Here is a 144,179-nt window from a genome sequence, read left to right as displayed (position 1 = left end):
TCAGTCACAGAGAGGCAGAGGAGGAGTAGGAAGGACGTAATGGGCACTGAGGTTCTGGGCCGGTTCCCCTCTCTACCTCGGGAGAGACCCCTCATGTGATCCTGCTGTCACTCACCGTTCCGCCTCCATCCTCCATCCTCCCACAGGGATCAGGAGGACGCCCACTGCACAGAGCTGTGATGATCATGAACAGAAGATTGCAAGAGCTCACGCCAAGGTGCTGAGCACGGGGCCTACGGAGTGCTTCTTTCTGCTGTGGCTGACATCTACAAACAAGAGGCTGACACGGCTTCCGCAGAGAATGTCACTCGCTGAGAAACTGAAACGTGTGACCTAGGAGCCTGTGAAGGTCTAAGAACAAACCAACAAACCAAACGGTTTTGTTTGTTTTTCGGACACCATAGCCTGTTTTTTCTTTTTTCTCATGCTGTACCTTGGGTATCATTTAGTTTAATTTCAAAGTAAGTCCAATAAATACACAAAATCACAGGACTGAGCATGGAGCATTGTTTCACTTCATGTCCTCCAGCCTTTAGGACACATTAAGGAAAGACATGATTCCAGGACTCCCATTAGAAAGGCTGCCCTGAGGCACCTGCTGGGGCAGCCAAATTGCAGCTGTTGATGCTGCCCCCAAGCTGCTTGGATGAAGCACAAGATTCCGGAGGTCTCTTCTCTCCTGCCCTTCACCCCAGGAGAGAAGGTGGGGAGAGAAAGGTGAGAGAAAACAGGAAGAAGGAGGGGGGAAGGAGGGAGAGAGGAGGGGGGAGAGAGGGAGAGAGGAGGGCGAGGGAGGGAGAGAGGAGGCAGGAGGGAGGGAGAGGAGAGGAGAGAGGAAGAGGAGAGGGAGGAGGGAGGGAGAGGAGAGGGAGGAGGGAGGGAGAGAGGGAAGAAGCGAGGAGGGGGGAGGAAGGGAGAGAGGATGAGGGAGGGAAGGAGAGAGGAGGGTGGAGGGAGGGAGAAGGGGCATGTTCCATCCACCAAGGCAGCTGCACTGCAGAGAGAATGGAGGGTGTGTTGCCTCTCAGGACAGCAAGTTCACGCTGTTTATAATTGTTAGCATAAACAATGACCCGCTGAGGACAGGGCTGCAATTGGAGTTGACAACGTTTTATTTCCATAGTTGATATTGGGGACCTGGACCTAAAGCACCGTGCCTTGCCCTTTCGCCAGATGGGCCAATGCCTCTCCATACTTGCCTCTATTTTAACTAAATACCCGATATTGACTAGGAATTATGACGTGTAGGATACCCCTTACCACAGTAACGTCAAACTCACGTTCTAAATGCAATTTGCTCAGGGACTGGCTTCTAAGTCTGGGTAGGAATGTTAAGCTCAGGCCAGTTCAATTCAATGAGCATTTATCAAGAAACTCCTAGACCAAGAGCTGTGTTAGACACTGGGTATGGGGTGATGGGGATACGAAGATGTGGAAATAGAACTCGAGAAGCTCAAAAGCTCTCATTTCATTCCCTAATGCAATTACCTAGCTTCAACCTGAAGGCTGTAATGTCTAAATTCACTTTTTCCTTATTCCAGTTCTACATAACAAAGCATAAATAATCACAGAGGAATGATTCTGTGTTGGACTATTCAGTGGACAGAGAAGAGCATTCTGACTGGCGTGAGACACTGTCTCCGTCACCAGGGAGCCCGTGAGGTGGCTGCACGGAGCACACGCGTGAAGATTCAGGAGCACGAGTGTCAGGTGATGGGAGGGGCATGGAGGCAGCACCAGACAGATGCCTGCCGAGGGGCCACTGCAGCCGGGCTGGCCGGGAAGGTCATGGGAGTGGGCGCAGGCATCTACCTCCAGCCGCACTTCGTTTTCATGAGGACACGTGCAGGGAAGGGGATGACACCGAAATGCTGTGGCGCTGAGGGGAGGAGGGGAGGGACGCAGGGCTGAGGGCTGGCCACCACCCCTTGCGTCCCTGCCCCTATGAACGCTGCCAACATCAGCCCCAACGGGGAGAAGTGAGGGGGGTGAAAGAGGTGGACAGACTTGGCTTCCATGGAATTCACAGATTCCAGTCATTAAAAATCCCTTCTGAGTTTTCATCTGGAAAACTTTGCAAATGTATTTAGGGACAAGAGGCAGAAGATGAAGCCAACACAGTTGGGCTCAAACCGCCGCCCTTCTCCTTCTCTCTGCATCCAGGACGCTCCCTGAGCCCCTGAGTGCGAGGACCCCGAGCTGCCCAGCCCAAGGGCACGGCCCCTGACCAGAGAAGGGAGCCGCACAGCGGGGCCCCCAGCACATGGATGGCAGAATCTGTGCTATCTCAGTCCCAGGACCCCAAGCAGAGAAGGCCTGGGACTCCCAGCTGAAGCTTTACTGTCTCCTCTGTCACCAAAGTCGAGAAGGACTGAGTGGGACCAAGGCCGGACCTGCCGGCTCCTCAGTGGCTGCCGATGTGTCCCTCAGGCTGCAGGTGAGACCGTCTTGTGATTCTCCAGACAGTGGCGAAAATCACAGCCAGGAGTGCTCCACTTGCCCCAAAACTCAAGCATAGACTGAGGAAGGCCCCGCCCGTTCAGATCCCCGTCCAGCCTTGTGTGCCACACTCGAGAGGCACACGGCACCAGAACATGGCACTTTAAGTGGCTTTGTGGGGTGTAGAAACACAAAGTGTGGTCTCGAGTGGCTCAGAAGTCACTCCCACCAGCCTGCGGGACCCGGATGGCCCCTTTGGACGTGGCTGGAGTCTCTCCAGGGCGGGCTCCAAACTCCCAAGGATGAGGTGAGCGTCGGTCTTGCTCTGACCTGAGGAAGGCCCCTGACAAGTATCCTGAACATGCAGGCACACTGCTGGCTGACTCATGAAGGGACCTGCTGAGCCACGAGCCAGGACTCGACTGACACACGAACCCTGCCCAGGCGCCCACCTGGGGCGCCCACGAGAAAACTACGGAAGCTGTGAAGATGGAGGTGTGCACGGGTCTGGGAGAATCCTGGGAGAAGCCGCACTGGGGACCGGGAGGGACGGAAGGCTGGGCCCCACAAGCAAACGGCGGAGGCACTCGGTGCCCTGTAGACCCCTCTGCACCCACAACTGCAGGCCTGGCTGGCAGCACGACCTTGTCTGCAGGGGCCCAGGAGCATGTGTGTTTGGCAGGCGCTGCCCTCCTGGAGCCACACTACAGGTACCGTCATTTTAGAGGCAGGTACCTGATATCAACGATGACAATCAACCATGCCACCCTGAATTACAGCCGTGTCCTCAGCGGGTCACTATTTACGCTGACAATTACAAAGAGTTTGAACTCGCTGTCCCAAGAGGCAACAAACCCTTCATTATCAGGGCCGCAAGCCTCTGTGCAGCCCTCCTCCCCCGCCGCTTCCCGTCGGGGCAACGTGAAGTCCCATGACGGTGACTCAGAGCCAGACCAGTAGCTTCAGTGCAGGAAAAATCACAAAAACTCAAACACATCCATCCTAAACATGGGCAGTTGGTAGGAGCCGATTCCTCAATTCAACCTGTTCAGAGGCTTTCTGGGCTAGCACAGCTCTGATCACAGGCTTTTGCTTTCTGCTCCCCATGAAGGGCGGCGAGGAGGCCGGGATCTGCCATTCTGCAGGCTCCGCTACGTGGAACCTGCCCTGTGGCCTCGGTGGCCTGTGCCAGACAGCGTGACCGTCGCCCGCAGTGAACACTCCGCACAGCGGAGCAGGCTTGGGGAAGAACAAAAACTTACCTGTAAGCCTAGAGAAGACACTAAGCCACGCACGGCCTCACGCGCACTGCATGTCAATCGCCGCCGAAGCAGGAACGAGCTCTTAATAGTTCCAGTAAATGCAAAGGCCGCCCTGGAAAACTGCGTGAACCTTTCTGACCACTCACAGGTGGGGAGCCACTGCCTGAGACACAAAGGTGAAGAATTAACCTGAAACTGCATATTATAAAACATATTTTTAAATGATGGCGCTTAATTTAAAAGACTCCCAAAGAGTACTGCATTAGAAAGTGACAGAGTGAAACCGTGAGGCTGACCACAGGAGTCCCTGGAAATGTCACCAAATGTTGTGTCAAAAGTGGGAACCAGAAGAACTGCACCTGATGAAACATTCGATTAATCACTCGAGTCCTCCCCACATACGAAGCTATGTAAAAAGTGTTCCCAGAAGGTAAAGTGAGCAGGAGGGCTGTGAACACACAAAGAGAGAGCCACTTCATCCACGGACCACAACAAAAGAAACGCTAACAAGTGCCGACGACACGCTGGAGTCCAGGGCTCTGGGCGCAGCTGTGACAGGGACACTCAGGGTCCCACTGTCCAGATGGGAAACCAGGGTGGAAACACCAGGGAGCCTGTCTCAGGGGGCAGAGCCGGTGAACGGTGGTTCATACTGGGCCAATCCCAGCTGCCAGGCTCTGGGGCTTCTGGGCACAGAATCCTGTTGACTTCACTCTGGGGTGCGAGAGGCGGCAGCATCCCGCAAAGGCACCTGGAGAAGTGGTGTTACCCTACATCCCCTGTCCCCGGCGTTACCCTCCATGCCCCTGTCCCCGGCGTTACCGTCCATGCCCCTGTCCCCAGTGTTGCTCACCATCCTCATCACCTCCAGGCCCCTCTCCCTGTCCTCCCTCATTTTCCTGTTCAGCCAGAACACATCACATGTCTCTTCCCTTTTCAAGAGGCTCAGCTGCACCCGGAGGCATTCCAGCCTATTCGGGATGGGGCACACACCCTGGGGAATTGCCAGCACAGGGCCGGAAGGGCCTGAGACCCTCTCACTGTTACCCAGGAAGGATGGAACAGCCCACGGTCACGCTGATTGTCAGGCAGGGTGAAAACTTCTGTGTTTGAAATGTTCTTTTCACTGGAACTGCTCGGACCATTCGTGAACGAATCAGTTAAATACCAGCAAGGGCCATTCCCACTTATTCTCTGGCTACAGTTTTCCACCCAGCAGCAACCACACTCCTAGGAATTATCCCTAACCCAGAATCAGCGCCTTGTGCCTTTAGGAAAACCTCTTTCCCTCCAGCTTTGTCCTCCTTCCACAAAAGGTGCCTCTGACTGCCTCACTCGACGTACCAGGATTTCACTCGGCTACGGAGGAAAATCTGCGTGGGGCTCAGAGGTGGGTGGTCCCCGCGTGGGCAGCAGCTCTGTGACATCCTCCGAGGAGCCTGGCCCAGGCCTGCCTCACATGCCAGGACTCTGCCTTCGGGCCCTCGGGCCCCCGAAGCTGCTTTCCCTCCAGGCGTCCTGCTTCAGGCAAGAAGGCTGGACAAGGGCTCAGGGCTGCTGAGGGTCGGGAAAGCCTCCTGACACCTCCCTCTCCAGGACCCCCCATCGGCATCCCAGCATCTGGACCTGTGTCACCAGCCGCTCCGCCGTGCAAGAGAATTGGATTTTCAACTGGGTGTGCTGCTTCCCTAAACAAAGTAGGGTGTTGTTACTGAGGAAAAAGGAAAAAAATGGCATCTTCTTGGCAACTCCGCGACATCCAGCCACCGGTTCTCATCACCCCAGAGATGTCCACCCAGGGCAGATAGTGTCTTCAACCAAGCGCCACTGACCCAGAAGTGCAGTAATTAGTACACTATCACCAGAGTCACCCACTCCTTCACCTTTACACCCAAGAAAAACATGTTTGCCAGGCAAACTAGATGTCCAGGAGGTGTAAGGAAATCCCAAGCCTGCTTTAAGCCTCAGACTTTTGAGACCGTTGAGGGCCATGCACACAAGAGCAAGGCTGCACCCGAAAGCTCTGCTCCTGCTGGACGTCATGAACAGACCACACGGCTTAGCCACATGGACCCTTCCAGGACGTCACGAGAGGGACCTCCGTGGTACACGCAATGACGTGCACTTCGTTGAGCCTCGAACAGACCACGCCCTGGTTACAGGGTCGGTGATCCACCTCCTGCCGTCAGTCACCCACCTCGCCGAGGGTCTGCGTCTGCATCTGTAATAACTTTGCTGTTTTACCTGGGTACCAAAATGCAGCATCGTCATGTTTAAAGGTCTTTAAATATCAACACTCCGGGTGCAGTCCTTGTCACTTTAATGCAGTCACTCGATGCAGGCCTCACTCACGACTCTGAGGTAACTCATACCTTCCCTACCTAACCAAGGAAGAAACGAAGGCATGGAAGGTGCAGCTCCTAAGGAGCAGATTAGGATTCAAACCAATGATCTTCGTCACATGCTGACCTACCTCTCAGGCTGAGATAACGTTGAAAATTAGCCAGGTAGAACAGTGTTCCATAAATCAGCTGGAAATGGTCCTCGTGGATGGGCCTGTGGTTACTCCCTGAAGAACAAGACCATTAGCCCAAAAATCCACCTGTGTCACACTCAAATATTTACATATCCAATTATTTTTAAAATAACCTAATCAAGCATGTTCACAGCCATTTAGAGCCATATAGATTGTCTGCTTCGCTGACAATCAACCCAAGACCTCTGTCGGCAAAGGGCACGGTGCCAGGTCCAGAGAAGGTGGGACAGAGACACAAACAGGAACCTCTCCTTCCCTGGGAGCCTCGCTCTGATGGGCCCGCGAGGACATGGTACAGACCGTGGGGTGCAGGCAGACGGCAGGCCAGGAGAAGGGGCTGCGTTGCCGGGAGGCAGTGCTTTGAGCTCTAATGGATGGAACACAGCTAACCAGTGAAGGTGGAGAGAGGGCACCCATCTGAGAGGATGCAGAGGCAGCAAAGCACAACCGGCCTCAGGGAACCAGAAGCCACAGGGACATCAGGTTGGGTGCTGCTGTCTGCTGGCCACCGGCTGGGGGACTGTACTGGGCCTGGAGGGACATCCCTGACACTCCCCACCAGATGCCAGGGGCACCCCCAGCCCCAGGTGAGAATCACGGATCCCATAGCGAATGAGGCCAGCCTGTGGGAAGTGGGGCTGGGACAGCTCTGCACAGCTTAATAGGAAGTTGGGTTCTATTTTGTGGGGTTTTGGTCACGCCAATGGCTAGTCAGGGCTGTCCGTCAGGAAGTGATTTGAGGACAGACTGGAGAAGGGGCTACCAAGGCCAGCGGGGCATTCGCTGCCTGGGTCCAAGGAAAAGGAAATAAAGGCTGGTGATGTGACAGTGGGGGGCAGCACAGAGGGAAGGAACTGGTGGAGACACAGGGCTGGCCCCGCACAGGGCTTTGAGCAGCTACCCGGGGGTCGTCCTATTAATTCTCCTCATGGCCCCAAGAGGCGGCTGTGAGGATCCGTCTCCTGAGGACAGAACTGCTCCAGAGCCACACAGCGAGGATCCACAGAACCAAGATCCGGGCCAGCTCCAAAGCGGGCGAACTTAAAACCTCACGCATGGTCCTGAGGCAGGGATCGGAGCCCCCTGGACACTCAGACACAGGAGCTGCAGGAAAGGGAAGCAGACACCCCGGACCAGTGGCAGGACCCAAGGTTTCTGCCCTCCAGGGCACACTGGGACCAGCCACTGCACAGGTGGACACACGGTGCTTTAACCTGTGCTGGGGGAAGGAGCCCTCACTCTCAGGGTGGAGACCGCAGCTCGATCGGGCCAGCCTCCCTGCTGGGCACAGCCTGAGCCACACAGGATGCCGAGGTGCCCCAACGTTGGGGTGCTCAGAGCCACTCAGCTGAGATCGTGGTGCTTTCTGTAACCACCCTCGTTTCTTTATGGTATAGATCTGGACTCCATCTTTTGCAATGTGTGGGGTTCTAGGAAGAGGCTGGCCAGCCGGGGAAGTATCCTGGGCTCTGTCCCAGTGATGACGAACTTGGCTCCTCACAGGGCGGCCTATTCACCACAGTGACCCCCGGGGACCACGCCTGCACCCACCTTGCTGAAGATAATTCACTTCTCATCCGTGAAAGAATAAAGCTGGACCAACTCAATTTCACACTCACTTCCAACTTTAACAACTTGTGTTAGGAAATCAAAGACAAGGACTCTGACCATGTCACAAACCCAGGAAGAAAAACCCGAGACTAACGGAACGATGCCACCTTCGCGGTTCCGAGCTTAACTAGTTGTTTTTCTTTTCTGGTCTGTTTTTCTCTTTTGGTTTAAATAATTAAAGATCCTCGTTGACAAGTAAAAAAAATTCTCTATGAAGCTAAAAAAAGGGGTTCTAAGTAAACATTTAAACATTCTTCCCTATACTTTTAAAAACAGTTGCAATTATAGCTCTACTTACTGTTAAGTACTTTAACTAAATGAAAGATTAATTATACAGACTGGTAATTATAAAAAATAAGGCTACATATTCAAGGCATCATGAATAATTAATAAGGACTCTTTGATTTCATTCAGACCAGGGATTCTGTGCTAATAGGCTCTCAGCTGTCTTGAAATAATGGTGAAATTTTAAAATTACTTTTGTACTTAAACGTGTCCCCAAAGTGAAGCACAGCGGCTAACATCCATCATGGTGCCCAGCAGTGCGACCCGCCACACTATGGCAGACACCCTGATTCACCAGGGCTGCATCCCGGAGCTGTGCTAGTGCAGAGAATGTTCAGGAAACAGACCAGGTGGCAGAAGGGGGTCTTGTCCTCAAGGAACCTCATGAGTCTTGCTAGGGGGACAAACAGCGAGAGAATGAAACCTGTAGCCATGGAATCTGGACAGCGATACCCAGGCCTCGCTACGAATACCCCCTAGCTAGCATATCCGTGAGACCCGTCTGGCACAGGCAGCAGCAGGGTCCGGCCCTTGGAGCACAGGGATGGCAAAGCAGGGCCATGAAAGCGGGTGGCATGCCGACAGCGGCTTCTCTGCAAGAGCTCCTGGCTCTCACGGAGCTGAGGGCTCCTCAATGGGAAATTCTGGCCGAGCTCCAGGGGAAAGCCGGTGGGAGACCCGTCTCCTCTGTCCCCATCTCCTCTGCCCCAACCCTGGAAGAGGGTCAGATATCAATGCTAACTCTTGTGCTGACTCAATTAATTCAAAAAATTCAGCAAACAAACTTGCTTTAAGTATTAATTTCCTAAAAAGAACTAACATGAGTTCAAATAATTCACATAATTAAAATGATTTTAATTGTTAATTTAATTAAAACATCTCCGTTTTCGCAGCGTCACGTACCTTGGTACTTTCTCCTTATTGCGTTTCCCATCTTCCAGGGCAGGTATCCTTCCACCCAGGGCAGCAGCGACTCTGGTGTCTCGGGTGTTCCCAGGCTTCCGTCAGCCCCTGGGGGGCTTACAGTTCTGCAGCGGTCCCCATCCTCATTAATCTGCATAAGAACATCCATCTGCAGAGATGCCCTGTGGCCCCGTGGCCACATCTGACGTGCAGCTAAACGCTGGGCGTGTCGCCTGGTGACAGCAGGTGACAAAACTGTGGGCAAGGTAGCACCTCTGGGCGCCGACACTCTTAATGAGTTTTTTACAAGACCATTCTTTAATGGGTGAACCCCGACAGGAAACACTAAAGATTGTTTTTAACTATTTTTTTATCAAGACATATCTTTATCTAACGTTCACTCAATGCTAAATGTCACTTCTCCAGCCTACCCATTTAAGAATACCTAAAAGTTAAGACTGGAATGACGCTTTCAAACACATACTCTACTCATGCATTCCCGGGAGCAGAGAGCAGCTTAATGTTTTCACGATATGCAGGCATGAAGTTTGGCGAAGGCATTTTAATATTTTTACCTGAATATTTTAATAAAATCAAAAGATCATTTTCACTCTAATACTCTACTTAGAATGTAATTTTCCATTAAATAAACAGTCAATGTTCAGTAACCCACATGCTGATAAACTTTTGAAAAGTTTAGAAAGTATTAAGTATAATCAAAGATTACTTTTAATTTTCGAGCTGGCAAGAGTCTGTGTCAGGGAACAGAGTTCAGATTGAAGATTATTTTCTTAAAGAAGATTATTTTCTTAAAGAAGATTATTAAAGAAGATTATTTTCTTAAAGAAAAGCGAAATTCATAAAAGAGACCAGGTGATTCTATAAGGCAACACAGAATCCGTTTTCAGAAAAGGCAAACGTGGACCACAGAACATCAGTGTTGCCCGTGATGAGAGAAACAGTTAAAAAGAAGAATTCACGGTGGCCCAGCATAGATCAGGTGTGGGAGGACAGAGAGGTGAAGAAATCATCCTCCTTCTAACTTCCCAGAAAGGCACAAATGGCCAGCACTGTAACTGAAGACCACGCAGGCACCAGTGTGAACTCAAACTCCATGGCCAGCACCGTAACTGGAGACCACATGGGCAATGCTGTGAACTCAGACCCCACAGCCCACACCATAACTGGAGACGACACGGGCACCAGTGTGAACTCAGACCCAACAGCACCTGCCTGGGCTGCTCCAGCCACTAGCAGAACCTGTTGTGCAGCTGAACTGGAAGCTGATTCTGGAAAGAACTGAGGAGCATGAGGACGAGATCCTTCTACCTCAACAGGGATCAATTTTTTAACGATTTCTTTCTGTCAGAAAACTGTTAATAAAATACTTTGTTCTAAAATGACCAGGATTTCAGCAGCCTCTACATTCCTTCATGTCAATCAAAGCTTAGGCACGTGGGTTACTTCACTGTTCATGACACCTTTTTCAAATAAACCCCGGGGCGGCCTGTGTACCCAAGAGCCTGGGCCCTGAGCATTCAGAGAAAACGTCCAGGGTGAGAGTGTTCACGTCCCAGCGGTGCAGTAGAGCGCATGGGGGGAGTTTAAGCCACAAGTGGCCACACCTCCCCTGCCTCTGGCCAGTGCCCACTGCTCACACACACACTCCTTCCTCAGCCCATCCTGAGCCACGGGGCCCTCGCGTAACCAAAGTCACTGCAGCACCTCCAGGAACAAACTGGTTACAGGTGGACTGCTCTCTACGCAAGGTACGCTAGATTAAGAAAACTGACTAAAAACAGTAGGAAGAAAAACTCACTCCGCCCATTGAGGCAAGAGAAATGCACACAGCCTCTGAAATCACTGCAGAGGAGTTTTCCTGGGTTAGGTACGCGGTGGGGTGACCCTACCCCATAGCGGGGCAATGGCACATGGTGGGAACCAAGGAACATCTCCGAATAAATGTAGGAAAATGCACTCAACTCCCAAACAGAGAGAGAAACTGCTTTTTTCCTTAAAAGCTTCTGTCTTTTATTCTCAGAAAGACTCTCTTTGGTGTCTTGACTGCTGACGGGACAAACCCATCTTCCCCAGAAAGCCGTCCTGGACAGTCTCCAGATCCTACAGCCCTCAGGTCCACCTTGCCTACTGATGATCCCACATTACAAAACCTAATCATCAGAAAAAGCTTCCCAGTCCGCAGCTCACAAGTGACATTTTATTCAGGGAAATGCTATTAAAAACCTGGGGCTCTGTGTAAACGCTGTCCCCTAGGTACTGAGGCTCCACACAGATGGCACACAGGGAGACAGGCCTCACCCCTTCCTGGTGCCCCATGTCTCTCTTGACATTTTATTAGCTGAGTTTTGTGGCGGTTTGTTACTTTTAACCTGCCTGTCCAAGGCAGCTGCACTAAACTACTTGTCCAGGGCAGATCCACTCATAATGACCATCAGCTCAGAGTTGGAAGTAACACTAGAGAATGAGGTGGTTTCAGGGCACTATGCTTCCCTGCCCTCTTTTCCAGGGGTGCCAAGTAAGTTTCTGCCGTGGCTGAGGATGTCAGCACTACACTAACATTAGTTCAATGGCAGGCCACCAATTAATACTTAAAGAACAATCTCCTTAAAAGCGAAACCCCATCTCTACCAAAAATACAAAAAATTAGCTGGGCATTAGCTGGTGGTGAGTGCCTATAATCTCAGCTACTGGGGGACTGAGGCAGGAGAACTGTTTGAACCCAGGAGGCAGAGATTGCAGTGAGCTGAGATTGCACCATTGCACTCCAGCCTGGGCAACAAGAGTGAGACTCCATCAAAAAAAAAAAGAAAAGAAAAGAAAAGAAAGAAAGGAAGGAAGGAAGGAAGGAAGGAAGGAAGGAAGGAAGGAAGGAAGGAAGGAAGGAAGAAAGGAAAGGAGAAGAGAAAAGAAAAGAAAAGAAAAAAAGAAAAGAAAGAAAGAAAGAGATTCTCACGACACTGTCAACATCTTCAGTTCTTCCCGAGCGTAGCATAAAATTATCACACACAACGTAAACTCAATCAGATCAACGTTCTTTCCTCACCGATCCATACCTAAATCCTTATTTCAAACTGGCCCCAATTTTTCAGAATTTAAGAAGACTGAGAGGAATAACCACGAACAAGCAAGGTTTACACAGACGTCAGTCTTCCCAACTCTCGCTCAGGAGCTCACCCCAAACTCCTCCTGTGGAATCAGCCTGGATAACAGTCCCTGGTGGCCTCACAAGAACAGACGCTCCCACGAACCCACGACAGACCCCACCATTCAGCCCCAGGCAGAGGAGGGAGGCAGACGGTCACGAAAGCCGGAAAAGCAGGGAACTGTGACTTGTCTGACTTAATGTAGGCGATTGGGCTAAAAAACAAGGCACGTCCACCAGTGAATGGGGTGAGCCCCCAGCTGTCTGCGCAGAGGCTGTAAATATGAAGGAACTCACTTCTCTGCACACTGAAGTCCATCAACGTCTCCACATCGACCGCACCTGGGCTCTGCTCACCCCTCACAGACTAGGATGAGAGTGGCCGCGTCTGGATAGAATGTCAAGGACGGATGGACAGACATCCTGGACAGACACTGTACAGAGACCAGGGGCTGGGCAGGGGGAAGCGGCACAGCCTTGGGGCCAGCAGGGGCGAGGCCGGGAAGCCTCGGTGAAGGCCTGCATCTCCTCATCCAAAAGAAGCAGGAGCGGCCACGCAGTGTGGGCTGCAGCTGTCGTGAAGTGGCCAGTGGGACATAGCAGGAGGTCGTGGCCAGCCTTACCCCCAGCCCAGGAGGAGGGGCCCAGCTGCGGGCACTGCCCCGGGAGCTGGCATCCTGAGCCCCCAGAGAAGGCGGGAAATTGCCCCTGGGCACTGGGTGCTCAGGCTGGAGGTGGTGAGACCTCGAGGCCCTGCAGTCGGGGAGGCGAGGGCAGAGGTGGCCAAACTGAAGCTCAGTGAAGGGCTTTGTCAGGAAAGGCCCCCAGAGGCTGCCTTACCAGCCCAGGGGAGGTTACTTCCGGCCCAGAGGCTCAACAGGGCCCTCGGTGGTGACGCTTAACCTTGTCCTCTGACAGAGGACCATCGAGACAGGGTCACTCAAACCTCTGCCAAGCTCTGCACCCAAATGAAGCTGTTACCACAGACACTGAGGCAGGCAGTGCTCATCTCAACTCTGTACAAGTGGTTTCTTTAGCCAGTTCTCCAAATTCTTAATGACAAACCACACTAAACGTGTGTTTTCAGTATCACCTATGTTCATAGCTATGTATAAAATAACGATCACCAGGAAAACTAGGTGGTGAACCCAGGAGGAGGAAATCCCCACGACGAGTCGAGAGAACACCAGCGGACCATTGGCTCTTCCCGGCTGAACCCAAGAGCGCTTGGCTGGGCTCACTTCCGTTCTAATTCCCAGATTTGTTTTTACTTCCCCACATTTTCATTATGAAAATGTTCTAACATATTTAAAAAGTGGAAGAACAGTACAACGAGTGGTCAAGTTTTCTCCACTTGGAGCTCCAACAACTGCTAACATTTCGTTAGATTTTCTTTCTCATTCTCTCTGTAGATCAGACACAGAGACAGATTTGTTTCTCCTCTGGAGCCACTTGAAGGTGAGAGGCTCCTGCTGCCTCACCGAGTCCTCAGGCACACATTCCCTAGGAATAAGGGCCCCTCTGCAGCCGCAGTGCCATCATCAGCAGACAAGAATGATTTCAGAGCATCGCTGTCCATGTTATGTTCAGGTAGCACAATCGTACCGAAAACATCTTTTCTATCCGGGCCACACACTGCACCGAGTGACTCTCCTTCCCCGTCTTCGTCAGGGACAGCCTCGAACCCCTTTTATCTGTGATCTTCACTTTTCGAGAGTCCGGGGCCATTGTCCTGCAGAATATCCCCTACCCCAGAGGCATCTGTTTCTAGGGCCATCATTAAATTCCCTACTATGCACCTCCATTTCCTGTAAACAGGAAGTTTCAGTCTTGAGGCGCGATCACCTTCTGTCAAACGCTTCTTCTCGGCAGCTTCCGGGTGAGGCTGCTGGTTCACGAGGGGCGGGAGCTCCTACTCCTGGTCACTGACGGCGCGGCCGCGACCAGCACCACACCCCGAATCAGAAACATCTGGAGGGGCCGTGGGCAGCCGAGACACCTGGAGGGGTGAACGGCACAGGCGTGGGGCAAGAACAAGGTCAAATCATAACGGAACGTCTGATTCCAGACAGTCCCACCTGGGTAAGATGGTGACATCTCCCTAGCAAGTATTTGAAGCCAGAAAGTACGACAGAAAACTCACGACCTGCCTTCGTTCACCCAGGCTGCTCTAACAACACACCACAGGGTGGGAGGGGGCTGGTGAACGACACAAGTTCATTTCTAACAGCTCTCAGTCTCAGTCTCAGGCTGGGAAGTCCATAGCCAAGGCCTGACAGGTTTGCCTGGTGAGGGCTTCCTGGTTCATAGACGGCGCCTTCTCACTGGGTCCGCACACCGTGGAAGGAGCGAGGGAGCTCTCTGTAGTCCCTTTTTGAGGGCACAAATCCCATTTATGAGACCCTCACGACCTCCTCACCGCCCAAAGCTCCCCCTCCTAGCACTATCTCCTCGCGGGTGAGGATTCCAACTTGTGAATCTTGGAGAGATACAAACATTACAAAAGCCCATCATTTAATTTTTTTAAAGGCATTTTTGCTTCTACAAAGTCTCAAGATAAAATCAAAAGAAAGAGGTCTCAGTCAATCCACACAGTTCTCCCAAAAAGGGAAGTGATCAATTGCCACCACTTTTTATCGGAGACCCGCTGGGTGCCCTGGTCTGCATGACTGATTCTAAATCGCCATCCTCTCCTCTGCCACTCAGAGGTCAGTGTCAGTCCAGAGCTTAACACCAAGGCAGAGCTGACTGAAAGACACCAGCTAATCCAGTAAGACAAGCCAAGACTCCTGCCCAAGGCCTAATCCTTTCCCCAGGGAAACATGGAAGGGCCAGACACCTGGCAGCCCTTCCTTCCTGCTCTAAAGCCCCAGAGACACAGCCCCGCCAGGTGTGTGCCTTGGGCAATGCACGGTAATGTCAGCTGGGCACCGAGTCTGAGAACATGTTCTCAAGTAAAAATGAAAACAAGACTGCTGAGAAAAGTTCATGCTTAATCACCTCTGGGCTAAATTCTAAATGCAATGTTATTTCAGAGCTAGGTGGAAGTAATTCCTTAAAAATATATATGAACAGTGACTAGCAACCAGGTTGATAAGTACTCAATATGTGTTTGATGAATAAATGAATTTTTAAAATTTATGAAAAGAACATGCTCTATTTAGGAGAATTCTATTTAATTGGACATCCTAACTATACAGTGGCTCCTTCGTGCTGACAGCAGAGTTTGCTTCAGTTAACTCCAAAAATTGTAAGTCACTCTAACAGGAAACCAAAAGGCTTTACAGAGAGTCAAATTATGGTGCCAATTCAACTGTGCATGGCAATTTCACCTTAATATTTAAATTCTCGAAGCACCATACTCAGAAAACAAGACATACCATATCTAAATGCATCGCCTGAAGCACCATCATCTAGAATTTGACAAAGTTTGACTGTGAGTTTCAAGAAAAGGGCTGACGAGGCCAAGAAGTTCCTTCCCCTCTCCCCTTACCTCCCATTTTGGTGACCAACTTCATGCAGAGAAATTCCTGTTTCAGGTTTGCAGACATTGGAACAATCCTGGTATCTATTCCCCCAAGACACCAACAGGCTGAAGTCTGCAGGGTGCACATATTGAAAATCACAGGAGCACTGGAGTGGCGGAAAGAGGTGCCCGTGAAGACGTCATCCTTTCCAAGACAGGCTCTGATTCCGCCTCCAGGCCCTTTTGCAAAAAGCCATTGCTACAAATTCACAGCCACCAGGAGGAAACACACAAAAGACCCCACTGCCCTTCTGGCTTCCCAGAAGGCCTCAGAAGGACGAGACACGGAGCCTGTGTGCAATCTTGGACCCTCCTCCCTGCATTCAGTTTGACGCGTGTCACTTGTTTGACTGACGGAGGTCCCACAATGGGCACAAGGAGACCCGTCAGGTCAAGAGGGTGCTGCCCGGCTCATGGTCCACACATGGGGATCTGTCAGGTCAGGATGCGCGGCTCATGGTCCACACATGGGGATGCGTCAGGTCGGGAGGGTGCTGCCCGGCTCACGGTCCACACACGGGCACCTGTCATGTCAGGAGGGTGCTGCGCAGCTCTCAGTATCAGCCGCATATGCACATTCTTCACTGAAGCCACTGCATGAAACCACTGCATGAAGCCACGCTGGAAGCACTTTCTGGCAGGTTTAGGAGGCTCATGTCCAAGGTCATTAAACACATGGCAAGCTCGCCTTGGAGGCATTTTACTTTGCTTATGACAATGAAGCATTCTCATTGCACTGAATAGAGCACGCTTTCTTGTTCAGTGCCTCTTTGAGATAGGCATTTTGTGCCTGTCTTACAGATTACATCAAGGCCCTAATACATTTAGACCCTTGTCTCAGGTACACACAAAGCAGCGGCCTCTCTAGAATGTGTTTTGGACCACGGGAGGAAACCAAATTGCAGCATTATCCATTGACGTTGCTTGAAGTGTATTTCCAAATGTATCTCCCGACCCTGGCCTGTGTTCACGGCTTCCGCTGACCACACGGCATCTGCTGGGCACTCTGTGCACTTTCTCCCACACTCGCCACGCCTGTGGTCCTGTGCCTGTCCTTCCACACATCCCCAGGAGGCTAAATCTCCCACACTCACCACGCCTGTGGGCCTGTGCCTGTCCCTCCAGGGGTCCGCACCTACCACGCGGCTAACGCACACCTCCCACTGGCGGCAAGTGCCTGAACATCCCCATGGCTGGAGGGGCTCCGGGTAGGTCCTACAGAACCCACAGACAGGCATGGCCACCCCGCCCACGGCCACCAGAGGCTTTGCTTTGTCTCTAGAGGTGCCTTCGATGAGGCGACATTGCAGATGACCCAGTGTTAGGTAATTAAGACTCAGGAAATCACGGCGGTCCTACCTTTAGAACTCACCTCTCTGCCCAGCACTACATCGCGAAGGGTGGGTCGCCAGAGCTGCGGAAGAGATGCCCAAGGCTCCCTCTTGCCCTGACAGGCTGGGACACTGCTCCCCTCTGTTGGTTTCTCACCGCACCTCAATAAACTGAGCTCACAGCAAGAGGCGGGCATGGGCTGAGTAGAAACACACAGCAGACCCCGGGTGGGCAGGACGGAAGACGAGGGTGCTCGCGGAGATGAGGGTGTGCCCTAGGAAGAAGGTGCACGCGGGGTAGAGGGTGCACAGGCTCTGAGAACCTGGTGGCAGCAAGGCCGGTCAAGGCTGAACTCCAACAGAGGCAGCAGCAACGGTGTTGGGAAGTCACAAAGAAAGCACCACCCAGAGGGGCTGCAAGAACCAGCAGCGACCCCAACCCAACGTGCTCATCGGACTGGGCACACACACACACTGTGGACACCTGTGAATATGTTCCAATTAATGTGATGTTACGTAATAATCAACAATGTTAATCCCACAACTTCATTACATGGCATCTGGCACATTGAGACTTTTTATTCTATCTCTCTTCCTATAGAAAGAAGTGAAAATAGGTCCAAGACCAATCACAACAAATTATTGCTAATTGCAAAAAAAGAAAAAAAAATTCTACCCTCACCTTGGAGGATCTCAAGGCAACACCTCGTTCTTTGAGGTCATGGTTTGGACGCTCTCCGGACCCCTAGGTGGATCTGAAACTGCAAGGAATCCCCAAATGGGCAGTTTTGGGGCCAGCCATACATCCAGGCAGGTCTTGGCAGGTTGCTCCCTGACCTCGGCTGGTTCACTAACCTTTTCTTGCACTCAGAACCCGCCAGGAACGAGGGCACCGGCCCGCACGTCTCTGCTCCCAAGGCTACATCCCCTATGTTCTGCTGCACTCTGGGTTCCATGCCTTAGATCCCAGGCACCTTAAAGTTGACGTTTCCCCACCAGCCCTCATGAAGATGATACTCAGATAACGTCCTTCCTCTCTCACCTGGTCAGTACCCAGGGAGAAAGGAACCCGGGTCTCAGTTTGATTTTCTGCCAGTCCATCGAAAAAACAGCTGGCCAGCAGCACTGGTGCACAGCACTGTCAGGTTACCCGTGAGGAAAACAAAACAAAACGAGATATACTCAAGTCAGCTGCGGCAAGTGCTTCCACATCCCTGCTCCAACAAGGAAAGACAGGAGGCCGGGAGTGTGGCTCACACCTCTTGTCCTTCCTTGTTGGGTCAGGGGTACAGAAGCATTTTGGGAGACTGAGGCAGGACAAATGCTTGAATTTGAGACCAGCCTGGGCAACATAGCAAGACCCCGTCTCTACAAAAAAAAAAAAAAAATTAGCCAGGTGTGGTATCGTGCCTGTAGTCCCAGATACTCAGGGGGCTGAGGTGAGAGGATCACCTGAGTCCAGGAGGCGGAGGTTGCAGGGAGCCAAGACTGCACCACTGCACACCAACCTGGGCATCAGGGTGAGACCCTGTATCAAAAAAAAAAAAAAAAAAAAAAAGATAAGAAATACAGGAGACCACTAATAATTCCAAATAGTGCCTGCTAATTTGAAATCTTTTCCAGATATGGTGAAGGAAATCATTTTTCTTCCTACACCCATTCTAAGGAAACGTTTCTATTTTTCTGCTATACAATTTGGTAACCTGCCATTTCAGATCCTGACCTCTTTAAGCAGGACTTCCTGGAGTGCCAGCAAAGCAGCGCTCTGAAACCTCAGCATCCTCAGGTCCACCTGGAGGGCAGGTGAAGGATTCTGGGCCTCCACCTCCAAAAGTCACACTGGGGTGGGGCAGATCTGGGGTGAGGCATGGTTTGTACCTCTAATGCATTCCAGTCTAGGGCCACACCACCCTAAACACGCCCATCTCATCTAATGCATACCAGAGGGAGAAGCCACGTGGGGCAGGTCACAGAGCAAGCGTCCAGGCACCAGGTCACCAGTTGTCTATTTAAATGCAAACCCGTCAAACAGCTTAAGTCAAACAGGTTCACCCTCCTAACACATTGGTCAACACAGCTAGTGATAAATATCACTGCTGTTAGACCTTCTGCTCATTGATGACCAGAGCAATGGCCTGAAGCATCAAAGCTGAAGGGTGTGTGCCACAGTCAGAGCTCTGCACACCCCCATCCCAGGCCATCTCACACGGGTGCCTTCACCGGCACCAGGGTCTCACAGACCAGCTCCACGCTCACACTTACTGGGACGCAACCACCCTTTCAGCCCTTCATGCGTCTGTACCCTATAGCAGTGTTCAATGGAGGCTAATTTAAGAAGGAAATGTAATACAGACATCTGTGAACTCTTCCTCCATATCCACTGAGTGGCCGTCCAGAAGCAAAAATATTAAAAAGAAAAAGAAGATTTAAGAGTCAAACACAGGGCCGGGTGCAGTGGCCCATGCCTGTAATCTCAGTACTTTGGGAGGCCAAGGCAGGCGGATCACATGGGGCCAACAGTTTAAGACCAGCCGACCAGCATGGCAAAATCCTGTCTCTACTAAAAATACAAAAATCAGCCAGGCATGGTGGCACATGCCTGTAATCCCAGCTACTAGGGGGGCTGAGGCAAGAGAATTGCTCGAACTGAAAGGCAGAGGTTGCAGTGAGTGGAGGTTGCAGTAAGCCAAGATCATGACACTGCACTTCAATCTGGACGACAGAGCAAGACTCCGTCTCAAAAAACAAAAACAGGCCAGGCACGGTGGCTCACGCCTGCAATCCCAGCACTTCAGGAGGCCAACGTGGGTAGATCACAGTGTCAGGAGATCGAGACCATCCTGGTTAATACTGTGAAACCCCGTCTCTACTAAAAATACAAAAAATTTAGCAGGGCGTGGTGCGGACACCTATAGTCCCAGCTACTCGGGAGGCTGAGGCAGGAGAATGGCGTGAACCCGGGAGGCGGAGCTTTCAGTGAGCCTGGATCGCACCACTGCACTCCAGCCTGTGTGACAGACAGAGACTCCATCTCAAAAAAAATAGCAACAACAACAACAACAAAAACACAGAAACTCGTGGAACAAGCGCTTGCCCCACTCCATGTCAGCTGTGCTGTGCCACCCAGGAGCATGCCAAGCTCAAAGAGTCATCCACCTGCCTTGCGTAAACGATGTCACTACTCGAATCACAGAGTCTGAGATTCCCTAGCCCTCGCCATGTGCATGTCACTCACAAGCAGGCATGAGGACCCCCGCAATTCACAGGGAATCCCTCTGGCCATCCGATGACCATCCATTCATCAATAAAAAGCATTAATTCCTGCTGGGTTGCAGAGGTGTACACATCAATACTTGTTACCGTTCACAAATGTTCCACTCGAGGATGGAGTGACGCTACGGAATTGGGAAGAACTTCACAGACATACGAGGGGTGCATTTAAGGAAAAAGTGTAAGGAAAAGGTGAGAAAATGGAATATGCTAAGCTCTGTCTTTTCATCACCCTCTAAATCTTATGATTCCAGTTCTGTTCATTCTGCAGTGAAAAATAACAAGTGATTCACATTCAGACACAAGGTGGCTTAGGAAACTGTGGCTGTTTTACAAAGATGAAACAATTTAGAAGATCAGGATTCCATGAACCTACTTACTTAAAGAGAGAAGAGACTGGGAGTTACACATCAGCTTACCAAGGCTGCCCCGAAGTCCAGGAGCCCCTTAGGAGAACAGAGAATGTGCAGCCTCCACAGACCAACGCAGGTGGCTGGGCCCAAGAGTGGGGACAGGGAGGCTGCAGGAGGCTTGCAGAGGGAGCTGTCCCGCCAGCCTCTCGCAGAAATTCCTAATTAAACCCTGACCGCAACTCTGTTTAGGGAATTGTCTCCTGGTCACTAAGAAGACTGAAGCTGTTGAAAGCCTACAGCCAACCCTGTGGAAAACAGTTGAGATGTATTTTAGAGAAGGAAATCATCCTGTCACAATCCCAGACCTGCCAACAGCTGCAAGCACGTCCTGGGAGTGCGGCTTCTTGCTCTGTCAGCACCAGAGCCCACCGTAGAGCCACACAGGATCTGCCTGATGTTCCCACTTCAGGGAGTCTGGGCAGGTGCAGCTGAAACACCCAGGGGGCAACCCCCACCCCCACTTCTCAAAAGTACATGCAGAGGCAGACAGAATGAAACACGGCCTCCAAACCTCAGACGTACGGTTCAGCAACACGGCCCACCATAGAGCCACATGGGCTCTGCCTGATGCCCCCAATCCACAGAGTCTGGGCAGGTCCAGCCGAAACAGCACCTGGGGGGCAACCTCCAACCCCACTTCTCAGAAGTACATGCAGAGGCAGACAGAATAAAACATGGCCCCCGAGCCTCAGACATAAAGTTTGGCACGGGCATCTGTGAAACAAGAAAAAAAGTCGCATGGGAAAGTGAGCACAAAAATGAAAAAAATAACGGAATTACAGTGAAGATGGATGAGATGGGGAGGATTGCGAGGAAGTTGAGAAAGGGACTGAGGACCTGAAGGGGCACATAAGGGCTGGGCATTCCCGACAAGGTAACAAAAACACCTCTGGATGAGGTGGGACATCATCTTCATTATGTAAATAAAGGGGAAAAGCCTGAAAACATCAGTTTCCTACCATGAAGCAAAAATCAAACTGGCTTCAGACTTCTCCTCTACAACACTGGGTTCCAAAAGAGGAGGATGTGGCATCCGTGGGGTCTTGAGGGAGAGCTGGCACAAACGTCCCAGAGCTGCCGTCTCCAGAAGCAGCTGAAACAGCCTCAGATCCAGCAAACTCTTATCTTGAAAAATCTATCAGAGTACACTCCCTTATCAAAGGGGCGCATGGCTGCAGGGCCTGTGGTGTAAGGCGATTTAGAAATCTTACTCTGTGCAGACCCTAAACTTGGGAGGCTGCTGGTCACACCCTGGGAGGACCTCAGCCAGCGGGAGGCCCTGTGCCTCCTCTCTGCTCCATCTCTAATGCCAAGAAACATTTTATGCATAAAATTACGTTATTTCCAATTTGTTAAATTGTATATATTAAGTCCATAAAGAGACCAAGAAAATGTATAAAAACATTGATGACTTCATGGTGGTATTATAATTAATTTTTAAACAAAACATGTTGTCTAAATTTTCCAGACTGAAAAAAATACTCTTTTTAGCAAGAAAGGTGCTTTTAAAGTCACCATAAACAATTACATATCCATCCTATGAACGTGATCTTAAAATCAAAAGTGAAGAGCAAAAACAGCAGAAGGAAGTGCATGAATATGTTGATAACGTTTATCTCTGAATGGGGGGGGGGCTGTTTTGCCTTCCATTTCCCTATGTTTCAAGTGTCACCTCTGTAATGTAATAATAGAGCAAACACAATAGTTGAGGAAACACTACTGCCCACTAGGACATAAACCAAGTCGCCTCCAAAATGCTGCGACCCCAACCTCTGATTTTATCTTTTAAATCAGTTAGGTTTTCTCCCCTAAAAAGAAGCATATTGTATCATTACTCTTTAAAGTTAGGTGACTTAACAGGCATACAGACTTAAACACTTTCTGGAAAGTCGATGTGTCAAGTTTAACTAAGATTTGTTTTGTTCTGAAAAGAGCAGGGGCACGTTCCCACGTGAGGGGACTCCAGGTAACACTGGCTGTGTCCGATGGGCCCTCACCTGGAGAAACAAGCGCTCGACGCCTCCACCCTCCACCTGGACTCAGCAGGAAAGGGGTGCAGAGCTGAAGACAAACTCGTCTATAAAAACCTCAAGGGTTGTTTCCAGGAGCTACTCACTGCCCGGTGCCGCCGCACCCTGCCCCCCTGTGCAGGTACCGGAGCTGCTGTCCAGCCTTCCCCAGGCTCTCCACTTCTCCTTCCACCCCACGCCAACCTGCACCACCCAACTCCCCACCGTCACTTACTGACCACCCGCCTCAACTCCCGCATAGCCTGGAAACTACAAAGCTGCCTGGCAGCAAGAGGGGACAGGCAGCGACCACACCAGCCAGGTGGCACCTGCTCCCACCAGACTACAGGGTCACAGCGCCTGCCTCATGGAGCCGTTGTTATGCACAAGTACAGTGGGAAATCAATGCAGCTTTAGCTTTACTTTGGTACTAAATTAACTTTATAACACTTGGTTATAACATACATTAATTTTTACAGCAATTACTAAAATAAAAACTCATAATGCATTCATTTACCATATTCAGAAAAGCAACTGAAAAACCAAACACACAGCAGAATTTTATAGGACTGTACTAGTTTTTGTTAGGCTGTCAAATAATTTTAAGCTCAAAATTAAAGTAATTAAATCTGTGACTCTCAACTGGGGGAGGTGGGCACACACAGAGAGGGGAAGGTAAAATCCTTTTTTTCTTCCAAACCTCACACAGACCCACTCAGCTGGTCATTTCCATTGCTGGAATTATGTCCTGCTTCTTAGGTTAAAAATAACTGCCTTCATGCCTATTAAAAATAATGTTTCTTCCTTTCCTGAGTGATTATGAAATGAGCCATGGTGGCAAGGTAGGCACGAACAGAGGGAAACTGAGTCCATGTCCACATTTGATGGTGTGCGAAAACAGAAGGAAATTGGGTCCACATCCACATTTGATGGTGGGTGAGAACAGAAGGTAACTAGGTCCACATCTATATTTGATGGTGGACAAGAACAGAGGGAAACTGAATCCGTGTCCACATTTGATGGTGGGCAAGAACAGAGGGAAAGTGTGTCCAAGTCCACATTTGATGGTTAGCCAGAACAAGGGGAAGCTGGGTCCACATCCACATTTGATGGTGGGTGAGAACAGAAGGTAACTAGGTCCACATCTATATTTGATGGTGGACAAGAACAGAGGGAAACTGAATCCGTGTCCACATTTGATGGTGGGCAAGAACAGAGGGAAAGTGTGTCCAAGTCCACATTTGATGGTTAGCCAGAACAAGGGGAAGCTGGGTCCACATCCACATTTGATGGTGGGAGAGAACGGGCGAAGCTGGGTCCAGGTCCACATTTGATGATGGGCGAGAACACGGGGAAACTGGGTCAACGTCCACATTTGATGATGGGCGAGACCGGGGGAAACTGAGTCCACATCCACATTTGATGGTGGGAGAGAACAGGGGAAAACTCGGTCCACGTCCACATTTGATGGTGGCTTTTAATGCACTGCAGCCTGTGTCCCCTTGACCTTCACGAATTGTCAGGTAGTAAGAAAGCAATTTTTCGTATTGGAAAGGAGAAAACTAAGTGGCTGCAAAATAATATAATTTCCTTAAAGCAAAACAACAGAGAACCAACTTTGACTTTTTCCACATTACCCAGTAATTCTAAGACTCAGGGTTTTGTCATGTTACAGCAAATGCCGTTCATTAGGGGGAAATGGGAAGTCAGAACAGTGTGTGCTATTCAAATTCTCAATGAATAATTAACTCAAATGGGTTCAGAGTGCTATACAATGAAATTAATTTGTTTTTAGTTTAATCCCCAATCCCCAATCCTTTGCCAAATGATCCTCTATGTATCCTACATAAAGGACAGGGTCTTTCTGGCAGAAAACCATTAAAAGTTTTATTTGCAGTAAGAGAAGCATGCCTTCTTATTATCAAACATGTGCATGGCCCCCTTGCGGGGGGGTCACCCATCACCCGCATCCCCGTGTGTCACAGTGTTGCCACACTCCATTAACGCATCAAAACGGAAAAGGAAATGTAAGCAGTGTTTGCTGTCCAAAGTTCAAGTCAACAACTCCTTATTATGAAGGCACTTCTGAGCCTTTCCTCCTGCATCTGGGAGCTGCCAGCAACCCAGTTCCAGGAGAGAAAATAGCTCGACACCTCCTGCAGCCCATGGAGTCTTCTTGTTGGGACAAGGTCCCCCCCAGCAGAGAGGAACCCCCAGCAGGGTCAACACTGGAGGTCCTGGGGGTGGGTGGTACTGGGGAGGCCATGCGGGGAGGGCTGTTTCCTGTTCCCTTCCCCTCAGGAGACAGCTGGCCCAAGGTGACACAGCACCGGATGGGATTTCAGGGTCAGGGACCACGGAGCCCGGGGCTGTGGACCAAACCAGCCCAAAGCCACTGCATGCCCCAGACCGGGGCTGTGGACCACACCAGCCCACGGCCACTGCATGCCCCAGACCAACACGAGAAGAGTGCAGACCAACAACATCTTCATCTACAGTAGGTGCCACGGTTATCGTTCCTAAGAGAGTTCATGGCCACTTCTACCAGGTGCCCTCCACTCTTCCCCTGCCCCAGCTGGTCCCCCTGTGACAGCCGTGTCTCTGAGAATGGGGTGTAGAGCCAGGGGGAAAACACAAAATAAACCACCTGCTACTAGAAACAGCCTCGCTGTCTTTAGGGAGCCGGTCCCGGGGCCAGCCTCGCTGTCCTCAAGGAGTCGATCCTGGGGCCAGCCTCGCTGGACTCAGAAAGTCGGTTCCAGGACCCCATGGACACCAAATCCAGGCACATTCAAGCCGCACAGGTGGACCTGCCGAACCTGCGTGTACAAAGAGTCGGCCCTCCGACACGCGTTTCACATGGCAGGAACACTGTATTTTCTGCGTGTACAAAGAATCAGCCCTCCGACATGCGTTTCACGTAGCAGAACACTGTATTTTCTCCCTGAGTTTGGTTGAAAAAATCCACCTATAAGTTGACCCGCAAAGCTCAAGCTTGTGTTGGACAAGAGTCAACTGTATGCAATTGACACTGATTCCTACCAACAATATCCAAATCTTACCATGACCAGCACGATAAACAGAATGAGCAAAATTTAAAAACTAAAGCAGAGTTTTTTCCTGCGAGTTGGCGCACTGCGTATCCCCTGTGGGAAAGACCACACTGGCTGCTGACCAAACTCCACCGGCCTCTTCCTCCGTCCTGAGGGCATCTTCCTCCATCCTGACAGCAGCCTGGGCTCACCTCAGTCACAGGGCGGGGAAGGGGGACGCACTGTGCACCCTCCCAGCTCTCCTCCGCCCCTTCTCTCAGGCTGGCCCAAGAGCAGCCTGGACAGTCACGTGCTGGGGACACCGCACTGCCCCTCCTCCGCCCACAGACTCAGGCCACCTGTCTCATTTGTGACTGAGAAATAGAGCTGCAGCTGGAGGCGGGAGGCGGGACACGCTGGGATCTACCCATGGCTGGGATCTACCCATGGCCAGGCCGAGCTGCTCGGATCACTCAAACTTCACTTTCGTCACTCGCTCTACCAAATAGACTAGAATAAAATACGCCGCGTCCTCCTTTCCACACCCTCCCAAGCCTCCCATCCCACTTCCCGGCGCTGGCCCCATAAGAACACTTTGTGCGTCTTTCCAGGTATTTTCTATCCTCCTCAAGCACAGAACCACATTCAGAGTGAATTTTTCTTTTTTCTTTTTTTTAACAGAAATGGCACCAGGGCAGATGATGATTTTTTTGTATCATTTCTTTACTTTCTTGGGCATTTTCCGCACCAGGACAGATGGGTTCTGCTCTCCTTCCTCCCCGCCCAAAGCTGCCTCACAGCAGCCACACACAGAGCCGTAAACCCTCGCAAGACTGTGGGTGTCTCGGGGTGCCCCACGTCCCCAAAGACCAAGGGTCACAGATCCACATTGTCCAACAACACTTCAGACATGGCCTCGAGCCTGGGAACCCTGCTGGTCAGCCCAGGCCAGCCCCAGAATAGAGGTGTGAGGTGTAACATCTGCACTTCTTAAAAAAAAAAAAAGGCAGATATTCAGTGCCACATTTCAAATGGTCATGGCGGCCAGGCACAGTGGCTCATGCCTGTAATGCCAGCACTTTGAGAGGCCAAGGTTGGCAGATCACTTGAGGTCAGGAGTTCAAGACCAGCCTGGCCAACACGGTGAGACCCCTATCTCTACTAAAAATACAAAAATTAGCTGGGCATGGTGGCAGGCACCTGTAATCCCAGCTACTCGGGAGGCTGAGACACAAGATTCTCTTGAACCCTGGAAGCAGAGGTTACAGTGAAATGAGATTATGCCACTGCAATCCAGCCTGGGTGACAGAGCAAGACTCTGTCTCAAAAATAAAAATAATAAATAATAACAAAAGAAAAATATATATATGCATTTCTAGTCCCTTGAAGCTGCAACAACAAAGCTGGTGATATATTTTGGGTGTTCCTAATCAATGTTTTCCTTGAGCTACACTGCAAGTCTCAACCTTGACCCTGCTACAGCAATCATCTATTACAAATTAAAACAAGAGCCATAATTCTGTCTCCTACTAAAATATTCTAATTGAGACATGTTAACAGAATACATTTTTTTGGGTGAGAAAGTATCCACCAGGGTGGGGAACAGACGGCCCACCAATTGTGCTGTGGCCCTGAGCATCAAGGACTCACGAATCATTCACAGCAAGGCTGGCGACCCGAAAAGAACACTAAATTGCTCTTTGACATTAATTCTTAAACCTTGAGAAACCAAAGTTCTCTTTGTAACAGACTTGAAAAAGGATGAAGTCAGAAGTAGCTCAGCAGAGATGCACCAACTCTTACCTGGGAGAGACACCCCTTGCTAATCACGTCTGGATTAACCGATGTGCTAAAAGCATCTCTTCCAACAGGGACACAGACTGCAAACAGGAATGCTGTGAACACCTTCCCCAGATAACCCAGTCCTGACCCATCCACCCCTCAAGAGGTCCCCAGACAAGTCCAATAAGGAAATGACCCCACAGCAGATTCAGGTGCAGGCAGTGAGGATAGTGGCATCAGGGAATTCCACCGTAAACGTTGGCAGCACGCAGGGAGGTGTACCCAGCTGGACAGGGGAAGTCAAAAGTGCAGGATGATCTGGCCATTCCAAATATGCAGGGCATTCCAATTTTGTTAAAATGAAACCCAGCCTTTGAAAAGGCCTGGACTTCCCACAATGTATGGTATTCATAGTGTGGAGGGCACTGTAGATAAGTTATCAGAGGGTTCATGATGGCAAGATCCACGGAGGCTCTGCCATGTGCCAGGTATGAGACAACTATTTACATAAAACACCTCATTTCACCCTACACAGAGTCCACAGACTGCTCCACAGTCTCCCAGGTAAGAGTTGGTGCATCTCTGCTGAGCTACTTCTGACTTCATCCTTTCTCAACTGCTTCATGTTTCACCTTACACAGAGTCCACAGACTGCCCCACATTTCACCCTACAGAGTTCACAGATTGCTCCACATTTCACCCTACAGAGTCCACAGACTGCTCCACATTTCACCCTACAGAGTCCACAGACTGCTTCACATTTCACCCTACAGAGTCCACAGACTGCCCCACATTTCACCCTACAGAGTTCACAGATTGCTCCACATTTCACCCTACAGAGTCCACAGACTGCTCCACATTTCACCCTACAGAGTCCACAGACTGCCCCACATTTCACCCTACAGAGTCCACAGACTGCCCCACATTTCACCCTACAGAGTCCACAGACTGCTTCACATTTCACCCTACAGAGTCCACAGACTGCCCCACATTTCACCCTACACAGAGTCCACAGACTGCCCCACATTTCACCCTACACAGTCCACAGACTGCCCCACATTTCACCCTACAGAGTCCACAGACTGCCCCACATTTCACCCTACAGAGTCCACAGACTGCCCCACATTTCACCCTACACAGTCCACAGACTGCCCCACATTTCACCCTACAGAGTCCACAGACTGCCCCACATTTCACCCCACACAGAGTACAGAGACTGCTTCACAGAATACTACCAAAGGGGAGCATCAAATGATCCCCAAGAAGTAATGAGCGCCTTAAAAGTAAGAAAGCCAACCTCCTCCCCCTCTCTTAATTCCCTCTCCTCATTTCCGCAGAACCAAAGAAATATGAAGGGCCAGTGGCGCCCCACTGAAGAACGCTCTCCTGGTGGTTACACTCTGTATATAGGGAGCACAACACTGCTCCGTGCTGCCTGAGGCTACTATACTATACTACACTAGTACGATCTGTTTGTTCTATTCTATACTATTCCATTCTCTACGATAGAATACTACAGCTTCATTCTATACTATAAAATACTGTACTATCTGTTCTATTCTATTCTATTTTCTTCTATACGGAAAGCAGTTAGCCAGCTTCCTTTAGGCAGATAGTAAGGGAAGGGTCCCAGAGAGCCTCCAGCCCATGTTTTGTGCAGATAGGGGGACTTGCACGGGGGTCTCGTCTAAACATGCTCACAGCAGACTAAGGGTCCCCATGCACACGGGGGAATGGGGTGGAACCACCAGAAATTTGCTCCTTAGACAGGGAGCCCAGCCCCATCAGCTTCTATATAAAAGTCCTTGTAGTCAACTGGGAAGGGTGCAACCAGCAACCTGCTCTCAGGACCCCTCTTTTCGCCGAGAGCTTAACTTTTAGCTTAATAAGTTCCGCTGCACTCACTCTTCGATGCCCCCGTGCCTGTTTCTTCCTGGTCATGAGACAAGAACCTGGACCCAGCTGAGCTAAAGAGCAAAACTCCTGCGTCAGTGCTACAGAACACTATCCTCTCTGTTCTGTGCCATGCGACTCTACTATTCCACACCATACTACTTAATATTAATACTAGGCTGTGTGTTCTAATCTAGACTGCATTATGCTATGCAATACGACGTCATTAGTTCAACTGTATACTCTACAATACTATCCCACTTGTTCTATTCTAGACCATGTCATACTATTTGTCCTATTGTATACTATACTACATAATGTTACAATGTTTCTTCTATTCTATGCTACCCTATATAACATTATACTATTTGTTCTATTCTGCGCTATTCTATATAATTCTAATCTGTTTGTTCCATTCTATACAATACCTTGCATCATTTTACCATGTTCCACGATACAAGAGTAGAGTCAGTTATACTTTCATAATCTTTTTTCCAAGCTCTTACCCAGTAAGAAATGTGATGTTTTACTATGCCTCACATAAATGCACATTTCATGATAATCAATGCCATTTCCTATGGTTATAGAATTCTGTCTCTATGATTCTATTGATACGGCTTCTTTGGGCTTTTCTGTAAGTCCTTTGCAGTGTCTGGTTTCCTAGTGAAAAGATGACTAAGGTCCCGATAAGATCCTACAAAACCAGCATCCACACAGGCTCACTTGTGTGCACACTGCTGGACTCCGTGTTGAAGGAGGGACAGGAAGACAGACGGCTGTCGGTGGATGGAAGGCAACAAGCACAGAGTAGATTCCAGAACTGAGACAGGAACCAAGGCTCTGGCACAGCTGAGGGTCGATCCCAATTCTAGCCTCTCACAGAAAGGCAGAGGAGACTTAGAACAAAGAGCATGGAACTTTGCTTTAATAAAGCAAATGCTTACCATCCACTATGAGGAGCTCAAGGAGAAATGGCAGTAGGCTCTACTAATAACTACTGCTTTAAAAAATGGAAGGGAGAAGGTACATTTTCACATGGGCCAGGTGGAAAGTTGGCTGGACCTGCCGCTGGACCTGACACTGGACCTGACACTGGACCTGCCGCTGGACCTGCCCCTGGACCTGCCGCTGGACCTGCCCCTGGACCTGCCACTCAGTCTGCTACTGGACTGCTAACAAATGCTGCAGATTTCTATGGAGAGAAAAGTACAATGCGTCTGAGAGCAGCGCTCCCAGCTCTGGATGAAGCCGGCAGAACAAGGAAGCAGCAGAGAGGCTGGTATCATTCAGTGGGCAGAGTCAATGACCCTCCTCTAAGTCCAGCAAAGCTCAACCTGCATGTCTGCAACTAGAAATACCAATCGTAAGCCAGACCTCCTGGCAAATACCATTGACCCGCTGTAATTCTGTGTGGTGTATTATGTCCCATGTACAGGAAATCATTCACAAACCCTTCAACCAGGAAGTACTAAGATGACTTTTAATGCAATATAACACCTTTGCACCCATTTAACATATATTTAACCCCAGGGGTATAAATATATATTTTATAGAACATCAGGCATGTTTACCTAATGGCTCGAATTTCACAATGTCTCTCTCCCTGAGAGGACGGCGGAGGATCCCATGCACTGTCTCCAGGAACATGCCCCTCCCAGAGAGGATTCACAAATCAAATGTGCACATGCATGCATGCACAGACACATATCACACACACACATACACGTGAACACGCACACCTACATGTAATACATACATTCACACATGCACACACATTCACATAATCACATAATACCAACACAAAACACATGCATACACATACACACAACACTCAAACACACACGCACAAACATACACACAACACTCAAACAAACACGCACAAGCATACGCACAACACTCAAACACACATGCATATACATACACATTCTGACACACATACATATGTAAATGCGTAGACATAACATGCACAAATATACATGTATAACTATACACACACGAGCATCCATGCATGCCTACTTGCACATGTGTGCAGTCATGCCTAAACATGTAACACATGCACACACATACATGCAACACAAATACACATGCACACATATACACATGCATGCACATATACATCACACACAAAGGCACACATACATGCACAACACATATACATGCAATACAAACTTTCATACACATAAATGCAAACACACATACATATATACACCCCTCAAAGACCCCATTACTCAATTCTAAACAAAGTGGTTTATCCCCCAAATGTACCTTCTCGTAATTAATAAGCTCTACTGCACATTTCTTGTTTCAAATAATGAGGTCTCACACACAGCACACACACATTTATACTCCAATACGTGTGAACATATAAATAGAAATAGGCACACGTGCACGAAGGCCCTCTTCTGTAAAGGTATTCTCAAACTTGAACTGAACGAATTCTGCTAATTATAGTCAGAGTCAGCAAAGATATATATTTGACCTCGGAATGATTATACTCGTTCTTTTCGTTACCCCTGGCAACAGCAAGAATGTAAAACAGAGTTGTGTGATACCATGTCACTTATTCAATCCCACTTCCTGGGATCTGACCCACTTGTAATAGCGTTTCTGTCTGAGTGATTTCCTTCTGACTAAAATCATGAGATAATTCCTTCTCTTCCTGCTTTCTCTTTCCCAGGCCTTTTCACTGCCCTTTCCTCAATCTCAGAAACTAAATCATACTTGTCAAAATGGAAGGCAAAGAAACAGTCTTAGGAGTGAATCCCACAATGGAATGGACTCAAGAGAGGAAAAAATATTCTTTTTGAAAATGTACAAAAGGAAAAGTCAAGAGGCCTGCGTTCCCTCTCACGACAGAAACAGACGTCAGCATAGCAGGTCACTCAGCACAGTTCAGCTCTGTGTATGAAACAGAGATGCTAGTCCTTGTCCCTGTTTCATGATGTTGCAGTGAAGGAAACAAAACAGACAAAGGGCACAGGCTGCAGAAAAGGATTTTAAAAGAATGACTTTTAAAATGTGCACCTGCTTTTCAAGGGCACAATGAGGATATTTTCAAGTATATTAAAGCTGATTTATAAGAGATGGGTATAAAGACTCTACAAGGTCATTAGACTTTAGACTTACAAAGAAAACAAATCACATTCTCCTAGCATCACGAGTCAGGTGTTCCACAAATACTAAGAAGAGCCACCGCAACGGGATCCACTATGAGGGGTCAAAACATAACCCATGAAGCGTGGCCGAGAGCTCCTATAATTAGATTATAGGAATCTATAATCAGTAATCTCCTGATTTCTAGGAATCTAATTTTAAACATCCTCACAGCTAGCACATCACAAAAATACAGAGCTCCAAATGCCGTAACACACGTGCTAAAAACACCTAGCCAAAAATATACGAGGCATTTCAGGCAAGAATCCAGAATCAGAAGAACACAAGTTTTCTAAGTTCTTCAAAAGCTGGTGCTGGTTGAGGCTCTTCTGCAGACTTCAACAAAAGACACGCTAGAATTAGCCATTGACGGTAACCCTGAGTCAACACGCACCGTGTTCGGAAAAGCACAAGGCCTGCTCCGGCCTTGAGACCCCTGGGAACTTTCTCTGGACCGCACCGAGTGGATGACTTTGAGAACTCAAAATAACCAACAACCAGTCCATGAACAGAGAAAGAAGACTGCAGCCTCCCTGGGGACCTGGCTCCATGCCTGCCCGCTTTCTTCCGGATACCTTTGCCCTTCCCGGCTCCCTGCTTCACCTGGCGACGCTCTGGGTTCAGGCCCCTCTCCAGCTGTGTCTTGGTCCACGGCTGGCTGCCCGTGTGAAGCACCAGGCCTTGAAGGACCATCTCCACTTGCTCCCTGCACTTCCCACCCACTTCCGCGAGACTCCCAGGCTCTGGCTGCTCTCAGGGATCAGGGCCGCCAGGCTCCCCTCACAGGCTCCAACTGGAGTCCTGCCCCCTGGTTTTCAACAACACTTGGGACTTTCTCCTGGAAACTCTCGGCTCTGGACTTTAGTGAACTGCGCCATCCAGCTCTTCTCTGGACTCTAAGCAGGGCTTTTTCTGGGTCTTCCAACCCTGCCTCCATTTCCAAATGTGGGCTTTCCTTTGGCCTCCTCTCTCCAGACATGCACGCCTCACACTCTGGCTACTTGACCTGCCCTTCTACCTAAGAGGCTCCCAAATGCACCTTGCTCCAGATTTTCCCCAAGCCTCCTCCTGTATTTCCAGACTCGCAGCTTGCAGTGGTGTCTGTAAGTATCTCCGAGTCAGATCCACACTTGCTTCTGATTTCCAGCAAAGCGCAACGCCGACCTCAGGGTGCAGACTCGCAGCTTCTTCCGCCTTCCTGCACTCCCTCTTCCCCTCCTGACCCAGGCACCGAATCGCTCAGCTCACTGGCTGCCTTCTGTCCTCCTCTCGCCACGGCGAGTGCCCTGCATGAGCCTGCTCTGTCCCTCCGGCTCCATGGCGTGCCGCACATCAGAGGCGATTCTCTCCGAAACCCTCAGTGGCTCCCTCGTATCCGACAGGTAAGGACTTCCACATTCTGGCCCCAATCTAACTTTCTGGCCCCAGATATGCACATGCATATTTTATCTATGCAAGGAGAGTACAGGCCTCACACCTGCTCTCATTCCTGGGCTCCTAGCTCCTCCTGAAGGTGCTGTATGAGCTACCTATGCACTTTCCAAACACTAATTGAATATGCGCTTGGAGAACATTTACTTGATAATTTTGTGGCATTGCTGGATAACGTGGACAAAGTGAGAACTACGCAGGTGTGTGGATGCTGCCTTGCCCAGACCTCACTTACCCAGACACTCCCAGATGCTCAAGGTGACCAGCCCTATTGGCGCACAGGCAGGCGCAGGCTGCACTCCCACAGCTGGGCCCCGCGAGCTGAACTATAATCATGAAGCAGCTGTTTGCTCCTAAATCTGTGTATGCCGGTGCACTTGTCACACATTACTGAAACCAATAAAGTATGACTCCAAGGAGAGAATAATTGTATGAAAACTAAGTTGGATGCCTTTCAAAGACTTAATATGGGGGAAATTTTTTTTTCATTTTAATCTTTTCTACATTGCTATCATATTAGGTATGGGCAAAACATATACACAATGTTTGAGGAAATAATTTTTAAAGGTTTCAAATGTAACATATCTTGTTTCTCTTGTGTTGCCTATTCTCTTCTAGAAGAATCAAAACTGTGGCAGGCCTGCGATGGCTGTGGTTGAGGAAAGAGGCCACACCCACAGCCAGTAGAACCACGCTCAGCAGCAGCCTAGCCCCGCGTGGAAGGGGCGTGAACACTCTCGGGAGAGGTGGATGTGCACTAACCGTTCCCAGCTCTGACCTCTTTGATTAACTGAATATGGTGATTGGTTTTATCTGAACGTCAGACAAAAGGGTGTCTACGCCCAGGAAAGACTCTAAACACTCTGGACCCTGCTGGGGCAGATGGTGACCTTGACCCAGTGATACCACTCTCCATTGGGCACCCAGCCCAGTCTCCTAATCGTAAAGGACATTCATAGCAACACTACGAAAAAGAAACACGACTGTTCTGACCCGGAAAAGTGAAATTTAAAACATTAAATATACAGGTTCTAACTAAGAGGCAGACAGACCGGGCGCGGTGGCTCATGCCTGTAATCCCAACCCCTTGGAAGGCCGTGGTGGGTGGATCACTTGAGGTCAGGAGTTCGAGACCAGCCTGGCCAACATGGTGAAACCCCATCTCTACTAAAAATGCAAAAATTACCCTGATGTGGTGGCGGGCACCTGTAATCCCAGCTACTTAGGAGACTGAGGCAGGAGAATCGCTTGAACCCGGGAGGTGGAGGTTGCAGGGAGCCGAGATCGCACCACCGCAGTCCAGCCTGGGCAACACTTTCTCAAAAAAAGTAAAATAAAATAAAATAAAATAAAATAAAAGGCAGACAAACAAAAGGAGATTTCCTCTGATGTTAAAAACAGAAGTATTTGATTCACAGCCTGGATAATTGAAGATCTGTATAGAAATCACCTAGGGCCCCGCCCTCCCTCACAACAGACTGGGGTAGAGGGAAGGAGGGCAGGAGGGGGGCCCCTTATCCACGAGAGGCTCCTCCCACCCCATCCCCTTCCTCAGGAGGGCGGCCTGCCCAGCACAGGCTCCATTCTCCCCAGGTAAGACCCTGGCGTCTCTACAGGAACACCCACCTCCCTTCCCTGCAATCCACTCCAGCTGCTCACGGCCAGTCAAGGGGGGCGCTCTTCAGAGAGGAGCAAACGGCTTAGGGGAGAGCCTGAACTCCCACGTCCCAGGTGTGGCTTGCCAGGGAGCACAGAGGAAGGATGCAGGTCCCGAGAAGGAGGAGACGCAGGAGGACGATGAGAGAGACAAAAGAGAAAAGAGAGGCTGCCTAGCGACGCGCTGAGCGCAGGACCTGGCGGAGGCCTCCTGGGGAGGGGAAGAGGCAAACATGCTGCTGCTTCTAGGCTGCTCCGGAGGATACAAGCTCGGAAGGGGCTGCAAGGCAGGACTCGCTGAGGAGCAGTCATGTGGATGCCCCGCCTCTCACACGGCACACACTGAAAACATGCAACTAACAAACAACACAACACGCATGTACAATGCGCTTATACAACACTGACAACACACAATGCACACAAACACACACAACCTATACAACACATACCCAATACATGCAACTCACAACACAATATGCATTTTTAACACTCAGGCAACACATAACCAATACATGCAACGCACAACACAACATGTACGTACAACACACTCATACACACATACAGCACACGTAACTCACATACAACACAACACGCACGTACAATGCACTCATACAGCACACACAACACACAACTCACAGACAACATGCACATGCAACACACTCATATGACACACAACACTCATATAACACACAACACACACAACTCACAACACAACATGCACACACAACACTCACACAACATGCACACAATACATACAACTCACAACATACACATACAACATACTCATACAGCTCACGTACAAAACATGCAACTCACGTTCAACACAACATGCACATACAACATACATGACACACGCAAATCAACGCAACATTCACATACTCACAACATACACATACAATACACTCAAACAACACATACAAGAAATGTAACTCACGCACAACACAACATGCACATACAACACACTACACAACATTCAACACATACAACATACACAATACATGCAACTCAACACAAATACATGTACAATGCACTCACAACACACAACACTTACACAACACACAACACATGCAACTCACAAACACACGTACAACACACTCATACAACACACAACACTCACACAACATACACACAATACATGCAACTCATATACAACATACACATACACATGTACAATGCACAACACTCATATAACACACAACACACATACAACATACAAAACATACAACTCACAAATACACGTACAACACACTCATACAACACACAACACTCAAACATACAATAAATGCAACTCAACACAATATGCACATACAACACACATACAACCCATGCAACTCACATACAACACAACACACTCATGCGACACATTCATACAACACACACTGTACAGATTCTAAGTAGGAAATAGAAAACAGCACACGCACGGTTTCTAAAGTATGATGAAAGTGTTTTCAAGAAGGTCGTCCAACATCCAAACTGGTACCATGTCCTCATTTTCAGCTGCTGCTCAGATTCAAGCATTTTTATCATCCGCTCTATGAATTATAATAATACAGCATAAACCCAGTTTTCATTTTACATCCACTTTGGCGTGGGGTGCTCCAAAACAGGGGCCAGGAGCCTCAGAGTCGTCCCTCAGAACAAAACACAACCCACACTCAGAGGCCAGGAAGGGAACTCGGGGGGCGACACACACTCTCTCATCTGCAGAGCTCTGCTTCAATTACTTCACACGTAACCAGGGCTGGAACGGGGTTGCTGAGGGTACAGACATGGCAAACTGAGAAGAAACTGGCAGGTGGAGAAAGATCGGTCAAAATCCAAGGAAAAATGCTGAACGTTTTCCACAAATAGTTCACACGACAGATGATACTCGGGCTACTGAAAGTTTATTGAGAGGGGTCTTGCTCCAAAGAAAAAGTTCTCTCTCAAGGTTATCGAAGATTCACAGCAGACACCTGCCCCCAACACACCATCTGCCGAGGGCCTATGAGTCAAAAAGAAGGTAAGACAGAAGTAAGGGTGCAGGGGAAGGAGAGCAGGAGGGGACCGAGTACTCGGAACCAAGTGAAGTGATGGGCGGACACTGAATGCCTGACTCCAGGGTTATCACCTCGGAAAACAAGTCTGTTGAAGTCCGTAGTAACAGTGTTAGTGCTTTCACTGAACCTGCACTCAACACTGGAGAACCTCCCTGTGTTATGAAGACGATCTGAAAAATAACATTAATTCACAAGGTAGAGTGACGATTCAGCCACAGAAAATAAAACTGATATAATCCACTACAAGTCACACTGTGTCTTTCTTTAAGACTGGTTTATGATGCAGAAAAGAGGCAGCTTGAGATCTAAAATACTGAAACTGGCAGACACCTCGTTTCCCTGAATTCTCACAACCGTGGCACCAGCTAGGGTAAGACAGAGTGGCTTTCAGAGCTTCCAGAACAACAGAACAGATCAATCATAAATATGCAAAGGTGATCTGAAGACAGAATTAATATTCCACGTTTTGGCTTAAACTAGTCATGTGATTTCCAATAAGTGGGAAACATCCACACCAATTTTTATAGGAAAGTTCAATGTGAACACATAGTACAGAACACTATCTTTGTTTTGGAATTTATTTATTTAATATGACAATTTCAATTGTCTTTAGGGATTCCTGATATTGAATGCTCATGTTTATTAATGATGAGCTACCCATTTTCTGACTGAGGAAATGGAAAGTTGTCACTGCCTAACAGCAATACTCAACACAGCATGTATGAAAGGGAAAGCTACACCTGCGTGCACACACATGCATACACATGCATACACATACCTACACATGTACACGAACACACATACACGTGTATGCACGTGCACACACATGTACACATGTGTGTACATACATATGCACGCACACATACGCACATACATGCATACACACGCATATACGCACACACATACATATACACACGTACACATGTACATACATGCATGCATATACACGTGCACATGGACACGCATACACGCACACACACATGCATACACACGTGCACACACATGCATGTGTACATGCATACGTAAGTATCATCTCAGGTATGTGGATTCAAAATTCTGATGCAAACAAGAATAATCACAAAACAAGGTAGGGTGTCAACAAGTGAGAATTGAGATGGAAGTCCTGGAATGTTCCAGAGACGATATGAGGGAGGTCTGCACATCACATAAACATCTTACCCATTTTAAACGTGACCATTCCTGCCAACATCGGCCTGGATTAAGAAGATTTCATTTACATAAGGAACAGAAAATATAATACTTGTTCTAATGAGGTTCTCTAATCATTAGATTATTTTCATAATTATAAGTAATCACTAAATAACTTCCTTTCAAGGGTCTAAAAATAAAAATAAGATAACAAAGTCACAGTCCTGACAGTTTTATCATGCAAATCACAGCTGTGAAAATAAAGCATGGCTTTGAGACTATGCCCTCCTCAAATACCCTTCATGGAATTTTGTACCAGTAATGGCTGGTAATTAATTGTTACACCAGGTGGAAAAGTATATCATTTGGGGTATATGAAGTAAGCATGTAAAGAGAAATGACCACACACACCTGAAACCAGGTCTCATTTTACAACTGTTTCCTACTTTAGATTTGCTTAATTTACTTCATGAGGTGCCTTGAGGAGAGAAAGCAGAGCTGGGATCTGCCCCGAGGCTGCTTCGGGAAGAGCTGGGTGGGCACCAAGCCCCTCAGACCGAGGGCTGAGCTGCGTGGCCATGACCCCATCACTGCGGCTCCCCAAGCGTGTGTCCCTGTGTGTCACACAAACCCCTGCCACACAGGTGACACACGCCACACGCCTGACACAGGCTCAGCACACAGGGAGCGATCAGTAAGTGGTGACTAGAGAGAAGCGACGGCCTTCAGCGTGGACGGAGAAAACAGGTCACAGACTCACAGAGGAAACGCCGCAGATCCACAGACGGAGAAAACACCACAGATGCATGGACGGAGGAAACAGACCACAGACGCACGGAGCGAAGAAAAGCACCACAGACGCACGGAGGGAGGAAAAGCGCCACAGACGCACACATGGAGAAAACGCCACAGACGCACAGACGAAAGAAACGCCACTGACGCACGGACAGAAGAAATGCTACAGACGCATGGATGGAGGAAACGCGCCACTGCGGCACGCATGGAGAAAACAGGCCACAGACGCACGAAGGGAGAAAACGCCACAGACGCACGGACGGAAGAAACAAGGCAGAGACGCGCACACACCAGTGTGGAACATGGGACAGGAACGTCCCGGCCATGCACCTTCCACTCCCACTAGGGACTTCCCACCCCAGAGCACTCAGGATGGCTGTGGAGCTCCTGCCACCCACCCCAGAGGTGAAGCTGGGGAGCCAGAGATGAGCAGGTTCACGTCCATCAAATGCGGCTGCAATCCCTGTAATAACAGGAGGTCACCATTAAACAGAAGGGCACTTCACTTGGAATAAAGGCACTCTGCATAAAAGACTAAAGATTGGCCGGAGACCGCTTAGAAACCATCACAATCATTCTTGCTAGTGACAGTGAAGCTTCAAGAGTGGTCACTTTTCCTGTAGAAACGCCACAGAGGTGATTACTGGAACTCAGTTAGAATATTTCTTTCCCGGAAACCACACAACCAAGAGTTTAATAATGCCATCTCTTGAGCAGAAAGATTAAGATTTGTGATGAAACAAAACCCTGGCAAGTCTCCTGATTCTAGAAGATGCTATACAGAAAAGCTAACTCAAAGGGCTTGCATTTCTTTTGTCGTCCATGACACACATGAAAAAAAATTTAAATATACAAAAAATGTAGGATTTGTACAGTGAGTACCAATGTATCTACTCCCTGGATCACAGATTAGATTTTAAATGTAAAGTTCTAAAGGTTCCCAGCTAAGGAAATGTGCAGTGTAAGCCTCTACCTGGTTAGAACCAAGGGGAATGGAATGAGCTTTCCCCGGCCTTGCTACTCAGCTGGGAGGGGCTGCCACAGCTCCGTCACCCCACACCAGAGCACCCAGGATGGCCGTGGAGTTCCTGCCATCCATCCCAGAGGTGAGGCTGGATCCCCAATCGAGGTGTTAAGAGTGAGCCAGCTGGGCGCGGTGTCTCAAGCCTACAATCCCAGCACTTTGGAAGGCCAAGATGGGTGGATTACGAAGGCAAGAGATCGAGATCATCCTGGCTAACACGGTGAAACTCCGTCTCTGCTAAAAAAAAAAAATACAAAAAACTAGCCGGGGGAGGTGGCAGGCGCCTGTAGTCCCAGCTACTCTGGAGGCTGATGCAGGAGAGTGGCATAAACGTGGGAGGTGGAGCTTGCAGTGAGCTGAGATCTGGCCACCGCACTCCAGCCTGGGCGACAGAGTGAGATTCCATCTCAAAAAACAAAACAAACAAACAAAAAGAGTGAGCCAGCCTTTAGAGGCCATGTGGTCTATACTTGAATAGAAAATGTTCCAGGAAACCAAAGATTCCAATGCCTGTGATGAATTCCTAACCATTTGAAACCCAGGCTCCTCATCTATATAAAGAGAACAATGCTCTCTCCTGAGAAAGCATTTCAGAAGGATGAAAAAGGATCCACATGAGAGCAGCTGAAAACTACAAAGCACCCTGCAATTTTAAGATTTTTTCCATATCTTTGTTTCAAAGAATGTCAGCATTCTAAATATTGCGCTTCATCCCACATCACCTTTCAGGATCAAATCCTAACGATCAAAAGTATCAGCAGAATCCCTACCAGCTCAGTCACCGTGTGCTTCGTCTCCCTGCATGAGAATTCCTGCAGAACGATGGGACCATCCAAGAATGGCTCCCTGCCATCATGTGCCCATATTCCTTCCCCAGGGAGCTATTCCTGTACTCATGGGGCATGGGAAACCTGTATAACACCACCAGAAAGTCCTTGTTTGATTTACACACTTCCCAGAAGGGCTGATTTTATCCAGAATCCGAACTGTGTCAAACACTAAACCTAAGAAATCATTAAAAACCAAGGAAATGTAAGGTCATCTCCTGCCCAGGGTGCATGGCTACTAGGGGAGAAATAGAAAATGAGACACGAAAGCAAACTTTTAAGATATTCAGAACACCACTGGATGATTCCAGGAACCCATTACAGATCATTGCTGTTCCTAATAACAGGAAAGAAATTCTAAAATTCCAACAGGCATGGTGAGTCCCTCACTTGCATGAAATCAAAATAATAATCCATCGTTATCTTTAAAAGACAAAAGAAAAACTCTATTTCCTCTTCATATTAATTTGTGTACAAATAACTTAAGTGAGAAAATCTTAATGTCTGGACTGTGATATCAATAGCAAAATAACCCCAAGCTTCCCAATTAAAGGATATAGACGGGCTGAGTGGATTTAAAGAAGAAAAACCAACTATATGCTGCCTACAAAAAACTCACTTCAGCCGTAAAGACACACATAGACTAAATGTGAAGGGATGGAAAAACATGTTCCACATTAATGGAACTCAAAAGTGAGCAAGAGTAGCTATATTTATTTCAGACCAATCACAAGTTAAGTCAAAAACTGTAAAAAGGTAATTATATAATAAAGAGATCAACATAGCAAGAGGATATAACAATTATGAGTATATGGGCACCCAACAACAAAGCACCCAGATACATAAAGCAAATATTAGTAGATCTAGAGAGAGAGGTTGGGCACGGTGCCTCATGCATGTAATCCCAGCACTTTGGGGGGTGGAGGCAGGTGGATCACCTGAGGTCAGGAGATCAAGACCAGCCTGGCCAACATGGTGAAACCCTGTCTCTACTAATACAAAAAATTAGCCCAGGATGGTGGCACACGCCTGTAATCCCAGCTACTTGGGAGGCTGAGGCCGGAGAATCATTTGAACTCGGGAGGTGGAGGTTGCAATGAGTTGAGATTGCACCTCTGAACTCTAGTCTAGGCAACAAGAGCAAAACTCCGTCTCAAATATATATATATACACACATACATATATATATATATATATATATATATATATAGAGAGAGAGAGAGAGAGAGAGAGAGAGAGAGACACCAACACATCAATAGTAGGGGCCTCAAAACCCCACTGTCAGCACTGGAGATCATCTAGACAGAAAATAACAACAAATTATCAAATTGAAAGTACAGTGTAGACCAAATGGACCTAACAGACATTTACAGAACATTTCATCCAACAGATACAAATGCACATTTTTCTCATCGGCACATGGAACATTCTCTAGAATCAACCACATGCTAGGCTGCTAAAGAAGTCTCAATACATTTTTTAAAAATTGAAATAACATCTAGGATATTCTCAGACTGTAACAGAATAAAGCTATAAATCAACAACAAGGAACAGATACTTCTCAAAAGAAGACATTTATGCAGCCAATAGACACATGAAAAAATGCTCATAATCACTCGCCATCAGAGAAATGCAAATCAAAACCACAATGAGATACCATCTCACACCAGTTAGAATGGCAATCATTAAAAAGTCAGGAAACGACAGGTGCTGGAGAGGATGTGGAGAAATAGGAACACTTTTACACTGTTGGTGGGATTGTAAACTAGTTCAACCATTATGGAAAACAGTATGGCGATTCCTCAAGGATCTAGAACTAGATGTACCATATGACCCAGCCATCCCATTATTGGGTATATACCCAAAGGATTATAAATCATGTTGCTATGAAGACACATGCACACATATGTTTATTGCGGCCCTATTCGCAATAGCAAAGACTTGGAACCAACCCAAATGTCCATCAGTGACAGACTGGATTAAGAAAATGTGGCACATATACACCATGGAATACTATGCAGCCATCAAAAAGGATGAGTTTGTGTCCTTTGTAGGGACACGGATGCAGCTGGAAACCATCATTCTTAGCAAACTATCACAAGAACAGAAAACCAAACACTGCATGTTCTCACTCATAGGTGGGAACTGAACAATGAGATCACTTGGTCTCGGGAAAGGGAATATCACACACCAGGGCCTATCATGGGGAGCGGGGAGAGGGGAGGGATTGCACTGGGAGTTATACCTGATGTAAATGACGAGTTGATGGGTGCTGACGAGTTGATGGGTGCAGCACAGCAACATGGCACAAGTATACATATGTAACAAACCTGCACTTTATGCACATGTACCCTAGAACTTAAAGTATAATAATAATAAGAAAGAAAGAAAGAAAGAAAGAAAGAAAGAAAGAAAGAAAGAAAGAAAGAAAGAAAGAAAGAAAGAAAGAAAAAGAAAGAAAGAAAGAAAAAAAGTCAGGAAACAACAGGTGCTGGAGAGGATGTGGAGAAATAGGAACACTTTTACACTGTTGGTGGGACTGTGAACTAGTTCAATCATTGTGGAAAACAGTGTGGCGATTCCTCAAGGATCTAGAACTGGAAATACCATTTGACCCAGCAATCCCATTACTGGGTATATACCCAAAGGATTATAAATCATGCTTCCATAAAGACACATGCACACGTATGTTTATTGCGGCACTATTCACAATAGCAAAGACTTGGAAGCAACCCAAATGTCCATCAATGACAGACTGGATTAAGAGAATGTGGCACATTTACACCATGGCATACTATGCAGCCATAAAAAAGGATGAGTTCATGTCCTTTGTAGGGACACGGATGCAGCTGGAAACCATCATTCTCAGCAAACTATCGCGAGGACAGAAAACCAAACACCGCATGTTCTCACTCATAGGTGGGAAATGAACAGTGAGATCACTTGGACACAGGAAGGGGAACATCACACACCGGGGCCTGTTGTGGGGTGAGGGGAGGGGGGAAGGATAGCATTACGAGATATACCTAATTTAAATGACAAGTTAATGGGGGCAGCACACCAGCTTGGCACATATATACATATGTAACAAACCTGCACATTGTGGACATGTACCCTGGAACATAAAGTTTAATAAACAATCAAACAAAAAACAAATCAACAACAAGGAGAACTTTCAAAACTGTATAAATACATAGAAATTAAACAATATGCCCTTGAATAGCCAATGGGTCAATGAAGAAATTAAGAAGGAAATTTAAAAATTTCTTGAAATAATTGAAAACAGAAACACGACATATCAAAGCCTATGGCATACAGCAAAAGCAGTATTAAGAGGAAAGTTTAGAACAATAAACTCCTACATTTAAAAAACAGATTTAAAATAAACAACCTAACAATGAACCGCAATGAGCTAGAAGAGCAAGAACAAATCAAATCCAGAAGTGGTAGCAGAAAAGAAATAACAAAGATAAAAGAGGAAGTAAATAATATGGAAACTAACAAATATAAAAGATGAAGAAAAGAGTGTTGGTTTTTTGAAAAGATAAATAAAATAGACAAGCCATTCGCTACACTAAGAAAGAAAAAGAAATCCCAAATAAATAAAATTAGAAAGAAAAAAGGAGAATTACATTTGATACCACAGAAATACAAGGGATCATTAGAAACTATTTTTAACAACTGTTATGTCAACAGATTGGAAAACCTAGAGGAAATGGATAAATTCCTGGACATGTACAACCTACCTAGATGGAACCAAGAAGAAACGGAAATCCTAAACAGACCAATAATGAGTAACACGTATGACTATATAATAATAAAATGTCTCCCAACAAAGAAAACCCCAGAACTAGGCGGCTTCACAGCTGAATTCTTCAAATTTTTATTTCAATTCTTCGCAAACTATTCCAAAAATATTGAAGACGAGGGAATTCTGTCAAGTTCATTCTTCAAGCCAAGCATTACCCTGATACCAAAATAAGACAAGGACACAATAAAAAGAGAAAACTATAGGTCAATACCCCTGATGAACACAGATGCAAAAATCCTCAGCAAAATACTAACAAACTGAATCCAACAGTAAATCAAAAAGATTATACACCATGATCAAGTGGGATTTATCCCAGGATGCAAGGATTGCTCAACAAACACAAATCAATAAACACGCTACATCACATCAACAGAATTAAGGACAAAAACCATATCATTTCGACAGATACAGAAAAAGCATTTGATAAAATTCAACGCTGCTTCATGATAAAAAGTTTCAACAAACGAGGCACTGAAAGAAACATATCTCAACACGATAAAGGCCATATGTGACAAACCCACAGCTAACATAATGGTGAATGGGGAAATACTAAGAGCTTTTTTTCTGACACCTGTAACAAGACAAGGACGCCCACTTGTGCCACTCCTATCCAACACAGCACTGAACGTCCTAGTCAAGAGCAGTTAGGCAAGAGAAAGAAATCAAGGGCACCCAAAGTGGAAAGGAGAAACTCTAATTGTCTGTTTGCAGACAATATGCTCTTATATATTAAAAAAAAAAGGCTCCAGCAAAAATCTCTTTGAACCGATAAACAAATTCAGTAGAGTTACAGAATACAAAATAAACATATAAAAGTCAGTAGCATTTCTATAGACTAACAATGAGCCAGTGGAAAAAGAAATCAAGAAAGCAATCTAATTTAGCTACAAAAATATAAAATAAAAATAAAAATACCTCAGAAGAAGTCTAACCAAGAGGGTTAAAGATCTCTATGAGGAAAATGATATTCTACCCTCTGAAGGTAGAACAGTGGAACCTAGAGACAGGAAAGGGCGGCGGGAAGGCAGAAAGGGAGAGGTTGGCTAATGGATACAAAATTACATCTAGATAGTAAAAATGAGGTTTAGCGTGCTATAGCCTTGTACGGTGACTGTAGTTTATAATTTATTGTATATTTTCAAGCAGCTAGAAGGGAGGATTTTAAATATTCCCAGCATTAAGAAATGACAAATGTTTGAGAAGACGGACATGCTAATTATCCTGATTTGCTAATTACACATGATAAACATGTATTGAAATATCACACTGTATCCCATGGATATGTACCATAATGTGTCCATTAAAAATAATAATTGTTAAAAACCCAAGGGCCATTTCTCATTTGTCCTATGTCAATGTCGTGGTCCATTGGTGGAGACCTAGCCATTTGCAAGTTAGACTATAGTCACTTGAGCTGAAAGCAAATGAATCGTCACAAAAACTACCACTGGCACCAAGTCTTCTTTCCAGAATTTCCTGGCCACAGCACTGCCACAGTCACTGTGGGCAGGAAAGACACACTAGCAACCAACTTTCAACCCCAGTACAGTTGAAGCTTATATTTCTCTGGTTTGGAATAAGTGTGTGTTCATAACTTACATTTACTCCAACGGTCCCCTTGCTTAAATAGCTCCTTAAGGATGATTTCCTGTTACTAAATTCCAACAGCTTCCGAGCACCCATTATATTCTCCAAAGCAAATAAAAAGAGAAAATGTGTTGAAAGCCTGATAATGTTCACTGAAGAATCCAGAATGATGTACTGCTTGAAATGGCAACTCCCCCTTGTTCCTTTACATGACTTTTAAAGTAGCCCCAGTTATTACACATAATTGAAGCCATAATTTCTGCAATACCATTAGGTCCACAAAGGGTGGGGCCAGGGGACTTCAAAGTCTGTCTCTGAATTTTTTTTAAAAAAAGGAAAGCTTATGAGAGTAGGTAATGAAAATAAATATTCACACAACTCAGAACAGGGCATGGTGACACATAAAGCTCCAGCCTGGCACAGGTGTCCAGCCAGTGAGGGTGGGGACAGAGACTCATATGGTCCCCACAATCCCCCAGAAGTGCCACAGACAGGTGGATGGCCTGAGGTAGAATCAGGCTCCGAATTCCAGGAGCTGTCTGGCTCATGTGCACCGCTTGTGGTCCACAGTGCACGAGGATGCCCCACGTCAACAGTCCCGGTGCAGAGCACAAGAATGCCCCATGTCACGAGCCCCCGCTGCAGAGCATAGCCCGAAGGTGCCAGCCCAGCCTCCTACACACACTGGCCACCAAGGCACTGCCCTCCAGGAAGGAGGACCCCAGAGGTCGTGGCAGGATGAGGTTCTGCTCTTCATCATCCCCGAGCAGAGGGGAAAGTCCCAGCAGACATTTGGGGAGCCTCTACAGGTGGCTGGGGGACTCTGAATGGAGGTTCAAAGTTGTCCCCAGATACACTAGACTCAAACCTAAAACAGGTCATTCTTCCAGATATGCCCAGACTGGAACCTATACAGGCCATCCTTCCTAGCTTTCCTCTGGAAAAGCAGGCTTAAAAGAGTATCGACTAAAAGGGGCCACCAGGAAGAGGGAAGTCCTATCTTTAAAAAAAGAAATAATTTTTCTAAAAAAGAGGCACTGAGGCTCTGACCCATCTGATCACTGAGTACGTGCTCAGCAGCATCTGTCAGAGCAGAGCAAGTACACACATGCTCTCCATATCCTGTGCTCCGGGTCCCCGTGCTCCCTGCTCCCATGCCCCCCGCACCCGTGCTCCCCACACCTGTGCTCCGGGCACCCGTGCTGCCCACACCCGTGCTCCCCGCACCCATCCTCACCTCCCCACACCTATCTGTGCTCCCCATGCCTATGTTCCCTGCACCCGTGCTCCCCGCACTGTGTTCCCTGCACCCATGTCTGCTCCTCGAGCTCTCTTCCACTGATTTCCTCTGTACGTCCCTCTTGATAGTCACTGTCACCTCGAATCACCTGGCTAAATGGAGGTAAAGAAAAAGTCTAGAGTAGCACATTGGAGGACAGAGTGGAAGTGGCTGTTTACCAAGCAGGGCTATGAGATGAGCGCATCTGATCCCCATTAATCCTGACGGTCAGTTGATTAGCCCTGTTCAACAGCTGGGGACACTGAGGTGTGGAGGGACGGGCTTGCTTACCCTGGACGATGCTGACAGTGTGGGCCCAGCCCGGTCCCACAGCCACCAGGAGGAGGCTCCTGAGTGGGCAGGCGCCGAGGTGCAGTGCAGAGAACGCCTGGGACCCTGGCATAGACTCCTCAGGAAGGAAACAGAGAAAGGTCCACAGAGACTCAAGCAGCACAGAAGAAGGTCACCCACAAGTTAAAAATAGATGTTTGTGCTCTATCGTCCCAGCGTGCTAAACATCCAGCTCGCTCACACGCACGGCCTGACGTGAGCCCGGCCTCCTTCAGCATTGGGCTAAGCGAGAGAGGCACCTGCCCCTCTCCCGACAATAGCAGGCTCGGCAGCTATTCTTCAATGTACTTGACACCCCTCCGTGAGGATTAAGCTACACTCTGTCGACACTGGGTAAGTTTAATCCCGACACAGCTAACCGTGTCGATCTGTAGTGAACAAACAACTTACTTTGGATGACTCTGTCACTGACAAAGACCCTGAATCTCCCAGCAAAACTTAGTGACACGACTTACCTTTCTGTTTTCATTTCAGGTACACTGGCCCATACGGTCTAGTTTACCTACTGATAATGCCTTGGAAAGACCACCAGGGGGCCCCACACCATTTTCGGCTTCATAGGGATGTGAATTTCCCTTTGATGACAAAGGTAATGGGGAAATAAAACAAGGATCCAAAACAGATGCCTGTGTGTTTCCTGGGAGTGATAAGGACAGGAACTGCCTCTCTGTGTCAGGTGAGGGAGTAACAGAGAGAATGACACCAACTCCTGAGACAGGACCTGATGCATGGTGCAGCCACCGCCTGTGGCCATGGAAATTCCAGGGAATGCAGGCCCCAGTTGCATGGTACAGCCACCATCTGCGACCACAGAAATTCCAGGGAATGCAGACCCTCAGTCACATTGTACAGTTACCATCCGCAGCCACAGAAATTCCAGGGAAGGCAGACCCTCAGACACATGGTACAGCCACCATCTATAGCCATGGAAATTCCAGGGAACACAGACCCTCATTCACATGGTACAGTCACCACCTTTGGCCACGGAAATTCCAGGGACACCAGTTGCATGGTGCAGACACCACCTGCAGCCACAGAAATTCCGGGGAACGCAGACTCCAGTCGCATGGTACAGCCACCACCTGTGGCCATGAAATTCCGGGGAATGCAGGCCCCAGTCTCTAAAGTGTTATTTGTTTTAGGAACTTCACCGCAGTGAATGTGGAAGAGTTTCTCTCTGTGCAGAGCTCAGTATCCAGAAGGGAAGTCGGCCCTAGGAATGCCTTCCTCCTCTTCAGAGCTCAGGGCCCAGGGCTGACGCCCTTGGGAGGGGTCCTTGTTCAGCAACTGTGCCTGTGGAGGGTTCCCCAACACTCACTGTGCACCTCCTAGGAGCGGAGGCTACAACAGGGAGCCAGAGATCAAGCTCTGCTCAGACAACAGTGAGCTGATGGCCCTCCACTCTAAGTTCCAACTGCACGGAGTGTGTATTCCATGAATGCTTGCTAAATGAATGATTCATATAAGGTCGTCTGTGCTGACCTTTGCTGGTCTGCTGACTGTGGGTTTCAGAGCATAGACCTCATTCCTGGAGCAGCCAGTCCTTCCCAGAGTGATGGCTGCTGGAGGACAAAGCCCAGGGCTTCTGTCCTGCAGCAACGCGCTCAGGACCCTGCCCTGGGCACGCCGGGGGCCTCTCCAGCAGGAGATCCCCAGTCCTGACCTTGCAATATCAGTGAACCCCAGGGGAGTTCCAAGTGCTCAAAATCAAGTAAATGTCCATTGTGATTCAACATATCAATTATAGAAGAAAGGGCAGATTGCCACTTCCCTCCTCAAAGTAGGGACCATAAATCGATCCGCGACCCTAACTGAGGCTCTGCCTTAAATCCTGCTAAAACTATCAGCCAAATACTCAAATTTACATTAGAGTTAAAGGGAAAAAAAAAAAAAAAAAAAAAAAAACTAAACCAAACACCTGTAAGAAATGATCAAGCAACCTGTGATACATCAACCTAAAGATTAAACATTAAAACAATGAAGTAGCAAGATATTAAAAGAGTATAAACTCTGTGTACATCGTGGTTCACAGTTCTAAAATTACACAGAGACAAAGACTGGAATGGAAGGGGGATAGGTTTACAGATACATTTTTTATTTTTAGTTTTTAAATTTTAAATATTACTTCTGTAATGTATGATTTGACTAACCAGATAATTGGACCAAAAAAAAAAATCAATTATGCCTATAGATAAATATGCACAGAATCCTTCTCTCTGATGCCAATGGAATTAGTTTGGGTCTGGCCCACAGTCTTCAATCTTTTAATTAAGACACAAAATCCAGGGCCGGGCGCGGTGGCTCAAGCCTGTAATCCCAGCACTTTGGGAGGCCGAGATGGGCGGATCACGAGGTCAGGAGATCGAGACCATCCTGGCTAACACAGTGAAACCCCGTCTCTACTAAAAAATACAAAAAAAATAGCCGGGCGAGGTGGCGGGCGCCTGTAGTCCCAGCTACTCGGGAGACTGAGGCAGGAGAATGGCGTAAACCCGGGAGGCGGAGCTTGCAGTGAGCTGAGATCTGGCCACTGCACTCCAGCCTGGGCGGCAGAGTCAGACTCCGTCTCAAAAAAAAAAAAAAGACACAAAAACCATCTGTCAGGCTATTAGAAAAAAAAAAAAAGTTTTATAACCAGGAGCCCAGAAGAAAAGGACCTGCTATGTATCACAGCGTCTCTCCACGCCTCTCCACCCGGGACAGTGCTCCCTCTTTCCCCATTTTCATACCTACAGCACAAAGCACTTAGTAAGGAACTATCTCAATTCATGAGTCGCACAGCACAAAGGTCCGATGTCGCTGCCAAACATACCCTGCAGCCCCAAAACGAAGAGGCAACCCCCAGTGAAGGAAGAATGAGAGGCTGTTGGTTGTCATTTTAAATCTCGCAACTCAATGTCTTTGCACTTTCCTGCTTTGTTGGTTTCAAGGGCTTATTCAAATTAACCCCCCTACTGGATATTGAAGAAAGAAAGCAGGATGGTTGTGCAGGCTCTGAAGAGGCAGAGCCCTCGTTCCGCGGCCACCACTGTCTTTCTACCCACAGCAGACGGGTTGACCAATTAGTCTCCCTTAGAGGGCACTGTTTATGATCATCGCGAACAAATGGATGCAATTGCTTCTTTTGAGATGTAGCAAATTCTGGGACCTCCGCAGGAAAAAAATAAAATAAAATAAGGGCACTGGCGCAATAGTCGTAACCTCTGCGTGACACACACACAGAAGGAAAATTAAAGCCCTGGAGGCGGAGGCGTTTGGAAAGGGAAGGTGGAAGCAGGAAGGACGCCCACAGAATAGAGTGGTCAGAAACGGACCATGTCACTAAAGGGCGCCTTAGACGGTCCAGAGCACAAAATGTCCCTCTTTCCAGGGTAAACACCCATTTGCCAAACAGCCAGTGACAGCAAGCAGGAGTTTGCTTTTTTTTTTTAAGGCGTCGAAGAGCAAGAAATAAGCTTAATAATGGGACTGACAGGGCCCTGGGCTGCTGACTCAGCTGATGTGCACAGCATCAAAACTCAGGTTCCTCAGTGCGCTCCCTCTGCAGTTCAGGACAGCACTACAACTCACCCCATCAATCACTGCTTAAAAAAGAAGTTCTAAAAAAAGAGACGGCCCATTTGAAAGCAGCTGGAGGAGGAAGACAGAGAGCGACTCGCAGAATCCAACCGCTTGTAGCTTCGGAACCATAACAAGAATATGAAACTAGCGGGTCCAGCCGGGCGCGGTGGCTCAAGCCTGTAATCCCAGCACTTTAGGAGGCCGAGATGGGCGGATCACAAGGTCAGGAGATCGAGACCATCCTGGCTAACACGGTGAAACCCCGTCTCTACTAAAAAATACAAAAAACTAGCCGGGCGAGGTGGCGGGCCTCTGTAGTCCCAGCTACTCGGGAGGCTGAGGCAGGAGAATGGCGTAAACCCGGGAGGCGGAGCTTGCAGTGAGCTGAGATCTGGCCACTGCACTCCAGTCTGGGCGACAAAGCGAGACTCTGTCTCAAAAAAAAAAAAAAAAAAAAAAAGAAACTAGCGGGTCCAGTGTGAGGCAGAACAGAGACGCCGTCATGGCTCTCAAGAGGCTGAACGGGAAGCCCATGGCTCAGGCCCCGCAACGCCCTAATGGTGCCTGGAGCAGCCCACAGGTCTGTGTCCTTCGTGTGGGTTCACCTTCCTAGTTTCCTGGGTAAATTCAATGTACAGCATTTATTCGCCAAGAAAAGAACATTCAAATCAAACTACTGTCATGACTCTGAAGGACTCTTAACACTCCAGTCCACACGTTCAAAAGCCCACAAATATCAGTGCTGCCACTGTGCAGGTAACAATGTTTTGGATGCATCATGCACGTAACCAGTAACGATGTTTTCATGTTTTCCGTAGCCATCTCATTCAGGATACATAAATATCTGTGACGACTTGACACTTAGTTATCTGTGACTTTCAGATAGATTTAACAAGTCTACCTGACGGAGAAGGCCTCACCCTCCCGATCCCGGGCACAGGAGCCCCTACGTGCACCCGGGGCCTGGGGAGCGCACTCTCCATCACCTCCCGCTCTTCAATGTTAAATGTCCTCCCGGCGCGCCCGCGTCGTGGGCCCAGGCTCGGGCCCCTCCTGGAGAGCCGCTTCCACATTGCAGGGCAGGGGAAGCCCAGAGCCCGCGCCGCGGCGCCGCTGACGTCCCGGAGTCCCCGCTTCCTGGTCCTTCCGGTCCGCGGAGGCTGGCGGGGAGGGCCTGGGACCCACTTTAGTTTTCAGTTTTGTCACGAGCCGGAAGGCGACAGCACATGCGAGCACAAGAAACCCTTTTTGTAAATCTTCCAGCGGAAACGCGAGGGGCTGCCGGACCGCCTCGGAGACGCCAGGCGGGAACCCAGAGCACCCCCGCCGCGTCCTGCATTGCAGCAGCCGGGACCCCGCCCACACCGCGCGGGGCACGAGGCTACAGGAGGTGTGCGGGGACCCGGCCGTTTCTTCCTCGACATGCTGGGTGGTGGCGTGGGGCGGAGTTGGGGGGCGGGGGGCCACTTAGGAAGTGATCGCGCTGTACCCTCGCTTCGGAGGGGAAGCCCGGCCCAGTCCTACAGCTCAGAGGCAGAACGACCCCCGAGGGCGCTCCAGGCGACCCCTCTGCCAGGTTCAATTTAAAACATAAACCGGACGGGATGGAAAGCTCACTATCTTTCGGATGGAGGTTCCTACCGCCATGTCCCTTCCTCCTCCGCCCCACCCGGCAAGGACCCCGGGGCTGCCTTGACGGTTCACGCTGCCCCGCAGGTACCCCTGCCCTGCCGCTCCCGGGCACAGGCTTCGACCCAGTTCTCCCGATCGCTTCCCCGCTCTTCTCCCCGGTTCTTCCCATCGCTTCCCCATCTTTCCCCGGGTCCTCCCATCGCTCCCCCCCTCTTCTGCCCTATCCCCCCATCCCCTTCGCCCTGTTCTCCCTCTCTCCATCCGTCCCGACCTCGCCGCCTGGAGGGGGGCGCGCACCTTGAGCATCCCCGCCACTGGTCAGCACGCCGATGGCCTTGCCGGCCCCGGAGAGGTGCTCCAGGAACTTCCGCAAAGAGCCCTTGGGGGCCCGGGAGTCGTCCGCGTCCATGGCGAGGAGGCCGAGGGTAGTCGCTAGTCCGGGTGCGCGGCAGGCAATGGGGACCCTGCCCGTGCGCACCGGACTCGGAACTGCTGCCCCGCCCGCGCCCCCGCCTGGCGCCAGCGCCAATGGGCAGTGACGGGCGGGGCCCGAGCGCACCTGAGGGCCTGCGGGGGCGGGGGCGCGGCTAGGGGCAGGAGCAGGGAAAGGGGCAGGGAAAGGGCAGGGGCTGGCGGGGAGGGGGCGTGTGTAGGCAGGAGCACCTACGCGGGGGTCGTCGTAGGTAGGGGCCGCGCTAGCGATGGGGGAGGTCGCAGATGCGGGGGTACCGCCACAGGTGGGCGGGGTCCCTGTGGGTGGGGTCGCGTTGCTGGTGCGCGAGCCTCGCGGGTGGGTTGGAGGACTCTGGTTGGGGGCTTTAGAGATGCCCGGAGCGCCAAAGGTGGGGGCAGGGGCAGCGTCAGGGGAGGGGGAGACCGCAGGGGGGTGAAGTCACAACGTTTGCTGGGCGCGCCAAGGCGGGGCGGAATAGAACGCGGGGAGCATCTCCCTGGGGGGCAAGGGAGACCGTGAGTGGGCGCGAACGCCGGGGCGGGTGGAAACCCCGCACTTGCTGGGAGCGCCGATGGCGGGGCGGGATGGAATTGGGGCGCGGAGACCCTACCTGGACGCGGAGGCTCGCGGCAGGCCAGGCCGCTCGTGCTGTTCTCGGCGCCTAGCCCCGCTGCGCGCACAGCTTGTTGTTGCCCGCAGGATTCCTCTGGGGGCTGCACTGGGAGCCCCGGGGCGCGGCTTCCTCGACCCCCGCCCCCAAGTTTTCTCTGCAGCCTGAGGTCGGGAAGGACGCACGGAGAGTGGATCATTCAGGTGGCGAGAAAAGCTGAGCGCGGCGGGCTTAGCTATGACGAAGCTGCGATTTCCCGGGCCCAAGGGGGCTGTGGCGCTCCTCAGCCACCAGCCCGGCCCTTTGGGAGAAGATGCCTTGGGGTGGAGGAGGGTATCGGGGCGCGACCCTCAGAGACGCCTGGGGGCGCGGAAGTCAGAGTGGGGCAGGAGGAGGCGCAACAGGACTGGCCTGAAGGGGAGGCGGGACGACCCTTCCTCCCCACGGACACGCGCGCTGCTCTACGCTGTGCTGACCTCGGCTGACTTCACTGGCCAAATCCACGTACTGAAATCCGCACACCCCATGGGATGTGCGGTTGTCCATCCACAGCTTAACAGCCTGGTGCCGGTTACCCTGCGACGGGAGAGGGGGCAGCCCCCACAAAAGCACGGGCTTATGGGGCCCTGGTTCCTTCAGTGCTCACCCCACGAAGTAGGGCTGCCAAACGGCCCCACTCGAGGGCTTACCGGAGGATGGTCCTGCGCAGTGAGTGTTTGTTGAACAGATAAGAGACAACAAAGGAGACTAAGAAGAGGTTTGTTCTATGAACCGGGGAATACGAAGCAATCGCAAAGGAGAGTCTCGCCAAAGGGCAATCCTGGGGAAAAGATGGAGAGGCATGGATTTTTCTTGGATGTGTGTCTCATCCTGGGGCTCATCCCGCTGAGCATCAAATATTCATTGCAAAAGAGGAAAAAAAAAATATGCTGCGGACAATGCTGGATGGTCTGATCTCTCCCTTGGCCAGAATGAACGGGGAAATTCCTAACCCCTCGTGGTCCTCAGAATCACCTGTCCTATGCACACGCCCACGAAACCACTGAAGTCCAGTTTCTGCCAGCGCAGCCAGGGAATGTGTATTTTTAGACAAACCACCTACGTTACTCTGATGAATGCAAAGTCAGAGAGCGCTGCTCTCATGCACTGAGCCTGAGCATTATTCTATTAATAAAAAAGGAGAGGAGAATCCTGGGTGTCTTAAGGTGGCAGTTGAGTGGCCTTTGCCTTCTGGCAGGCAGAAGAGCAGACCGAGGCTCTGAGCACCTGCACCCACCGCTGGACTCAGGATCTGTGCTGGAGAATAGAAGGGCTAATTTAATTATTCATGCCTTTTTAGAGCATATTACATGTGGAGAAGGTAGGGCACACTGAATTTTATTCAGCCAAATACCCCTTATCTCCTTATACAATTGATACTTTTATATTGAACATTAGGGGATGGGTCATTTGTCATCAAATTGTCTATAACACAGAAAACCATAGACACAACCTAACAGTTCAAACATGATGAGTTAAAAAATGATGGTAAAAATAGACGCTGCAATAATATTTAGTTGCTGTTACCGCTACGAAGATAAGTGTCTACTGACATGGAAATAAGTTCAGGACATACAAATAAGTGAAAAGGCAGGCCTAGACACAGTGCGAGCCTGTGTGTGCGAGTGTGTGTGTGTGTCTGCATATATATGTAAATGTTTCTGAGCATTTTATTTCCTTTCTTTTGCTTAGTATAGGTAATGCCATTTTTTCTCTCCGATGAACAGGTATTGCTTAGGGAATAGAAATAGTTAATTAAAAATAATAAAATTTAGAGTGTCAAGACCCCCAAGGCTACAGATTATGTTCAAAAGTTTGTCTGTATATAAGAGCTGAGGTCAGGGTGGTCACTGACGGTCCTCACACATCTGTTCTTATGAGTTTGGCGCATTGCTCAGTCAGTCAGAGAATTAACATATATTAATATATACCTGTAGCTAAGATGGAAAAGAATGGCTATGGCTCTTTTTTTTTTTTTTTGCATGTCATGTATTTTAATGGTGCTACAATTAGAGGTTCTCTTTTTTTTAAATCTTTGGCCTTAGCAATGAATCTTCTAATTCACCTGGAAGATATTGTCATGCGTGTCCCTGCGAAGAGACCACCAAAGAGGTTTTGTGTGAGCAACATGGCTGTTTATTTCACCAGGGCGCAGGTGGGCTGAGTCCGAAAAGAGAGTCAGCAAAGGGAGATAAGGGTGGGACCGTTTTATAGGATTTGGGTAAGTAAAGGAAAATTACGGTCAAAGGGTGGTTGTTCTCTGGCGGGCAGGAGTGGGGGTCACAAGGTGCTCAGTGGGGAAGCTTTTTGAACCAGGATGAGCCAGGAAAAGGAATTTCACAAGATAATATCATGGCTTAAGGCAAGGACCAGCCATTTTCACTTCTTTTGTGGTGGAATGTCATCGGTTAAGGCGAGGCAGGCCATTTGCACTTCTTTTGTGATTCTTCAGTTACTTCAGGCCATCTGGGCCTACACCTGCAAGTCACAGGGGATGAGATGGCTTGGCTTGGGCTCAGAGGCCTGACAGATATTACATGCCGTGCTGACCGTACAGCTTCCACCCAGTAGGACCTGAGGTGTGTGTTTGTTCTTCATTGTCCCTTGACAGGTTACTCCAAACTGTGGCCCACACCAGCACACAGTTATACCCCAGGAATGATTACTCCTTGGGCCGGGAGTTCAGGCTTCACTGGGCCCTCTGCCCCAGGCGCTCTCCGCGGCTGCAGCAGGTGTCTGCCCGGGGCTGCCCTGTCTTCTGAAAGCTCAGGCTCATCAGGGAAGGAGCTGCTTCCACGCTCGCTTCTGTGTTGCTGGCAGGATTCTATTGCTTGCAGGCTGTTGGACTGAAGGCCCCAGACTCTCCGTGGCATCAGCTTCAGGCCGCCCTCTGCCCTGGGCAGGTGACTGGCTATGCCAGAACTATCACCTATGAAGACCCAGGGGGAGAGTTCCAATGGACGGAACCTGCAGCCCTCCCAATCCAATCTCAGGAGAGACCGCCATCTCTTTTGCCTGGTTCTATTCATTAGAAGGGAGCCGCTGAGTCCAGCCCTCTTCGAGGGTCTGGCTGTGAACACTAGGGGCAGGGGCCAAGGTGAGCCACTTGGGAGGGGAGGTGCTGCCTGGGACCTGCCTAGGACCAGGTGAAGGAGAACATGCATAGGGACAGATGTCCTTCCCGCTTCCCCTCTGTGGTGAGCGCAGGAGTTGCCGATGTGCTCTAAAGGAGTTGTGGCATCCCAGGAGGGAAGCAGCTCCCAGCCATGAGGGCACCATGACCCAGTGCCCCAGCATGTCGGGCTGCACGTTCCAGGGCTACCTGAGCTGCAGCCTCTTCCCCTTCCCTGCCGTCTCTGCCTGTGCATGGAGTGGGCATCTCAAATCTGCAGGGGCCACACTGAGCTCAGGCCTCTGCATCCCCGCACAACCCCCCCACCGCTCAGTATTCCTCACCTCAGCTCATGGTGACTCCATCCTCCCAGGGACTCAGGCTGAAGCCTTGCAGTGCTCCTCCGCCCTGGCATCTAAGTCCCTCAGGAAAGTCCCTCAGGAATTGAGGCTCTTCATTGAATCTGGAGCCACTGGGGCCAAGTCACTTCCTCTGACCTGGACCGGAACAGGCTCCCTCCCCATCCTCTGCTCTGCCCCCACATCCACCCCACCTCCATGCCTCGGGTATGCTCAACTTCAAAGTCAGGGTGCACCTATCAGGAGGTAATTCAGGCATCTTCTCTGCTGACTTGGAGTCACAGGCCCCACACATGGTACACTGGCCTGTCCTCTGGTCCCTTCAGATCCTGGTGTTGCCCAGAGGCCGATGCAGGCACCCGACAACCTCAGGCCCAGCCTGCTCTTTCCTCAGCCCAGGCCCTCCTCTCCCTACCCACTCTGCCCACCTTCCTCAAGTCTGTCCTGCAAGGTCTTTTGCAGTGCTGAGGCGTCCCCAGATCACCCTCTTAGAAATTCTGGGCTCCATGCACACTCCTGTTCCCTCCCTGCTTCTCTTAAAACATCCTCATCAGTGTCACACATGGGGCATTTCACCTATCTACTGGGTTTCTCCAGAGGTCCCCCTGCTGAACTCTGAATGCCGTGGATTCAGAGATCTTTGACTATTCCCTGCTGCAGGCCCAGGACAGCAGCAGAGCCCACGACAGAGTGAACCTGTCATGGATGCTGCTGAATGAATGAATGAAGGAGTGAGTGAGTGAGTGAAGGAGTAAATGAGTGAGTAAATGAGTGAATGGGTGAGTGAGTGAGTCAGTCAGTGAATGAGTGAGTGAGTGGATGAGGGAAGGAGTAAATGAGTGAGTGAGTGGGTAAATGAGTGAATGAGTGAACGTGAGTGAGTGAGTGAATTGCTAAGTGAGTGAATGAGTGAAAGAATGAGTGAGTGAATGGGTGAGTGAATAAGTAAGTGAATGAATGAGCGACTTAGTGAATGAGTGAGTGAATGAGTGAGTGACTGAGGGAATGAGTGATGAGAGAGTGAGTGAGTGAATGAATGAGTGAGTGAATGAATGAGTGAGTGAATGGGTGAGTGGGTGAATGAGTGAGTGAACAAACGAGTGGGTGAGTGAGTGAATGGGTGAGGGAAAGAGTGAGTGAATGAGTCAGTGAGTGAACAAGTGAATGAGTGAGTGAAGAATTGAGTGAGTGAATGAACGAATGAGTGAGTGAATGAGTCAATAAGTGAGTGAGTGTGTGAGTAAAGGGTGAGTGAATGAGTGAGTGAGTGAGTGAATGAATGAAGAGGTGAATGAGTGAGTGAATGATTGAGTGAGTGAATGATTGAGTGAATGAATGAGGAAATGAGTGAGTAAGTGAATGAGTGAGCGAATGAGTGAATGGCTGAGTGAGTGAATGAGGGAATGAATGAGTGAGTGAATGGGTGAGTGAATGAGTGAGTGAATGTGTTAGTGAATAAGTGAATGAGTGAGTGAATGGGTTAGTTAATGAGCGAGTGAATGGGTGAGTGAGTGAATGGGTGAGTGAGTGAATGGGTGAGTGAGTGAATGGGTGAGTAAGTGAATGGGTGATTGAATGAGTAAATGAATGAGCGAGTGAGTAAAACGGTGAGTGAATGAATAAAGGACTGAGTGAGTGAATGAGTGAGTGAGCGAGTGAAGCAGTGAATGAGTGAGTGAGTGAGTGAATGAGTTAAGGAGTGAGTGAATGAGTGAGTGGGTCGCTCAGCGGAGATGAGGACCGGAGCTGCTCTCTGACTGCTACAGTAGACAGGAGCTGAGGGAGGAGTCTGAATGGTGGGATGTGACCACTCAGTACATATACCCTGCTCCACACATCCCCAAGAAACCCAATCTCACCAGAGTGGTCTCTTGAGAATTATTAGTAATAACCTTTTTTTTCCCAATGTTTCATATATGCAGGATGATTTCTTACTTTCCTTAAAATGCCAATCGTTTTTTGGACTTGGAATTCTCCACTGCTGGTCCATGCCACTGTATTCTCCCAGAGGGGCATCCCCCGAATTGGAGAAAGAGTCATTCCCAGGAATGGATAAAAGCCAGAAGGGCATCATCAGATGGGGCACCTTCTCCTATCATCCTCTCCTTCCTGCTTGGGTAACCCTGAGTGACTTGGTTTGGAGGTCTACAAAATGCGGACATACCAAATTTGGATAAAAGCCTAAGCAGTTTAAGAGGCTGCAATGCTAGCAGGAAGGTCTTTGGCTCCCGGCACCCTCCTCCCCTCCAGTCTCTGCTGGACCCAGGACTCTGTCTCTACCTTCGGGCTTGGGAATTTCCTTCCTTCCTTCCCAGCCACTGAGCCGCCTTGGGCTAATCTGCAACCTCAGAGGCGCAGCCCTCCTCCTTTCCTCCCGCCTCTTCCTCCCTTCTCACTTGCCTTCTGCTTCTTTCGGGACTTTGGAAAGTCCAAGAATAAGCAAAACCGTAGACCAAAAAACGCTGCCTTCAGCCCATTCCCCTCCCACAAGCTTCCCTTCAGATTCCTTGATCTTTAAACGTTATTTTGCTTTGTATCTAGATGCTAAACTTTATACAGAAAACAGATGGAGCTGATTTCTTGGCCAGGTACAGTGGCTCACACCTATAATCCCACCGATTTGGAGGCCAAGGCGGAACGATTGCTTGAGGTCACATGTTTGAGACTAGCCTGGGCAACACAGGGAGAACAAAATAAAAAAAAAAAAAATTAGCCTGGAGCGATGGCACATCTGTAGTCCAGGCTACTTGGGAGGCTGAGGCAGGAGGATCACTTGAACTCAGGAGTTTGAGATTACAGTGAGTTATGCTTATATCACTGCACTCCAGCTTGAGTAAGAGAGTGAGACACTATCTCTTAGAAAATAAAAATAAAAAGTGCTGGAGTTCATATCCAAGCCCACAGTCAATTGCGACATGTGGATCTTTTATTTTTATAATCCGCCTCTCTTGCCTAAGTGCCAAATGACACTCACATCGTGTGTAACTACTTCCACCTTTGTCTGGCTTCTATTTCCTTATGTATTAAGAATCAGGTCGCATAGTTCTGAGAAAATAAATAAATAAATCAGCTGTGTGCCGTGGCTCATGTCTATAATCTCAGCGCATTAGGAGGCTGACATAAGTATTGTTTGAGACCAGGAGTTTGAGACCGGCTTTGGCCACATAACAAGATCCTGACTCTACACAAAATAAAACAATAAAAATAAAACATTAGCAGGACATGGTGGCACACCTGCAGTCCCAGGTGCTCAGGTGGTGGAGGCCTGAGGATTGGCTTGAGCCTGGGAGGTTGAGACTGCAGTGAGCTGTGATCACACCACTACACTTTGGCCTGGGTGACAGTGAGACTCTATTTCTAAATAAATAAAATAAAATAAAATAAAATAAAATAAAATAAAATAAAATAAAAACAGGTGGAAGCTTCCCAAGACTTTGATGCAGAAACAGGTTGCCCTGAACCAATTAATATTAATATCTAAAAACTGGAAAGAAACGAAAGAAGAAAGTTGCATTCTTTCTGTAAAGTATGAGGCCATTACAAGTTTTACTTTCTCTAGGACAATTTCTCAGTGGTGTTAACTGGAGTCCACTTCACAGAATGACTTCATCTCCTGAGCACCTTGGAGAACGATGATTAAAGAGACTTCCTGGCACTCCTGATACTTTTAGTGTCACATGGAAGCAGCAAGAGTCATATGTGTGAAATGGGTGGTATTACAGCGGAAGACATTGGTTTGTTCTTTCACGAACATCATCAGAACATTTCCCTAATGACTAGCGTTATGTCAGAAAAAGGGGGAGAGAGATGGTTCTTTATTGGCAAATCAGTTACATAAATTTCCCAGTTAGAAAAACAATCATGATTTTAGCCATGTCAGATGAGGTCAGATATGCCCTATGCTTCAGTTATGGAATGCTGCCTCTGAATATTGATTGACAGGCATCTTCCAGAGACCTGTGACCTGTCGCTGTGTACAAGCTTGAATTCGTAACTACCAGTCCTTGACGCTCCCTTGCTGCCCACGCTGAACTGAAGTGGCTCCCGACAGAGGCATTCAAGGGAGAACTCACTGAAATATTTGAAACCACCGCCATGAACAAGAATGCTCTTCCTGTGTGCCAGGATGTACACCCACAGTGTTATCTCGTTAGCTGTATATGCCAGCATCCTGCAGGAGCTTTTACCTTTTTTTTGTTTGTCAGCATTGAGATTCTCAAGTAAGCCCCAGACCTCTTCCTCTGCCTGCAAGCACGCCCACCCACAACCACGTGTTGCCTGGGTTAGAGAACTCCTGAGCCTGTGGCCGTGGCCGCCTACAGGAGGAGGAGTGAAGCCCAGACCAGGGACAGGGTCAGAGCTGCGGTCACTCATCCAGGAATGGACAGCTCTGCATTCTTGGGAGGACCCAGATACCTCTTCTCTTGGAAGGCCAAGCCCAGAGCCTAGGTGATCTTTGAACCCAAATAGACTTTGTGGTCTAGGGAATGAGAGCCCCACTCACCAGGTGAAGAAATTGGGGATCTTGGTCCTGAGTTTGTGGGGCAGACTTCTGCCATTTTCCGCCCCCTTTCCCTGCCATGCCCTATTTGAAAAGAAGTCACTTCCATTTCAGTGAGCCAAGATCAAGCCGCTGCAGTCCAACCTGGGCAACAGAGTGAGACTCTGTCTCAAGGAAAAAAAAGAGGTCACTTCAAAACTTCCCTGTTCAAACAGTTGACCCTTGAACAACAGGGTTTAAACCGCGTGGGTCACTTACTTACACTTGGACTTTCTTTCACTTCTGTCACCCCTTAGACAGCAAGACCAATCCTTCCTGCTCTCCTCCCACCTCCTCCTCCTCAGCCTACTCAATGCAAAAATGAGGAGAAGAAACTATGATGAGCCACTTAATGAATAGTAAACACATTTTTCCTATGATTTCCTCTAGCTTACTTTACTGTAAGAATACACTATACAATACATACAACACACAAAATGTGCGTTAACCGACTCTCTGAGTGATCACTGAGGCTTCCATCCAAGAATAGGCTATTAGTAAATTCCTTTTGGTATAGCCAAAAGTTATTGTAGAAATTTCAACTGTGTGGCGGCTTGATGTCCGAATCTCTGCATTGTTCACGGGTCAATTGTATTGCTTAAGAGGTGGTCATTGGAACACTCCTTAGGGGCTATTTTTTTTTTTTTTTTTGAGACGGAGTCTCGCTTTGTCACCCAGGCTGGAGTGCAGTGGCCGGATCTCAGCGCACTGCAAGCTCCGCTCCTGGGTTTACACCATTCTCCTGCCTCAGCCTCCCGAGTAGCAGGGACTACAGGCGCCTGCCACCTCGCCCGGCTAGTTTTTTGTATTTTTTTTAGTAGAGACGGGGTTTCACCGTGTTAGCCAGGATGGTCTCGATCTCCTGACCTCGTGATCTGCCCGTCTCGGCCTCCCAAAGTGCTGGGATTACAGGCCTGAGCCACCACGCGTGGCCCAAGGGGCTTTTTTTTTGTTAAAAAAGTTTTTGCCACAATGAGTCACTCATTTAAGGCCCTAGGATTCCTCACTTCTGAGCTCCTGCTGCCATAGACCAAGTGCTGGTCATTTTTGTTGCTCAACATACTTGTCACTTCCATCCATCACAGAACCCACTCTGACCTTCCAGGAGCTGCTCCTTCCACTGCCTGTGATCCTGAGGGTCAACATGTACAGCCAGGCCAAGTAGCGAGATCAGTCCTCTCCTCTGCCCCAGTTCATAGATGGGTACAGGATGGGGGTGGTGGGGGTAGTCCACCCGGTTCCTGCTAATACTACTGGATCATCAGGTGGGGAAAGTCAGCTTGCATAGTGAAACCAAAGAGAGCTGCGAGATGGAGAGTGAGAGTGAGAAACCAAGAGAGTGAGACACACACACACGCAGAGAGAGAAAGAAAGAAAGAAAGAAAGAAAAAGAAAGAAGGAAAGAAAGAAAGAAAGAAAGAAAGAAAGAAAGAAAGAAAGAAAGAAAGAAAGAAAGAAAGAAAGAAAGAAAGAAAGAAAGAAAGAAAGAAAGAAAGAAAGAAAGAAAGTGAGAGAGACAGAGAGAGAGAGAGACAGAGAGAGAGAGAGACAGAAAAAGTCAGAGAAGCAGAGACACAGAGAGACATGGAAAGATGGAGAAAGAAATGAGGGGAAGAGAGAGACAGAGACACACACACAGTCTTGAAAAGAGACAAAGAGAGACAGAGCAACCAGGAGAGAGGCACAGAGAGGGAGAAACAGAGACAGATAAAGTGAGAGGCAGAGAGAGATGGAAAGAGAGATGGGGAGAGGGACAGAAAGAGGGAAGCAAAAGCACAACATTCCTTGAATTGCTTCTCCCTGAAGTCACCATTCTATTTCTGCACTTCCAGTTGCCACCAAGAATCTTTCTAAGTCACCTGTCCTCCTTCCTTGCCCATCTTCCTCACGCACTCTTACGAAAGCCTCCTGAAATCTGCCTTCCCAATGACAACTCCTCCTTGAAATGTCACCACTGACTTCCAAACAACCAACAAATAAAAAAGGTTTTTAAAACAATTACTTCCACCAGTTTCTCAGTTTAACTAAAGTTATGGTGCTGTTTCTTAATACTTCTCTCAAAAATCTTTCTCTTTGTTTTTTATTTCTTTGCATAAAGTAACATGAAAATAGAGCACAACATATTATAGTGAATATAGACTATAAATGATGTTTTGTGCATACCTTATTATTAGTGATAAACACTGTCTAAGTAATTTATTTTTGCCATTTCTTTCTTACTATGGCTTGAAAGTGTCCCCCAAATTTCAAGTGTTGGAAACTGAATCCCTCATGCAGTAGTGCTGAGGGGAGGGATCTTTAAGGGGTGATCAGGTCATGAGAGTTTCGCCCTGGTGAGTGGACTAATGTTGTTACTGGGGGAGTGGGTTCCTTATCACAAGAATTGGTCTGCTACAAAAGTGAGTTTGACCCCTCTTACTCCTTCATGCTCTCTTGCCCTTCCACCTTCCTGTGGGATGACACAGCACAAAGGTCCTTGCCAGATGCCCACCACCCCTTCACCTTGTACTTCCTACTTCCAGGACTGTGAGAAGTGAATCTCTGTTTTTGTAAATTACCCAGTCTCAGGCACTCTGCTAAGAGAAGCAGAAAATAGGCTAAGACAAAATGTTTTAGGATTCTCTTCCCTCACAGTTGCAGTGAGAAGTTTATAGCTTTGTTTTGCTTTGTGGAAGATAAAATGCTAAATAATAGGCATAATTTTGAAGGTTTCTCCTTCCATCCAAATATTTTATTCATTTTAAAATTTCTATGACACTGAGTTGTTGACCCTTGCTTCTGATGCCTCAGAGATGTCTGGAAGAAAACCACGGAGGAAACCTTGAGTGCCATGTAATCCGTCTTATTTAAGTGCCCTCTGGACTTCCAGAAGGCTCTTTCTGTGAAGCAGAGAGCTAACAATGTAGCCCAGCTCAAGACAGTTTCCTGGAAAAGCTTTCAGAACACAGCCATTCCTGGGGAGCATCACAGCTTTTAGACTTCACAACAGGCACCAGAGAGCAATCAGAAGACCATGGAATATTTTGCCTGAATTCCTTCCAGCATTTTGTTCCAGGAACCTTGAAACTCCCTCCCCCTGCACTTGGGTCTTAGGTTTCTCTTTCCCAACCCAAACGGACTAGTGTTTAAACAATCCCCAAGAAGACGACGTCTCAGCGTTACATATAATTGAATTGTAAATCTTCTAAATTCAGAAAGAAAAAGTATGGAAATAATTCAGAAGCCCTTGAGTTTTTAGCAAGAAGAATCTGCAGTGAAGGGGAGACTCTTTTTATCCTCCAAATTCCCAGCGTGCTTCTTCCACACACGATCCTTGCTTGTGTCTCTCTCCAAGCCTGTCTGTGAATAACCCACTCATCCTTCCAAGCTCAACTAAAACGCCATGTGACAGAAACAGTTGGTTCAACATCCATTTCTTCCTCCTCTTCTGACCAAGGCTCTGCACTAAATGCTTCGTTTCCCAGCTGTCTTTGTGCACCCATGTGGCCAAGTTGGTGCATTCTGGCCCATGTGATATAAGTGGAATTGTTGAGTAGGACATCCAAAAGGACTTAAAAGAAGCCAAACTACTGAGTATGACATTGTTTTATTTTTTATTTTTCCTGCTGCTTTGAATGCAGCTGTGATTGCAGGAACAAAGCTGCTCCCTTGGGGTGTGAGGTGATCTAGAAGATACAACCACCTTCAGTCAAAGTGCCTGAGGGAATGATAGGAGAAGCTGGGCTCTCTGATAACATCACAGATCCAGTGCACAGGGGAGGGCTGCCTGCCTTCAGATTCCTTTCATGTGAAAAGACAGACCTTTCTATGTGTGAGCCTCTGTTAGCTTGTGTCTTCTGTTTTATGCAGCCAAACTTAACCCTAACTGCCACACACAGTCTACTTATATTTTAGGATGCTCTCTCTAATCTCTTAGGTAATTGTGTCCCCCCAGAAACCTATGGAGAGCTGAAGGGGTTTTAGGATCATGGAATTCACCCTCCTCCTTTGGTAAAAGAGGACAAAAGCCAGGGAGCTCTGTGATGGCTGAGGCATGCGATTGTAAACCAAAAGGTACCTGAGACCAATCTCAATCCATTTAAAAGATAATTCTGCCAAGGTTAAGGACATGCTTGGAAGAAAAAAACATGGAATCACAGAAACAATCTGTGGTCTGTGCCTTCCTCCCAAGATGATTTTGAGGGCTTCAGTAGTTAAAGGGGAAGGGTGGGCTGGAGGGAAGGGTGGGCTGGAGGAAAAGGGTGGGCTGGAGGGAAGGGTGGGCTGGAGGGGAAGGGTGGGCTGGAGGGAAGGGTGGGCTGGAGGGAAAGGTGGGCTGGAGGGAAGGGTGGGCTGGAGGAAAAGTGTGGGCTGGAGGGAAGGGTGGGCTGGAGGGAAGGGCGGGCTGGAGGGGAAAGAGGGAGCCTGTGGTCGTCCTCAGGTTGCAAGAGAAAGAGAGCAGGTGGGGAATGGTCAGTTATGTCTTCATCTCACATGCGGTAAATCAGTCCTTTACATAAGATAAGGTGAACATAGACCAGCTTCCTGTGGAGATATGTAACCTTTATCTGTAGCTATCCGCTTAGGAACAAAAGGAAAGGCAGTTTCTTGCATGATTCAGCTTCCAGCTTAATGTTGTTTTCTTTTTGGCTGTGAATTAGGGTCCTGAGGCTTCATTTTTCCCTGCATACTATATTGTATGTGAAAATTGTTGTTCAGGATCTCAAGTTGTTTACTTACTCCAGCTACATCTCCATTTGGAGTGGCTTCTGGAAGGCTGGAATTGAAATCCACCAGTGCCCATTTCAAGGTGTTCCCAACATCGCCTGGAAAAAAGGAGCCCAGATACGCTTCCCTGTGGATGCAGGTCAGTCATCATAATGCACAGAAACAGCGTTGACCTCAGCCTGGAGCCATTGTCCTGAAAGGGGATTCTTCCCAGCTCAGGCCTGAGACTGATCCCTGAGAAGCGGCCCTCCATCCCTGAACTCTTCCTGCTTGTGTCTCCTCACTTCCTAGTGATCACGGCATTCAGGTTCAGAACGCCACAAGCCTATCCCACTGGAAGCTGCCGAGGTGTGTCCTGCCACACAGGACGCCCGGCACGGCAGCAGCATCAAGGGGCGAGCAGGGAAGAGGCTGCAGTGATTTTGGGGAACAGCCTGAAAATCACCTGGAGCCTGGTGGCAGGTGGTCCCACCTCCTCCCCAGTATTGGTTCCCAGAGAAAATGACAATATGAGCACCTCATGTCGTCATTATTAGCAGAGTCTTTTTATTCTTTCTTTAAATTTTGCCATTAAATTGAGCTCTATAATAGGCCCATTTTCTTCTCTTGTCTTTCTTTTTTTTTTTTAGACAGAGTCTTGCTCTGTTGCCCAGGCTGGAAGGCAGTGAGGCGATCTCAGCTCACTGCAAGCTCCGCCTCCCCGGTTCACGCCATTCTCCTGCCTCAGCCTCCTGAGTAGCTGGAAGTACAGGCGTCCGCCACCATGCCTGGCTAATTTTTTGTATTTTTAGTAGAGACGGGGTTTCACCGTGTTAGCCAGGATGGTCTCAATCTCCTGACCCCGTGATCCTCCCGCTTCAGCCTCCCAAAGTGCTGGGATTACAGGCATGAGCCACTCCACCACGCCTATAGGCCAATTTTCTGCTTTTAATGCCACCAATACATGAAATTCCAGAGCTGCTTCTGTAAAAAAAGTTTCATTTTCATTATTTTATTATTCATTACATTAATTCTATTCTTTTATTCTCTTTGTTTTTTTAGAAGAACTTCAGCGAGAGAGGAGCTATCCCTGCTGCCTTGTGGCTGCAGAAGGAGAGAGAAGGAGCCTCTCCTAAAAAGGGTTTCGTGAAAGCCCTGAGGCGAGATACCCACTTCAGAGGGTTCAGGACAAGGACACTCACTTTGTTCTGTGCGGTGTGGAGACACGGGCGAGCGTTCCTCAGTGGTACCAACTGGTTCTCTCTCGTCCTCAGCTGCCAGTGCTCTGGGGCATGTCATTTGGACAGAACACTTTTCCATGTGCTGCCATCCATTCCACGGAGGCAGGAGAAAAGGATCTGCAGGCAGGAACATAAGGCTGATTCACCCTGACTTCGGAGAAAGAAATCAAATGGAAACTCTTGGGCTATGACAGGAAATATCCTCTCCATTTACACAGGGCATACACCGAGTACATGACATTGTAATTGTACTTCCTCCTTTTCATTTACATAGGATGCACACCAAGTAACCAAAGGACACCTCTAGAGGGGATTCAAACTCCAGAAACTTCAGTAACGGGCTCCCTGTGCTCAGGCGCTCCCACCCTGTGGAGTGTGCTTTCATTTTCCGTCAAGCTCTGCTTTGCTGCTTCATTCTTTCCTTGCTCCATTTTTGCGTTGTGTCCGAGTCTTGGTTCAAGGCACCAAGAACCTGGAAACCTTCAACCAGTAACATTATCTTAATATCTTGTTTTAAAACTGAATTCTGGTTTTCATCTGTTCACCTAGTTTTTAGAAAATTACAGTGAAATGCAGCTTGGAACTTACCACAGCTTAATACGAGGGTCACTATGAGCTATACGACAGGTTTGATGTTTAAAAGTTTGCAACATTTTTTATTGCTCTTTCATTTACAAACTACAGTAAATATTTTATTTTTTATGTTTAATTTTGAAATATATGACACGTAAGAGTCTATAAAATTTGGCTGGGCACGGTGGCTCATGCCTGTAACCCCAACACTTTCGGAGGCTGAGGCAGGTGGATCATTTGAGGTCAAGTGTTCAAGACCAGCCTGGCCAACATGGTGAAACCCGTCTCTACTAAAAAAATACAAAAAGTTGGCTGAGCATCATGGCAGGCACCTGTGATCCCAGCTACTCAGGAGGCTGAGGTGGGAGAATTGTTTGAACCCGGGAAAGAGGAGTTGCAGTGAGCTGAGGTCATACCATTACACTCTAGCCTGGGCAACATGAGCAAAACTCTGCCTCAAAAACCAACCAACAAACAAAACTGAATGCAGAATACCAAAGATTAATAATTGCACTGATGCCATCATCCATTAGCATCAACTGTCTTGAAAGGCTACAATATGCCCTTCCTTGATCACCTGGGTCTCCCTTCTTCACCCAGAGATAGGACTAATGTGTTAATGTTTGTCTTGCTTTTCATAAGGTTTATCATTTCTCTGTATATTATGAAGCCATGTCATATGTTATAGTTTGTGAACTGTATATGGAATAGCGGTGTATTTTTCAGTAATTTCCTTTGTTCACTGTAATTTTTCATTGTTGATGCTTCTAACGGCAGTTCATTTTCACAGCTGTATCATATTCCACAATGTGACTATGCCAGCTTTTTTCCTTGATAGAGGTGTGTTTGGATGGCTTTCAGGTGTTTTCTATTTCTACAATCACTGCCTAAATATTCTTGTCCCATACGTTTCTCTTGGAGAAGATAGTGCAAGGGCATTTCTGGGGCAGACATGCCTGACAAGGCAAGTGTGAAGCCACAGAGGGGCGTGTCTAGCTTTTTTATGAAATACAGTCTCTTAACAGGAGCAACAGCAGTGGATCCTTTGCCACCAGTTGATCTTTTCCACCTTTTGGATTTTTGTGACTCTGCTGAATTTGTTTCTTGAATTATTGGATGTATCCACAGTACTTTGTTGACTTAAGTTTTGTAACTTTTTGCACGCGGACTTATCTTCCTTGGAATTTTATGTGGGGAGATATTTTGAGGACAGGGTTGCATTGTTTCAGCAAAGATGTTCACTCACATGGGGTAGAGGTGAAGTGAGCAGCCGCCTGGTGCCACGTCGATTTGACCCATGCTCTCCAGGTCTTCCAGCATGAACTCCTGGAGGACTGTTTCTCGTCGGTTCTCAAGGTCAGGGTATTCCCTCCACCCGGCACCAATGCAGGGACAGCTGCTCTCCTCGCTGCTCCTGCTCTGAGGTGGGCTTTCATTTTAAGTCTAAGATGTCAGATTTCTGACCTCATTTTGGAGAGACATACAGTTTTGTTTCTGATGCCGCATCCTCTGTGCAACTGTCTAAACAGAAAAAGAATGCTACTTTGGTTCCTGCCAATTCTTTATTGACTGCTGTGGATTCCATCCTTCAATGCCAGCTCAGTAATGCACTTACAAAGATGCATTTTGGTAGGTTTTACCCAACATCTCAGTTGTTTTCATTGGGAAAGCTATTTAGTGTCCCTTATGTTGAAAGTTGGAAGCACCTGGCAACACCATAGGTGAGAGAGCTGCTCTTACCCCTTTTCGTGATCTTCGTGCTGGGTCCAGGCCTTCTTTTCCTCTGTGATTAAGCTGCCACAATGGGCCGGGTACTGTAGCTCATGCCTGTAATCTTAGCACTTTAGGAGGGCAAGGTGGGTGAATCACCCGAGGCCAGGAGTTCAAGACCAACCTCGCCCACATGGTGAAAGTCCGTCTCTACTAAAAGTACACAAAATTAGCCCGGCATGGGGGTGCATGTCTGTAATCTCAGCTATTCGGGAGGCTGAGGAAGGACAATTGCTTGAACCAGGACCCGGCAGGCGGAGGTTGCAGTGAGCCGAGATCATGCCACTGCACTCCAACGTGAGATACAGAGTGAGACTCTGTCTAAAATATATATATATATGTATGTGTATATGTATATTTATGTATACATTCTTATTTGAAGTATTATCCAATGAGAGCAGGTGTTCCGGAAGACCTCATCTAAATACAGAATCTGAATGGGGGCCCATGTCACAAATGCTAATTTTTTATCATTGCAACTGGGGCTTTTCTCCTCTTCTCTGCTGGACTCTGCTGTTCCTCACAAGGTGTTCAGAGAGTCTGCCCTTACAACCAGGAGATGAGAAGCACAGAGTGACACCAGCAGGAGAACATGAAGATGCGGTGACAGTTGTCCTCCTCCTGCAGAGTCCAGAGCAGTGCACTCCTACTGCTGGTGCCCTAGCTAAGCCTGGGGGCCAACATGCCCAATGATAGTCTGGGAGTGCTGCAGTCAGGGTCCCCACAATGGGCACCCAGCCTGTGCCCTTGCACTCTGCATGACCATGGCCATTGTCACCTCAGAGCCCCAGTGTACAGATCAATGCATCCTACCAGAGCTGCATGTGAGGAAGGACCACGTGAGTCCTGGGAGAGAGCTGAGGCCCTGCAGGGGGTGGTGGCCAGGACCGAGACCTGATGCCTGTCTGCAGAATCATCTGTGGATGTGAGTGGTACTGTGGGGTCAGTGCCCGGGTTCTGCTGCTCCCCCTCCTCAAAGATCAGGACCGGAGCAGGGGCTGGCGTGTGTGTGGCACCTGGAACTACAGGGCCACCACCCATGTATGAAGCCGTCATGGGGACCTGAACACGGTGTCGTTGCAGACCCCACCCATCCATTGGCCCCAATTCCTGGCCAGCTTCTGCCAAGGTGAGAGGGTGGAATTTGGAAGGTGGGTGTAAGCTGAAGCCTGTCCCCCGGTGGCTGACATACAGTGGTGACACTCTCTGTGTGGGGGAAAGAAAGAGAGATCAGACTGTTATTGTGTCTATGGAGAAAGATGAAGACATAAGAAAGTCCATTTTGATCTGTACTGAGAAAAATTCTTCTGCCTTGAGATGCTGTTAATCTGTAACCCTAGACCCAACCCTGTGCTCACAGAAGCATGTGCTGTATTGACTCAAGGTTGAATGGATTTAGGGCTCTGCAGGACGTGCCTTAGTGAAAATGTGTTTGCACCTCTTGGGCTCCAGGCTGCCAGCTGTCTGCCCAGGGTCTGAATGTCCTACTATGACCTCTTTCCTCACCTGGCCCAAAGGACAGATAGGGAAGGCTTGTTTTGAGGATTAGGCAGGGTAATCCCAGTCAGTCCTCATCAGCTTGCCTATCCTCCAGGTCTTTTTGATTTCTTTTTTCTCTTCTTTGTTAGGAAACTCTGGAGAACTGTCCGGCAGCCTGTCTTCAGCTGGGGAGGTGGACTGGACCATGCCCTTGACTTCAGGGCCCGTTCTAGGTGCCCCCTCCTCCTAGGGTTTTTAAAAGCATATACTTAGCAACATACGCTATACCTGAGAGAGTTACAGAGAACCTCCTGCGTGTCCAAACCAGAACACTTTGTTCCCTGACCCCAGGCCCTCATCACACCCCAAAGCCCAAATACTTTCAGGTGGCCAACTTCAGAGAAGAGTCTGAACTCAATGCTTGTTTTCTGGGGTCTACACAGGCCTGTATGATGGGGCTACCTCCATTCTACCCCTGTGCCTCCCCCAATCCATTAGGGGCCTCAACTCCAGTGATCCCTAACTGGGAGCAAGGTTCCCCAGGCAGGGAATGCAGCCCTCCCCAGGATGCTGGCCTGGCTATGTCCCAATGGACATCAGTCCTGGAGCAAGAGGTCTAAGACAGGGAGTTTCACCCCCCATTTCACCAGGTGTGGTGACGTTTCTGGGTTCCTAGCCTTCAAGATGGGATTTTTACATTGTGCCACAGTGGGGGAAACCGAGACACAGGGCCGGTGAGCGGTAAAGAAAGAAAACCTCTGTGACTAGGAAATGTGTCCCTTGCCCAGCACAGCCACTCCAGGATAGCACCCTTTGGGATGTACCGCTGAGCTGTTCCTGGCATGTGGCATGGCACTGTGGTGGAGGTCAGCAGCTTGTGGAGTTGGGGGTGGGGGTGCTGGCAGGAACAGGTAATTTTGGACCCACCAAGGGAAGGAAGGGGACATTGCCCCTTTCCCCACACCTTGGGCACAGCAGCAATTTTCTTCTCTGATGTGTGTGGGCACCAATGCCTATGTGGATGTGGGCGCGTCCTCTCCTTTTGTTGATGAAGAACCTTCCTGCAGCCGTTGGGGTTGTTATGGGAACCTCGTGTGCCTGGCAGCAGGGTGGTGCCTGTGGAGGTTTGGCTACTATATGTCTCACTGCCACCTCCCCAGGGGAAGCAGACCCTGTGCCCTAGTGCCCCTCATAGCCAGTCCCTCACATTCTTCACTTGGCATCTCCCTGCCTGATTCTCCCAACTCAGCCCCTGCCAGGTTTCTCCAGGCCCTGTGGGCCCTGGGATGGGATCAAAGAAGGCAGCAACTGTGCTGTTTGCCTCCGCCTGACGTCAGGGATCCCTGGCCGCTACTGGCATCTGGTGGGTAGGATAGGTGGGGAGGTCGGGGGTCAGCTTTTCCACTCCCCAGCCTGCACTGGGTAAGTCACCAGGTATAACTGGTCTGGAGGCTGATCTGTGTCCTCCACAGTCCCTTGATGCATTATATTGAAGCCAATCCTTGTGTGAATGACTTCACCTGTTGTTACCGCCCAGATCAAACCAGAACCGGAAGACTGTTGCACTTGGGCCCAGAGTCTGGGGCTGAGACTGCCATGACCACTCTGCTCTCTTCCTTCTGTTGCGCTTGGGCGCAGAGCCTGGGGCTGAGGCTGCCATGGCCACCCTGTTCTCTTCCTTTTGGGGTCCCCAGGAGGCTCCCAGGACTGAATGATTCCCATAAAACACAGTGGCCAGGATGGGAGGGCTGGAGGTCAACACCCCCCCACCCCTGCCACCACAACCAAGAAAACCCCATGGAGGTTGGCCCCGAGCTGTGGGTCCCTGTGGGATGCAGGCTCCCACAGATAGTTCAGGGGATGAGCACGGGTCCTCCTGGCTGACAGGAGCCTGCTGGGCACTGGGTGTGTGGGACCTGTGTAGGTGGGTTGGACAGCACTGGGTCTATCCAGGGAGCCGGGGACTGGTGTGGCCAAAGAGGGCAGCAATATGTTGCCAGAACCAAAACTACAGTGCCACCAGCCCAGCTGGTAGGGAGAAGGAGGCCTGGCTAGCAGGACCACCCACCCCTATCCTGGCCCCAAGCCCAGACTGCCTGCCTGTACTGGACATTGCCTGGTCCAGGAGGCCTGGGCATAAGGGTCAGGTGGTGTGTCCCTGGGTTCCAGGCTTTGGTGGTCCCTTGGGAGCTGAGTATCCTCTGGGCAGGAGGAGGGCCAGCGGTCCACTGTTTGCATTGGCCCCTGGGGGTGTGCCCCCACCCCAGCTTCTCAGCGCACACGGGGACGTAGCCAGGGCTCCTCCCCTGCTCTGTGGCTCCAGCTCTGAGCAGCTCACTGGGTGACTCTAACAGCTTCCTCCCCAAAGCTTGGGTCCTCCTCTGTGGGAATGGGGTGTCCCAGGCCCCCTGCAGGCAGGAACCCACCCCCAGCGCCTCTGGTGGGCCCTCCTGGGCTTTCTTACCTACTGGCTTGTGAGACCCGGTTGGCCAAACTTGGTGTCCTATTTTTATTTTGGCCTTTTTCTTAGCGTGCGTTTTCTGTAACTACTGCTGTGTAGATCTTCTATTTGACTTTTAGGTAGAGAATCTTGCCCACCCAGAGGTCCCCCACCAGAGAGCCTCCACTTCGGTCCCCCGGGCTGGTCCTGCCTGTGCTCCGCTTGGTGTGAATGTTGAGTGTGATGGATCCACACGGCTGCTTGACCCTGCATCTCCTTCCTTCTTGTTGCTGAGGCCGGTTCTGTTCTCTTTCTCCACCTGAACTGCACTTGAAGCCAAGACGAAGGATGAGAAGTGGCTGCTACGAAGGACCCTCCTGCAGCGAATCCCCTGTGAGTAGGCTGCGCTGGCCCAGCCTGTCTGTTCCTTCTCTAAGCTCATTCCAGAGGTCGGCAAGGGGCAGCCTGTCCCTGCCTGTTCTTGTGGCCTGTGAATCAAGAACAGATTTTACATTTCCAAATGGTTGAACAAATAAAAAACTAACACTTCATGACACTGAGAAATTTCCATGTCCATAAGTAAAGTTTGATGGGGGTGCAGTCATGCCCATCTCTTCACAGGCCACCTGCAGAAGGCAGCTGTCGTGCAGCTATTGCAGAGTTGCATCCTGGAGGCAAAGATCAGTTGGCAAAGCTGAAAATACTGACTCCTGGCTCTTTAGGGAAACAGTTTCCAGTCCCTGGTTTAAGGGCTGTGTGGCAGGACCCCAGGATCTTGGTCAGATTGTTCCTCTCTCAGGGCCTGCTGTGGCCTTTGCTCGTATGTCTGCAAAGTCTGCGTGCTATGGTGCCTCTCGTGGGGCGTTGAGCTCTGTCGTGCTAGATTTCAGGGTGTCTGCCTCATGGTCATCTGTCTCATCAACAGAGACCCTGTATCCAGATTCAAACTAGCAGGAGCAGTTGGTCTTTGGCAGCAAGGATACCTTTGAGCTGAGCTGCCACCCACCCTGAGGTGGTCCCATGACACCCACTGTCTGGGTCAAGTTTGGGGCAGGGCTGGTGTCCTGAATTGCCCTGCGATGTGGATCGTAAGAGCCAGTGGGGAGAGGGGGTTGATATTACTCCCCATATAGTGGGGAGTTCCTCACCCCTTGCGATGTGGATCGTAATAGCCAATTACTCCCCCCTGCAATGTGTGTCCATTACTAGCAGTTTCTTTTGTTCAGGATATTAGGAAGAATTTCACAGGTTGTGTGTACACAGCCTGCGACAGGAGAACGAATACCATCCTCTGCACCTCCGGATATTAGCAACCATATCACACAATGGGTGTACGCTTTTTGGGAGATTTGGGGTATATGTCCTCCTGTGTTTCCCTGAATATTCGGAGACATATCACAGGGCGGCTGTACACCCACTACTCTCTTGGCAGGAACATTGTACTTTACCTACTGGAAATTAGGAGCAATATCACAGACTGGGCGTCAAGCCACTATCATACTGGAAGTAATATCATGCTCTCCTCCACAGGTTATGAGGAACAATATTACAGGGGGGTATGTACCTCCTCCGGTAGTGGGAGTAGTATCATCATCTCTTCCTTTAGATGACAGGAACAATATCACAAGGTGGGTGTACACCCCGTGAGTGTTTGGAAGCAATGTCATTCTCTCTTCTTCTAGGTTTTACGATTCATATCACAGGCGGGGTGTACACCCCTTGTTATATTGGATGGAATCTCATCCTCCTTCAACCTGTATCTTTAGAACAATATCCCTTGGGGGCTGTCCATCCCTTCAATATTGGTAGTAATACCATCTTCTCCTCTCCTGGATATAAAAAACAATATCACAGGAGGGGTGTACACCCCTTGCAATGTTGGTAGTAATATCACCTCTCCCCTGTGGTTATTAAGGACAAAATCCCAGGGTGGCTGTACGGTTCCTACTTTTTTGAGAGTAATATTCATTCACCCCCTGGATATCAGGAACCATATCACGGAAGAAGTGCCCACCCCCTTCGATATTGTCAGCCATGTCATCTTCTTCCCGCTTGGATATTAGGAACGATACCCCGGGGTTGGGGGCGGTGTACACCCACTGCGATATCAAAAGTAAAATCAGCCTCTTTCCCGCTGGATATTAGGAACTATATCACAGGTGTGTGTGCACCTTCTGGGATATTGGGAGTACTATCAGCCTCTACCCCGCTGCATATGAGGAACAACATACAGGGGGCAGGGTGGTTACACCCCCTGCGATATTGAGAGCAATATTCTTCTCTTTCCCTGTACATTAGGAACTACATCACAGGGGTCTGTACACTTTCAGTGATATTGGGATTCAGGTTATCCTCTCCCCAACTGAATGTCAAAAACGATATCACAGAAGGGTGTTCATCCCCTGCAATATGGCCAGTAACATCATCGTCTTTACCTTTGGATACTAGGAACAACATCACAGAGGGTGCGACACTGCCCCACGGTATTGGGCATAATGTTATCCTCTCTTCCTCTGGATATTAGGAACGATATACCTGGTGGTGGGAGGTGGAGTACATTAAGAACAATATCACTGGGTGGGTGTACTCCCCCTGCAATATTGGGTGTAGTATCATCCTCTCATCCCTAGCATATTAAGAACAGTATCACAGGAGGGGTGTATAGCCACAGTCTCTGCGCTATTGGGAGCAATAGCATCTTCTCCCCCTCTCTATTTAAGGAACAATATCCCAGTGTGGGTGTACATCCCCTGAGATATTGGGCGTAGTGCCATCGTCTCCCAAAGTGGATATTTGGCATAGTGTCATGGGGGGTGTATGCCTTCTTCGATATTGGGAGCAATATCATCTTCTCCCCTCAGGATTACAGGCAAAATATCAAAGGGGTTTTACAACTCGAGCGGTATGAGCAGTAATATCATCCTCTCCCCACCCAGATGTTAGGAACTATATCACAGGTGGCTGTACACTTCTTGTGATATTGGGAGTCATATCATCCTCTCCCATCGTGGATATTAAGAACAATATTACAAAGTAGGTGTACACCCCCTACGATATTGAGAGAAATATTATGCTCTCCCCTTCGGGACATTAGGAACAATATCGCAGGTGTGTGCAACCCCTGCCATATTGGCAGTCATATCATCCTCTCCCCCTGATTGTAAGAAACAATATCACAGGAAAATGTACACCCCCTGTGATATTGGGAGTCATATCATTTTCTTTCCCTCTGGATATTCGGAACAATATCACAGTGGGTGTGTACACCCCCTGCGATATTACCACTGGCATCATCGTCTCCTTCCCAGGATATAGGAAACAATATCACAAGGTGGTGTACACCCCCTACAATATTGGGAGTAATGTCTTCCTCTCCCCCGCCGGCTATCAGGAACAATGTCACAGAAGGAGTGAACACCCCCTGCTCTATAGGGGGTGATATCCTCTCCATCCCTGAATATTACGAACAATATCACCCGGCAGTGTACACCTCCTGCAATATTGACACTATTTCTCTCGCTGGATGTTAGGAATCATATAACAGGGGTGGTGTACACCCACTGCGAAATGGGAAGAAATATCATCCTCTCCACGTTTGGATGTTAGGGAGAAGATCACGAGGGAGGTCTACACCCACTGCGATCTTGGGAGTCATATCATCCTCTCCCACCCAGAATATAAGAAACAAGACCACTGAGGGGAGAGACATCCACTGTGATAGTTTGAAAAATGTTATCCTATACCTCCTGGCTATTGGGAATAACAAAATGTTATCCTATACCTCCTGGCTATTGGGAATAACATCATAGAGGGGTGTACACTTTCTTCAATGTTGGGAGTAATATCATCTTCCCGAAGGATATCAGGAACAAGTTTATTAATTATTAATATTAATAAATATAAAAATTAATAATAATTATGGATATTAATAATCATAATAAAGATAGTAAAAATTACTACTCGTTACAAACATTAATTATTAATATTAATAATTAATACTAATATCATTATTAATAAAATAATGATATCAGCAATTAATGTCACTGAAATCTTTACTAAGAGATGTTGGTAATAAAATAATGATTCTTAATAAGAATTAATAATATTGTTAAATGACATTAATATTAATAATTAATTTTAAGCGTGCATAATCATATACATAAAATAGTTATCCAAAATTAATAATGGTATCTTATTAATTAATAGTGTCATTGATAATTATTAAAATCGATCATTGATGTTTAATAATTAAGCATATTATTACTCCTAATACCACAAGGGGTGTACACTTACCTGTGATGTCTTTCCCAATATCAAGGGACGGAGATTATGATATTAGTTTTAATATCGCAGTAGGTGTACACTAACGCTGTGATAATAATCCAAATATCTATGGGGAAAGAGTATGACATGACAGCAAACATAACAACGAACAACAGCCACCTGATATTCATCCTAATAATCACGAAAGAAGCGTATGATATTAGGCGAAATAGCCCAGGAAGAGTACAAATCTTCTGTGATATGGTTCCTAGTATCCGGAGGGGGAGAGGATGATAATAATTTCAGTGTCACAAACTGTGTTCACCTGACCTATGATATTGTTATTAATACCCTGGAAGAGAGAGGATGATATGACCCTCGACAGAGCAGGAGGCGTACACCCAGCCTGGGATAGTGTTCCTAATATTCATGGAGAGGAGAGGCTGGCATTACTCCCAGAATGGCAGGGGGGTGAGCCACCCCCCGCGAGGTGGGGACCAATAGCCACCCCCTCTCCCCCCCTTGGCTATTGGGAGCCACCTCGCAGGGGGGTGAGCCACCCCCCGCGAGGTGGGGACCAATAGCCACCCCCTCTCCCCCCCTTGGCTATTGGGAGCCACCTCGCAGGGGGGTGAGCCACCCCCCGCGAGGTGGGGACCAATAGCCACCCCCTCTCCCCCCCTTGGCTATTGGGAGCCACCTCGCAGGGGGGTGAGCCACCCCCCGCGAGGTGGGGACCAATAGCCACCCCCTCTCCCCCCCTTGGCTATTGGGAGCCACCTCGCAGGGGGGTGAGCCACCCCCCGCGAGGTGGGGACCAATAGCCACCCCCTCTCCCCCCCTTGGCTATTGGGAGCCACCTCGCAGGGGGGTGAGCCACCCCCCGCGAGGTGGGGACCAATAGCCACCCCCTCTCCCCCCCTTGGCTATTGGGAGCCACCTCGCAGGGGGGTGAGCCACCCCCCGCGAGGTGGGGACCAATAGCCACCCCCTCTCCCCCCCTTGGCTATTGGGAGCCACCTCGCAGGGGGGTGAGCCACCCCCCGCGAGGTGGGGACCAATAGCCACCCCCTCTCCCCCCCTTGGCTATTGGGAGCCACCTCGCAGGGGGGTGAGCCACCCCCCGCGAGGTGGGGACCAATAGCCACCCCCTCTCCCCCCCTTGGCTATTGGGAGCCACCTCGCAGGGGGGTGAGCCACCCCCCGCGAGGTGGGGACCAATAGCCACCCCCTCTCCCCCCCTTGGCTATTGGGAGCCACCTCGCGGGGGGTGAGCCACCCCCCGCGAGGTGGGGACCAATAGCCACCCCCTCTCCCCCCCTTGGCTATTGGGAGCCATGGTGTTCCCACAGCCTGTTTAGAATATTATGAGTAGTAACGTCTCGTCCTCTGCAAATAATGAACTATTTCACTGACGTGTGTGCATCTTTAGTGTATTGCTCAGAAAACGATATAATTATTTATTAAATATCAATAATCAATTGTAATAATTATCAGTAATAGTATCAATTAATATTTTACTGTTAATATTGATTTTAAATGATGGATGTCAAAAATTAATTTTTAATAATTATGTCATTTATTAATATTAATTCATAATATTAATTATTTTTTTGCCGTATCACTTAGTTTTGATTTAAATAGCATTAATTGTTGATATCATTTTTTTATTATTAATAGTGTTAATATTAATTATTAATACTAATATTAAAATTTTTAATCCCTATTAATATTTAGTATCTTTATTGTCATTGTTAATGTCAATGATTAGTATTAATTTTATTATATTTATTAATATTAATAATTAATTGACCACTTCCTGATATCCGATGTGGAGAAGATGATTTTACTCCCAATATCGCAGAAAGTGTACATTCCTCTATGATGTTGTTCCTAATAACCAGGGGGTAGAGGATGACATATTTGAATCTACCGCAGTGTTTTTACGTCGTTTCGGTCATTTTATTCCTTCTATCCAGGGTTCGAGAGGATGATATTACTCCCAATATCGCAAGCGGCGTGGACCTCCATTTTGATATTTTCCCTCACATCCAGCATGGGTGATTAAGATATTACTAATAGCCAGCCGGGGAGAGGAAGATATCATCCCCAATATCACAGGGAGGTACATCCCCTTTTGATATTGTTCCTTATATCCTGGGATGGACAAGATAATACTAGTGGCAATATCGCAGGGGTTTTACACACCCACTGTGCTTTTGTTCCGAATAACATGATATGACTCTTAGTATCACAGGGGGGGTACACCCTCCTGTGATATTGTTTTTTATATTCAAGGGGGGAGAATATTACCCCCAATATCGCAGGGGTTGTACACACCTCCTGCGATACTGTTCCTAATATCCGAAGAGGAGAGCATAATATTTCTCTCAATATCTCAGCCGGTGTACACCTCGTTTCTAATATTTTTCATACTATCCAAGATGGGAGAGGATGATAAGATTCCCAACATGCCAAGAAGTGTACAGCTGCCTGTGATATAGTTCCTAACATCCAGGTGGGGATAGGAGGATATTACTGCCCATATCGCACGAGTTGTAAAACCCCTTCGATATTTAGCCTACGAACCTGAGGGAAGAGGATGATATTACTCCCAATATCGAAGAAGGTGTACACCCCCCTAAGACACTGCACCCAATATCCACGTTGGGTGACGATGACAATATGCCCAATATAGCAAGGGATGTACACAATCCCTGGAATATTGTTCCTTATATCTAGAGTGGGAGAAGACGCTATTACTCTCAATAACGCAGGGACTTTGGCTGTACACCCCTCCTGTGATATTAGTCTTAATATCTTAGGCAATAGAGGATGATACTATACCCAATATCGCAGGGGGAGTACACCCACCCAGTGATGTTGTTCTTCATGTACTCCACCTCCCTCCACCAGGGATATCGTTTCTAATATCCAGGGGAAGAGAGGATAACATTATGCTCAATATTGAGGGGAGTGTACACATCCTCTGTGATGTTGTTCCTAGTATCTAAAGGTAGAGACGATGATGTTACTGGCCATATTGCAGGGGGTGTACACCCTTCTGTGATGTCATTTTTGGCATTCAGTTGGGGAGAGGATAACATGAATCCCAGTATCTCTGACGGTGTACAGACCCCTGTGATGTAGTTCCTAATGTACAGGGGAAAGAGAAGAATATTGCTCTCAATATCGCAGGGGTTGTAACCACCCTGCCCCCTGTATGTTGTTCCTCATATGCAGCGGGGTGGAGGCTGATAGTACTCTCAATATCCCAGAAGGTGCATACGCACCTGTGATATAGTTCCTAATATCCAGTGGGAAAGAGGCTGATTTTACTTTCGATATCGCAGTGGGTGTACACCGCCCCCTGCCCCGGGGTATCGTTCCTAATATCCAGGCGGGAAGAAGATGACATGACTGACAATATCGAAGGGGGTGGACATCTCTTCTCTGATATGGTTCCTGATATCCAGGGGGTGAATGGATGTTATTACTCCCAATAACGTAGGAACCGTACAGCCACCCTGGGATTTTGTCCTTAATAACCACACGGGAGAGGTGAGATTACTACCAACATTGCAAGGGGTGTACACCCTCCTGTGATATTGTTTCTTATATCCAGGAAAGGAGAAGATGGTATTACTACCAATATTGAAGAGATATACAACCCCCATGGGATATTCTTCTAAAGACACAGGTTGAAAGAGGATGAGACTCCATCCAATATAACAAGGGGTGTACATCCCGCCTGTGATGTGAATCGTAAAACCTAGAAGAAGAGAGAATGACATTGCTTCCAAAAACACGGGGTGTACACCCACCCTGTGACATCGTTTCTGTCATCTAAAGGTAGAGATGATGATACTACTCCCGCCACCAGAGAAGGTACACACCCCCCTGTGATATTGTTCCTCATAACTTGGGGGAGAGCATGATATTACTTCCAGTATGACAGTGGCTTGACACCCAGTCTGTGACATTGGTTCTGCACACCAACTCCGTGCCCCTCATTTCCCATGCGTTCTCTCCACACTTTTGGAACCTCGGGGAAGGCTTTGTCTTTGGTTACAGATGAAGAGACGAAGGGTCTGAGAGGTTAAGCAAGTTTGTTACTGGAAAGTGGTTCCGATCCAGACCCCAAGAGAGGTTTCTCGGATCTCACAGAAGAAAGAATTCGGGGCGAGTCCATAAAGTGAAAGCAAGTTTATTAGGAAAGAAAAGGAATAAAAGCATGGCTACTCTGGCCGGGCGCAGCGGCTCACTCCTGGAATCCTATAACTTTGGGATGCCGAGGCAGGTGGATCACCTGATGTGAGAAGTTCGAGACCAGCCTGGTCCAACATGGCAAAACCCTGTCGCCACTAAAATACAAAAGATTAACTGGGCGTGGTGGCAGGTGTCTGCAATCCCAGCTACTAGGAAGGCTGAGGCAGGAGAATCGCTTGAACCCAGGAGGTGGAGGTTGTAATGAGCCAAGATCACGCCACTGCATTCCAGTTCGGCCAACAGAGCGAGACTCCATCTTAAAAAAAAAAAAAAAGAAAAAAGAAAATAAAGAATGGCTGCTCCATAGGCAGAGAGGCACCAAAGGTCGCTGGTTGCCCATTTTCATGGTTATTTCTTGATCATACGCTAAACAAGGGTTGGACTATTCATGAGTGTTCTAGGAAAGGGGTGGACAATTCCCAGAAATGAGAGTTTCTTTCCTCCCTTCTGAGACCATGTAGGGAAACCTCCAGATGTTGCCATGGCATCTGTAAACTGTCGCGGTGCTGGTGGGAGTGTCTTGTAGTAGCTAATGCGTTATAATTAGCACATAATGAGCCGTGAGGACAATCAGAGGTCACTCTCGTGGCCATCTTGGGCTTGGTGGGCTTTGGCCGACTTTACTGCAACCCGCTTTATCAGTAAGGTCTTTATGACCTGTATCTTGTACCGACCTCCTATCTCATCCTGTGACTAAGAATGCTCAGCCTCCTGGGAATGCGGCCCAGCAGGTCTCAGCCTCCCTTTACCCAGCCCCCATTCAAGATGGAGTCGCTCTGGTTCACGTGCCTCTGACAAGTTGGCCTGGGTTGAGTGTTCCCTAGTGTGTGGTTGTTGGAGCTGTTCCTAGGAGTAAGAGGTATTGTCAGTAGGAAACAGGCCTCTGTTAGCCCGGGGGCTGGCACTCTGCCCCATTATATCGGCCTCATTTTAGTGGTGACAAAACTGGGGCTCAGAGACATCAACTCCGTCATCCCGAACCCCCAGACTGTCAGTGGGGGGCTGGGGTTTGAATGTGGGGCTTGAAGACCCATCATCTCCTCTGGTCCCCCAGTCTCTGCTGCCCAAGAGGAACAGGATCCCAGGATCCAGGCCCCTCATGGCACCAGCCAGGGTGGGCGTAGATGGGGAGGCAGAGTTCCAAAGCCCCCCGGACTCTGAAGCAGGTCAGGGACCAAGAGCAACCCGGACCTACGGGCCCCACCCCGAGAAGAATGGCTGCAGGCCCGGCCCAGCGGGCAGGAGGTCTGTGTCCTCAGTCAACGTGACGGCGCTTCCGGCTGCTCCAGCCAGGCCGTGCTGTCTTCATGTTTCCAATCATGCGGCCTCCCCTCCAATTCCCAAACCTAACCCACAGAGACAGCGATCTGGGGTCTACGTGAGGTTTGTCAGCAGCTCTGACCCGCTGCTTCCCGCCAGCCCCGTGGCCGGTTCTGGAAAGCTCTCTGCTGCCCCCTGGTGGGGAGGCTTAGGGTAGGGCTCTGGCTGCAAGCACGGGGTCCCAGAAGCTCCTGGCTCTGTCACTTCTGCTGGGTGAAAACCAACCCAGGACTGAACCAGTGACACCTGTGGCGCTCCCAGAACCTCCTGGCTCTGTCACCTCTGCTGGGTGGAAAACCAACCCAGGGCTGAAGCAGCAGATGGGTGCCTGATTCCTTATTATCAGAGCGCTGCCCACTGGCAAGTCTCTCTCCGGGCCTCAGCTTCTCCTTCCATTAAACGAGGGGCTTGAGGGATACCAAGGAGGGGTAACTGCTTAGTGAGGATGGGAGGTTTCCTCTGGGGAGATGAATACATTTTGAAACTAGATGGCGTGGGTGGTTGCACAGGACTGTGAATGTACAAATGCCACCACATTATTTGCGTGGAAATAGTTAATTGCATGCGATGTGAAAATCACCTCATTTAAAGTGTTTAAAAGAAGGGCCTGGGAGAGTGCAGTGTATGTGAGAATCACGTGGGACACCCACAGTCTCTGAACGTCAGTTTCCTTGCGTAAACTGGCAAAGAGACCGTGTGAACTGTATTCCCTGGGGCCAAGAGATTCCAAGAAGGAAAACCTGGGATTCCTGGGACTGGGATGAGGGCCGGGGTCCGGAAGGGGAGGGGGTGGGGGGGGACAGCTGGGGGGCAGCCCAGATAAGGCTTTCAATACTGGGTAGCAGCGTCTACACAGGCGGAGATCCCTGCATCTCACTTCCCGCAGGGCTGACCAGTGGCCAGAGGTGGGACTGGCCAGGCTCGGCCCAACCGAGTCTGGGAGCAAAGGACACTGAGTGAGGGATCCCCGGGGCCACCCTCACTGGCCTGCGGCTCTCCTGACACCACGAGAGAGGTCCAGGAGCTGACCTTGGGTCCTAATGGGGGACACCTTCCTGGCTGCAGGCTGGCAGGGTGGTGTGGTGGTCAGTGTACTGGGCTCTGCGTGTCCACCTCTACCTGCTGTGTGACGGTGGGCCAGACATCTAACCTCTCTGTGCCTCTATTTCTTCAATGGCGAACAGGGACACAAGCAGCTCCCACATCCGGGCACAGTGGCCTGAAGGTTAAAGGCAAGGGTGGCATGAGACCTACAGCAAGAACTCTGAGCAGGGAGAGCAGGGAGCTGCCCAGAGTTCAATCACCATCTCCCCTCTGGCTGCCGAGGAAACCGAGGCTCATGGTGACCTGGCCCAGGTCTGTTGGACTCACGGTCCTTCTCATCCCCAAGATCAGAGGGCTGCCACCAGGGAAGGAGCTGGCCCCTAGACACAGCCCAGGAAGCACACAGGGAAGGATGCCATGGGGACTTTGGTATGTTTTTGCAAAAAAAAAAAAAAAAAAAAACATTTATTGCTATTTGAACCCTGCTTTTATGCTTCCATTACCCAGAAAATGAACTACGGGAGACACCAGGAGAGGCAGGAGATCATCCTCCTTGCACAAAACCCACTCCCTCGGATACTGTCCTCAGCGAGGGTGGCTGGAGGCCAACCAGGGGGCCCACCCGCAGAGTAGCAGAGGAGGTAGGTTGACCCTGTGGACGCTGAGCTCTGTGGCGAAGGTCCTGGCCTTCTGGTAGAAGAAGAGCCACTTCTCGCAGTCCAGGAGGAAGTTGTGGGAGATGGTGGCTGGCCGCGTGTAGATCTTCAGCTGTGCCTTCTTGTTACCCAGGTCCACGGCGGCTGCCAGTGCCAGCTGGTAGTACCCGGCTGCATCAAACGGGTCCTGAAGGGGACAGGTCATGGTCAGCAAAAGGGGGACTCGGAACCCGTCTTCCCAGAGGCCGTTCCTGTCTCCAGGTCATTCCACATGTCCTTCCGATGCTGGCTCGCCCCAGGAGCCCCGAAGCCTGTGACACTGCTGTGGTCTCAGCTGCAGGAGGTGGGGATGACCCTGACACCCCTGGAAGCCTTCCTGACTGTCCCTACGCCCCACTCACCCCAAGCCTCCTGCCCCAGTGCCACCCTCTCTGCAGTCAGTGGCTGCTTTCCCCATGGGCTGAGGTCAGGGCAGATCCTGCCTGCTCTGAGAGTTCCATGCAGGACCCGTGGCTCCAAGCCACAGCAGGGGCACGGTGTTGAGTGACCCAGGCTCCCCTCTGGCCCCTGTCCATGCTGACCATTTCCAGGCCCTCCACGGGCCAGGCCTGGTACAAAACCATCTCACAGGTGTCCTCTCTGGCAATGTTCCCCGAAATATTCACGGAGCGTGACTCCCCAGACATCCACTCCCATTGTCAATGCGTCTTTGGCTCAAACTCACCATCCCTGGGTTGGGATGCCGCCTCCCAGACCTCCTCCTTCACCCTCCCATCCCCCACCCGGCTTCTCCCCAGGCACCTCCTCCACATGGCGGTCACCCAAGGGAACTCTCTGAGACCCATGCCTGGCCTGTCCCTCTTTACCATCTCAAGATGGCTCCCAGGGCCAATGACAAAGTCCAAGATGCAGCAGTCCATTCCCTCACTGCCCCGCCCCACACACGGAGCAGGGGCGTGAGAAGGCCCCGAGTCACCGCCACTGCTCATCCAATGCCCCCTGGCCCAGCCGAACACTGGACTCTGTGCTGGGTGCATGGTTGAGCCTAACGTCCTTGCTTCCAGTCTGAGGGACCTGGGAGTGAACACTGACCACACAGGGTGGCCCAGGCTGTGGCAGAGGGAAGCCCAGGAGGCCCCAGACTCAGCCGGGGGTGGAAGGCAAAGGCTTCCTGAAGGGGTGGGGGCTTCCCAACTAAACAGGAAGGAGCCAGCCAATGCATATGTCTCTGCGTGTGCCTGTGCATGTGAATGTGCGTGTTTGTGTTCCTGTGCGTGCATGTCCCTGTGTGTGTGTCTGTGTGTGCGTGTGCCTGTGTGCATTTGCGTGTGCATTTCCATGTGCCTGTAGTGTGTGCTGCAGCTAGTGAGTGACAGCGTGAGCCAGTGAACACTTAATCCACCCTATTCCAGGGCTCACTCTCATGTGTAGACTACAGGGGACCCCATTTTAGAGGCAATTGGCAAAGATGCTCATTTACCCCTGCTTCTCTGCCAGCCTTCCAGGTCCCATCAAGCCTGGCTTTTTCTCCCACTCCTCTGGGCCCTGGGTCCAGAGCCTCCTATACAAGGAAGAGGGTGTAGCCTTGGAAAGACAGCCGCCCTTGGGGAATTCCAAGGGGGCCTCCCTCTGGGAAGCTGGCCTGTGCTGACAGCATAGTCACGATGAGGCCCAGAGGACTGTGCATGGGAAGGAGGACTGTGCATGGGAAGGAGGGCTGTGCATGGGAAAGAGGACTGTGCATGGGAAGGAGAGCTGTGCATGGGAAGGAGGTGAAGGAGGGCTGTGCATGGGAAGGAGGACTGTGCATGGGAAGGAGGACTGTGCATGGGAAGGAGGACTGTGCATGGGAAGGAGGACTGTGCATTGGAAGGAGGACTGTGCATGGGAAGGAGGACTGTGCACGGGAAGGAGGGCTGTGCATGGGAAGGAGGGCTGTGCATGGGAAGGAGGTGAAGGAGGCCTCTGTCCCTCGACCCCAACCGTGGACTTTGGTCTCTCAGGTACTACTTGGCGCTTTCCTTTCTCCTGGACGGGCAGAGTGGGCGGCAGGCTTGACCAAGAGAGATAAAGGCCTCTTCTGGGAGGTCCGTCCCCCTGGGTCCCTGGCGAGCCCCTGAGCGGTGAGGAGCGTCCCCCTGGGCCTGATACTTGGCACCTCCCTGTCTGGCTGGGACTTGGGAGTCCACAGAAACCACGTCTGACCACCAGGTGTCGCCAGTACTGGGCGGGGGCCTCCCGGGCAGCCCCAGGCCTGCGGTGGGGTATACGGGGCAGGGTCTTAGGGCTGCCCCAGCTCCTCATGTTGTTCTAAGGCCCCCAAGATCTCGGTCCCTGGACTGGAGTGCCCTGGCCCCTCAGCCCGTAAGGAGCACTGACACGAGGCTGGTGTGATGCTAAGGAGGGGCGGTGCCTGCTGGGCAGATGGGTGGAGACACCACAGGTCTCAGTCTGCCAATCTCAGCTCTCCACCCCTGCAGGGCTGGGGGCAGAGGGAGCACAGCACCTCCCCTCGAGACACACCCGACCTAACAAGGCCTCAGCCTGGCTGGCTGGGGCCACGCCCCACTGCACCTGCCCTGAGCTGGGGTTTCCCTGTCTGTGAACCCAATGGTAAGACACTGGTCCCACCCCACCCTTCCTGGGTGATGTGAAGATTCAAGGTGTCTCGGGACTCCAGGAAGGAGTTGCTCAGTGCAGGCTGGCACCCTGGGCAGGCTTCCTAGAGGAGGCGCCAGGATTTGGGTTGGATCTTGCAACGTGGATTCAATGTGAGGATGATGCCGTCCTCTGAAATGTCACTCTCCCGACCCTGTTTTGTTAAATGCACCTTGACACTTGACTGTCAAGACTCAGCTTTGGTGTCACCTCCTCCAGGAGGGCCCCCTGACTACAATCCCCCTTCTTTACCCAGAGGCCACCATTGCCCACTCATGTGGCAGCCTCCCTGGCTGAGACTGAGTTGAGGGTGGGGCCTGGCCATCTGGGGAGCTGGGTTTTACCTGCTAACCTTGCCGGCTCCTCCAGCTGGGTGTAGAGCTCGAGGGAGGCCACTGGGCCATTCCTAAGAAAGGCTGGAACCCAGGCCTCTGGGGTCCGGGTGGAGATCCCACTCCAAGGGGGCCAGGAACACCCCGAGCCCTGCTCCTCCCCACCCACCTTCAGGTCGTAGAAGATGATGTCACCGAGCACCAGGTACACCTTCACGTAGTAGAGGGTCTCCTCGTCGAACTCCAGCGGCGAGTTGCAGAGCTAAACGGCCTTGAGGTAGAAGTGCTCCGCCAGCTTGCCATGGTCCAGCCGGTGGTGCAGGGCGGCCAGCCGGTGGTAGGCCACGCGTTCGTTCAGCCGGTTCCCTGGGGTGCAGGCCAAAGGGGCAGGTGTGAGGATGTGGCTCCCTGGGGCAGGGAGGGCACAGGTCCCTCAGGAGCAGGTATACAGATCCCAGGCAGCACACCCGGCTTGACTCCAGGCACCTGTGGTCACCCGGGCAGCTCTGGCCATTCCCTTCCAGGTTCCCAGACTCACTTTCCCATCTGCAAAGCAGAACTAATAAGGCCTGCCCCTGTCTACTGAGAGGCTTTGGCAAAGTCGGACTTGGATGGCCCAGTTCTGTGCCTACACATAGCCACCTGCCTTTGCTCACTGGTTTTAACCAGGGGAGCCCAAAAGCCATGCAGTGCAGGTGCTCCCGGGCTCCCCGGCTCCAGGCAACCCACAGACGTGACATCCGACTCCTCCTGGGTGTGTCATGATCAGATTCCCCTACCTTGGGGAGTCAGCTGCATACCTACTGTGTACTGGGCCACGGGGCACAAGGCGCTGGGGCATGTGGCCTGCCTAGGGTTCCCTGTCTCTGGAGGGGGACAGACAACCCTGGCACAGCACCACGGGATGCACGGCCTTAAGGGGCAGACTGCTGGAAGGGGAACTGGGATTTTATCAGCCAGAGAACCGTGTGGTTGATGAGGGTGGGAAGGGCACAAGAGAAAGGGAATGTGCCACTCAGTCTGGCACATACAGGGACCAACGAGATGCCTGGCATGTCTGGAAGGCAGAGGGCACACTGGACGGCCCTTGTGGTCAGCAGCGGGAACAGGCAGAGGAAGCAGAGCTCAGTCAGGCAGGGAGCTCTGCACTGCGTGAGAGACCTCGGGCTGTGCCCCACAGCCGGACGGGGAAGCCAGTTGGGCAGATCTGCCTGCCTGGACAGGAGACCAGGAAAATCCAGCAGCTGTTTCAGCTCCAGGCCTGCAGACCTGGAGGCTGGGTTCTGGCAAAGTGTGCGTCCTGGCAGGGCGGGGACTCAGGGGACTTACCCAGAGTGATCCTGAGTGCTAGGGCCATGTAAGCAAACTCCAAGTCCTCCTGGGGCTCCTCCAGTGTGGCCAGCAGTGACACCAGCTTGTTGCACAGCTGTAGCTGCAGCTCCACCTTGCGGTTGCCCGTAGTCACTGCCGGGGCAGGGCCCGGTCCTACCACACAGGCAGGTGGGGTCAGGTTTCCCGCAGCACCCACCTTGCCCAGCGCCCTCCTCAGAGCTCAAACACATGCTTGGAGCTTCCCACACCCCAGCTACCCCTGCACCTCGACACAGCTCTGTGCTCTGGGATAACACACAGTTCAGACATCCAAGTTGGGGGCTGAAGAGTCACCTGAGGCCCATCCAGCTACACCCGATAGCCGCAGACCAGCCTCTCCCACCTGGGCACCGGAGGTCTGACTGGGGGGAGCCAGCACTCCTCTCTGCTCTAAAAACCCCACATTGATCTGTGCCCAGGGCTGAGCCACACCGTGAGCTCAGAGGAAGGGAGAAGCCGTCCCACTTCGGGGTGCGTGCAGACCTGGGCCTCCCACTGATATGCTGTGTGTCCTTTGACATGTCCCTGTGCCTCTCTGAGCCTCAGTTTCCTCATCTGGAAGATGGGGACAGGACTTCCCACTCATGGTTGCTTGAGGTCATCAGGTACAAGGGTAGAGCCATTATCACGTCCAGGCCCCGAGAGTTTGTCCCAGGCAGGGGCATGGTCAATATCATTCCCGGTCAGACCACTTGGAAACTCATCATGTGCATGGGTGGCCCTGCCTCCATTTGGGAGGCCTCTACCCTGCCACACCTGTGCCTCAGCCCTCCAGGTGCCCCACTGAGGCCCACCCACATCAGCCCACAGGCCAGCTCACCCGGTAGAAGGACATGCCTTCCTCTCGCTCCCAGGCCCCATTGAAGAAGATGTCTCCAGCTGCCTCAAACAGCTCCAGCCCCAGGTTGGGGTCGCCTGTGTACAGGTCCACATTCTGAGCCACCTGAGAGGAGACAGAAGTTCCCTCAAGACCCACACCTGGCGAGGTGGCTATGCGCATCTTTGCCAGGCTCCTTCCTCTCACACAGTACAGGTACACTTGAGCATTTTTCAGAACCTGTGCATGAGGGCTGCCCCCACCACTGGCATGAGGACAATGAAGTGATGCTCCTGAGTGCTAGGAAGTGACTGAGAAGCTGCAGCCCAGGAGACCGACACCTGTGAATCCTACCACCAGGGCTAGCCCTAGCCCACTCCCCCTGCACTCAAACCAGTCTCTGTGGCCCCCAGATTGCTGGGAGCCCAGCCCCTGGCTCCTGCGTTGCCACATCCCTGCCACATCAGCAGTGTTTGTGGGTGGGCCTGGTCCCCTCTTGGCCATAAGCTCTTCATCCCTCTCCTCAGCTCAAGGAGGTATACAGCAGGTGCTCAATAATGAAAGCTTCATCAGTCTCGTGGGCTTCACAATTTGTTCCAGATCACACTGTGTTTGGGAAAGCCTCTGAAAACAGCCACTATGATAGATTCATTTTGTAAGTAGATGTGCCACATGTCGCTTGGAGCAAGTTCTTCTGTGTGTTAATTGAGTGGTCACATTATTTGAGCATGTGCTGTATACCAGCAGGTGCTGTGCACTGTGAGGGGCCGCGCCTCTGCCCTCAGGGAGAAGATGCTGGCCACCGGGGGAGGATGTGAGGGAACCAGTTGGAGGAAGGGAAAAGGCACACAACAGGTGCTCAGCAGTGGCTTAGGAATGAGTGGGTGGATGGATGAATGGATGAGGAGATGTAGACACATGGATGGATGAATGGGTGTGTGGATAGATTAATGCTTGGATGGATGGATGGATGGATGGGTGGGTGGAATGATGTGTGTATGTATGTATGTATGCGTGGATAGACAATGTATGGATGGATGGAGGGTAGATGATGTATGTACATGTGGATGGATAGATGGTGGATAGACGAATGTATGGATAAACAAATGGAGAGATAGATGAATGCAGGGATGGATTAATAGGTAGATTGGTGGGTAGATGGATGAATGATGGATGGATGAATGGACGAACAGCTGGATGGATGGGTGAAAGGATGGATGATGGATGGATGGAAGGATGAACAGGTGAATGGATGGATGATGGAAGGATGAATGGACGGATGGATGGATGAACAGATGAATGGATGGATAGACGGGTGAATGGATGGATAAATGGATGGATGAATGAATAGATGGGTGGATGATGGATGGATGGATGGATGGATGGAAGCATGAACAGATGAATGGATGGATGATGGAAGGATGGATGGATGGATGGATAGATGGATGAATGATGGATGGATGGAAGGATGAACAGGAGGTGAGTGGATGGATGATGGAAGGATGGATGGATGGATGATGGAAGGATGAATGGATGGATGGATGTATACATGAAAAAGTGAATGGATGGATACACGGGTGAATGGATGGATGATAAAAGGATGGATGAATGATGGATGGATGAATGGACACTGGGATGGATGATGGATGAATGGTTGGATAAATGGATGGATGGATAAATGGACGGATGGATCGATGGAAGGATGAATAGATGAATGGATGAATGATGGAAGGATGAACAGGAGGTGAGTAGATGGATGAGGGAAGGATGGATGGATGATAGATTGATGGATATATGGACGAATGGATAAATGGATGGATGAATGATGGATGGATGGATGAATGATGGATGGATGGAAGGACAAACAGGTGAATGGATGGATGATGGAAGGATCGATGGATGAAAGGATGGACGGACGAACAGGTGGATGGATGGTTGCTGAATGGATGAACGCTAAAAGAATGGATGAATGATGGATGGATGAGTGGATGATGGATGGATGAATGGAAGGATGAACAGGTGAATGGATGGATGATGGATGGGTAGATGGATGGATGGAAGGATGAGCAGGCGAGTGGATAGATGATGGAAGGATGGATGGTGGAAGGATGGATGATGGAAGAATGAACAGGTAAATGGATGGATGAGGGAAGGATGGATGGAAGATGGATGGAGGGATGGATGAACAGGTGACTGGATAGATAATGAAAGGATGGATGGATGGAAGGATGAGCAGGTGAGTAGATAGATGATGAAAGGATGAATGGATGGAAGAATGAAGAGGTGAATGGATGGATGATGGAAGGATGGATGGAGGCATGGATGAACAGGTGAATGGATGAATGAACAGGTGAATGAATGGATGATAAAAAGAAGAATGATGAATGAATAAATGGACAGGTGAATGGATGGACAGGTGAATGGATGGATCATGGATGGATGGAAGATGGTTGGATGGATAGAAGGATGAACAGCTGAATGGATGGATAATGGAAGGATGGATGAAAGGATGGATGGATGGACAAACAGGTGAATGGATAGATGAACAAGTGAACAGATTAATGAATGATAGATGGATGAACAGTTGGATCGATGACAGAAAGATAGATGGAAGGATGGATGGATGGACGAACAGGTGAATAGCTGGATAAAAAGATGGATAGATGATGGATGGATGCATGATGGATGCGTGGAAAGACGAACAGGTGAATGGATGGATGATGGAAGGATGGATGGATGGATGGATGGAAGGACCCACAGGTGTATGGGAAGATGATGGAAGAATGGATGGATGGATAGTTGGTGGATGGATGGAAGGATGAACAGGTAAACAGATAGATGACGGAACGATGAATGGATGGATAGACAGGTGAATAGATGGATGATAAAAGGATGGATGAATGATGGATGATGAAAGGACAGATGGATGGATGATGGATGGATGGAAGGATGAACAGGTAAATAGATGATGGAAGGATGAGTGGATGGGTGGATGGACAGAGAGTGAACAGCACAGGGGCCCTCCTGCATCCCTTGCCACTCACCTGGATATACAGGTCCACCAGCTCGCTCTGCCGCAGGAGGTAATAGATCTTCCCTGCTTGCAGCCAGGCATGTGCCTCCTTCTCTTCTGGAGGTCAATGAAAATTCCCAGACTTCGTTTGGTGTAGTCCAGAGCAGATTTGTAGGCCCTGGAATCACTGGAATCAGACACAGGTGTCAGAACAAGGGCTCTCATCCTCCTGGAACCAGTCTGCCTCCTCCCGTGGGTCTGGTGACAGATGAATCTGGCATGTGGGGACTGGGAACGGCCCTCTTGTGTGTGCAGTGTTCTGCCCTTCCCAGGCTGCTGGGAGGGCCAGGGTGAACACACACGGCATGGAAAAGATGAAGGACATCCTTCTGAGGGAATCGAGCATCATGCTGCCCTGTGGCAGGAGGAGTGTGCTAGTCCATCTCCCCTGCCTCCCAGACATGGCCTGTGTCTTCTCCAGACGCACCAGGAGCCGTTAGTGTTCAGAGGCTATCTAGGCCGATGGTTCTCAAGGTGTGCAGGCATCACAGTCACCCGGAGGACTGTCCTTATAGCTTGCTGGTCCTGCCCCCAGAGCTTCCGGCTCCACAGGCCTGGGGCAGGCCCTAGAACTCCCACTTGCCACAGGCTCCTAGGTGACATGGATGCTGCTCTGCTGGTCCAGGGACTACACTTTGAGAAGCATGGCTCTAGCACACTGGCCCATTTTCCTTCTGTGAACCTGAGGCCAAGACTGGAGCCAGTCTCCTGGGTCCCCATGGAATCTGGCCCCTTCCCTGCTCTCTCAGTAAGTCCAACACTTGAGGGGCTGTGACTGCAGCAATGTCACCAGGCCCTGTGGGTGGGGTGGCCAGCGCCATGGTTACCCCACCAGGTCAGCATGCTCGGGGGAAGCCCAGTGGGCCACATATGGGACGTGAGACCTTGAAACCCTGCCCCAGGGAAGCAGGTGACACAATTGGCTCTGTCTTCTGTGGGAGAGAAGCCACAGGTGGCTGCTGTGGTCACATTTAAGGGGACAGATGAAGGCCAGGAGTGAAGACTCGGGGCAGGCAGAGGTCAGATGACAAAGGCCACCATAGTAGGAAGAACAGCCCAGTGTGCATGTACTGTCTCTGCTGGGGTTGAGATGACCTTTGACCCAACAAGGGAGACTCAAGCTGGGACTCACAAGCCAGCAGCAGCCCTGGGACGACCCCAGACCCACCAGCTCAAAGCATCTGATGCCAAGGAAACAAATGATCCAAAGGAAAGGGGCTGAGGAGGCCCTGGGCCAGCTTCCCTGTGCCCCCCTCCCAGCACCCCCAACCCCCTTGCCCCCCTCCACACCCCCACCACTGCAAAGCCAGCCCTCACCGCTCGGTGCCCAGGGACCGGTGGAGCCGACTGGTGGTCTCCAGGAGCTGCCCCCTCCAGCACCTTGTCGGCCACCTTGCGGGCAAGGGAGAGCTGGAACTCGTGGCAGATGACACACTGGGTCTCGCTGGGCATGACGACGCTGTAGAAGTAGCACAGCCGCTGGACGGCCCGCAGCTGGCCTGGGCAGAAGACAAAATGGAAGACGTCAGCCTCCCAGCATCGAAGCGAGGCTGGCTGGGTTCGGAGGCCCCTGCTCTGTGCTTGTCTCTTTCACACCTCTGTGAACCTGGGCCCCATAGGCGGGGAGCCTGGGCTCAGACAGGCCATGCACCTGTGCAAGGGCAGGCGCCGAGCACACCGTAACATGGGCACAGCTTGGTGCACATGTTCATGGTACAGGCTGGCCTTCTTTACAACTCCCAGGGCCAAGGTCCTGGCCAGGCTCGGCCCCTGCACCAGGCCATCTATTTCTGCTTCACAAAGCCCCTCTGGCCAGGACCAGGGCCGTCTTCAGCCTGAGATGATGAGACCAGGGGCACAAGTAGCCCCTGTCGCAGATGGAACCCTGAGAGAGCAAAGCCAAGCGTCATGTCTTCCACACATGGCATCATGTTGGGGGAATGGGGTTCAAAGCCGGCCCCTGGCATTTCCACACATGCTTCTCTCATGCAACCAGGCTCCAAACCCACAGGCTCGCTGGCCTCTCCCAAAGACAGGGCGCTGGGAACGGTGGAAAGCTTCTGATTTTCTAGTGTCAGAAACATTCCGACGATTAACACTGGAAACCAGGTACGCCGAATGGACATCTGTCACACACGCCCCCCAACAACAGCCGAATACACAGTCCTCTTGAGCACCCATGGGACATTGCCCATGACAGACCATGTGCCAGGCCACAAAATGAGCCTCGGTGAAGGGAGAAGGACCGAGACCAAAGCAGAGGTGTTCTTCAGCTGTACTGGCACGAAACTGGAAATCGACAGTGAAGGAAACGTGGGAAATTCAAAAATATGTGGAAACTACACACTCCTAAACAACCAGTGAGTCAAAGAAGAGACCATCAGGGAAACTGAAAATTAATTTGAAAAGAATACAAACAAATGCACAGCCCGGGCCAGCACGGTGGCTCACGCCTCTCATCCCAGCACTGTGGGAGGCCGAGGCGGGAGGATCGCTTGAGTCCAGGAGTTTGAGATCAGCCTGGGAAACATGGTGAAATTCTGTCTCTATAAAAAAAAAATACAAAAATTAGCCGGGTGTGGTGGTGCACATCTGTAATTCCAGCTACTCAGGAGGCTGAGGCATGAGAATGACTTGAACCTGGGTAGAAGTTGCAGTGAGCCAAGATTGCACCACTGCAACCCAGCCTGGGCAATAGAGCAAAACTTTAAAAAGAAAAAAAATAGCACAGTGTATCAAAAACACCAAGATGTAGCTAAGGCAGTGCTGAAGGGGAAATTTATAACTGTAAATGTCTACATTCAAAGAAAGAAGAAAAATCTCAAATCAAAAGCCTAACTTTCCACCTTGAGAAACTAGAAAATGAACTAAACCCAAAGTGAATAAAAGGAAGAAAATAATAAACGTGAGAGTGGAAATGGGAAGTAAAAATACAGAGAATGGAAAAACAAAAGAGATAATCAACAGAACCAAAAGTGGGTTTTTTGAAAATAATAACAAAATTGACAAATCTTTCACCAGACTGACCAAGAAAAGAAAGATGGGGCACAAACGACTAAAATCAGAGACTGAGCACCATGGCTCACGCCTGTCATCCCAGCACTTTGTGAGACCGAGGGGGAAGGATCGCTGAGGCCAGCATTCAAGACCCCCCTGGGAGAACATGATAAGACCCCATCTCTAATACAAATAAATAAACAATTACAAACCCAAGTTTCTAAAATCAGAAATGAAAGAGGAAACATGATTGCCGACCTGACAGAAATAAAAGGATTCCATAAAAACACTACGAACAATTGTACACCAAGAAACCAGACCATCTAGACACAACAGCCAAACTCTTAGAAGGACACAAACTACCGAAAGTGACTCAAAAATGACCCCAAGGAAGCATGTGGGGTGTCAGCCCCGCCCTCGGTCTCCTCGACCGTTCAGCGCAGGGTGGGGAGACAGGGAAGCATGATCCCCGTTCCCTGGCCTGCATTTCCAAGTCTGAATCCCCCAGCACCCAGGGGAGGGCCTCGTAGGAGGAGGTGCCACAGGCTATTGTGCCAGGAGCCACCGGAGGCTGCAGCGGGGGCTGGGGCGCTGGGTTCCTGGAGGGTCTCCTTCCAGTCACAGAATGCCCCTGGGGAAGAAGCCTGGGTCTGAACCCCCCAACCCTCCTTGGGCAGATGTGTGGGACCGGGGCCCCTTCACACGGTCCTTTCCAAAATCTCATCCCTCCTAGGGCCAAGAGTGGGTGCCAGGCCTGTGCTGGGAAATGAGCACATTCAGATTTGGGCACAGCCCCTGGAGCTCTGGTCCAGGCCACAGGAGGCACCTCTGAGTAGTCTCACTATGCCATGACAAAGCGCTGCAAGGCAGAGGGGAGTCAACAGTATCCCTTGTCTCAGCCATTTCCCTGCACTCAACTTCCTCATCTATTCTCTGCGGCCTACATTTCGGACAGCCCTGCCCACCTACTGTCCGTTCACTGCTCGGTCTGCACTGACTGTTCGATAGCACTCCATGGCTCCCCAGTGCTCTTGGGGAAAAGGCCAAGCCACAGCCTGAGGCCCCAGACCCTGCTTAGCTCTCCAGAAGAGCTTCTCACTATCCAGCACCCAGCCCACCTACTCCCAACTCTGCACCTCCCTGCATAAGCCCTGCTCACTCACCCCCACTCACACCCCACTCATCCCCGCTCCCACTCCCGTTCACTCACCCCCACTCACACCCCACTCATCCCCACTCACACTCCCGCTCACTCACCACCACTCAAACCCCACCCATCCTCGCTGACTCACCCCCACTCTCTCACCCCTGGGCCTTCACACAGGCTACACCACCAGCCCCTCATCCACACCTATTACTTGACTAAATCCTCTCAACCCTCTGGTCCCAGACTAAAGAGGCTTCCCTCATCCGGGGCCAAGTGCTGCCCCGCCATCACGCCACTCACCCTGTTGTGGCTTCTCTGGCCTGAAGCTCACATTCCCACGCTCAGCACCTCCCTCCCGAGGACCCCACAAGCCCCATCTGTGGGTGTGGCCTGGCACACTCAGCACAAGCTGCTTTTGCGTGAACTGCTCTGTGGCTTTGGGCAATCACCCGCCCCGTGTCCTCTGTGAAGTGGGATGACCGGTACACAGGGCTGCCGAGATTCCAAGCAAACACAGGCACAAGAACTGGCGTTCAGGGCCTGGCTCATGGAGGGGCCCCAAGTCCCAGCTCAGCACAACATGCCTTGATCCCAGGGTTATGTCTAGGGATTCCCAGCATGCAGGACTTTCCATGCTCAAGGCAGGATGGTCCCTGGGCAAACCAGGAAGAACTGGCTGCTTCAGTAGGGCACAGAGGGCCTGGCCCTGCATGGGAACGGCCTGTCTCCAGGGCGTTTGCCAACATCTGCTGCTGGCCATGACTCAGCACTTTCGATGGTGGAAAAACCACCACTTGTTTCCGAATCACAAACCCTAGGTGTGCCCTGACCCAAGTGGTCCCAGAAGGCGCACAGGAGGAACTGAGGCACTCACTCTCCACGTGGTCCATCTCCACGGCGACCAGAAGGGCCCACTCGTAGTAGCCCTTGCACTGCTGGGCCGGGCCCTGGCGGGTGAAGAGGTAGCCCAGGAGTATGTGGGTGAAGTCCCGGCCACACTCCCCTCAGGGAAGCCTCGAGAACAGACGTACAGCCTCCAGGAGGTAGTGCTGGGCCAGCCTGCTGGCACCCGCGTGCAGGCACAAGGTGCCAAAGTTGGCCAGCAACACTGCCTGGTTCCTCCGCTGGCCCAGGTCCCAAGCCACCCATAGGGCGTGGTAGTAGCCCTCGGCTGCCTGCCTCGTCCGTCCCGTCCTCTTCAGAGCCACGGCCACCAATGTTGGCAATCACACCCTCCTGGTCCTCGCTGACTACCGCTGCATCCTGGACAGACTGCAGGATGTTCAGGGCCACCAGGCTCTGCCCATGAAGCACATGCAGCCAGGCCAGGGCCACCAGGGGGTCCACGATGGCACGGACTCCGGCAACAGCACTGGTTTCCACCGACTGTGTCATGAAGGTGATGGCTGGGCCATGGTAGCCATGGTGGCTGTACGGCTGGGCCAGGCTGGCGTGGAGAAGGCCGCGCAGTGCCTGGCCTGTGCCTGGGATTAGGGAGGCCAGCGCTCGCCTGAGGTAGTGGGAAGTCTGGGTGGGGAGGCTGTGGGGCTGGAGGGCGTTCTGGAGCACCAGGTTCACGTTCCTCAGCGAACCAGCCAGCGAGTCCTGTGTCCTCAATGAGGCCACCTTGACACAGGTCAGCACCAGGTGGGGCAGGCACTCGCGGCTGTAGATGTCAGCCAGGAGTAGGCAGCAGTCTGAGAGCCACGCAGCGTCTCGGGCTCCCGAGTCCCTGTGCAAAAACAACAGCTGCTCTAGGAAGGGCAGGGCCTCCTCAGGCTGCTTGAGGTGCACGTGGTGCCTGGCCAGCAGGAAGCAGGCCCGGGCCTAGGCCTGCTGGCTCTGGCCACCCACCGCCCACTGCAGCACCAGCTGCAGGAGCTCCCCGTCTGCCTCGGTGCTGCAGATGTGGCCGGGCGTCCCCAGGAGCAGGGCCATGGCTTTGGGAACCACCTGTGTACACTTCTCCCGGTTCTGCTTCCAGTAAATGCCGGCCAGGTTGGCGTACACAGCCACCACCAGGAACAGGTCCCCAAAGCTGCCCTCCAGGACCCCCAGTGTTTCCTCCAAGTACACCCGGGCCTGGGACAGCTTGAGCCTCCTGCTGCACAGCCGCTCCAGGAGGAAGCAGAACCTGGCCAGGGCCATGAGGAGGCCACCTTTCTTGGCCGCCCCTGGGGCCTGTGCCAGGCGCCCAGTCAGCTCCTCCTCGTCGCTAAAGCTGCTGAACATGCTGCTCAGCCATGGCAGCGCCACGTTGTACAGGCCACAGAAGCTGGCCTTGAATCCAGAGGTGTTCAGGAACAGCAGCAGTGATCTCAGGGCCTCTGGATCCTCCCAGTTGTCCTCAGCTTCCAAGCAGAAGGAGGGCTCCTCGGGGTCCTGCAAGCTCACGTTGCTGGATGCTACACAGAGACCCCAGGACGCTGGCTCCTGGGGGCAGCCTGGGCAGGTCTTGCATTGTTCCAGAACATTCTTCACCTTCGGCAGGGTCTCCTGTGGCTCCAGGCCCAGGCAAGGTGGAGGTATTTCTGCAAGTCACAAAAACACCTAGACAGATTAGAGTCCAACAGTGAGTCCTTGGTCCACTTGGGGCAGGATCCCCGCATCCCCGTCCTCTGTGTCCCTGGCGCAGCTTGCCATGAGCCCTTGAGAATTATGCGCAATGCAAACCCGGGGTCTGGAGCACGTACGAACTCCGGGAACACAGAGAACACGCAGGCCTGTGGCCCGACTCTCCTACAAAATCACCCTTCTGTCCTGCTTTGTCGCCACCTCACAGCATGGTTTTAGGAGACTATGTCAGCTCAGTGATCCCTCAGAGATGCCTTTCCCTTTAGAAAGAATCAAAGCCTTCTAACTGGACCCATGTATATGCAGCACAACAACTACAAATGTAACTTTTGTCAGCATATTGGGGCCCCCCGGTGGGGTACAGGAATCCATGAAATCCTCAACAGCCAATCAGAGCTATGGATCAGCTCAAAAGCTGCTATGCAAAATTGGTAAAGCCACCGACGGCACAGGACAGGGGTGTTGTACCCATGTACCCAGCTCCGTGCAGGGAAACGGACCATCCCTGCAGGAAGGATGGGAAAGCTTCCAGGCCCCTGTGGCCACTTTCACCTTGGATGGTCTGAAAACCTGAAGCCCACAGTTCCTAAAGGGTTAACCAAGGCCAGACTGCTCCAGCAGCCCACTGGTGTCTGCTGGCTTTGGTGGATTCCTAGCCAAAGCCCCCTCCCAGAGGTGAGCAAACAAGCGCATTTCCTGTTGGAAAACCTGGGATGAAAGGAGGCATTACTGGGAAGGAAAAAACTAGATTTAAACAGACTCTCTGTTTCAAGCTCACATGTAAAAACTATTTTCAATACAAACTGTCTCCTTATTCATCTGTAAAGCCGTGGAATTAAAAAAATAAATAAATATGATTTAGAGGCAAATGTGACTTGACTACACTAGATGAGCTAAGAAATCTCCCCCACCCGGCAGAGGCACACAGCCCCTCCCAGCCACTACCCTGGCCTCCGGGGCAGCTGGAGAGCCACGTGCCTTTGCTCCCGAGACTTTGGCAGAGAGTGGAACCACCCCCTCCCCGAGGCAAACCTACAACAGCCTTCCCTTCCCCACTGGCTTCCCGGGCCTCCTCTGGGACCTTGTGCCTGCATCCCAAATGTACTGGGATGGATCCCATTCCCAGGGAACTTCCAAGGGCCCTTGGTGCATCCACATCACCAGGCTGTCCACATGCGGGCCCTGTGTGAGGGGAAGCGACAGAGTCGCACAGGGGAGACGGGAGGGCCTCCCTGAATCAGCCCCTCAGGAAGGAGCAGACCCTTCAGGGACCTCAGTCGAGGCCCCTGCAACCTAAGGCTCTGAATTCTGCTCCCCGCTGAGGGCTGTGTGGCCTCCCATCTCTGAGGCAGAGCACAGGGCAAGCTGCAGCTTCTCCAGGTCATGAAAAAGGAACCCACAGCTACGTGTGGGCCCCAGCAGTGGAAAGGATGCCCCACCTCGGTCGGGGACCAGGCGGGGGTCAGCATGTTCATTGGAAGAAGTGTGGGACCCCACAGCCTCCAGTGCCAGAGTAGACGGGAGGTTCAGGCCCACCTCAGGCGACGTCCCCCAAGCCCCCAGCCCGCACCACAGAGGGGTGACTGTCGCATCCAATGCCCACTGTACTCAGCTCTGTCCCCTCCCCCGGCATTACCCCAAGGCCCAACTCATAACCAGAGGAAGCCTGAGCCACTGGCAAAACCCACCTTGTTCCTGTGGCTGTTCGGTCTCAGCTTCCTCTACTGAGTCTGGCAAGGGAGAAAAGAGAAGCAATGAACACCCCCAGCCAGCACCTCTGCTCCCATGTCAGGTTGAGCTGGTGTCGGTGTTGCAGGGTGAGAGCATTGCAGGGTGCAAGGGTTGAAAGTCATATCATCCTCTTCCCTCCTGGATCATGGGAACAACATCACTGGGGGGTGTACACTTTCTGTGATATTGGGAGTAACATCGTCTTCTGTGCCTTGGAATATTAAGGACAATATCACGGGGGGGGGGGCATGTACATCTTCTGCAATATTGGGAATAATATTATCCCCTCTCCCCATGCATACTAGGAAAGATATCAGAGTGGGTGTTCACTTCCTGCGATATGGGGATTAATACCATCTTCTCCCCTTCTGCATATCAGGAAGAGTATCACACGGGGGTGTACGGTGTCTGCGATACTGGGAGTAATATCAACCTCTCAGCCTTGGAATATTAAGAAGAATATCACAGGGTGGATGTACACCCCCTACCATATTGGGAGTAATATCAGCCTCTCCTCTCCATGGATATTATGAACAATATCCCAGGCTGGATGTACGCCTCCTGCTCTATGGGGAGTCATATCCCTTCCAGGATACTCATAACAATATCACAGGGCGGGTGAACACAGCCTGCGATACTGGAACTATTATCATCCTCTCCCCATCCGGATACTGGGAACCATATCACAGAAGAGCTGTACCCTCCCTGCGATATTGGGAGTAATATCATGTGCTTCTTCCATGAATATTAGGAGCAATGTCACCGGGTGGCTGTCCATTCATTGCTATGTTGGGAGTCATGTCATACTCTACCCCCTGGATATTAGGATCAGTATCACAGGGTGAGTGTACACCTACTGCGATATTAAAACTAAGATCATGTTCTCTGTCCCTGGATATTAGGAACAACACCACAGGTAGGTGTACACCCCCAGCAGTATTAGGAGCAATAATATGATTAATTAGTAAACATCAATGATCGATTTTAATAATTATCAGGCTGATCTCGAACTCTTGACCTCAGGTGATCTGCCTACCTCAGCCACCCAAAGTGCTGTAATTACAGGCGTGAGCCACCGCGACCAGCCAACACTTCTTGACATCTCTTTTTGGACCTCAAATTTAGCATGCCAAAAACACACTTTTGATTCCCCCTGCTATAATCCACTCCTCCCATAGTCTTCCCGATCCCAATAACAGCATCTCTAGTCTTCCAGTTACTCAGGCCAAAATCCTTGACATCATCCTGAAAACTTCTTTTTCTCTCTCTTGTCATCCAACCCATTTAAACTCTCCTTTCAAAATATATGCCAGACCTAACCACTTCTCACTTTCCTCATCATTTCCAACCAGGTCCAGCCCTCATCATAGCACTTTAAGTTACTGCAAAAGCCTCCCAATCGCCAGGCACAGTGGCTCATGCCTGTAATCCCAAGCACTTTGGTAGGCCAAGGCAGGTGGATCATCAGAGGTCAGGAGCTCAAGACCAGCCTGGCCAACATGGTGAAACCCCTCTACTAAAAATACAAAACATTAACCAAGCATGGTGATGGGTGCCTGTACTCCCAGCTATTCGGGAGGCTGAAGCAGAAGAATCACTTGAACTCAGAAGACAGAGTTTACAGTGAGCCGAGATCGTGCCGTTGCACTCCAGCCTGGGTGACAAGAGCAAAACTCCATCTCAGGAGGTTAAAAAAAAAAAAAAAGCCTCCCAACCGACCTCTCTCCTTCCACCTTTCACCCTGCCCTGCATTCTACCTTCCTCTCTAAAACATTTCAGAAGAGAAAAAAATTATATCCACAGAGAGAGAAAGTACAAATGGGGTGAAATGTTTGGGGAATCTGAGGGAAGAGTATATGGGAATTCTCCGTACTATTTTTGCAACTTTTCCATAAGTCTGGATTATTTCGAATTGAAGAATTAAACAAAGAAAAAAAAAAAAAAACACTATCTCCCTTTGTGAATCCATCCTGTCTTTCCCCTGGCAACTTAAGGACGCTCTCAACTAACACATCTATTTTTTCATGAACACTAAAAGAAATGTTGCCTAGCTTTGACTTTCTGTGCTTGGCAGTAGAAGTGTGTGTGTGTGTGTGTGTGTGTGTGTGTGTGTGTGTGTGTGTGTGTGTGTGTGTGTGTTTCATATATATGTGTGTGTGCATATATATGTGTGGGTTGTATGTACATATAGAGAGGGAGAAATATATATGTGTGTATATATATAAATATATATTGTATATTTACAACGGTAATGTGTGTATATATATAAATATATGTGTGTGTGTAGATATATATAATACATACCCCATAGCCTGTCCTTAACCAGTTCTAAACTTAGTCGGAAAAATACATACCTAAGCAGAGAATTTCAATTTAATATGATGAGTATTTTGATAGAGGGATGTGTTGCTATGGAACACGTTGCTAAGACACAAAACCTCCTAGATGGGACAATGAATGAACGAAGTTTTCCACCTATAGGCACCCCCTCTGATATCCCCTCAAACCTTTATAGTTATATGCATTTGCTTCCCCCAGGACCCTCGTTTCATAACGGTTAGTCCTAGAGCCTAGCAAGTTCCTACTACAGCTGGCAAACATATGCCATTCAAGAAACAGTGGCGGAGTGAATGACGAGTTAAGAACCATTTGTCAGCCAGTGCTCAGTAATACAACATGCACTGGTATGCAAATTATATTTTTGTTGAAAGCAACAGCAGGATCACAAATTATCTTTCCAGAGAAAGCAAACCTCAAAAGCTTCTTTACCCTACTAAAGCACGTTCTGAGAAGCTCCCCTTATATAAAAGAAAACCTCCTCATTCGTTATCAATGGCATGTAAACCTAATAAGCCTCCGCCTCTGATGACATCTCTTCCATCCCCAGGGCTAGATAAAGGAGGTTCCGGAAACCCTGGTAGTTGTGAAGGTGGCTCCCAGCTCTGACAGTCTTGAACCCTGCGGGCACGGAGGTCACACAGCAGAAGAACAACCGAGGGAAGCATCATCAGGCTTCCAGTATGTTTGAACCAGAGACGGCAAATAGGCTGCAGCCAACTGAAAACACCAGAGATTCATGGTGGCCACCTGAGAGGTTATGCTCTTAAAAAACAAAAATAAAAAATAAAAATTAAAAAACGAAGAAAGGAAGGGGTCAAGAATCCATCAGGTCTGACTGAGACGTGTATCAGTGACTAACACCCCGTATGGCAAAGTACTCCGGTGCGCTTTGGGTACTCACAGCTTCAGCAGTATTCAAAGGCGTGTGTTTCCCTAAGACTAAGCCACAGGAATGCCCCCAGCAACACTGCCAGGAGAAACGTCTCCCATGGATTTGGTAGAAACACAGTTGTCTTTAACAAATTAACACTGAATAAATCCTGACTTATTAGAGCCTGTGAGAATGACATTCTCAATGATAACAGTTATCACTACAATCTCCAAACATCTGCGATCCTGCAGGGAGGAGCTGTGACAGTGCAGGCCAAGTGTCCAGAATGCTTCCCAGACTGCCTGTTAAAGAATAAAAGAAATGAAATCCCCTGTAAGAATGTCTTCACTCACATTTAGCCAGTTGTTCCTTTGTGTGCATCTCTGTGCTAACATGGCCATTCTTCCCCACAGCCTGAAGTCATATGCTAAAATCAATGAGACTCACATGAAGCCAGAAACGTGCAGATGCGAGGAAACCACCACAAAGGAAATGGGCTGGAGAGTGTGGCCAGGAGGATGGTACTTCCTAGGAAGCAATTACTTCATCTCTACCCATGAAGCAGGCAGCTGTCATTGTCCCCCAGGCCCACGCCAGCCACTCGAAGTAGGTTCTAACCAAACTACCTCCAACAAGCAATGTAAATACACCACACAATTGGCTTCTGAAAGGACACCTTGCAACCAACAAGAAACTGTTAGCACAACTTTGACAAACTGTGCAACTAAAAACGTTGGAAAGGGACAAACACTGCCACATTTTGACTCAAATACTGTTACGTGGTAGCACTGCAATAATTCACTGAAACAAAAGAATGAATGAGGAATATGTTTATATAGGAATCAGAGGAAGCATGACTAATCATTTAAAGAAATAGGTCAAGAAACTGCTACGTTCAAATGCTACCGTGAGACACTGTCAGGGCCTTAGGCAAATTCACTTCTCTTGGTCCTGTTTCTAGGTTCATCAAAACCCAGCTTTGGACTAGGGAATCTGTTGCTTCCCAAAGCCTTCCTTCTGTGATTCCAGCGCAGATTTTAGGACTGCTCTCCCACTTGGTAGATGAAAGCACTTTCGATGTAGAACAGGAAGAGTACATTTCTGTGTTGAATGCGGCTTGGGACCTACTCTATGAGGAAGAATATCATCATGTAACTTTAAGCATGACGACAAGGCGCACTCTAGATAAGGATAACACATAAGATGTGGCCATACACTTGTGCGTGCCTGGCAGGGAGATGGAGAAGTCTCATTTAATGAAGCCGGGGTGCCTGTTGCACCTGAACATCCTCAGTCCATGTCAAGTTCACAACGTCCTTCTGACATCAAACCACAGGTATCACATACTTTTCCATACTTTCTACCCAAGATTAAAATATGCAGAGCACCGTGATAAAGACGCCTCCATTCCTAGCATGTTGGCTCTCATTCCGTAGAATTACATACTTTCGGTGCAAAATGGTGACCAGGTTGCAGCGGCAAGCAAGACTGGGCTCCGTGGGGACAGCAGGCCCTGCAGGAGCCACCACTCCTGTCTCCACAGTCTGCTGCAGCTGCAGAGAAGCTGTGGCTGAGGCCATTCACTTTGTGAGAGAACCGCACAGGAGGGAAAAGGTAGGGAAGGTCGGGAAGAGGGCAATGTCATGCTTCTGAGCCCAAGCCAAGCCATCGCATCCCCTGTGACTTGCACTTATATGCCTAGATGGCTTGAAGTAACTGAAGAATCACAAAAGAAGTGCAAATGCCCTGTCCCACCTTAACTGATGACATTCCACCACAAAATAAGTGAAAATGACCGGTCCTTTCCTTAAGCGATTATATTATCTTGTGAAATTCCTTTTCCTAGCTCATCCTGGCTCAAAAAGCTCCCACACTGAGCACCTTGTGACCCCCACTCCTGCCCACCAAAGAACAACCCCCCTTTGACTGTAATTTTCCTTTACCTACCCAAAACCTATAAAACGGCCCCACCCTTATTTCCCTTCGCTGACTCTCTTTTTCGGACTCAGCCCGCCTGCACCCAGGTGACTAAAAAGGTTTATTGCTCACACAAAGCCTGTTTGGTGGGCTCTTCACACGGACGCGCATGACAGGTAGGTGCAGAGCCAGAGAAGGACCTGTGATGAGAACAGAAAGGAATGCGTCTCCCTGTACACACACTCGGATTTTATGACAATGTGCGCAGGGGGCTGAACTGAGATGCCTGAGAACATTCCTCCAAGTTCTTTTGCTGATTTTCTAAATATTGGTGTAAAATCTGAACTCAGACAAAATTTTTTAAAATCGCTTCAATCAACATCTTTGTCTAGTGCTCAGCATCATACCTACGTGATCATCTAGAAAAGCAACTTCTCTTCTAAGGCTCACAGCCTCCTATTAATTCTCAGGGATTTTACAAGGGAATGCACCTCTCATTCGCATCAAGAACTGTGGGGAAAAGAAAGAGAGATCAGCCTGTTACTGTGTCTATATAGAAAGAAGTAGACATAAGAGACTCCATTTTGTTCTGTCTTTGAGATACTGTTAATCTGTGACCTTACCCCCAACCTTGTCCTTGCAAGAGACATGTGCTGCGGTGACTCAAGGTTTAATGGATTTTGGGCTGTGCAGGATGTGTCTTTGTTAAACAAGTGCCTGAAGGCAGCTTGCTGGTTAAAAGTCATCACCATTCTCTTAATTTCAACTACCCAGGGACACCTACACGGCCAAACGTCGCAGGGACCTCTGCCTAGGAAAGCTAGGTATTGTCCAAGGTTTCTCCCCATTATTACTGAAGCAATAATGCTAAAAGGTTTATGGAGATGTTTGCATATGCATCTCAAGGCACAGCATTTTCCTTTAAACTTATTCATGTCACAGAGATTTTTGTTCATATGTCTTACTGCCGATTTCCTCCCTACAATGATCCTATTGTCCTGCCACTCCCTTATCTTTAAGATGGTAAAGATAATTATCAATAAATACTAAGGGAACTCAGAGACCGGTGCCGGCGTGGGTCCTCTGTAAGCTGAGCGCCGGTCCCCTGGGCCCCCGCTTTTCTTTCTCTATACTTTGTCTCTGTGTCTTATTTCTTTTCTCAAGTCTCTCGTTCCACCTAACGAGAAACACCCATAGGTGTGGAGGGGCAGGCCACCCCTTCAAAGAACACACACAACTACCGTTAAAGAAATGCTTAATTTACTTACATAATTTTTTAAACACCCAGATTTGAAATACAACAGAGAAGACCACTTTTTGATAGCTCTGCTTTCCAACTGCGAACTGCGGGTGGAGAAAATAACCTGCCATGATTTCTAACCAGTCAACAACCTGTCTTCCCTGGCTGCAGTAGGAGCAGTCTTTCTGAGCTCAGGATGAAAAAGAACCCAGCTGGTTAGGGGACAGACAATCATCAGTTCTCAGCGGGCTTCCCGGGTCCCAAATCCCCATGTGATACGTGGAAGTAAAAAGCTATCAATGACCAAGCATCAGAACGCTTATCCCACCTCGCCATCTGCTTCTCCTGCCACGCAAATTTAAAAATAATAAGCCTGCTATTAGAGAACAGAGTTGGTGCTGCATCTGTCTTCCTAAAATTACAGATAATTACCAGCCCACAATGGCTTCTAATCAGATTTGAGTAGTCCCTTAGACAGGAAGCTAAATTGCCTCAGCCCTAAACTGAGAAGAAAACAGAAACTGGACCGCTCTAGGTTCGATTTTTTTCCCCCTTGTTCTAAAGTTGCTGTTCCCGAATCTCCTTCTACTGTCTTGTTTATAAAATGTATAAGAAACAAGGAAATTCAAAGACATGATAGAAATGGCCACTTTTTCTAGGTACAAACTTTGTGAACATTATTTTCAGCTGCTGGGCTTTTTCTCCACAAATTGTGAGCCTGGAGTACATTTTCTCCCTCGTGGTTACACATTCAGAGTCAGGGAATGTGACTTTAGCAGTAAAGAGGGGAGTGCAGTGAGAAGTGATTGGGCACTGAGAAGGGCAGACAGGGACTCTACCTCGGTGGCCTACAGCATTCCTGGGCCTCCGACTTTACTTTTCCATCTGTACAAGGGATCTAAAGGCCAGTGATTCCAGGCCACGACAGCTCTTCATACACACATACACAAATATCACACGCCTGTGTGAAAAGCTGTGACACTTGGCTGATTTTCTGAAGAAGTTATCTTGTATCATTTCTACTCAAGTACTCCACCTCCTTCCAGACAAGTATCTGAGGATGATGGGCTATCCCACAGCCATGTGTGTAACCTCTCCTGCTTACGATCCCTGTTCACATAGCATTTTCCAAAAGCATTTGCTGTGAAGTGACAGAAGAAAGAAGAATAAGGTTCTTTCAGCCCATTCATTCATTCATTCATTCATTCAACAAATATTGACTAACTATCTACGTGCCAATCACTGGTGATATAACAGGGAACATACATTTTTGTAGGTAGAGACAGACAACCAAAAAGTATGTTAAGGAGTGATCAATACTGTAGAGGAAAATACACCAGGAAACAGGAAAGAAGAATACCCCTAGCCACCCTACACTGGGGTGACGCTAGCGTTACAAAATGGAAACAGCGGCCGGGCACCGTGGCTCACACCTGTACTCTCAGCTCTTTGGGAGACTGAGGCAGGCAGATCACCTGAGTTCAGGAGTTCAAGATCAGCTTGACCAAAACGGCGAAACCCTGTCTCTACTAAAAACATAAAAATTAGCTGGACGTGGTGGCACATGCCTGTAATCTCAGTTACTCAGGAAGCTGAGGCACAAGAATCACTTGAACCTGGGAGGCAGAGGTTGGAGTGAGCCGAGATCATGCCACTGCACTCCAGCCTGGGTGACAGAGCAAGGATCTGTCTCAAAAAATGTAAAAATTAAAAAAAAATGTAAACAGAGAATAAGATACCAAAAGAAAGAACATGAACGATTAGTTGTAACAAAAGCCTTTGTAAGCTGTTACTTTCCTTCCTGGATCCTTGTCCCTTACAAACAGAAAAAAAAGGCGGATAGGGGGTAGCATCAAAATGATGTTTTAAGATCGTTTCGGGTTTCAGATGTCTGACAGCCATACTCATGTACTTCAAGGAAAAAGCTCTAGCTCTAGAAGCCATCTGGGCAATGGTTTAATGTCTTTTTTTTTCTTTTTTTTTCCAGAGAGTTTTAAAATACAGGAAAACGTGTGTGTTTATTTGGCTGCTCTGTGCCCGCACACGTGCAAACTGTGCTAACAGGTTTCTCCAAGTTTTGCTGAATTTGCCAGCTTGCCATAAACAGGCTTCCATGTCTTAATTGTCTATAAATAACACAAACACACAAAAATGCAAATCAAGACAAACTGTCCCTTCAACTGCTGCTGCCATGATGACAGCAAGCGACAATTGGCCAAATCAATACGTGGAGACTGAAGCTGTCCGGCAGAGAGCACAGGGTCCACGGCTTTTCCCATAGCATTTAAAGAAACAAGCGGAAACGGCTCTCCACACAGGACAGACACGTCCTTTGTTCTTTGAATCAATACTGCCAATGCCCAAAATACTTTCTCCATCACACTATCTATATGGAATTCACGTTCCTTCCAATGCCATGAGTAACATCAGTGATAGACTATGTTGAGCCATAATGACCCATTAGCATTCATTTTCCTCTAAAATGTTGAAATAATAACACTGAGTGTGGGCTCACGAGGTGCCAGGCTCTGAGTTTGATCTCGTTTAGTTCTCATTGAAATTCTGCAAGATCAGTACCATATTCTCTCATTTTTCATAGATGAGGAAACTGAGGCATAGAAAGGCTAAGTAAGTCGTCCATGGTCACAGGTGATTTAGGAAGTTTTCTTCAAACTTTCAAAAGTTAACTACTGCTACTATTACACATGGGTTTTTGTTTGCTTTTGTTTGTTTTGAGACAAGGTCTTGCTCTGACCAGGCTGGAGTGCAGTGGCATGATGATGGTTCACTGCAGCCTCCACTTCCCGGGCTCAAGTGATTCTCACACCTCAGCCTCTCCAGTAGCTGGGATTACAGGCATGAGCCACCACACCTGGCTAATTTTTTAATTTTTATTTTTTGTAGGGATGGGCTTTCACCATGTTGCCCAGACTGGTTCCAAACTCTGGGCTCAAGAGATCCTCCCAGGTCGGCCTCCCAAAGTGCTGGGATTACAGGTGTAAGCCACTGGGCACAGCCCTACACATGTGACTTATACAAAGTCAGAGCAGTGAGCAGGAAGAGAACAGAGACTTCAGCGAGTCTCCTGGCTGTTGTTACACCATATCCCTCCTCCGTACCGTAATGTGTCTACACCCACCAAGCTCCTAGACGTTGAAGGCAGGCCAGCTCAGAGACGAAACAGCAGTCAAGAAAGGGAAGATGCAGACATGCGTCTTGATTTCAGCTCGAGCGTGCCTCTCTGCCCTGCAGCTGCACAGGCAGAAACCAGGGGCCGTGAGTCTCAGGCAGTGTTTGGTTCCTGGCAGGTCATCTTTTGGGAGACCATCCCATACAATTAGTGTTACACTTCTCAAAAAGGAAGTGAGACTTTTATAGAAAAATCGATTCCATTTGGGAGAAAGGCCTAATAAAACCACAAAAGGATAATACATTCATACAACAACGAATTCAATTCATCTGTCACAAACAAATCCCAAAGCCCTCTGGGCACACAGCTGCTTTTCTGAGCTGAAATTCAACTCCAGTTGAGAAACAGGTCAACTTTTCTAAAAAGATTTCTTTTTCACATGCTTTCAATAAAAATTCCTTTCCCTTTTCCAGATTTAATGGCTCTGTTGGCCTTCCTCTCATTTAGGCCATGAACACTGACTGCATGTCTGCTATGGCCGGGACTCCAAGGGAAGCACCCTAGGGAACACAGATGACCGCAGCACAGCTACACCCTCAAGGAGCACACACGAGGAAGGCAAGATGATACAATCGCAGCCTTCACACAGAAAAGAACTTGGCATCCGTACCCCGTCCCGTTTCTAGAAAACAATGATGCTCAGTCAGTAACATTTACCGAACAGCCTGCAGTGTGGAGGCAGCACGAGGGGGTTCCATGCAGGGAAAAGCACCTTCAGAAGAGGGCATGCAAGCAATGTGGAGGTAGGAGACGCCCCCACGCACAAGGGCCAGCCTGGGGGCCTGCAGAAATGCTCATGCATCTGGGAAGAGGGAGAGAGGACAAGATACTTAAATGCTCCAAAATGAATAGAAGCCTCCCAAGAACCTCCCCCGAAATGGGGCAGGGATTTACAAAAGACCAAACCGAGCATGTGCCGTTACCTGAGCATAGCGCCACGGGAGCGAGCTATTCGAGGAAGAAACAGGGTCCCTAGAAGCCTGAGCCTCTACTCCCAGCTCTGCGACTCATTCACCCTGTGACCTTGGTGAAGGCTCTTAGCTTCTGTGAGCCACAAGAGAATCACGGGAAAACAGAAGATAGGAAAACTGCTCTGCCTTTTTCACAGAACTGCTGAGGGAATAAAATCAGATAATGGATTTTTAAATTCTCTGTGAATTACAAAGCAAAATGCAAACGTATGAAATCATTCTTACCATTCATAACAGCACCATCAAATTAAGAGCAGAGTTAAGACCACAGCATTTTCCAACCCCCGACTCCCGAGAGAAATAGTGAGTCCAGCCGATGTATTTGGGCGACCCCAGTATCTAGGCTTTGAGAGCCTCAAACCGCTCATGAACTCTGACAGTATCACTCCAGCCCAGTGCTCATTAAGTTCTCCAAGACAGCCAACTGACATAAAATACTACAGCTTTTCCAGCTGGGCTTGAAGCCCTCCAAGCTCACAGCACAGCTCAACAATGAAGAAGAGGTTTTCTGCCACTAGACTCAAAACCTGGCTTTTGTAGATTCCCATAGAAAGAACATTCAAGGCCAGGCATGGCAGCTCATGCCTGTAATCCCAGCAATTTGGGAAGCCGAGGCAGGAGGATCACCTGAGGTCAGAAGTTCAAGAACACCCTGGCCAATATGGCAAAGCCCCGTCTGTACTAAAACTACAAAAATTAGCCGGGCATGCTGGTGGGCACCTGTAATCCCAGCTACTCGGGAGGCTGAGGCAGGAAAATCGCTTGAACTCAGGAGGCCGAGGTAGCAGTGAGCTGAGGTCACGCCACTGCCCTCCAGACTGGATGACAAGAGGGAAACCCCATCTCAAAAAAAAAAAAAAAAGAAAAAAAGAGCATTCTTTTTTGCTGATGTTAAATTTCCTGTGCTTAACACAGAGAAATCATACAACACTGAAATCCTGAAAAACATATCATAAAAAGCATTTAGTGACTGAAAACACATTCAATATAACCTGTAACAGTGAGTTCCCCTCCTCTTTCCAGCCAGCTCCACTGACGCTGTGACCCTAAACAATGCTTCCACTACCACAGAGGAAAATTAATAGGACCACTTACCCCTCTCAGCTGACAGCTAAACCACTGTTTCTCCCTGGGCTCACTAAAGATGACCTTTACCCAAAACCAGGCTGCAACGACCCTGTAGATGTTGACTAACAATTTCAAAATTCCCATATTCTTTGTCCACTCCTAAGGAAGATGAACTGAAGCCAGGTGTCTCCAAGTCAGAACTAACAGAGGCCTTAAACATGAGATGGCCCATTCCCTTCTTTGACAACCGGGGGATCTAAAGCTGAGCATATGGAAGAAAACAACCTGTTTAGTAACGAAGTGAAAACCAAACCCTAGTCACCCAACCTCCGGTCCGGAACTCCTGCGACAATCCAGCACCCATACAGGATGAGTCTTCCTAACCAGAAACTCCAAAATCCACAACTTTTGAGTGCCGACGTGACGCTCAACGAAATGTTCATTGGAACAGCTCAGACTCGATTTTTGAATTCAGGAGGCTCAACCAGAAAGTATAATACATATATTCAAAAATCCAAAAATGTAAAAAAATCTGAGACACTTCTGGTTCCAAGCAGTTTGAATGAGGGATATTCAACCTGCATTTTTTTTTTTTTCTCTAATGAAGGAAATTAAAAACGAGGCCCGAGCAAAGTCATTCAAATCCATACTAAAGTCATTCAATAGTTTAATTAGTACCCATTTAAAGTTAAGTGCTACCCGCAGATATTTAAAAGGATGAATACTTACATGCCTATAATCCCAGAACTTTGGAAGGCCGAGGCGGGAGGATCACCTGATGTCAGGAGTCCAAGACCAACCCGGCCAGCACGGTGAAACTCCATCTCTACTATAAATGCAAAAATTAGCTGGGCGTGGTGGTGCACACCTGTTATCCCAGCTACTCGGGAGGCTGAGGCACGAGAATCGCTTGAACCTCGGGGGAGCACGTTGCAGTGAGCCGAGATCACACCACTGTACTCCAGCCTGGACCACAGAGCAAGACTCTATCTCAAAAAAAAAAAAAAAAAAAAAAAAAAAAAAAAAAAATTTAAATTGTGTTTTCACATGGAGCCCATGTTCCCAGAACACAAGCCCTGCTCTATGCTCCAAGGGCACACAGGGTGCCCCTTTATCTTAATGCTCACCATATTCCATGGCAGCCATTGGCACGTGTCTGTCCATCACACTAGACTTCCTGTGCATGAGGCAGGGATCATATATTATTACCTTTCTGTCCCCAATGTCTGCCCTAGAAGACACTCAGTAAATGACTCCTGAACTAAGTCAGTTACTAAGATATGTTAAACTTGTATTAACAAAATTGATTTAATAAGTTTGCTAATGCAGCACTCGTACCACTCAGCTTAAATCTCAACCTGCGGATTTATCTTGTGTTCTGCTAGATTATCACCTATTAACATTCAGGAAGCACCTAGTATGTGCTAGGCATTACTAATTGCTGGGGACCTAGTAGTGATAAAACAACATTCCTTGTTCAAAGAGAAGTTCTAGTATAAAGAGGAATAGAAGGAACAGGCTAGATTGATGAGAGAGCTAAGAAAAGGACAGGCTGCCATGGGAAGCACCTGCTCTTGTCTGGATGGTACACAGTTAACAAAGTCTGAGTGCTTCATATAGCATAAGATCATCTCCTCCAAAGAAGCGAATGAAGCTTTGATTCCCCAGTACCAGAAGTCACCATAAAGGTGCGTACAGCCCCATGCTTAGTGTAGGAAGTGAAACCAAACAAACAAACAAAACTCCAACTTCCAGAGGCAACGGTCCAATTATGAAATCCTCTGGCTACGTTCAATTGAAATTCAAGGTATTCAAGAGGCCAATATTTAAGTGATAAATTCACCCAACCGCTTAAAACTAAAGTAGTCTTTGGTTCAAGGGGTAAAGGTATAGTACCTTTTACAAATTTATTAGCTCTTAATATTTACATTTAAATATGATGATGATGGTGTAATAATAACTTTACTGAGTAGTTACTATGTGTTAGGCACCAAACTAAGCACTTTACACACACATTTGCACGATCCTGTGAGATGATAATGACCCCTTGTCATCCCATTTCATAGATGAAAGTCAGGTTTATATATGCTTAAAAACTTGTCCCAAATGACACAGCTAGTTAGCAAAACCCAGGCAGCCTGACTCCATAGGCCTTGTTTAAAGAAGTAATATTTATAAACTGTCCAGCACAGCGGTGGTACAAACAAGAGTTCAATAAATGCCTAAAGAGTACTTCATACCCAAAATCGTTTCCTGCCAATCAAACTGGACTTACAATGCTTCTGCATAACCAACTGTCAAATTATTGTTCCATGAAGAAAAGGTGGAATGGGTAGAGATCAGAATAGAGTGAATAACTGGTCAATGTACTTCATGACAGGTAGTAACAGGATGTGGCATTTAGGCTATTTCCACACTTGTTTGCATAACACTTTTTCACAGTTCTAAAGCACAAGAGCCATTCTAAGCTGGTGAAAGCGTAAGGCATGTCTATGATCCAGGACTCCAATTCACTGTGGATCAGTGGATCTCAACCTTTACTCAACCTTTAGTGTATATCAGAACCACCTGGGGGTTTTTAACCGCACTAGAGCTGCCCAGGCTCCATTCCTGCAGATTCTATTTCAACTGGTCTGGAGTAAGCACGCATGTGTTTTTCACAGCCCCCCAGATGCAGCTAGGTTTGCAAACCACTGTCCAAGATGCTCTCACACTTCCGCTCCGTTCAACACACACTCACTGAGATTCTAAGCACTATGAATCGGACTAAGTTGCTCCACTCCCTAATAATATTGGCAAAGAAACCAATATCAGAGATTTATTCCAGTCCAAACCAAATAAATTGCCGGGTGAAAAAAATGCCCTGGCATAGTTTGTCATACAAAACAACTTCCTGTATCTTCCCGGTCAGTAGCCTAGAGACTGACTCTGAGCCACGAGAATTCAGAATCAGGGGAAAATGCCAGTTTGAGGCATCTGCCACACTCCTAGCACACCCCCAAAAGCGCCCAGCTACATTTCACATCCACTGTCCTAACAGGGGTCGAAATAGGGAAGAGCAGTGCAATACAGAAAACAGAGCCTGCTGGGCATCAAAAGGCTGGAGAATTCCAGTCCTAGCCCTGCTACCAATCGGTCTGGTCACTTCTCTCTGGTCCTGGTGTGGCCAACAGTTATGCACGAGGGTGAGGCATAAAAACACAGATGTCAGGCAAGCTCCAGCATCCAAAATACATAGAAATTAAAAAGCATTAAGGTGATATCAAGGAATGTATGCCATCAACCAGAAAAGTAACTGAAGTATTCCTTTTCCCATTCTTAAGAAATCAAAAGTGGAAGCAAAAAATTGAGCAATCAGCCTACCAAGTTGACTGGGGCAACAGAATACACTCACGGATTCTGTTCACAACAGCGGGGGTGACAGACCAAAAGGAGAACGGCACAGCGTCCCTCTCTCCTCTGTCCACTCATGCAACCAGCACGTGAGTGCGTCCACATGCAGCTCCCAGTCTCCTGTCCCACTGACGCCAGCGTCCACTCACCACAAGCCTACTAATTGCCACATGTGCTAGGATGCTCCCTCATCTCATCACCATAGACATCCCTGCTGGAGGTGAGTATGTGACAGACGAAAATCACGGAGGCCTAGGGAGGTTGAGACCCGCATTCCCACTGCGGTCAGGGTGTGTTTGAGAGGGACCCCACGGCTGGGCCCTCCATGCCGCTCTCCTCAGTAATCACTCCCAGACCAGAGCAGTGAGGGAGAATTTTCTTCCTCTTACTATTTTCAGCCCCTTGGCTGACCCACCGTTCCCCAGAAAGCTATCGAGTTCTGGCAGCTCTGAGGCCACAAAGCCATAAACGCACGGGACACACAGCCCATCTGTCTCTAACGGGTCTTTTACTTGTCATGCTGGTCATTTCTAAGAGCAGATGGGTTAAGAAAGACTTGGCAAGTTACCACGAAATGACCCCTCCACTCCTTCCTGGGGGAAGAGTGACTAGTTAGCAGTCAGGCTGCCTTTCTTCCCCCACTCCCTGCATTCCTGTCCCTAAGGAGCCACAGACAATCCCACCAAATAGAGGCAGGAGACAGCCTCCTCCTTCCTACAGCTGGTGGGGGGAAGGGTCCTCTCGGGCCTTTCTAACTGAATGAAAACCAAACTGTGAGCTGTACTGACCCGGGCCTCACCCATGTTGCAGTCAGGTACAACACAGGTGCCCAGTGGTATCATCAGGCAGAACTACGAATGTGCTTTCCATCGTTTTCATACAATGATTCCAGAACCGTTATCCACACAGTTCCACTTCTCACACATACGACGTACTTCACGGATTACACAGCATGTTCACCATGCCCCTCATCTGCTCCTCCCAGTAGCCTTGTGTGATCCCTTGAGTATGTTTTCCCATCTCCATTTCTTAAGAAATGGAGTTTCTGAGGTTATGAAATCAAAACTTTCCCAAGAACATCCAGCTAATGTTAGAACCAGGATATGAGGGCTTCTGATTCTAGAACTGGTATTTGTGCCACTATTCCACATGGGCCCCTCCAGGGATTTCTGCCTGATCTTAAAATGCAGACAGCAAATCCGTCTCTCTACAGTCCTGGGGTTCCCTATAGACAAGAAGTCAAACTTCTAACAGAAAGCTTATACTTATTTGGAAGGCTACCTGGGATATTTCTTTTAAGTTAGTTTGTTCATGTTTTGGAAAGATTGCTCCAATGGCAATGCGGGGCATGAAGTGTAGAAAGGATTCCATGATGAGGCAGAGAAACAATTCGGTGGCTCTTACAACGGTTCAAATGAGGCATGAGGCGCAAGCAGAAAGGACAGAGGGAAAATGCATTGGAAAGAAATGCAAAATGAAATCCACTCAGACCCAGGATGGAAAAAAGGGGAGTAAACATAATGGTGGTTTCTAGTTTGAAAGACTGATGAACACGGATGTCATTAACTACTGCAGAGTGGTATCTGGGGCCTGGGTGCACCAGTTTGTTTAACCATTCACCTGCTGAGCAGTCTCCAGGTTGTTTCCAGTTTCTAGCCTTTATAAATAATGCTGCTATGAACAGATACATATAGGCTTTTGTGTCAACATAAGTCTTCATTTCTCTGGGATAACTGCCCATGAATGTGAGTGCTGCCTCCTATGGCAATTGCACATTGAGTTTTTTAAGAAACTGTCAAGCTGTTTTCCAGAATGGCTGTACCGTCTTCCATTCCCACCAGCCAAGTGTGAGTGATCCCGTTTCCCTGCGTCCTCAGCAGCATTGGTCTTGTTACTACTTTTTATTTTAGGCATTCTGATAGGTGTATAGTGACGTGGCTTTAGTGTGCATTTTTCTGATTGCTCATGATGTTGAACAGCTTTTCATGTGCTTATATGTTATCTGAAATGTCTCTTCAGGTCTTTTATTCATTTTCAAACTAGATGATTCAGTTTCACTGCTGAATTTTGATAGTTCTTTATATATTATAGATATGAGTCCTTTATCAGACATGTGGTTTGCAAATAGTTTCTCCCAGTCTCTAGCTCCTCTTTTCATCTTTATTTTGCATTTTACATTTTAGTCCATGATCCATTTTGAGTTAATTTTTGTACGAGGTATGAGGTTTAGAGCAGAGTTCAGGTTTTTTTCCTATGAATAATCAGGTAGCCAGTAACTTTTTTTAAGAGACAAGGTCTCACTCTGTCACCCAGGCTGGAATGCAATGACAAGATCAGAGCTCACTGCAGCCTTGAATCCTGGGCTCAAGTTATCCTCCCGCCTCAGCCTCCTGGAGTAGCTGGGACCACAGGCAGGTGCCACCATGACCAGTTAATTTTTTTAGTTTTTGTAGAGACAGGGTCTTGTGCCATGTTACCCAGGCTGGTGTGGAACTCCTAGGCTCAAGTCATCATCCCACTTATATGGGGCCAGGCAGTGGCACATGCCTGTAATCACAGCACTTTGGGAGGATGAAGCAGGAGAATCACTTGAATCCAGGAATCCCAGACCAGCCTGAGCAACAGAGGGAGGCCCTGTCTCTGCAAAAAATTTTAAACATTAGCTGGGCATGGTGTTGTACACCTGTGGTCCCAGCTACTTGGGAGGCTGAGGTGGGAGGATCTCTCAAGCCTATGAGGCTGAGGCTGCAGTGAGCCATGATCGCACCACTACACTCCAGCCTGGGAGAAAGTGAGACCCTGTCTCAAAAAAAAAAAAAAAAAAAAAAAGAAAAGAAAAGAAAAGCTAGAGCATCACCCATATTAAAGACAGGTATTGTCTTTTTGATAATTTAATGACAGTTATATAATGGACATGTAAAATATCCAGTTTGGAAGTTTGAAAAATACATAACTTTAAGTATTCTTACCTTAAAATTCTGATTCCTACCTAAGATATCTCATACTGTTTACATAAGTATCACAATGCCGGGACAACAACTAAAAATGTGTACGAGGGAGAAAACTGAGCATGTATGCCTATTAATTAAGGTATATTTCCCCCTTATTACATAAAAAGGTCATCATGGCAAATCCCTGTGACTGTATCTAAGGCAAGCCTACAGTTTTACTTCTCTGTATTGTAAAATGCAAGGCTAAAATTCAAATACTAAACATTTCCTGAAGCCAAGGGTAGTTTACTTAAAATAAATGCCTAGGGTCTATATAAAAAATACGAAAAAGCTAGCTACTTCATAGCCATTCCAATCTAAGTTCAGTTTTTTCTTTTTTAATTGACACATAATTGCGTACTGTACATATGTATGTAGTACACATGGTGATGTTATAATACATGTATTGTAGGTGATCAGCATAATTAGCATATCCACCATCTGAAACATTTATCATTTCTTTGTGTTGGTAACGTTCAATATCCTTCCTCCAGTTATCTGGAACTATATATATATATACACACATATATATATTTTGAGACAAAGTCTTCCTCTGTTGCCCAGGCTACAGGGCAGTGGTGTGATCACAGCTCACTGCAACATCTGCTTCCCAGGTTCAAGCTATTCTCCTGCCTCGGCCTCCCTGGTAGCTGGGATTACACAGGCACTCACCACTATGCCCAGCTAATTTTTGTATTTTTAGTAGAGACGGGGTTTCACCACGTTGGCCAGGCTTGTCTCAAACTCCTGACCTCAGGTGATCCACCCACCTCAGCCTCCCAAAGTGCTAGGATTACAGGCATGAGCCACCGCTCCCAGTCTGAAACTATATATTCTTGTTAACTATAGTCATCCTATGTTATAGAACACTAGAACTTATTCCTATCCAGCTATAATTTTGTATCCTTTAACAAATTTCTCCCTATCTCCCTCTTCCCCCACCCTTCTCACCCTCTAGGATCCTCTGTCTACTTTCAACTTCCATGAGATCCACTCTTTTTTGCCTTCCACATAAGAGAACATGTGCTGTGTAACTTTCTGTCCCTGGTTTATTTCATAATATCTTCCAGTTCCATCCACGTTGCTGAGAATAACAGGACTTCATCCTGTGTTATGGCTGAATAGTATGCTACTGTGTATAAAGACCACATTTTCTCTATCCATCATCTGCTGTTGGACACCGAGGCTGATTCCATATCTTGGCTATGGTGAACAGTGCTGTAGGAAACGGAGGTGTGGATGCCCCTCCGACACTGATTTCCTTTTCTTTGGGTATCTACACTGTAATGGGACTGCTGGATCACACTGTAATTTCATTTGCAGTTTCCTGAGGAGCCTCCATACTGTTTGCCATAGTGGGTGCCTTAGCTTACTCTTAGTCTTTCTCTTTTTTCCCTTCGAGACAGAGTCTCATTGTTGCCCAGGCTGGAGTATAGTGGTGTAATCTCGGCTTGCACACTGTAGCATCTGCCTCCCGGGTTCCAGTGGTTCTCATGCCTCAGCCACCTGAGTAGCTGGGATTATGGGCACCCGCCACTGCACCTGGCAAATTTTTGTATTTTTTAGTAGAGATGGGGTTTCACCACATTGGCCAGGCTGGTCTTGAACTCCTGGCCTCAAGTGACCCACCCACCTCAGCCGCCCAACAGTGCTGGGATTATAGGTGTGATCCACCGCTCCCAGGTAATTTCTGTGTTTTTAGTAGAGACGGGGTTTCACCATGTTGGCCAGGCTGGTTTCAAACTCCTGACCTCAGGTGATCTGCCCGCCTCCGCCTCCCAAAGTGCCGGGATGTCACCGTGCGCCCCGCGCCCAGCCAGCTGCTCTAGTGTACACCCCCCTAGAGTGTGTAAGAGCTCCCTTGTCTCCATATCCTCACCGGCACTTGTTATTTTTTGTCTTTTTGGTAATACTCAGCCTGACAGGTGAGATGATACCTCACTGTGGTTTTGATTTGCATTTCTCTGATTATAAGTGATACTGAGCATTTTTCTCACATATTTTTTGGCCATTTGTATGTCTTCTTTAAACAAATGTCTGTTCTGTTGGGTGTGGTGACACAAACCTGTAAGCCCAGTACTCAGAACGCTAAGGCAGGAGGACAGCTTGAGCCTAGACCAGCCTAGGCAGCATAGCGAAATCCTAGCTCAAAAAAAAAAAAAAAAAAAAAAAGAAGTAGAAGAAAAAAGAAATAGCGTTGTCTGTTCAGCTTTTTGACCTCCAAAAATTAAGAGCCCATTTTGGAATCTGATGACCTGCCTGATTCAGAGACAATCTGTGTTTGGTTCTACTCTGCTACTTCCTATGTGACTTTGGGAAGTTCCCTTAGCCACTTTGAGCTCAACTTCCTCAACATTAACCAGGAATAAGTGCCACCTGCCTCTGCTGGTTAACGCTGAGGACTGAAAGGAGGACCTCCACAACGCCACTTGACAATGCCACCTGGCGGAAGCCCCTCAATGCGGGGCTGGTAGGATCATCTGAAGCTAAGTACAACTTTCCTTTCCACTTTCCCAGGCTCATTCTGCATACGATTAGCAAGGAATAGCGAATAAAGGAAACCAAAATACTTGCTTAATTTTTTATAAGAAAGTTTTAAAAAGTGGGGGTGGTAGAAAAATAGGAGGGAGACGAGGGGAAGGAAAAGCAGCCGGTCACAAGTTCTAGTCCAGGGCTCATCCCCGGCCTCCTCACTCAGGCAATCACCAGTCCCCACCTCCTGGAGGGGGGGGTACTTTCTCGGCGGGCTTCACCCACATGGAAGGCACTGCCACAGGTGTTCAGAAACCAGGAGCACCTTGAAATGGGCAATGTGCTTTGGGTAGGAGACCTACAATTTCCTCAAAGAAACCACGGCACAAAAGTGACCCACATAGGAGGTAACCAACGGCTGTAAATACTTGGTGGCAAAAACTGATGTCATACCTTCTGTACAGGAGACACACACCCAAATAAAACTTGCCAAAATAGCAGAGAAAAAAATACAGCAGACATCCAGTGCCATTCTGTTACAGAAATATTTATATCCCAAAGCCAGGAACCTCTCTGGAACACTGTTTATTTCCATGTTTCATGGAAGATGTTTGAGTGCACTCACGTGTGTCTCAACAAACTTCCAGTCTCTGTTCTAAACCCTGTGGCTCCTCAGCAAAACCCAAAAACAAGTATCAGTTTTCCTTCCAAATGGGAAATTTCCTGACCTAGCGAAACCAGCATCAAATCCACTTATTATGAGATAGCTGATTACAGGCGCAGCCCTCTAGTCCCAGGATGACTCCCCTCTTGCAGGAGCGGGAAGGATGGGCATAGCACTGGCCTGCCAGACCACATCTCCAGGCAGTTCGAAACCATTGCTGCTCAGGTGAACCGTGATAAAAATCGAAACCAAGTATCTCTGAAAAGTGTACATGTCAAGAGCCACACCTCGAACCAGACTCAGCAGAAATGGATGTTGCAAGGTTTGTTCAGACACCTCCTCTCCATGCCCCCTCTCCCCGGCACCTCCCTCCTTGCACTAGGGGCCCAGGGCCAATGGACCGCTCCCTTACCTCTAGCCCAGTGCATTTTCAGGAACAGCTCCCAGACTCTACCAGACCCTGAAATGTATTCACTGAATGCACTATTTCTTCAAATGATCATAAATCACCTGACTATAACAACAATTGTTTTAAAAGTGTTCTCTCTCTCTGTTGGGAATCGTGCCATGAGTTTGAGCAAGCAGCTTTGCTTCTCTCTACTGCAATCCTATCATTTGCAAAATGTTAACAATTACTGCGTTCACCCATAGCATTGTTGTAAAAAGCCTTAAGATCCACTTCATGTAGTCTGCCTGGAGCACAGACCCTGTCACATGGCAAACGTCCACTGAAGGTGAGTTGTCTGTAGCTATTAGTACCTAGCACTCCAGCGAACAAAAGGAGTCGATCAGGTCTCATCGTATCACCATGAAAGGATGTCCATGTAGACTGCGCAGTGGAAGTAGGGGGACTCAGTGTTTATCAGGTACTATTTTGTGTTTTACAAAGTGTACATATATATTTGTAGGTACACTGGAAAAGATCTGGAAGGAAATACACCCAGTGTTAAGAATGACTACCCCAAAGACACATTCATCCAAACACACAACAGAAAAACACTCCCTATCTTTCTGTCTTCCATATCATTTGAACTATTTTCAATAAGCATCCATGGCTTTTGTAAAGTTTTTGAAAGGAATTTGTTGCAATTTTTTCCCGGAGAAACAAGCAAGAGGATGAAAAAGGTGGAAACAGAAGGTAAAATGGAATGGGACTCAATGGAATTGAGTCCAAGCCAGGCTCAGCAGGCACACGAACCACGCACCTCTCACTACAACTCAACACCAGCTCTCTCTTCTCTTGATCCAATGGCCAAAGACTTAGAGATAAAATGTTTATTGTGATCACATCAATCACACCACGGAGCTTGGAACCACCCTTCCAAACTCCTCTGGTTCTGTGTACCTGCCCGGGGCTGTTAGCTTTCCTCCTGTGTCTTTGGCTGGCCTGTAATCCCCTAGTGGTGGAAATGCACCCTGACACTTAGCCATCATCCCCACAACACTCAGCCCCGCATAGAGACCAGGGCAGTGATGTCCACTCGGACTGTGATTCTACTTATAAAGCAAAGGACTAGGGACCAGATGCGACTTGTCTTTGGTAACTCACCAGCTGTTGCTTGAACCAGAACAAACTCAGGTCTCCTGATGCCCAGAAAAGAACTAGTGCCTCTCCCACTAGAAAAGTGATGAAAATGTTTTGCTTGCTGTGAAAAGATGCACTCCTGGAGAAGATGGGTGCAAGTTCTCATGGAGGCACTCAGCCCAGATCACCAGGAAACAGGGCTGCCAGATGAGACACTCGGCCCAGATCACCAGGAAACAGGGCTGCCAGATGAGACACTCGGCCCAGATCACCAGGAAACAGGGCTACCAGATGAGACACTCGGCCCAGATCACCAGGAAACAGGGCTGCCAGATGAGACACGGGGCCCAGATCACCAGGAAACAGGGCTGCCGGATGAGACACTCGGCCCAGGTCACCAGGAAACAGGGCTGCCAGATGAGACACGGGGCCCAGATCACCAGGAAACAGGGCTGCCGGATGAGACACTCGGCCCAGGTCACCAGGAAACAGGGCTGCCAGATGAGACACGGGGCCCAGATCACCAGGAAACAGGGCTGCCGGATGAGACACTCGGCCCAGGTCACCAGGAAACAGGGCTGCTGGATGAGACACTCGGCCCACGTCATTAGGAAACGGGGCTGCCAGATGAGACATGGGGCCCAGATCACCAGGAAACAGGGCTGCCGGATGAGACACTCGGCCCAAGTCACCAGGAAACAGGGCTGCCAGATGAGACACTCGGCCCAGGTCATTAGGAAACCGGGCTGCCGGATGAGACACTCCGCCCAGATCACCAGGAAACAGGGCTGCTGGATGAGACACTCGGCTCAGATCACCAGGAAACAGGGCTGCTGGATGAGACACTCGGCCCAGGTCACCAGGAAACGGGGCTGCCAGATGAGACATTCAGCCCAGGTCACTAGGAAACAGGGCTGCCGGATGAGACACTAAGCCCGTCCACCGGAAAGGAAATCTGGCTGGGCAGTGGAGGGAAATTCACACAGCCCAAGGACAGCAACAGCATGAACAAAACAAGAAATACCTGACTGGAAAGCCATAGCCTGGCTAGCAAATTCAAAACAGAGCCACAATCCTAGCAGCACACATCACTGCAACACAGAGCTTCAGTCAGTGTGCGCACACTTTAAGTAGAAATGTAAAATGTCCATGTTTTTGGAACAAGTGGGCTATTTTTGTGTGTATGTGATGTCAAAGAAAACAGCTGAGAAGAAACTGTTGGCAAGGAAATAGAAATAGGCGCCCTTACACATTGACAGTAAGATAACGGTATGGCCCTAACGGAAGGGAATCCGGCAACACCCATCAATATTTAAAATGCGCAGAACCCTGGATCCCACAATTCCATTTCTAGCAATGCATCCTATGAGCAAATTCACGCAAATATGCAAGAATTATGTACAACTCAGCATTGATTAATCCAAACGGTTGGGAACAACCTAAATACTTACCAGTGGGGAACTGGTGGAGAACCGTGTTTATCTTATGCCAACATCTGTGTTTTTAAAAACAAGACACATATGCTGGGCACAGTGGCTCATGCGTGTAATCCCAGCACTTTGAGAGGCTGAGGCAGGTGGATCACGAGGCCAAGATATCCAAACCATCCTGGCCAACATGGTGAAACCTCGTCTATACTGAAAACACAAAAATTATCTGGGCGTGGTGGAGCACATCTGTAGTCCCAGCTACACAGGAGGTTGAGGCAGGAGAATCGCTTGAACCCGGGAGGCGGAGGTTGCAGTGAGCCGAGATCACGCCAGCCTGGTGACAGAGCAAGACTCTGCCTTGGAAAAACAAACAAACAAACAAAAACTGGCAACAGTGGTCACAGGGCAGTGATGGGAGTAGGACTGCCTTTCACTCTCCAGTACGTTTTGAATGTCGCTCATATTACATATTCAAAATATATGACTACAGCAAATATTTTCAAAGTAACTATGAAAAACTGGGAAAATAATATCTAACACACAGAACTGCTGTATAATTAAAGGATGAAAAACAGGCACTATCAGAGTTCAAAGGAAGAAAGATTAATTCTAGCTTGGATGTCAGAGCGGGGATCATGTAAAGGAAGTGAGTATTTCAAGTCTTGAAGGATGGAGAAGATTTAAAGAGGCAGAAGTGTGGAGATGATGTCCCAGATGGAGATAAGAACATAGGCGAAGACGATGTCCCAGATGGAGATAAGAACATAGGCAAAGACGATATCCCAGATGGAGATAAGAACATAGGCGAAGACGATGAAGAGATGAGAAGGTATAAATTCTAAGTGCAGCTCTCAGGCTGGGCTTCAGAACAGGGCTTAGGCAACAAGCTGGAGTGCAAGGCTGATGGCGGGAATGGAACCACTGAAACCCAAACTTGCATATCACGCCCTGATCATGAGCCTTGAATGCCAAGCCAGGGAACCCGTCCTTGATCTTAACAATGAAAAATCACTGGGCCGGGTGTGGCGGCTCATGCCTGTAACCCAGTGCTTTGAGAGGCTGAGCGAGAGGACTGCTTGAGGCCAGGAGTTTGAAACCACTCTGGACAACATGGCAAGACTCTGTCCTTACAAAAAATTTAAAAATTAGCTAGGCAGGATAGCACACCTGTAGTCCCAGCTACTCAGGAGGCTGAGGCGGGAGGATCACTTGAGCCCAGGAATTTAGGGTTACAGTGAGCTGTCATGGCACGCCTGCATTCCAGCCTGAGCAACAGAGCAAGGGCATGTCTCAAAAATCAAATAAAATGAAATAAAATCACTACAAGTTTGTACAGACATAAAGTATAAAATCATACCATATATGATTTAATCCAGCTATATAATATAAATTAGAAGGGGAAAAGAGAAATTAGGAAGCTATTATAAGAAAACAAGACTCAACTAAGACATGAGCAAAGGCCCTGGGCTCACAGCGTTATCTTTATATAAAGGAATGAACTACCACATTTATTTTCATGGCATCACCAACTCAGATACAGGCTACAGTATTCTGGAACCATCTCTGTATCAGTCAAATCAGATGGCCATAATACCGTAGGCAAATACCATCAAAAACACCATAGGCTGTGTGGTTTAAACATTAGTTTATTTCTCACAGCTCTGGAGGCTGGAAGTCCAAGATCAAAGTGTCGGCCAACTCAGTTCCAGGACAGGGACCTCTTCCTGGCTTGCAGACAGCCACCTTTCTTCTTGTTTCCTCACACCAGGGCAGTGCAAGCTCTCTGCTTTCTCTTTTTATTTTTGAGAAAGTATCTCACTCTGTCACCAGGCTGGAGTGCAGTGGCACAATCTCAGCTCACTGCAACCTCCGACTCCCTGGTTCGAGCAACTCTCCTGCCTCAGCCTCCCGAGGAGCTGGGATTACAGGCACATGCCACCACACCCAACTAATTTTTGTATTTTTAGTAGAAACAGGATTTCAGGATGGTCTCAATCTCCTGACCTCGTGATCTGCCCACCTCGGACTCCCAAAGTGCTGGGATTACAGGTGTGAGCCACCACACCCGGCCTGGTTTCTCTTCTTCTAAGGGCACTAATCCTGTCAGACCAGGGCCCATGCTCATGACCTCATCTAACCCTAATCACCTCCCAAAGGTCCTACCCCCTAATACCATCACACAGGCAGTTAGAGCTCCAGTACAAGAATCTGGGGGAGACATAAACATTCAGTTTATAACAATGTCTTTTCAATCCTATTGAAAAAAACAACCAAATGAGTAGGCGACAAAGTACCTTATATGTAAACAAGTCAGGACTTTTCATATTTCTGCTAACACATTTAGGTCAATTTAAAATGTCTGATAACAAGAGTCAGAAGCAGAGATAAATGAAAGTTAGTTACTCTGCATTTTAGGCCCACATTGAGCTGTCTTCCAATGACATTGTGGCACAAAGAACACTGCTTTCTATTCCTGGTTTTGCCACCAAAAAAGCTGGAACATTTCCCTGTATTTCCGTTTATCTCTAAAATCACTTGGTTGACTTAGCAGACCTCCAAGGTCCCTTCCATTCACAAATTCCACAAATAACTTCCTACCAACAGAGGCTACACAAATAAACTACACTGATGAAGGGGAAAGGTAACACTAGCAAACAATGAAATACACACAAGGTAAGACGTAGAGAACTGGATCAACCACAAACTGGTGGACGATGAGCCGGCGGTGCATAAAAACACATTCCCTAACGATGGACAGAGAGGCAATGGCGCCGAGGTAGTATTGTTGAAGATTTCCTCTTTTAAATCTTCAAGATAAATAGCCCCATTGTTTATATTCATTCTGATTCAATGTGAATGTGAAAACTTCCTCCAGGGGACACAGACATCTAAAATCTTCCCAATGTATCCAATTTGTCACTTGATATTTTTACTGACAAGAAAAATGAGGGACTGAATATACAAACAGACCATGCCTGATCATATGTATAAAGACAGAACTCAGATCACAACCTGTAGCTGCCCACCCAGGAAACCAATCCCCTATCTACAGTCAACAGCCAGGAGGCCAGCCAGGCTAGCACATCAGACAGGAAGCCAGACTGCTCTCTCTCCACAACCCAGAAACTAAACCACAACTCTGTCCCAGGTGACCAGGACTTGACTCAAAACTGACAGCCACCCTAATTTTGGCCCAGTGTTTCCAGTTAGGATCATTCAGAGAAAGTCAAATATGCCCCTACCCAATCACATAGGACACCCCACTTCTGTACAGCCGCCTCCAACCCCCACAACAGCCTCCACTGGGGGCTGTTCTTTCCATCCTGAAGCTTCCTCACTCCTCATCCGCCACTCACTTGCATGTCAGTCTCTGCCACACGCAAGTGACGGTGCCGACTCTCTTGCCACAGCAGCTCTGAGAAAGTCGCCTCTGCCTGTCTCATGTGGGCGGCTTTCCTTCATTTTCCCCAAAGAATAAGTCTTAAATGAGGGGCTTCTTTCTATATGGTCAAGTTATACAATTCAGAAGCCCAGCATGGCAGATTCCAAGCCTGGAAAGACCATACACCCCTCAGGTCCTCTTTCCACAAAACACAGCTTCCTTGAGTTCTTCAGTCACTCCGACCAACCAGGGAAGGAACCACGTGTTATGGAAAGATCAAGGGCCTTGAAGTCAAACTTCTGAGTTCATCCAGTACTTCATCTTTCAACTTAAGAAATTACATGGCCTTGGCCAGGCGTGGTGGCTCGCATCTGTAATCCCAGCACTTGGGCAGGCTGAGTTGGGTGGATCACCCAAAGTTGGGAGTTCAAGGCCAGCGTAACCAACACGGAAAAACCCCATCCCTACTAAAAATACAAAATCAGCGTGGCGTGGTGGCGCATGCCTGTCATCCCAGCTACTCGGGAGGCTGAGGCAGGAGAATCACTTGAACCTGGGAAGCAGAGGTTGTGGTGAGCCGAGATCGCACCATTGCACTCCAGCCTGGGCAAGAACAGCAAAACTGTCTCAAAAACAAAACGAAACAAAACAAATGATGTGACCTTGAACAATTTTCTTAACTTCTCTAAGCCTCTATCTTCATCTTCAATAACATAATTTTACCTCCAAGATTGCATTAAATGGAATCCCACATGTAAGCCAGCTGACAAATATTAGGGGCCCTACAGCTGTGCGCTGCTACTGCCGCCCCACTTTACCCCAAGGGAGAAGCGCAAGATGTCCAGAAAAAGCCTGTTGATCCCTGCACCTCAGCATCCTGTGTTCACACAAGGCGCAGTGACATCCAGACTTACCGGGGTCACCCAAATACAAGACATGGTTTGATTTTTCAACTTAGGTACACATGGCTTCTAACGTTCACCATATATGATCCATAATTTAGAAGAGATTTTCCTACACTACCCTGTGGTTCTATTTTAGTAGACTTAGATGTGCCATAATAGCTCACTCTCTTAAGCCCTCTTCAGTATCAAAAACAAAACTTTAATCTGTAACACAGTTATCAGCAGTGAAAGTGGAAAAGGTACCTAGGAGTCAAAATGATCCTCTGCCCCGCCCTGCCCCACCCTACAAAAAGCTGTTCAGGAGTATTTGGGCTGCTTATGAGAATGCTGTCTGTATTCCCAGGGACAGACAAACGCCTACCCTGGTTAGAAGCTGCGCTGCTCAGCCTCCGGGGTAGAAAGCTCCCCATACCCTCTACCCAAGGAGAAGAGAAGCAAACGGGGTGGCCAGGCTCCAGGATGTGGACTGTTTAGTGTGGTTTCTGCAGTCCAGGTCACCGCCATGGGTGAAGCTCTTCCTTCCTTCTTTTCCACCCAAGTGGCCAAGGTCCTACGGCTGCTGTAGGGCCTCTTCCCTGTGAGTCAGCCCAGGCATTCCCTTTCCCCTTCCTTCTGTTTTTTTGAGATGAAGTCTCGCTCTGTCACCCAAGCTGGAGTGCAGTGGCATAATCTTAGCTCACTGCCACCTCTGCATCCCGGGTTCAAGCAATTCTCTTGCCTCAGCCTCCCAAGTACCTGGGATTACAGGCACCCGCCAAAACGCCCAGCTAATTTTCATATTTTTAGTAGAGACATACTTTCAACTTGTTGGTCAGGCTGCTCTCGAACTCCCGACCTCAGGTGATCCACCTGTCTCGGCCTCCCAAAGTGCTGGGATTACAGGCATGAGCCACTGCGTCTGGCCGAGTCAGCCCAGCCATCCTGACTTTTTGTTCTGGTAAAATTACTCTCTTCTACATCTACCTTCCAAGTAGCTAAATCAGAGATCTGGCCCTTGGGACAGGCTTGAAGAATCCCTGTTTTTGGTCCTCAAGAGGTCCTACCAGGGTCTGGGACAATTCCAAGACTTGTGTTCTTAAAGAGGAAAGAAACCTCACATACACGGCTCTCGCAGAGCTCAGGCAGAGCTCAGGCAAGGCTTGGGAGGCGGCCCTAAGGTTTGGGTGTGCCATCTACGATAACAGCTAAGAGATCTGAAGCCAGCTGTCTGGGTTCAAACCTCAATTCCAACAGCACTGGCTGTGTGATGTTAGACGACATCCCCAGCCTCTCTGTGGTTCAGTTTCCTCACTGTAAAAGGGCCACAATAAGAGAGCTGCTCTAAAAATTAAGTCAATTGGTGCATATAAGGTATTCAGAATAATGCTTGGCATATGGGGGACTTCAATAGACACGTACTGGACAGAGTAACTTAGCAATTACTAAATATACTCATGCAGGCCAGGCGCGGTGGCTTACGCCTGTAATTCCAAAACTTTGGGAGGTTGAGGCGAGAGGGTCACTTGAGCCCAGGAGTTTGAGACTAGCATGGGCAACAGAGCAATATTCCACCTCTAAAACTGTGTGTAACATACATGTCTATATACACTCAAATGTTCACAGTGTATTTATAGTATACAAAATAGCTGGAATACAGACTTAACTATTCACAATGGTTACTTCTAGAGAAGGGGGAATGCAAATTTCAGCTTTTTACCCCACACATATATTCTTGTATCATCTGAAATATTTAAGCAAATTGTATGTATAAATTTGCCCCGAAACACATAGCAGAACAATGTAGTTTTCACTCAAAAATCTTCAAATCATGATGGAATTGTCCTGTGAAAGTAAAGTTAGAGAGGTGAAAAGTCTCCCTCCAGCCTAAATGCTCTTTCATATGACCTATATTACACAAACCAATGCAGACGCCCCAATCCTTTCCCCACTGTCATAAGAATTTTTCAGTGAACTTACAAACTAGATGATAGAGTTACCAGGCAAGAACGTGGATCCAGTTCTGCTTTTTCAAAGGCCAGTATTTCTCACATAATAGTAATGCATTCTTCAACCGGTCAACTGCCCCCAACACCTGAGCTCTCTGTTGTACACAACTCAGCGAGGCCTGGGAGAAAACAGTGCAAATTTCACTTAGTAACAACACATCCCGCCTGATTCCTCTGCTAGGTTAGTTCTCAAGTCGTCTTTTTCTAAGCTTTCATTCGGCTCTGCCACACGTACCTAGGCTGGGTAAAACACTTGACCAGGTTTTTTTCTTCGAGACGGAGTTTCACTCAGTCGCCCACGCTGGAGTGCAGTGACGCCATCTCGGCTCAGAAGCCAGCGCCCGGGTCCAGGCAGCCCCCTCCGTGGCAGACGCGGGGAGCCGGGGAGCAGTGGGGACCGGCCCCTACCGGCAGGACGACCGGGACCCCCGCGCGGGCCCACGCGGTATCGTAGCAGGCGCGAAGCCCCCGGTACCACCCGAGGCCGAGACAAAGCCCAGGCGCAAGGACCCCGGATCCCGACCTCGGACCCTGCGGAACCCAGCTCGGAGCCGCCTCGCCCGGGGCAGAGACCCCTGCCCGGTCCGGAGACCTCGTTGCCCGTTCTCACCTCAGGCCGCCGCCTCGGAGCGCTCGCTCCTCGCCGCGGCGCCTGGGCCGACTGGAGCGCAGCTGAGCAGCCGACAGAGCCGAGGCAGCCTCAACCACGGAGCCCCGGGGCGGGGCCGCTGCCGCCGCTTCAGCCCGTGTTCCACGCTCAGGATCCGGCTCGGATCAAGGAGCTGCAGCTGGCGCGGGGCTGCGGCCGGAAAACACACCATGCAGGTGCACAGGGCCCCGCCTGCCGCCCGCTGCCCCGCCCCCAGCGGAGCCGGGCGCCCAGGGCCCGCCCCTCGGCCAATGGGGAGCGAGCCGCGCGGAGAGGGCGGGGCCTAGGGGAACAAATGGAGGCTGGGCGGGGCGGTGCTGGGATTGGGCGTACAGGTTTCCGCGGGAGGACGGTACCCAAGAGCTGGCCGGATCCTGGCCTCCTAGAAGACCCAGCTCTATGTCCATCTGCAGTCTGGTCTACAGGACGCGCTCATCTCAAGCCCAGAACTCAGGCTTTTAGGGCAGAGAGCGAGAGACAGGCTTGCTTTACAAAAAGTGAAACTGAGGTCCAAGGAATAGGATTGCCTGCTGCCCGAAGTCACGTAGTCCCATTCACTCGTTCACTTTGTGATTCACCAAACATTTGAAAGCACGTATGGTGGGCTTTAGGAGTGAAGTAGGGCCGGGCGCGGTGGCTCGCGCCTGTAATCCCAGTACTTTGTGGGGCCGAGGCAGGTGGGTCACTTGAGGCCAGGAGTTCGAAACCAGCCTGGCCAACAAGATGAAACCCCATCTCTGCTAAAAATACAAAAACTTAGCCGATCGTGGTGGCGCGTACTTGTGGTCCCAGCTACTGGGACCTGTGTAAAACAGGACCTGCACCCTGAAGGCACTCACTCAGGGATACTGCTGGGATGGGTGGATGCACAGTTAAGGTCTTCATGGTGGCTGAGGCTGACCTCATCCCCATCGCTCTTCCCACACACACCTGAACACTCATCACTCCCACGCTCACACCCACCACTGAAAGCCTGGCCCCTAATCTGATTTGCCTAACAAGGTCTCCAGATGAACAACACATGCTTCCCTACCTCTCCCCTGCTAGGGCCCCACCGTGTTCTGGGATGTACTCAGGGATCAGGAGAACAAAACCTCAGGGAGTGAAAGGACATTCCAGGGTGCAGGCCTCTGCATCCCCCTGCATGCCCTCACCCCTGCCTGACACACCCTCACCCCGTACCTGGCCAGCTCCTACCAACCCTTAAATTCTCACCAAGTTCAGTGGTGGCAGCCACACCCTAAAGTGGCTGACCCCCCAATAACCTATGTCCTTGTATAGTCTTCCTGACCTTGGGTACGAGCAAAACCGGTGACTGGCTTCTAACCCATAGAGCCTGGCAAAAGCAATGGGATGTCACTGTCACAGTGCATCACCTTCGCAGACTTGAGAGAAAGGTTCCGCCTGCAGGGGCTGCCGGAGGGAGATGATGTGCTGAGAAAAGACCTTTGGAGGGGGCCCGTAGGCAAGGAAGCAAAAAGCTGGGCCCTTGCCAAGCGGGTCCGAGGAAATGAATTCTGCCAGTAACCTCAGCGGATGTGGAAATGCATTCTGCCCTGGTGGAGACTCAGATGAGGATGCAGCCCAGCTGCTTAGCGTGAGATCCCAAGCACAGGACCCGCTAAAATGTGCTCAACTCCTAGCTTGCCAAAATTGGCTTAAAAGTGTGTGTTGTTTTAAGCTTCTAAGTTTATAGTTATCGCCTGTGAAAGTGTTAAAATATGAGACAATAACTTAGGTCCCTTCCCCATCACACACATTCTTCTTTCTGGCATTCATCACAATTATAGTTATTGATTGAAAATCTCCCTCTTGACTGGGTGCAGTGGCTCAGGAGTTCCAGACCAGCCTGGCCAACATGGTGAAACCCCATTTCTACTAAAAATACAAAAATTAGCTAGACGTGGTGGTGCAATCCTGTAATCCCAGCTATTCGGAAGGCTGAGGCAGGAGAATTGCTTGAATCCAGGAGGCAGAGGTTGCAGTGAGCCGAGATGACACCATTGCACTCCAGCCTGAGTGACAAGAACAAAACTCTGTCTCAAAAAAAAAAAAAAAAAAAAAATTGTCTCTTGCCACTAGCATGAAGGTCCCATGAGAAGAAAAATGGGAACTCTTGCTCATAACAGTGCCCCAAATGCCCAGCACGGTGTAGTTCTAGGGCAGTGGGTCGATGGTGGACGCTGCTGGTTGGAGGGCCCAGCTGGCCCTCTCAGCTGCCTTCTCCCTGGTGAGGTTCCATTATAGAGAACAGAATAGTTTCTTGCCTTTCCAGAGTCCCTCTTAGTGGGGATTGGCCAAGTGACATTGTCCTGCCCTGGGACATATAAGTGGAAGTTGGCTGAAAGATTTCTAGCCTTGGTGTGCTGGGGCGATTGGAACCAGGACATGAGAGCTGACTGTCCATTGTTCGGGAATTCTGCAAGTTGGTTGTTCAACACATTCAGTACTTCAAAATATTAAATAATATAAACTCGCAAATTAAAAAATGCATTAGACCAGATGCAGTGGCCCACGTCTAACACATTGGAAGCCTGAGGCAGGAAGATCATTTGAGCCCAGGAGTTCAAGACCAGCTTAGGCAAAAAAGGAAGACCCTGTCTCCACAAAAAATTTTAAAATTAGCTAGGCATGGTGGTGTGTGCATCCAATCCTAGCCACTCAGGAGGCTGAGGTGGGAGGATCGCTTGAGCCATCTGTTCAAGGCTCCAATGAGCTATGATAGTGCCACTGCACTCCAGCCTGGGTGACAGAGCCAGACCCTATCTCAGAAATAAGCATATTTCATACATCAATAAATTTATAATAAATGTATATTTATGTATACATTTATGTATTACAATTATATATTTAGACGTAAATATATATTTCTTGTTTTATTTATTTATTTATTTTGAGATGGAGTTTAACCCTTGTCACCCAGGCTGGAGTGCAATGATGCAATCTAGGCTCACCACACCCTCCACCTTCCGGGTTCAAGTGATTTTCCTGCCTCAGTCTCCTGAGTAGCTGCGATTACAGGCACGCACCACCATGCCTGGCTAATTTTTGTATATTTAGTAGAGATAGAGTTTCTCCATGTTGGTCAGGCTAGTCTCGAACTCCTGACCTCAAGTGATCTGCCCACCTCGGACTCCCAAATTGCTGCGATTACAGGTGTAAGCCACTGTGCCCAGCCTATATGTTATATTTATATATTATAATTATGTATATTAATTTTATATAATTATATATAAATATAAAAACTTTCCTTGCCTTCTCTTGTTTCTACCTACAGTCAGTCCCATGACTTCAAATACTATCTACATGTAATAATTTTAAATGTATATTTCATATATATATATATATACATTTTTTTTTTGAGACGGAGTCTCGCCCTGTAGCCAGGCTGGAGTGCAATGATGCAGTCTCAGATCACTGCAACCTCTGACTCCTGGGTTCAAGCGATTCTCCTGCCTCAGCTTCCCAAGTAGCTGGGCTTATAGGCTCCCAGCACCACGTCCAACTAATTTTTGTATTTTTAGTAGAGACAGGGTTTTGCCATGTAGGCTAGGTGGGTTTCGAACTCCTGACTTTAATTTATCTCCCGCCTCGGCCTCGTAAGGTGCTGGGAATACAGTGCTGGTCAAAATATTTTTCTGTTTCCAAGCACTTTACATGAGAGGAAAGCGGAGAATAAATCATCTGACACTCTACTGTAAAAAAAAATCTTTGTGCCTCTCTTCTTTTCATCTTTCCTAAGTGTACATATTACCAAAATGTCTTTAGGTTGAGGTCCCCACGTGAAAACTTTACAGGGTGTTGAGTTCTCAACCACCCTCCTGTCTTTTCCTAGTTCTGGTATTTTAGAACTGTCTGGGGATGACCCAGGATACCCACAGTGGCCATGTCTGTTGGAGGGTCTAGTGAGTATCAGCCCCGGGGTCACCTCATCGCCAAGGACAGCCTGAGGTAGGGGGTAGAGTCTCTCAGGGGAGTAGCTGGATGCTCTTGGCCTTAGAGGAATCTCCTGGTATAGTTTCATCTAAAATGGTGACCCCTTAGGGTTATTAAAATTTTAGGACATTAAAATGAATGGACAATACAACATAATGTGATTAAAGCTAGGTCATTAAAACTGTTCTTCCAGCCGGAGTTTTGATTCCTCGGAGACACATTGATGGTCTGCCAATGGGATGCTGATATTGAGAGTAAAAGGCAGAAATGGTTTCTGCTCTCTAGATTGTCTCAGACTTGTGAAGAGACAAAAACTGTCCCAAAGGACAAGGAAAACCCACCCCAGAGAGGATGTGCAACAACCTGAACATGAAAATGCACTGAAGGAGCACAGAAGGACAAAGAGCAGTGCCAGTGCCTCCTAGGTGGTCACTGAGCACTTTACTGAACAGGATGGGTGTCCCGAGGGATAGAATGGCCTGCCGTGACACTTAGAAAGGTGTTGGAGTCTGCACTGCCTCTTCCTGAATTTGTTACCTTGAAAAGGCTTCTCCACTTATTTGAGTTTCAGTTTTTCATTGACTGTAAGATACATTTTATCTGTACAACTTGAAAGATAAACATACTATTTCCAAAGAGGCAAGGTAAAATGATGTATTTTATTTGCTAAAAATTCGTATTTATTTCTTCCCCAGAGTGAGTGCAGTAAGTTTTAAAGGTCTGTTCTTTTCAAAGGTAATTTCAAATGGAATCGTAGGACTTAGCTTTGTCAATGCTACCGCTGAAATAAAAGTGTGATAGATAAATTGATGATTTACAAAGATTCACCAAAATGTCAGTTTCCCTCTTGCAGCATGGTGAAGAATTTATGACAGTGGACACATCTGTATCCTCTTATCTGGATACCTGAGGGCTTTTTTTTTTTTTTTTGGAGACACTGTCTTGCTCTGTAGCCCGACTGGAGTGCAGTGGCGCCATCTCTGCTTACTGCAACCTCCGCCTCCCGGGTTCAAGTGATTCTCCTGTGTCAGCCTCCTGAGTAACTGGGATTATAGGCACCCACTACTACACCCAGCTAATTTTTGTGTTTTTAGTAAACATGGGGTATTAGGCCTGGCACAGTGGCTCAGGCCTGTAATCCCAGCACTTTGGGAGGCCAAGGTGGGCAGATCATAAGGTCAGGAGTTCCAGAGCAGCCTGACCAACATGATGAAAACCTGTCTCTATTAAAAATACAAAAAAATTAGCTGAGCCTCGTGGCAGGCACCTGTAATCCCAGCTACTCGGGAGGCTAAGGCAAGAGAATTGCTTGAACCCGGGAGGTGGAGGTTGCAGTGAGCCAAGATATTGCCACTGCACCCCAGCCCAAGCGACAATGTGAGACTCCGTCTCAAAAAACAAACAAACAAACAAACAAACAACAAAACGACAGGGTTTTGATATGTTGGTCAGGCTGGTCTCAAACTCCTGACCACAGGTGATCGCCCTCCTCAACCTCCCAAGCTGCTGGGATGACAGGCGTGAGCCACCATGCCCTGCCCACTCTATTTTCTTTTTATTCCCTAAATTTTAATATGTTTGAGTTTGTCTGTTCCTTTGTTACTGTTTTCTTACATAAAAGAAATTCTGCCTAATCCTTCGTTAAAAAAAAAATCTTCCTGTGACTTCTGAAAGTGTTCTGGTTTCATCTTTCACATTTGAATATATAATAAGTTGATTATGGTTCATGGAATAGAGAAGAATACAATGCATTTTCCCAAGTAGATGCCAGCCTGGTTTGTCTCATATTTTAAAATGCATGTGATTTCTTTTTCTATTCTACAGTGCCTACTCTATCATTCATCAACTTTCCATATAAATGCTGGGTCATTAACACTTTTTTTTCCCTTTGATCTGCTTGCTCATCTCTCTGCTAATACTGTGCTGTCCTGAATATTTTCGTTTGAAAATCTTAGAAGTATGTTAGACAAGCCATCACTCTTTTTTTAGATGACTAAAAATCATTAGACATTTGTCATTTTTACTACGTAAGAAAAAGTAGTTTTTCTTGCCCAAAAACAACCTGAGTTGGGAATTTTTGTGATTTCATAGGAATAACATCTGGAAGTGGTGATATAAATGTCATTTTAAAAAACATGTGTCGCATTTCCTCTTATTCCTTTCTACCTTGATATTGTGCAATAGAAATTTTTTAAATTGTGGCATTAGTATTACCAAATATCAATTATTGGTTTTATTTACTACTCAGTTAAATCTAATGAGCCTACTCTGTCTTGGTGTAATCACATGGCATGGGCTCAACTCCTCAGTTAACAAGTGACAGCATTTGTAAAATATTGTCTACCAGGGAAACTCATTGAACACTTAGTGTTCAGACTGTGTTTTGGTGTCTGGTTCCCTAAGCACCACTGCAGTGACACAAAATAATAGACCTTCAGCAGAAAAAGTTTTGGCAAATATAAGCCATTTAGATGCAGTGAGTCATTCTTATTACTTGGGTTGGTGGAATCCTTTTCAAAATGTAAGTTACTAATACAAACAAAGATGGAACTTTGTGAGCAGGCGTTTTTAAGAATAAGTAGTCTCAGGACTGATAATATTAACTCTCTTATGCACATCAGGTAGGACTTTATTATGACAGATACTAGAAATGTACAAAGTGAAGTTAAATGGTAACTCCTAGCAGCACATCTTACTCCCTGGATTCTCTAATAAGATGGGAGTTTCTACTTTGCTGTTGCCTTTTTGAATAGTTCAATTCTAGCATTCGTACTGCTGTGTGGGAGGGAGTATGTGTGAACAGAGTAAGAGTTGTGACAATCAAGTCACAGAATAAATGCTTGAAATTTTAGAACCATGTAAACAGCGTATGGATTGAGTATAGATTCCCAGTGCTGTCAGTCCCACCCATCCTTCTATCCACATGTGTGGGATGTTCTAGGACCCCGTGGCTTTTGAGGATGTGGCTGTGAACTTTACCCAGGAGGAATGGGCTTTGCTAGATTCTTCTCAGAAGATTCTCTGCAGAGAAGTGATGCAGGAAACCTGCAGGAACCTGGCTTCTGTAGGTGAGAATGACAACACATTTCACTTAATTACAGAAGTATTTCCCTATCATCAGTGCTATTTGTGATTTGGAATGTGGCAAGGGAATGATTTGGTGAAGAAATCAGGCATGGGCACTCTGTACAATGAACATGAAATCTAGTAATATTTCTATAGTTTGTAATAATTTATGATAATTTTGTGGGTCTGTATTTTAGGAAACAAATGGAAAGGCCAGAATATTGAAGATCACTTTGAAAAATCTGGGAAAGAGATAAGATAATTTGCACTGAGAAGAGGAAATAAAGTCCTCTGAAGGAATCTTAGCTCGTCATGAACTTAAAAACAAGCGATCAAAACAAATAAGAGTCACTTGAAATTTATTTCTTTTTAGAAAAATTTCACCCAAAATGTAATGTGCTTCAGTGTAGCAGTCAGTGTTTGGAAAACAGTTTACTTGAAAATAGTACTACAAAATTGTGTACATGAATGTTACTAATTTGGTCATAGCCATGCAGGTGGTAGCTGTGTTTTCAGTAGTAACCCATTTACTTTCAAATAATTCAGTCATGGCAAAAAAAAAAAAAAAAAAAAAGCATTTTCCTTGGTATTGGTAGCAGTGTAAGTCAAAGACCTATTAATAAGTAGAAAGTTATTAAACCAACCAATAATAATGTGCTTGTCATTTTTTTTTTTTTTTTTTTTTTTACAGAATTCATATGATACAGAGACTGTGTGAAAGCAAAGACGGTAGTCAGTATGGACAGTTGTCAGCCAAATTCCAAAGCTTGATCTGAATGAGAACATTTCTCCTGGATTAAAACGATGTGAATGAAGTATTTGTGGAAAAGTCTTTGTACGTCATTCCCTCCTTAATAGTCACATCCTAGCTCACTCAGGATACAAACCATATGGAGAGAAGCAATATAAATGTGAACAGTGTGGGAAACTCTTCGTTTCTGTTCCAGGTGTTAGAAGACACATGATAATGCACAGCGGAACTCCAGTTATAAATGTACGATATGTGGGAAAGCTTTTTATGTTCTCAATTCAATTGAAAGACATCAGAGAACTCACACAGGAGAAAAACCCTATAAATGTAAACAATGTGGTAAAGCGTTCACTGTTTCCGGTTTTTGTCTAATATATGAACAAACTCACACTAGAGAGAAACCCTACGAATGTAAGGAATGTAGAAAAACATTCAGATTTTCTTGTTCCTTTAAGACACATGAAAGGACTCACACGGGAGAAAGACCCTATAAATGTACCAAATGTGATAAAGCCTTCAGCTGTTCCACTTCCCTTGGTTACTATGGAGGCATTCATACTGGAGAGAGACCCTATGAATGTAAACAATGTGGAAAGCCTTTAGTCATTTGAGTTCCCTTTGTAACCATAGAAGTACTCATACTGGAGAGAAAGCCTATGAAAGTAAACAATGTGACCAAGCCTTCAGTCGCCTCAGTTCCCTTCACCTCCATGAAAGAGTTCATACTGAAGAAAAACTCTATGAATGTCAGAGATGCGGTAAAGCCTACATTCGTTCTAGTCACCTTACTCGCCATGAAAGAAGACATGATATAGAGGCTGGGTGTAGTGACTCAGCCTATAATCCCAGCACTTTGGGAGGCCAAGGAGTGTGTATTGCTTGAGCCCAGGAGTTTATAACCAGCATGGATTAAAACAATGTGAAACAACCTGGGCATCATGGTGAAACCCTGTCTCTACAAAAAATAAAATAATGCCAGGCGCGGTGGCTCACGCCAGCTACTCGGGAGGCTGAGGCAGGAGAAGGGCGTGAACCCGGGAGGCGGAGCTTGCAGTGAGCCGAGATCGCACCACTGCACGCCAGCCTGGGCGACACAGCGAGACTCCGTCTCAAAACAAATAAATAAATAAAAATAATTAGCTGGGTATGGTGGCACATTTCAGTTGTCTTAGTTCTTTTTCAAGGACATAAAAAGCAATGGGGGGTTGGGGGAAAGCCCTGTGCATGCAGATCACGAGGTCAGGAGATCGAGACCATCCTGGCCAACATGGTGAAACCTCGTCTCTACTAAAAATGCAAAAATTAGCTGGTGTGGTAGCATATGGTTGTAATCCCAGCTACTCAGGAGGCTGAGGCAGTAGAATCACTTGAACCCAGGAGGCGGAGGTTTCAGTGACCCGAGATTGTGCCACTGCACTCCAGCCTGGTGACAGAGTGAGACTCCATTTCTAAATAAATAAATCAATAAACAAATAAATAAATAAAGCCCCTTGAATGTAAGAAATGTGGTAAAACATTTACTCTTTCCCATTCTCTCATAAACATGAAAAGGCTCACACTGCAGAGAAACCTTAAGAATGTAGGAAATGTGGTCAAACCTTCAGATTTTCCTGTTTTTGAAGATTTGGGAGGCCTCAGACTGGAGAAAAGCCTTTTGAATTTAAATTTGTGGTAAGGCCTTCAGTTGTGTTAGTTTCATTTGAAGACATCAGCTCAGTCCTGAGAAAAACCCTATGAATGTCCAGAATGTGGGAATGTTTCATTTCTCTCATACTCACTCAAGGACATATGAAAATGCACACTGTCGCTGGCTAGACCTTGTAAATACAAGAACGTACACAGGATTAAGACTCTAATAGTTTAGAAACTGCAAGAATATTTTCAGTTTTCACATTTACTTGAAAAGTCATGTGAAAACTCCCATGGGAAAGAAGCTCTATAAGTGAAGCTTTTCTAATTTGGAAAGCCTGATGCAAATTAATTATCGTGCAGTGTTTGAAAAAAGTGTATGAAATGTTACACAAGTTACAAGTATATTGTTTTTATCAGTGACTCATTCTTAAAGAGTCTTGAGTATGCATTTCACGTTGTTTTGCAGGGAAACCTTGAGGTGAGAGTTCTGTAAATGC

General features: G+C 48.6%; 1 pseudogene; it reads right to left on the bottom strand.

The window, feature by feature from the left end:
- Positions 1 to 86,425: 86,425 nt before the first annotated feature.
- On the bottom strand, positions 86,426 to 136,704 carry LOC139357741 (SH3 domain and tetratricopeptide repeat-containing protein 1-like; annotated as a pseudogene).
- Between the last annotated feature and the right edge of the window lie 7,475 nt (positions 136,705 to 144,179).

Source organism: Macaca nemestrina, chromosome 13, assembly GCF_043159975.1.
Source record: "Macaca nemestrina isolate mMacNem1 chromosome 13, mMacNem.hap1, whole genome shotgun sequence".
Classification (NCBI taxonomy): Eukaryota; Metazoa; Chordata; class Mammalia; order Primates; family Cercopithecidae; genus Macaca; species Macaca nemestrina.
The sequence above is the reverse complement of the archived record's forward strand: the minus strand, read 5'-3'. Positions and strand labels throughout refer to the sequence as shown.